General features: G+C 47.2%; 1 protein-coding gene across 2 annotated transcripts; it reads left to right on the forward strand.

The window, feature by feature from the left end:
* The first annotated feature begins 31,255 nt into the window (after positions 1-31,255).
* On the forward strand, positions 31,256-98,417 carry FGF11 (fibroblast growth factor 11). Of its 2 annotated transcripts, none has more exons than XM_063446087.1 (5): positions 31,256-31,632; positions 35,847-35,957; positions 58,948-59,051; positions 80,483-80,681; positions 98,033-98,417. In XM_063446087.1, exons 1-5 carry the CDS (start codon positions 31,419-31,421, stop codon positions 98,131-98,133), a joined length of 729 nt encoding a protein of 242 aa, XP_063302157.1. In that variant the 5' UTR covers positions 31,256-31,418; the 3' UTR covers positions 98,134-98,417. The 2 variants fall into 2 exon arrangements, with proteins under 2 accessions (XP_063302157.1, XP_063302158.1); XM_063446088.1 differs by having other exon boundaries at positions 31,256-31,611.
* The last annotated feature ends 12,989 nt before the right edge of the window (positions 98,418-111,406 follow it).

Raw genomic sequence — 111,406 nt, forward strand, 5'->3', positions numbered from 1 at the left:
CCACATCTTTGCAAAGTACATTTTATTAACCCCACACACGCCAGATCTGTAACAAAGTACATATTATTAACCCCACACATGCCAAACCTGAAGCACATTTTATTAACCCCACACACGCCAGATCTCAAGTACATTTCATTAACCCCACACACGCCAGATACTTACAAAGTAAATTTTATTAATCCCACACATGCCAGATCTTTACAAAGTACATTTTATTAACCCCACACATGCCAGATCTCTAACGAAGTATATTTGAGTAACCCCACATACACCAGATCTGAAGTACATGTTATTAACCCCACACACATCAGATCTTTACAAAGTAAATTTTGTTACATAGTTACATAGCTGAAAAGAGACTTGCGTCCATCAAGTTCAGCCTTCCTCACATATGTTTTTTGCTGTTGATCCAAAAGAAGGCAAAAAAAAACAGTTTGAAGCACTTCCAATTTTGCAACAAACTAGGAAAAAAAATTCCTTCTTGACCCCAGAATGGCAGTCAGATTTATCCTTGGATCAAGCAGTTATTACCCTACATTGAAAGATTATATCCTTGAATATTCTGTTTTTGCAAGTATGCATCTAGTAGCTGTTTGAACATCTGTATGGACTCTGATAAAACCACTTCTTCAGGCAGAGAATTCCACATCCTGATTGTTCTTACAGTAACCCCATACACGCCAGACCTGTTAACCCTACACACGCCAGATCTGAAGTACATTTTATTAACCCCACACGTCAGATCTTTACACAGAACATTTTATTAACTCCACACATGCAAGATCTTTACAAACCACTATTTATTAACCCCACGCACTATTTATTAACCCCATACATGCCAGATCTGTAACAAAGTAAATTTTATCACGACAGATCTCTAACGAAGTACGTTTTAATTACCCCACACACGCCAGATCTGAAGTACATTTTATTAACCCCACACGTGCCAGATCTTCGCAAAGTACATTTAACGAAGTACATTTTATTAACCGCACACACGTCAGATCTCAAGTAAATTTTATTAACCCCACATACACCAAATCTGAAGTACATTTTATTAACCCCACATACGCCAGATCTCAAGTACATTTTATTAACCCCACATACACCAGATCTGAAATACATTTTATTATCCCCCACATACACCAGATCTGAAGTACATTTTATTAACCCCACATACACCAGATCTGAAATACATTTTATTAACCCCCACATACACCAGATCTGAAGTACATTTTATTAACCCCACATACACCAGATCTGAAGTACATTTTATTAACCCCACATACACCAGATCTGAAGTACATTTTATTAACTCCACATACACCAGATCTAAAGTACATTTTATTAACCCCACATACGCCAAATCTCAAGTACATTTTATTAATCCCACATACGCCAAATCTCAAGTACATTTTATTAACCCCACATACGCCAAATCTCAAGTACATTTTATTAACCCCACACATGCCAGATCTTTAACGAAGTACATTATATTAAACCCACACAGGCCAGATCTTTACAAACCACTATTTATTAACCCCATACACGCCAGATCTTTACAGAGTACAAGTTAGTAACCCCACCTTTATGAGGGTATAATTTATTAACTTCTCAAATGCCAGTTGTTTGTAAGTATTAAGTATTAACTCTGCACTTACCCGACCCTTACAAATGATTAACCCTTTTCATGCAGTATGCATTATTTTCATGCCAGACCCCAACGACGTGTTGGTTATTAACCCTGTTAATGCTGTATGCTGCTGAGCTCAGTTCTCTATAATAATGTATTCTCCTCACATCCAGAAGACTCCGCCGATGCCTTTGCTTCCAGGCCCTCTTTAATTCTGATCAATTTTCTGATTAGGTCAGATGCTGGCTGCGGGTGTGTATATATTATATCTGTATCTATATCTGCAGGCGGCTGACATAAAGGGGGGATGTGAACAGACAGAGATGTGTCTAGATGTGGTGAGAATCTATAGATATTCTGGAATGTCACTAACCCCTATATAAAGCACTTCAATCATCTGTACGTGGATGGACTATGGCTATTTATAACACTCCATGGCTCCCTCCCCCAATGTCCCCTTCCAAATGTGTGACAAGGACATCACAAATCTCATCCCGCAAAATGCAAAGCTGCTGCTTGGCTGTCAGTCCGTCTGTCTTTATGTCTCATTCTGTATTGTCTGTCTGCATGTTGTGTGTGCTGTTTAACTCTTTATCCTGTGTCTGTTTTATGTACTGTCTGTCTCTGTGTACTTTGTGTATGGTCTGTTTGTCTGTCTGTGTATTGCATGTGAGGCATGTCTTTATACTGTCTGTCACTGTATACTGTCTGTATACACAGTCTTTGTGTATACTGTTTGTGTGTATTGTGTACAGTCTGTGTACTTTGCATATGGTCTGTTTCTCTGTCTGTATATTTCATGTGAGGTCTGTCTTACTGTCTGTCGCTACATACTGCCTGGCTCTACATACAGTCTTTGTGGATACTGTCTGTGTACTTTGTGTATGGTCTGCTTGTCTGTCTGTGTAATGTTGGTGAGGTCTGTCTTTATACTGTCTGTCGCTGTGTACTAAATGTACACTCTGTATATTGGCTGTGTACTTTGTGTATGATATGTGTGTCTGTATGCTGTCTGTGTACTTTGTATATGGTCTCTGGGTCTGTCTGTAAACTGTCTGTGTATTTTGTGTATTGTCTGTATACTGTGTTTTTCTTTGTGTACTGTCTTATTGTCAATGGGTACCTTATATACCATCTTTGTGTATACTGTGTACAGTCTGTGTATCTGTATGTGTACTGCATGTGAGGCATGTGTGTGTACTTTGTGCGCTGTCTGTGTGTCTGTCTGTATAATGGCTGTCTGTGTATTTTGTGTATGGTCTATGTACTGTGTAAATGGTCTGTGTGAATACTGTCTTTATTATTTTCTGTGTATTTGTCTGTATTCTGCATGTGAGGTCTGTCTGTATACTGTCTTTCACTGTGTTTGTGTGTACTGTCTGTTTGTGGGTACCACATTTAGTGTCTGTCTGTATATTGTGCACACTGTTTTTGCCTGTCTCTATGTACTGTGTATTGTCTATCTGTGCACTCTTTATGTACCATGTGGTTGTCTGTATATCCTACCAGACAGAGCAGAAAGGCCACTGTCATTGGCAAACAGGTTACCCTGAGGCTATTGTAGCACAATTAACAGTACACTACCTAGCTACCTCATCTTAACTCTCTGTATAAATACTCAAATCTAAACACTGTTCCTATTATCCCTTTAAATAAAAAACGTCACCCCTTCCTTGTCCTCCAATAATGTACCAATTCCTCACTACCATCCCCCAAACACTCTCTGTATACAGCAGGGTTGGTAACATCACCAACACAGTATTCACAGTCTTCCTGAGAGTAGTGTGAGTTATGGCCTGAATGTCCTCTGCCATTTTCAATCTTCTGTGCTATCATGAGAGAAGCTGAATCGATGAAGTCAACTGCTGCCAGTCAGTGTAACTCCCACCAATCTCAGACTACTCTAATATTGATAGAACAATCCATGCACCATAACCACTACAGTCTGCCCTGGCACCATCCTAGCATAGTCGGTCAGATTGTTTAGCGTCGCTCCCAGTGAACTCCTAGACTACAGGCGGAAATCAGGAACCGTGATTCAATTAATAAAATCACCGGCCAAGTACTCTCAGCCAATGAATGAATAGCTTCACTGTCTCTTGGTCTGCGAAGGTGGAGCACAGGCACCCAGTGAGAACCAGGTAAGTCTCCCCAGCACCATAACTACTACAGCAGGCTGGTGTTTGAACTGTGTAGGGGAGCTCCTATATCTTCGCTAGAATTCCCTCTTAACTGGGAGAAGAGCCTTTCAGTGCTTAGAGCCCCGTTCCCCAGACATCAGATGACACAGTGCCAAGGAGGACAACTTTTATTGAAACAGTGCAGCCTTTTATACACAGAAACCCAGCATCGGGTCTGCAGCAAAAGGATAGGTGATCCCACGCTGGCTCCTCTGTGTCTGGGAGCAGATGGCAACATCCACCGCTTCATTTAATTAGCTCCCGGCACAGACAACATTAGCATAGTAAATACCCAAAACAACCATTTGATACACAATAACCCCTACATATTATGTATCCTCAGATAGTCCTTGTTGCAGGGCCGGATTAACATAGGGGCTGATGGAGCTGCAGCTCCAGGCCCAGGCCCATGGAATAGGCCCATTGATTTAAAAAAAAAAAAACAATTTTTTTTTTTTACACACTACTCTTAGGGATTCCACCTGGCTTTTATTTTATTGGCACAGCGAGTATTTGAGGCTGCCTGGCTGGTTCCAATATTACAGTGATACTGGCAATACAAATGCTATTGGTATTTGCTGGTATATGCTAAATGGTATTTTTCTCAGTATAAACAAGATTACTATGCAATACCAGCACTGGCCAGTAGGGGTCGCTGTGTGTGGAGACAGGCAGGGATAGGAAGTTCCAGCATATCCCTCCCTTACTATCTATACTCACTGATCTGCAGGGGTGCAGCTACAGATAGTCAGTGGCGTACACATGACCCATGGGGCCCCCGTGCAAAAATTGATCCGTGGGCCCCCCCCCCCCTCGCGCTTACTCTGCGCGGGCCGGGGCAGCAACACATGGCAGCGAGGACCTGGTCGCAGGGGTTGTAGGGCTGCGACCGCGGTATGTACGCCACTGCATGCAGATGCACACACACTTAACCCCTTAAGGACCAAACTTCTGGAATAAAAGGGAATCATGACATGTCACACATGTCATGTGTCCTTAACCCCTTAAGGACCAAACTTCTGGAATAAAAGGGGATCATGACGTGTCACACATGTCATGTGTCCTTAAGGGGTTAAGGGGTTAAAGGACCACTACAGACACCCAGATCACATCAGCTCAATGAAGTGGTCTGGGTGTCAGGTCCCTCTAGTTTTAACCCTGAAGCTGAAAGCATAGCAGTTTCAGAGAAACTGTTATGTTTCACTGAGGGTTAATCTAGTGGCTGTCTCACTGAACACACACACACACACTAACACACACACTCACTCACACACACTAACACTCACACACACACTAACACTCACACACACACTCACACACACACTAACACACACACACACACTAACACTAACACATACACTCACTCACACACACTTACACTCACACACACACATGTATTTTTTTTTTATTTAATCCCCCCAGCCTCCCTACCTTTTGGAGTGCTGAGGGGATTCCCTGGGGTCCAGTGGTGCTGCTGGGCTCCTTGGGGGCCGGTCACCGGGCGGCCGGTCAGGCTGGCTGGTGCGCGAGGGAGCACTGTCCCCTGAGTGCTGCTTCCTCTTCAGCTCTCTCGCGCGCCGCGTACTGATACCAGCGCCGGAAGATGACGTCATCTTCCGGCTCCGGTATCAGTGCGGTGTGCGAGGGAGCTGAAGAGGAAGCACTCAGGGGGAGTGCTCCCTCGTGCACCAGCCAGCCTGCCTGCCCGCCCGCCGGGTGTAAGCAGGGCCAGCCTCGGGGAGCCCGGAGGTGACCGGCTCCTTGGCCCCCCAGGAGAAGAGGCTGGCCCTGTGGGTACATACCGGGTCGCAGGGGCGGCCGGGCCCCCTGGTGGTCCGGGCCCGGTCGCAGCCGCGACCCCTGCGACCCTGGTATGTACGCCACTGCAGATAGTCCAGACAGCAACTCCCACCCTGCAGAGACAGCCTACTGCTCAGGGAAGTAAGGGATGGGGGGAAAGGCTGCAAGGAAACATACACTGAGACATTGGGAGACATTATGACACAGAGACACATGGGGACAGAGTCCCCATGTCTCTCAGTGTCCCCATGTCTCCCAGCCAGTGTCCCTGGTGTCTCAGTGACCCCTAGTCTCCCAGTGCCCCCAGTCTGCCAGTGTCTCACTGTCCCCATGTCTCCTAGTGCCTCTATGTCTCCCAGTGCCTCAAGTGTCTCAATGTCCCCATGTCTCCATGCTAGTGTCCCTAGTGTCTGTGGCCCTGGTGTCTCAGTGTCCCCATGTCTCCCAGGGCCCCCAGCCATCGCCATTTCTCAATGTCCCCATGCCCCCCAGCCAGTGTCTCTAGTGTCTGTGTCCCTGGTGTCTGTTTCCCAATGTCTTCAAGTGTCCCCTATTTTCCCAGCATGCAGACACTGAACTTTCCTCATAGAGATTCATTGATTCAATTCATCTCTATGAGGAGATGCTGATTGGCCAGGGCTGTGTTTGAATCATGCTGGCTCTGCCCCTGATCTGCCTCTTTGTCAGTCTCAGCCAATCCTATGAGGAAGCACTGAGATTGGATCAGGCCACAACTTCTAATGATGTCAGCAGACTGCTTGTTTTTCTGAGTCTAACAGCATGCAGAGTTACAGCTTCAGGCTTGAATACAGTAAGATTTTGCTATATTAATGGAGGCATGAGGGGCCCACGGGGGCTATATGGTGGTGTTAACACTATAGGGTCATGAATTCATGTTTGTGTTCCTGACCCTATAGTGATCATTAAGGTAATGCTGACTTTGGTCTCTCTAACACTGTGGCATGTTCCCTTTCTTCTACACTCACTACATACAGCTTTCCTCTGTCCCAGACTATATAACAGGAGCTTCTGCCTGCTAGTAAGAAGGTAAGGAGACAAGTGGACCAGCGAGTGCTAGGGGACAGTCCTTAGAAAGCGTTGAGCGAGTGCATCATTAGATGCATTTATGCCAAGCTCAGGGTGCTGTCTGCATAGTATGCCCTTAGTTGGCCAGCTGCATGATTGGCAGGCAGCCTGAAATGCATTCATGCCAGGCTGGCCTAATTCTTTGGGCAGATATGTCCTCTTTTTGGGCCTGTTCGCCCCTTTTGGCAGGTTACGCGATTTGTGTCAGCAGGTTACGTGATTTGCGTCAGACACCCTTTTACCGTGCCCATTGACTTCCTGCTTGACTGGACACTGCTGTTAGGGGTTATGGATTTACTTGAAAGATGAAAACATAAATTAGTGAGAGATTAGCCTAGGCCCATTTCTCTGACTGTAGAGACCATGTGGTTGTAGTCTACATTACATTGCATTGATTGTTTAGCATCTTTGTATTCAATTTTGTTTGATCCTACAGTATGGACCTTAGAGTCCTGTATATTCCTGTCCCCAGCCATCGCCAGCATTCCGCCGGTGGTTGAGACCCAGGCTTTATGCCCACGTGCACATACGAAATCGGTTAGCAGCTCCACACATGCTGGCGGTGAGTACTTGGTGTTTTAATCATGATGCACTCTATATATTTGTAATTTTTGTCCTCCTGACGAAAACTCCTTTTGTGAGCTGAAACGTCGATTTTCTTTTTAGAATATGTATTAAAAGACAAGTTTTATACTTTGGACTAAGACCATGGAGTGTGGTCATATTTTGGATCTTTATATATACATACATTTATAGACACACACACACATATATGTATATATATATATATATATATATATATATATATATATATACACATAAATTAAGGAGATAAGTAAATATAGTATTAAAAAGGCCCTAGGGTATGTGTTTTCTTATAGCTGCTGTTTTCTTTCTCTCCAGCACCATCTCCATCAGATACATGACGCTTGGGAGTGTTTTACTGTTTTTGGTCGATATGATCCTGTAATTAGGCCCGTCATAATTGTCAGCACCAGGCCCACTGGGCTCTTAATCTGGCCCTGCCTTGTTGGAGCGCCCAGTTTGGGAAATTAGCGATCTGATCCATGAGGAATTGTGGAAATGGTGGAAAAGTTTGGACTGATCGCAATGAAAGTTCTGGCTGAAAACAGTTCCACAATGGTTGTGCCTAGGTGCTGGTCATTTAACAGGGACTTCTGAGGGCTGGGAAAAGGGGGGTCCCCCTGGATCTCAGGGAGAGATTGTTCATAGGGATCCTCTGTACCTCCCCTCCAAATAGTGCTCCCCAAACTCTCTGAAAAGGGAGTTAAAACAGCCGGTAAACCGGTCAGAGGTGAGAGATGTTCCCCGGCAAGGTGGAGAGGGACGCTCTGCTGGATTACAGGAGGGGAAGAAATAGGGGAACAAGGGGTGGTTGAAGTCTTTTGTTGAGACTTTATAGCAAAGTTCCTATACAGAGTCCAGGAGTCTGGACCTTTGCTCTTGTAGTTTATTGTGATTTCCCCACATGACATATGCATAGTCACCTTTCCAGGATATGTGTAACAAACCCAAAGAACCCCCTGTCACGCCACAAAATATACAAACTATATATATACACACACATATATCAATTTAATACATAACAGATAATAAATATATAAAATCATGACAGGTGCATTCTGTATTGAGGTATATTGCCATAGATCTCTTAAACGATTTTAGGTTGAATGAAGATCTGACTGTGTCCCTGAGGTTATTCCATAATTGCGGTGCTCTGTAGGAAAATGAGGATCGAGCCACTTTATGTTTGTATTGCGGTATGCTAAATATCGTGCTAGTTCTGGATCGGAGGTTATAGGAGGTGGGAACAGCAGAGGAGAGCATTTTGCTCAGGTAGGGTGGGAGCCTCCCAGAAATGCTCTTATGCACAAGGCTGGAAAGATGAAGGGTGCGTCTGGATTCCAGCGACAGCCAGTTTAGCTCATTTAACATGTCACAGTGGTGGGTAAAGTAATTACATTCTAGTACAAAGCGGCAGAATGAATAATATAACGTATTAAGCTTATTAAAGGACCACTACACCTTGTTCCAAATTATTATGCGAATTCTATTTAAGTGTCACAAAGATTAAATATTTTGTTTTTCAGTTTAACTCATGGATGGCATTGTGTCTCGGGGCTCTTTTGATCACTGAAAACAATCTCGGACACCTGTGATAATTAGATTGCCAGGTGAGCCCAATTTAAGGAAAAACTACTAAAGGAGGGTGTTCCACATTATTAAGCAGAGCACCATTTTCTTGCAATATGGGGAAGAAAAAGGATCTATCTGCTGCCGAAAAGAGTGAAATAGTTCAATGCCTTGGACGAGGTATGAAAACATTAGATATTTCACGAAAACTTAAGCGTGATCATCGCACTATTAAGAGATTTGTGGCTGATTCAGAGCACAGACGGGTTTGTGCAGATAAAGGCACATTGAGGAAGATTTCTGCCAGATCCATGCATCGGATCAAGAGAGCAGCTGCTAAAATACCATTACATAGCAGCAAACAGATATTTGAAGCTGCTGGTGCCTCTGGAGTCCCACGGACATCAAGGTGTAGAGTCCTCCAGAGTCTTGCAACTGTGCATAAACCTTCTATTCGGCCACCACTAACCAATGCTCACAAGCAGAAATGGCTGCATTGGGTAGAAAAATACATGAAGACTAATTTTCAAACAGTTCTGTTCACTGATGAGTGCCGTGCAACCCTGGATGGTCCAGATGGATGGAGTAGTGGATGGTTGGTGGACGGCCACCCTGTTCCAACAAGGCTGCTGGATTAACCCATATGTAAACATAGCCGTTTCTCTGAAATTGCTATGTTTACAGCTGCAGTGTTAACCCTAGATGGACCTGGCACCCAGACCACTTCAATGAGCTGAAGTCGTCTCTGGATGCCTATAGTGGTCCTTTAAGGTAGGTTTGCGGTGTGGGTGCAGGTACACCCCCATAAGATGGGTTTGCAGTGAGGGTACATCCCCATAATCAATGACCGGCATTAGCATTTGTTGCACTACCCAGTTGTTCTTCAGCATGGCTAGGAGTGGTGCCTCGGGGATCTGTCTCTGTTTGATAGCAATGGACCGCAGCTCTGTTTGCTGGTGGTTGACCCGGGCGGGCCCATGCGTTGCGGTTCTGATTCTGTGGACATTCCCTCTGCACGTGTCCCAACTGCTGGCATAAGTGACATCGGATGTTGAAACGTTGTTTTTTTCCTTGGAGTGGCGGAGTTAAATCCATTCCCCTGCCACTGTGGGGTTGGGGCAAGGGGTGCTGGAGTCTAGAGAATAAGCTTGGTGGTGGTTGGTGGTGACGTTGGGCGTCATAGTGTTCATCAGCTAGCCTAGCGGCGTCAGAGATGGTACGGGGGTTACGGTCATGTACCCACTCTTGCACTTCGGGTACAAGTCCATTGAAGAACTATTCTAGGAGGATCAATTGTAACAGTTCTTCCATGGTTGTGGCTTGGTTCGCTTGTACCCAGGGCCGGTGCTTGGATTTTTAGGTACATAGGCGAAGATGCATTTTTCCACCCCCCCCCCCCCCCCCCCTCCAAAAAAAAAACATCTTCACCTATGTGCCTCTTAACCAGCCCCTCTCCCCTCCCCGACCATTAGTGGTCCCTTCCCTGTCCCTTAGAGTTCTTCTCCCCTCCCCCCTCTTTTCCCTGTCTCTTGGTGTTTCTCTCCCATTCCCTCCCTGTCCCTTGGTGCACCCCTTTAGTGGTCACACTGCCGGCCGGACTGACTCTCTCTCTGTGAGCACCTCCTGTCAGTCTGGCCAGGTACAGGAAACAGAAGCTCCTGTACCGCGCTCCGCTCTGCTCCACTCTGTACACACTGACAGCCACACACTCAATGACAAACACAGACGTCACTGACAGACACAGACACATTGATCTGACACACACTCATTCATTGACACTGACAGACCCACACTGATTGACACTCATTGACAGACACACTGATAGACACACACAGACTCAATGACAAACATACTCTCACTGATTTGACAGACACACACTCATACACTGACAGACACACTCATCATACACTGACAGAAACACTCATACACTCACATGCACACACACTCATACAATCACTCACAGACACACACAGACACACTCACTCACACACACACTCAGTGACTCACAGACAGACGCTATCACTCACAGACAGACGCTGTCACTCACAGACACACACTCTGTCACTCACAGACACACACTCTGTCACTCACAGACGCACACACTGTCACTCACAGACGCCCACGCTGTCACTCACAGACACACACTCTGTCACTCACAGACGCACACACTGTCACTCACAGACGCCCACGCTGTCACTCACAGACGCCCACGCTGTCACTCACAGACGCCCACGCTGTCACTCACAGACGCCCACGCTGTCACTCACAGACGCCCACGCTGTCACTCACAGACGCCCACGCTGTCACTCACAGACGCCCACGCTGTCACTCACAGACACAGACGCTGTCACTCACAGACACAGACGCTGTCACTCACAGACGCACACGTTGTCACTCACAGACACACACCCTGTCACTCACAGACACACACCCTGTCACTCACAGACACACACGCTGTCACTCACAGACACACACGCTGTCACTCACAGACGCACACGCTGTCACTCACAGACGCCCACGCTGTCACTCACAGACGCCCACGCTGTCACTCACAGACGCCCACGCTGTCACTCACAGACGCCCACGCTGTCACTCACAGACGCCCACGCTGTCACTCACAGACGCCCACGCTGTCACTCACAGACGCCCACGCTGTCACTCACAGACGCCCACGCTGTCACTCACAGACGCCCACGCTGTCACTCACAGACACAGACGCTGTCACTCACAGACGCACACGTTGTCACTCACAGACGCACACGTTGTCACTCACAGACGCACACCCTGTCACTCACAGACACACACGCTGTCACTCACAGACACACACGCTGTCACTCACAGACACACACGCTGTCACTCACAGACACACACGCTGTCACTCACAGACACACACTGTCACTCACAGACACATCACATACATTCACTAAGTATTTTAGAAATACACATTTTCCACCCAGCCTCCCTACCTGGAGAGCTGGTGTGGATGATGGATCGGTCCCTGGGGGCTGGGGTCCAGTGGGGCTGCTGGGCGGCGAGCGGCAGTGCTGTGATCAGACACGGCGAAGGAGCTCTAATCTCACCGTTACCTCTCTGCTCCCTAGCGGGCTGTCTGCTGATGCCGCGGGAGCCGGAATATGACGTCATATTCCGGCTCCCGCGGCATCAGCAGACAGCGCGCGAGGGAGCAGAGAGGTGAGATTAGAGCTCCCTCGCCGCGCCTGATCACAGCACTGCCGCGCCGGGGGTCCAGATAATGTCCGGCAGGTTGGAAAGTTTCCCTCCTGCCGGTCACTGAAATCTTGCGCCCCCAGAGCCGGTGCGCCCTAAGGCGGCCGCCTGTGCCGCCTTATGGACGCGCCGGCCCTGCTTGTACCCATCCCATTGCGGCTCTCTGCAGTTGGTAAGCCCACTCAGCATGTGAGTCTTTCTCTTGTTTCTTGAGCTCCCAGAATCGGCACCGATATGCCTCTGGGCTGACGGCCAGATAGTTTGCCTGCCAACAGAGGTACCCAATCTGCTTGTCCAATGTCATGTAAGTGGCACAGTCTCAAAATCTTGGAGAAAACCATCAATGTCCTCGTCTGTATCTGTGAATGCTTTAAACGTATTGTAGGGGAGTTTTATTTTCCCTTGGGTGATGGCTGATATCGCTGGTGACCCTTCTCTGCATCAGGGTTCTGCTATTAGTCGTCGGGTCAGTATGTAATCTTGTACATCTGCCATCAGTCTGGTTACCGTTTCCTCTGATGGTAGACTGTAAGCTCGATTGAGCAGGGTCCTCTTCAACCTATTGTTCCTGTACGTTTTCTTGTAATTGTCCTAGTTATAGTTAAATCCCCTCTCTCATAATATTGTAAAGCGCTACGGAATCTGTTGGCGCTATATAAATGACGATAATAATAATAATAATAATAATGGTGTTTCCCAGTAAAATGCCAACCTTGTCTTTAATTCTTTTTCAAACTCGGTTTCCTCCATATCTGGTGCAGGTCCAGCGCTGCTGGCTCGGTCTCCCTCCATCAATTCGGCAATAAGAATAGCTTTTGTTTTGTTGCTGGCTATCTTACCCCTTACTTCTAATAGTTCCTTTGAAGTGGTTTGTTTTAGTGCTCCATAGTTCGTCTCCATTCATCTGTTCATACGTATAGCCAAAATGCATACAAACCGCTGCTTCACTTTTCCATTCGTACGAACGAAACACACGAACGTTGCTTTGTTGTGAGGCTTGTATCCCGTCGCTTGCCACCAATTGTAGCAGAGCTGCAATATTAAAATCATTATCTCCACTGGTAGACTTGTAAATCAGCCAAGAGAAGCATAGTTCAGCAGTACAATCTGAATTCCCCAATAACCGGACCATACACAGTTCTGGGAGTCAACTGATTTTTATTGAGCCACAGCTTACTTTTATGCAACTCCCCATGCAAGGGGTTTCTTTAATCACTGTGACGGACCCTCTGTCAATCGATGCTCCTAGTGCTTACCAAGGACCATCAGCACTGCACCAGACACCATAAGCATTGCAGACCCCACGAACTGCCGCAGTTTGGTTGGGGTCTCGCTGTCTCCAACCCACCCTGGACCTACGACAAGGCTCCAGGCTCCAGTGGGTGAACCTCTCTTCCTTCAGAGAGCCTAGCATGAACAGCTCTTACAATAGCTAATGATTATCCAAGGGAGTGTGATGATCATAGCAATCCCTTGTAGTGATATAGCAGTTCTGTACAACACGAGACGCGGCTGCGAGTTGAGGGTAAGAAGGTCTGAGAGTTTAATGGTACAGGTTGGATTTTTATACAGTTTTCCAGTCCAGAGGCACACCCACTGGACCTGATGGGGAACTGGGACACAATGGACAGAAACCAATTAAAACAGTATTTAACGGTACGACACTCCCACATACAGTAAACAATCCCTCCCCTCTGCCTGTGATATAATTAAGGTAGTTAATGCATAAACTTAATTATCCACGAAAAAACACACATTTTTATAAAGTACCATAAGTACCCCAAAACATAACTTAAGTCTGACATCCCCTGATAGACATGATCTGGGTGTACAACATATAAAAAAATCACCCAGACCGACCGGGAACCGCGAGGTTTTAATGCCAAAAATAGTTCCAGGGCATTCGCGGTTAAGTCCCCCTGAAGTCTATTTGCGGTTTTAGCCCACATGTTCGAATTTCGAATGGCGGACACTTCGACTGTTCGGGAGTTCGCAGAGAAAATGTTTAAAGTCCCAATAGGCACAATTAGGGTCTCTCAGCCAAAATAAATTAAAGGGGCCATAGTCACAGGGTAAAAGGCTGGCAAGTAGTCCCTTCCAAAACCCAAATTACATTCCAGGAGTTTTCCCCAGGTGGACCTTGTTGGGGACAGGGAACAAAGTAACATTTCCCAGACTCCTCCTCTGTACCTGGGAGATAATTGGATAACGAAAAGATGTGTGTGTATATATATATAACTTCCCTTCTAATAGTGGATATAACCCGAAGATCTCCTCAAATCTTCCACAAATATACAGACAAAAAATAGGGTAAATACAACTAGAGGGAGATAGAGAGAAACATAGTGCAACTCTGTGGGACCTGAATCAGGTGATTATTTGTGCCAATGGGTCACTCACACTTTAACTGGTGAAAAGGGCATTCAGTAATCATAGGAGATCTCAGGTTGTATCACTCTTCCAATAGTTGGTGTTGCAGGTCTCCGCAGCATGTAAAACAAAGTGCATCCAAAATGAGGTCAAAGTAGATGGAAATAAAGTATAAAAATAATTTATTACTTACACAGAAGTAAGAATGAATCAGCATAAAATAGAAATAAAATCTGTCCACAATCTGTCCAACGCGTTTCTTCCCACTCAGGGACTTCTTTTCAGTGACAAGATAGGTACACAAATGCATTAATGTATCCCCCCCCCTCCCTCCCTCTTAAATACACCCCACAATCAGTTGATAGATGTCATCCACATGATCTTCCTGCTTGATTTCGGCTGCTCGTGATCAAGTTGTAATTACTTCCTGACGTCATCACATTCCGTTCGCGGCATCATTCGTGCATTCCAAATGCGTTCCACAGGATCTTTCTGTTCACATGGTGGTTCTTGCGTTCCACCAATGCGGAACAGTCCATTATTGTACCAATAAGTAATGTGGAGACAAGATAATATGGAGGGGGATGAGAAGATATTCTTTTAGAAAATAAATAGTAGCAAGTATATCCATACTGCACATACATGTGTATGTATGTGTATACAAAGCTTTTATGTTTAGACCGGTCTTCTTTTGGGAGTATTCAACGTTAAAATAACAAATGGAACTGTTCGTGTAACACGGAGGTCGTGTGCTCTGTGTTTGATAGTTTCTTTCATTCGAATGCCGCTCTGGATACATGAAGGGGAACGAACATACAAAACTATGGAAGTGCAGCGGTGTTCGCGCCGTCGAGTGTCCAATTATAGTTCCATGCACTCGATGACCAAACACCACTGTCTGTTCATGAACAAAGATGGCTGCCGCCACGTGTTCGCTCATACGAACGATGGAAACCCATGAAACCACTTTTGCCACCTGCGGTCAGTAGTCGTAACAGGGGATCCCAATTTACGCTCCCGGGTAGCCACCGCCGTGGTGGCCTACCTAATCACTATGGCCACCCCTGTTGCCCAGCACCCCTGGGGGGGCTGACGTGATAGTCCTGAGCCCACCCCTGATGGGCATTTAATGGATGTGGAAGCTCGTCTACCCGTTTCCCCCTCCCTGGGCTCTCTCCTTGGGCCACCTCTACCCATGCTATGCAATCTGGATGCCGACCTGCAAGGTGACCCGGTGGACCTGCTAGAAGAAGCTTGTTGATTCCCACTAGCCATAAGGGACCCTGCCATTGCCTGGGTGCTTAGTGTCCGCCTTGCCACCAACTGCCTGCTGCCCCGTGACTTGCGACCCATCGGGCTGGAACGTTCGCCTGATCCAGCCCTCACCTGTTCGCAGCCTGAACGTTTGCATGTTACCTTACGTGTCTGGTCGCAGTCCGAATGTACGCCAACCTCCGTGTTCGCCTGTACGCGGCCCAAACGTTCTCCACCTCCAGCATTTTGGCCCGAACGCTCCTCTGCTAGGAGAAGCAGGAGAAGCTTGTCGATTCCCACTAGCCATAAGGGACCCTGCCGTTGCCTGGGTGCTTAGTGTCCGCCTTGCCACCAACTGCCTGCTGCCCCGTGACTTGCGACCCATCGGGCTGGAACGTTCGCCTGATCCAGCCCTCACCTGTTCGCAGCCTGAACGTTTGCATGTTACCTTACGTGTCTGGTCGCAGTCCGAATGTACGCCAACCTCCGTGTTCTGTACGCAGCCCAAACGTTCTCCACCTCCAGCATTTTGGCCCGAACGCTCCTCTGGTTTGCGGCCCGAACTCCTTTTGCTCCTTGTGCAGGCTGTGTGGTGACAGAGCCTGCACAAAACAGGTACGTGAGGATTAATTAAGATGGCCACTAATCTAAAATGGCCACTAAAGGTATATATACTCCTCTAACCCAAAGCCCCACCTCCAGTTATTCTAGCCAGTCTCCTTTTATTACCCCCCTCCTATACCTGTCTCCATGGGCTACATTCAAAAGGCACCACGTTATGCAGACTCTACATAACCATAAGAATAACAGCCACTTTCTCCTCCTCGAAATCCATGTGCAAAGTGTGAGGGATTCGTAGGCGCCGCTGTCCAAAAAATGAAATGTATCCAGATACTTAACCTTCTCACAGCTCAGTATGTAAAGTGATGGTAAAAAACCAAACTCAGATTGAAATCATTATTGTTATTTTTGTAGAGCAAACACTTTGTTTCCAAGGTTAAACAGGACGTGGTGAGGGCGTTATTCCTAGGAGCTTGCAATCTACAGGAAGTGGAGTCTGCCGTGAGGGATACTGTATGTTAGGAGACGGAGCGTTAATATGATTGGCCGATCTTTGCTCCTTGTCTGGGTTATTCGGGGTTATTTACTGACAATTGGCAGCATTCTCTCACTCAGCTATGCATTCCGTTCGCCTACTCTGGCCTTGAATTCTCCATTTAGTACATACCTTGCTGTGATTTCACTGTAGATTTGTCCCTCTGTTAGATCATTCTGTAACTTTTATTGCATCAGATTTGAATCGATACTGTATAACCCGTCACATATCTATCCCACTTTCATCAAGAACACACAAACTCCCACAATGGTTGGCTGAGCACCCTGAGAGTGGTAGCACGGCACAGTCTCAAAGCAGAGAAATCGTTTAGAAGTGACAAGACATTGTATGGGTTACACAGCAAGCGCCCTCCATTACTAAACCAAAGAGCTGACACTCTAATGTTGGCTCTGAATACTCACCTTATTGTGACCCTCAGACTATGGTGCACGGGAAGAAACTGGCACCCCACCATGGTATTAACCTGCCATTCAATCCACTGTCCTTGCCTGCAACTCTGCTCTGCCAAGCTGGCATGGAGCCAATCTCAGCAAATGCACTTTTAATAAATGTGTCAATTGAAAAATGTGCAGTGTGTGTACAACAATAGCAGGGAGAGCTACAGGGTAGTATAAAGGTGCAGTGATAGCTGTGTGTGGGGTCAGTACAGGAATAGCAGAGAGAGCTGCAGGGCAGGATGGAGGTGCAGTGACAGAGCTGTGTGTGGGGTCAGTACAGGAATAGCAGAGAGAGCTGCAGGGCAGGATGGAGGTGCAGTGACAGCTGTGTGTGGGGTCAGTACAGGAATAGCAGAGAGAGCTGCAGGGCAGGATGGAGGTGCAGTGACAGAGCTGTGTGTGGGGTCAGTGCAGGAATAGCAGAGAGAGCTGCAGGGCAGGATGGAGGTGCAGTGACAGAGCTGTGTGTGGGGTCAGTACAGGAATAGCAGAGAGAGCTGCAGGGCAGGATGGAGGTGCAGTGACCGAGCTGTGTGTGGGGTCAGTACAGGAATAGCAGAGAGAGCTGCAGGGCAGGATGGAGGTGCAGTGACAGAGCTGTGTGTGGGGTCAGTACAGGAATAGCAGAGAGAGCTGCAGGGCAGGATGGAGGTGCAGTGACAGAGCTGTGTGGGGTCAGTACAGGAATAGCAGAGAGAGCTGCAGGGCAGGATGGAGGTGCAGTGACAGAGCTGTGTGTGGGGTCAGTGCAGGAATAGCAGAGAGAGCTGCAGGGCAGGATGGAGGTGCAGTGACAGAGCTGTGTGTGGAGTCAGTACAGGAATAGCAGAGAGAGCTGCAGGGCAGGATGGAGGTGCAGTGACCGAGCTGTGTGTGGGGTCAGTACAGGAATAGCAGAGAGAGCTGCAGGGCAGGATGGAGGTGCAGTGACAGAGCTGTGTGTGGGGTCAGTACAGGAATAGCAGAGAGAGCTGCAGGGCAGGATGGAGGTGCAGTGACAGAGCTGTGTGTGGGGTCAGTACAGGAATAGCAGAGAGAGCTGCAGGGCAGGATGGAGGTGCAGTGACAGAGCTGTGTGTGGGGTCAGTACAGGAATAGCAGAGAGAGCTGCAGGGCAGGATGGAGGTGCAGTGACAGAGCTGTGTGTGGGGTCAGTACAGGAATAGCAGAGAGAGCTGCAGGGCAGGATGGAGGTGCAGTGACAGAGCTGTGTGTGGGGTCAGTACAGGAATAGCAGAGAGCTGCAGGGCAGGATGGAGGTGCAGTGACAGAGCTGTGTGTGGGGTCAGTACAGGAATAGCAGAGAGAGCTGCAGGATAGGATGGAGGGGTAGTGACAGAGCTGTGTGGGGTCAGTACAGGAATAGCAGAGAGAGCTGCAGGGCAGGATGGAGGTGCAGTGAAAGAGCTGTGTGTGGGGTCAGTACAGGAATAGCAGAGAGAGCTGCAGGGCAGGATGGAGGTGTAGTGACAGAGCTGTGTGTGGGGTCAGTACAGGAATAGCAGAGAGAGCTGCAGGGTAGGATGGAGGTGCAGTGACAGGGCTGTGTGTGGGGTCAGTACAGAAATAGCAGAGAGAGCTGCAGGGCAGGATGGAGGTGTAGTGACAGAGCTGTGTGTGGGGTCAGTACAGGAATAGCAGAGAGAGCTGCAGGGCAGGATGGAGGTGCAGTGACAGAGCTATGTGTGGGGTCAGTACAGGAATAGGAGAGAGAGCTGCAGGGCAGGATGGAGGTGCAGTGACAGAGCTGTGTGTGGGGTCAGTACAGGAATAGCAGAGAGAGCTGCAGGGCAGGATGGAGGTGCAGTGACAGAGCTGTGTGTGGGGTCAGTACAGGAATAGCAGAGAGAGCTGCAGGGCAGGATGGAGGTGTAGTGACAGAGCTGTGTGTGGGGTCAGTACAGGAATATCAGAGAGAGCTGCAGGGCAGGATGGAGGTGTAGTGACAGCTATGTGTGGGGTCAGTGCAGGAATAGCAGAGAGAGCTGCAGGGCAGGATGGAGGTGCACTAACAGAGCCGTGTGTGGGGTCAGTACAGGAATAGCAGAGAGAGCTGCAGGGCAGGATGGAGGTGTAGTACCAGAGCTGTGTGTGGGGTCAGTACAGGAATAGCAGAGAGAGCTGCAGGGCAGGATGGAGGTGCAGTGACAGAGCTGTGTGTGGGGTCAGTACAGGAATAGCAGAGAGAGCTGCAGGGCAGGATGGAGGTGCAGTGACAGAGCTGTGTGTGGGGTCAGTACATGAATAGCAGAGAGAGCTGCAGGGCAGGATGAAGGTGCAGTGACAGAGCTGTGTGTGGGGTCACTACAGGAATAGCAGAGAGAGCTGCAGGGTAGGATGGAGGTGCAGTGACAGAGCTGTGTGTGGGGTCAGTACAGGAATAGCAGAGAGAGCTGCAGGGCAGGATGGAGGTGTAGTGACAGAGCTGTGTGTGGGGTCAGTACAGGAATAGCAGAGAGAGCTGCAGGGCAGGATGGAGGTGTAGTGACAGAGCTGTGTGTGGGGTCAGTACAGGAATAGCAGAGAGAGCTGCAGGGCAGGATGAAGGTGTAGTGACAGAGCTGTGTGTGGGGTCAGTACAGGAATAGCAGAGAGAGCTGCAGGGCAGGATGGAGGTGTAGTGACAGAGCTGTGTGTGGGGTCAGTACATGAATATCAGAGAGAGCTGCAGGGCAGGATGGAGGTGCAGTGACAGAGCTGTGTGTGGGGTCAGTACAGGAATAGCAGAGAGAGCTGCAGGGCAGGATGGAGGTGCAGTGACAGAGCTGTGTGTGGGGTCAGTACAGGAATAGCAGAGAGAGCTGCAGGGCAGGATGGAGGTGCAGTGACAGCTGTGTGTGGGGTCAGTACAGGAATAGCAGAGAGAGCTGCAGGGCAGGATGGAGGTGCAGTGACAGAGCTGTGTGTGGGGTCAGTGCAGGAATAGCAGAGAGAGCTGCAGGGCAGGATGGAGGTGCAGTGACAGAGCTGTGTGTGGGGTCAGTACAGGAATAGCAGAGAGAGCTGCAGGGTAGGATGGAGGTGCAGTGACAGAGCTGTGTGTGGGGTCAGTATGGAGGTATAGTGACAGAGCTGTGTGGGGGTCAGTACAGGAATAGCAGAGAGAGCTGCAGGGCAGGATGGAGGTGCAGTGACAGAGCTATGTGTGGGGTCAGTACAGGAATAGGAGAGAGAGAGCTGCAGGGCAGGATGGAGGTGCAGTGACAGAGCTGTGTGTGGGGTCAGTACAGGAATAGCAAAGAGAGCTGCAGGGCAGGATGGAGGTGCAGTGACAGAGCTGTGTGTGGGGTCAGTACAGGAATAGCAGAGAGAGCTGCAGGGCAGGATGGAGGTGCAGTGACAGAGCTGTGTGTGGGGTCAGTACAGGAATAGCAAAGAGAGCTGCAGGGCAGGATGGAGGTGCAGTGACAGAGCTGTGTGTGGGGTCAGTACAGGAATAGCAGAGAGAGCTGCAGGGCAGGATGGAGGTGCAGTGACAGAGCTATGTGTGGGGTCAGTACAGGAATAGGAGAGAGAGCTGCAGGGCAGGATGGAGGTGTAGTGACAGAGCTGTGTGTGGGGTCAGTACAGGAATATCAGAGAGAGCTGCAGGGCAGGATGGAGGTGCAGTGACAGAGCTGTGTGTGGGGTCAGTACAGGAATATCAGAGAGAGCTGCAGGGCAGGATGGAGGTGCAGTGACAGAGCTGTGTGTGGGGTCAGTACAGGAATAGCAGAGAGAGCTGCAGGGTAGGATGGAGGTGCAGTGACAGAGCTGTGTGTGGGGTCAGTATGGAGGTATAGTGACAGAGCTGTGTGGGGGTCAGTACAGGAATAGCAGAGAGAGCTGCAGGGCAGGATGGAGGTGCAGTGACAGAGCTATGTGTGGGGTCAGTACAGGAATAGGAGAGAGAGCTGCAGGGCAGGATGGAGGTGCAGTGACAGAGCTGTGTGTGGGGTCAGTACAGGAATAGCAAAGAGAGCTGCAGGGCAGGATGGAGGTGCAGTGACAGAGCTGTGTGTGGGGTCAGTACAGGAATAGCAGAGAGAGCTGCAGGGCAGGATGGAGGTGCAGTGACAGAGCTGTGTGTGGGGTCAGTACAGGAATAGCAGAGAGAGCTGCAGGGCAGGATGGAGGTGCAGTGACAGAGCTATGTGTGGGGTCAGTACAGGAATAGGAGAGAGAGCTGCAGGGCAGGATGGAGGTGCAGTGACAGAGCTGTGTGTGGGGTCAGTACAGGAATAGCAGAGAGAGCTGCAGGGTAGGATGGAGGTGCAGTGACAGGGCTGTGTGTGGGGTCAGTACAGAAATAGCAGAGAGAGCTGCAGGGCAGGATGGAGGTGTAGTGACAGAGCTGTGTGTGGGGTCAGTACAGGAATAGCAGAGAGAGCTGCAGGGCAGGATGGAGGTGCAGTGACAGAGCTATGTGTGGGGTCAGTACAGGAATAGGAGAGAGAGCTGCAGGGCAGGATGGAGGTGCAGTGACAGAGCTGTGTGTGGGGTCAGTACAGGAATAGCAGAGAGAGCTGCAGGGCAGGATGAAGGTGCAGTGACAGAGCTGTGTGTGGGGTCAGTACAGGAATAGCAGAGAGAGCTGCAGGGCAGGATGGAGGTGCAGTGACAGAGCTGTGTGTGGGGTCAGTACAGGAATAGCAGAGAGAGCTGCAGGGCAGGATGAAGGTGCAGTGACAGAGCTGTGTGTGGGGTCACTACAGGAATAGCAAAGAGAGCTGCAGGGTAGGATGGAGGTGCAGTGACAGAGCTGTGTGTGGGGTCAGTACAGGAATAGCAGAGAGAGCTGCAGGGCAGGATGGAGGTGCAGTGACAGAGCTGTGTGTGGGGTCAGTACAGGAATAGCAGAGAGAGCTGCAGGGCAGGATGGAGGTGTAGTGACAGAGCTGTGTGTGGGGTCAGTACAGGAATAGCAGAGAGAGCTGCAGGGCAGGATGAAGGTGTAGTGACAGAGCTGTGTGTGGGGTCAGTACAGGAATAGCAGAGAGAGCTGCAGGGCAGGATGGAGGTGTAGTGACAGAGCTGTGTGTGGGGTCAGTACAGGAATATCAGAGAGAGCTGCAGGGCAGGATGGAGGTGCAGTGACAGAGCTGTGTGTGGTGTCAGTACAGGAATAGCAGAGAGAGCTGCAGGGCAGGATGGAGGTGCAGTGACAGAGCTGTGTGTGGGGTCAGTACAGGAATAGCAGAGAGAGCTGCAGGGCAGGATGGAGGTGCAGTGACAGCTGTGTGTGGGGTCAGTACAGGAATAGCAGAGAGAGCTGCAGGGCAGGATGGAGGTGCAGTGACAGAGCTGTGTGTGGGGTCAGTGCAGGAATAGCAGAGAGAGCTGCAGGGCAGGATGGAGGTGCAGTGACAGAGCTGTGTGTGGGGTCAGTACAGGAATAGCAGAGAGAGCTGCAGGGTAGGATGGAGGTGCAGTGACAGAGCTGTGTGTGGGGTCAGTATGGAGGTATAGTGACAGAGCTGTGTGGGGGTCAGTACAGGAATAGCAGAGAGAGCTGCAGGGCAGGATGGAGGTGCAGTGACAGAGCTATGTGTGGGGTCAGTACAGGAATAGGAGAGAGAGCTGCAGGGCAGGATGGAGGTGCAGTGACAGAGCTGTGTGTGGGGTCAGTACAGGAATAGCAAAGAGAGCTGCAGGGCAGGATGGAGGTGCAGTGACAGAGCTGTGTGTGGGGTCAGTACAGGAATATCAGAGAGAGCTGCAGGGCAGGATGGAGGTGTAGTGACAGCTATGTGTGGGGTCAGTGCAGGAATAGCAGAGAGAGCTGCAGGGCAGGATGGAGGTGCACTAACAGAGCCGTGTGTGGGGTCAGTACAGGAATAGCAGAGAGAGCTGCAGGGCAGGATGGAGGTGTAGTACCAGAGCTGTGTGTGGGGTCAGTACAGGAATAGCAGAGAGAGCTGCAGGGCAGGATGGAGGTGCAGTGACAGAGCTGTGTGTGGGGTCAGTACAGGAATAGCAGAGAGAGCTGCAGGGCAGGATGAAGGTGCAGTGACAGAGCTGTGTGTGGGGTCACTACAGGAATAGCAGAGAGAGCTGCAGGGTAGGATGGAGGTGCAGTGACAGAGCTGTGTGTGGGGTCAGTACAGGAATAGCAGAGAGAGCTGCAGGGCAGGATGGAGGTGTAGTGACAGAGCTGTGTGTGGGGTCAGTACAGGAATAGCAGAGAGAGCTGCAGGGCAGGATGGAGGTGTAGTGACAGAGCTGTGTGTGGGGTCAGTACAGGAATAGCAGAGAGAGCTGCAGGGCAGGATGAAGGTGTAGTGACAGAGCTGTGTGTGGGGTCAGTACAGGAATAGCAGAGAGAGCTGCAGGGCAGGATGGAGGTGTAGTGACAGAGCTGTGTGTGGGGTCAGTACAGGAATATCAGAGAGAGCTGCAGGGCAGGATGGAGGTGCAGTGACAGAGCTGTGTGTGGGGTCAGTACAGGAATAGCAGAGAGAGCTGCAGGGCAGGATGGAGGTGCAGTGACAGAGCTGTGTGTGGGGTCAGTACAGGAATAGCAGAGAGAGCTGCAGGGCAGGATGGAGGTGCAGTGACAGCTGTGTGTGGGGTCAGTACAGGAATAGCAGAGAGAGCTGCAGGGCAGGATGGAGGTGCAGTGACAGAGCTGTGTGTGGGGTCAGTGCAGGAATAGCAGAGAGAGCTGCAGGGCAGGATGGAGGTGCAGTGACAGAGCTGTGTGTGGGGTCAGTACAGGAATAGCAGAGAGAGCTGCAGGGTAGGATGGAGGTGCAGTGACAGAGCTGTGTGTGGGGTCAGTATGGAGGTATAGTGACAGAGCTGTGTGGGGGTCAGTACAGGAATAGCAGAGAGAGCTGCAGGGCAGGATGGAGGTGTAGTGACAGAGCTGTGTGTGGGGTCAGTACAGGAATAGCAGAGAGAGCTGCAGGGCAGGATTGAGGTGTAGTGACAGAGCTGTGTGTGGGGTCAGTACAGGAATAGCAAAGAGAGCTGCAGGGCAGGATGAAGGTGTAGTGACAGAGCTGTGTGGGGGGTCAGTACAGGAATAGCAGAGAGAGCTGCAGGGCAGGATGGAGGTGCAGTGACAGAGCTGTGTGTGGGGTCAGTATGGAGGTATAGTGACAGAGCTGTGTGGGGGTCAGTACAGGAATAGCAGAGAGAGCTGCAGGGCAGGATGGAGGTGCAGTGACAGAGCTGTGTGGGGTCAGTACAGGAATAGCAGAGAGAGCTGCAGGGCAGGATGGAGGTGCAGTGACAGAGCTGTGTGTGGGGTCAGTACAGGAATAGCAGAGAGAGCTGCAGGGCAGGATGGAGGTGTAGTGACAGAGCTGTGTGTGGGGTCAGTACAGGAATAGCAGAGAGAGCTGCAGGGCAGGATGGAGGTGCAGTGACAGAGCTGTGTGTGGGGTCAGTATGGAGGTGTAGTGACAGAGCTGTGTGTGGGGTCAGTACAGGAATAGCAGAGAGAGCTGCAGGGCAGGATGGGGGTGTAGTGACAGAGCTGTGTGTGGGGTCTGTACAGGAATAGCAGAGAGAGCTGCAGGGCAGGATGGAGGTGTAGTGACAGAGCTGTGTGTGGGGTCAGTACAGGAATAGCAGAGAGAGCTGCAGGGCAGGATGGAGGTGCAGTGACAGAGCTGTGTGTGGGGTCAGTATGGAGGTGTAGTGACAGAGCTGTGTGTGGGGTCAGTACAGGAATAGCAGAGAGAGCTGCAGGGCAGGATGGAGGTGCAGTGACAGAGCTGTGTGTGGGGTCAGTACAGGAATAGCAGAGAGAGCTGCAGGGCCGGATGGAGGTGCAGTGACAGAGCTGTGTGGGGGGTCAGTACAGGAATAGCAGAGAGAGCTGCAGGGCAGGATGGAGGTGCAGTGACAGAGCTGTGTGTGGGGTCAGTACAGGAATAGCAGAGAGAGCTGCAGGGCAGGATGGAGGTGTAGTGACAGAGCTGTGTGTGGGGTCAGTATGGAGGTGTAGTGACAGAGCTGTGTGTGGGGTCAGTACAGGAATAGCGCAGAGAGCTGCAGGGCAGGATGGAGGTGCAGTGACAGAGCTGTGTGTGGGGTCAGTACAGGAATAGCAGAGAGAGCTGCAGGGCAGGATGGAGGTGCAGTGACAGAGCTGTGTGTGGGGTCAGTACAGGAATAGCAGAGAGAGCTGCAGGGCAGGATGGAGGTGCAGTGACAGAGCTGTGTGAGGGGTCAGTACAGGAATAGCAGAGAGAGCTGCAGGGCAGGATGGAGGTGCAGTGACAGAGCTGTGTGTGGGGTCAGTACAGGAATAGCAGAGAGAGCTGCAGGGTAGGATGGAGGTGCAGTGACAGAGCTGTGTGTGGGGTCAGTACAGGAATAGCAGAGAGAGAGCTGCAGGGCAGGATGGAGGTGCAGTGACAGAGCTGTGTGTGGGGTCAGTACAGGAATAGCAGAGAGAGCTGCAGGGCAGGATGGAGGTGCAGTGACAGCTGTGTGTGGGGTCAGTACAGGAATAGCAGAGAGAGCTGCAGGGCAGGATGGAGGTGTAGTGACAGAGCTGTGTGTGGGGTCACTACAGGAATAGCAGAGAGAGCTGCAGGGTAGGATGGAGGTGCAGTGACAGAGCTGTGTGTGGGGTCAGTACAGGAATAGCAGAGAGAGCTGCAGGGCAGGATGGAGGTGTAGTGACAGAGCTGTGTGTGGGGTCAGTACAGGAATAGCAGAGAGAGCTGCAGGGCAGGATGGAGGTGTAGTGACAGAGCTGTGTGTGGGGTCAGTACAGGAATAGCAGAGAGAGCTGCAGGGCAGGATGAAGGTGTAGTGACAGAGCTGTGTGTGGGGTCAGTACAGGAATAGCAGAGAGAGCTGCAGGGCAGGATGGAGGTGTAGTGACAGAGCTGTGTGTGGGGTCAGTACAGGAATATCAGAGAGAGCTGCAGGGCAGGATGGAGGTGCAGTGACAGAGCTGTGTGTGGGGTCAGTACAGGAATAGCAGAGAGAGCTGCAGGGCAGGATGGAGGTGCAGTGACAGAGCTGTGTGTGGGGTCAGTACAGGAATAGCAGAGAGAGCTGCAGGGCAGGATGGAGGTGCAGTGACAGCTGTGTGTGGGGTCAGTACAGGAATAGCAGAGAGAGCTGCAGGGCAGGATGGAGGTGCAGTGACAGAGCTGTGTGTGGGGTCAGTGCAGGAATAGCAGAGAGAGCTGCAGGGCAGGATGGAGGTGCAGTGACAGAGCTGTGTGTGGGGTCAGTACAGGAATAGCAGAGAGAGCTGCAGGGTAGGATGGAGGTGCAGTGACAGAGCTGTGTGTGGGGTCAGTATGGAGGTATAGTGACAGAGCTGTGTGGGGGTCAGTACAGGAATAGCAGAGAGAGCTGCAGGGCAGGATGGAGGTGTAGTGACAGAGCTGTGTGTGGGGTCAGTACAGGAATAGCAGAGAGAGCTGCAGGGCAGGATTGAGGTGTAGTGACAGAGCTGTGTGTGGGGTCAGTACAGGAATAGCAAAGAGAGCTGCAGGGCAGGATGAAGGTGTAGTGACAGAGCTGTGTGGGGGGTCAGTACAGGAATAGCAGAGAGAGCTGCAGGGCAGGATGGAGGTGCAGTGACAGAGCTGTGTGTGGGGTCAGTATGGAGGTATAGTGACAGAGCTGTGTGGGGGTCAGTACAGGAATAGCAGAGAGAGCTGCAGGGCAGGATGGAGGTGCAGTGACAGAGCTGTGTGGGGTCAGTACAGGAATAGCAGAGAGAGCTGCAGGGCAGGATGGAGGTGCAGTGACAGAGCTGTGTGTGGGGTCAGTACAGGAATAGCAGAGAGAGCTGCAGGGCAGGATGGAGGTGTAGTGACAGAGCTGTGTGTGGGGTCAGTACAGGAATAGCAGAGAGAGCTGCAGGGCAGGATGGAGGTGCAGTGACAGAGCTGTGTGTGGGGTCAGTATGGAGGTGTAGTGACAGAGCTGTGTGTGGGGTCAGTACAGGAATAGCAGAGAGAGCTGCAGGGCAGGATGGGGGTGTAGTGACAGAGCTGTGTGTGGGGTCTGTACAGGAATAGCAGAGAGAGCTGCAGGGCAGGATGGAGGTGTAGTGACAGAGCTGTGTGTGGGGTCAGTACAGGAATAGCAGAGAGAGCTGCAGGGCAGGATGGAGGTGCAGTGACAGAGCTGTGTGTGGGGTCAGTATGGAGGTGTAGTGACAGAGCTGTGTGTGGGGTCAGTACAGGAATAGCAGAGAGAGCTGCAGGGCAGGATGGAGGTGCAGTGACAGAGCTGTGTGTGGGGTCAGTACAGGAATAGCAGAGAGAGCTGCAGGGCCGGATGGAGGTGCAGTGACAGAGCTGTGTGGGGGGTCAGTACAGGAATAGCAGAGAGAGCTGCAGGGCAGGATGGAGGTGCAGTGACAGAGCTGTGTGTGGGGTCAGTACAGGAATAGCAGAGAGAGCTGCAGGGCAGGATGGAGGTGTAGTGACAGAGCTGTGTGTGGGGTCAGTATGGAGGTGTAGTGACAGAGCTGTGTGTGGGGTCAGTACAGGAATAGCGCAGAGAGCTGCAGGGCAGGATGGAGGTGCAGTGACAGAGCTGTGTGTGGGGTCAGTACAGGAATAGCAGAGAGAGCTGCAGGGCAGGATGGAGGTGCAGTGACAGAGCTGTGTGTGGGGTCAGTACAGGAATAGCAGAGAGAGCTGCAGGGCAGGATGGAGGTGCAGTGACAGAGCTGTGTGAGGGGTCAGTACAGGAATAGCAGAGAGAGCTGCAGGGCAGGATGGAGGTGCAGTGACAGAGCTGTGTGTGGGGTCAGTACAGGAATAGCAGAGAGAGCTGCAGGGTAGGATGGAGGTGCAGTGACAGAGCTGTGTGTGGGGTCAGTACAGGAATAGCAGAGAGAGAGCTGCAGGGCAGGATGGAGGTGCAGTGACAGAGCTGTGTGTGGGGTCAGTACAGGAATAGCAGAGAGAGCTGCAGGGCAGGATGGAGGTTCAGTGACAGAGCTGTGTGGGGGGTCAGTACAGGAATAGCAGAGAGAGCTGCAGGGCGGGATGGAGGTGCAGTGACAGAGCTGTGTGTGGGGTCAGTACAGGAATAGCAGAGAGAGCTGCAGGGCAGGATGGAGGTGTAGTGACAGAGCTGTGTGGGGGGTCAGTACAGGAATAGCAGAGAGAGCTGCAGGGCAGGATGGAGGTGCAGTGACAGAGCTGTGTGTGGGGTCAGTACAGGAATAGCAGAGAGAGCTGCAGGGCAGGATGGAGGTGCAGTGACAGAGCTGTGTGTGGGGTGTCAGTACAGGAATAGCAGAGAGAGCTGCAGGGCAGGATGGAGGTGTAGTGACAGAGCTGTGTGTGGGGTCAGTACAGGAATAGCAGAGAGAGCTGCAGGGCAGGATGGAGGTGCAGTGACAGCTGTGTGTGGGGTCAGTACAGGAATAGCAGAGAGAGCTGCAGGGCAGGATGGAGGTGCAGTGACAGAGCTGTGTGTGGGGTCAGTACAGGAATAGCAGAGAGAGCTGCAGGGCAGGATGGAGGTGCAGTGACAGAGCTGTGTGTGGGGTCAGTACAGGAATAGCAGAGAGAGCTGCAGGGCAGGATGGAGGTGCAGTGACAGAGCTGTGTGTGGGGTCAGTACAGGAATAGCAGAGAGAGCTGCAGGGCAGGATGGAGGTGCAATGACAGAGCTGTGTGGGGTGTCAGTACAGGAATAGCAGAGAGAGCTGCAGGGCATGATGGAGGTGCAGTGACAGAGCTGTGTGCAGGGTCAGTACAGGAATAGCAGAGAGAGCTGCAGGGCAGGATGGAGGTGCAGTGACAGAGCTGTGTGTGGGGTCAGTACAGTAATAGCAGAGAGAGCTGCAGGGCAGGATGGAGGTGCAGTGACAGAGCTGTGTGTGGGGTCAGTATAGGAATAGCAGAGAGAGCTGCAGGGCAGGATGGAGGTGTAGTGACAGAGCTGTGTGTAGGGTCGGTACAGGAATAGCAGAGAGAGCTGCAGGGCAGGATGGAGGTGCAGTGACAGAGCTGTGTGTAGGGTCAGTACAGGAATAGCAGAGAGAGCTGCAGGGCAGGATGGAGGTGTAGTGACAGAGCTGTGTGTGGGGTCAGTACAGGAATAGCAGAGAGAGCTGCAGGGCAGGATGGAGGTGCAGTGACAGAGCTGTGTGTGAGGTCAGTACAGGAATAGCAGAGAGAGCTGCAGGGCAGGATGGAGGTGCAGTGACAGAGCTGTGTGTGGGGTCAGTACAGGAATAGCAGAGAGAGCTGCAGGGCAGGATGGAGGTGCAGTGACAGAGCTGTGTGTGGGGTCAGTACAGGAATAGCAAAGAGAGCTGCAGGGCAGGATGCAGGTGTAGTGACAGAGCTGTGTGTGGGGTCAGTACAGGAATAGCAGAGAGAGCTGCAGGGCAGGATGAAGGTGTAGTGACAGAGCTGTGTGTGGGGTCAGTATAGGAATAGCAGAGAGAGCTGCAGGGCAGGATGGAGGTGCAGTGACAGAGCTGTGTGTGGGGTCAGTACAGGAATAGCAGAGAGAGCTGCAGGGCAGGATGGAGGTGTAGTGACAGAGCTGTGTGTGGGGTCAGTACAGGAATAGCAGAGAGAGCTGCTGGGCAGGATGGAGGTGCAGTGACAGAGCTGTGTGTGGGGTCAGTACAGGAATAGCAGAGAGAGCTGCAGGGCAGGATGGAGGTGTAGTGACAGAGCTGTGTGTGGGGTCAGTACAGGAATAGCAGAGAGAGCTGCAGGGCAGGATGAAGGTGCAGTGACAGAGCTGTGTGTGGGGTCAGTACAGGAATAGCAGAGAGAGCTGCAGGGCAGGATGGAGGTGTAGTGACAGAGCTGTGTGTGGGGTCAGTACAGGAATAGCAGAGAGAGCTGCAGGACAGGATGGAGGTGCAGTGACATAGCTGTGTGTGGGGTCAGTACAGGAATAGCAGAGAGAGCTGCAGGGCAGGATGGAGGTGTAGTGACAGAGCTGTGTGTGGGGTCAGTACAGGAATAGCAGAGAGAGCTGCAGGGCAGGATGGAGGTGCAGTGACAGAGCTGTGTGGGGTCAGTACAGGAATAGCAGAGAGAGCTGCAGGGCAGGATGGAGGTGCAGTGACAGAGCTGTGTGTGGGGTCAGTACAGGAATAGCAGAGAGACCTGCAGGGCAGGATGGAGGTGCAGTGACAGAGCAGTGTGGGGGGTTAGTACAGGAATAGCAGAGAGACCTGCAGGGCAGGATGGAGGTGTAGTGACAGAGCAGTGTGGGGGGTTAGTACAGGAATAGCAGAGAGACCTGCAGGGCAGGATGGAGGTGCAGTGACAGAGCTGTGTGTGGGGTCAGTACAGGAATAGCAGAGAGAGCTGCAGGGCAGGATGGAGGTGCAGTGACAGCTGTGTGTGGGGTCAGTACAGGAATAGCAGAGAGAGCTGCAGGGCAGGATGGAGGTGCAGTGACACAGCTGTGTGTGGGGTCAGTACAGGAATAGCAGAGAGAGCTGCAGGGCAGGATGGAGGTGCAGTGACAGAGCTGTGTGTGGGGTCAGTACAGGAATAGCAGAGAGACCTGCAGGGCAGGATGGAGGTGCAGTGACAGAGCAGTGTGGGGGGTTAGTACAGGAATAGCAGAGAGACCTGCAGGGCAGGATGGAGGTGTAGTGACAGAGCAGTGTGGGGGGTTAGTACAGGAATAGCAGAGAGACCTGCAGGGCAGGATGGAGGTGCAGTGACAGAGCTGTGTGTGGGGTCAGTACAGGAATAGCAGAGAGAGCTGCAGGGCAGGATGGAGGTGCAGTGACAGCTGTGTGTGGGGTCAGTACAGGAATAGCAGAGAGAGCTGCAGGGCAGGATGGAGGTGCAGTGACACAGCTGTGTGTGGGGTCAGTACAGGAATAGCAGAGAGGAGCATGTCGTGAGATCTGTTGATGAAACACAATGTGTTAATCATAGTAAAAGTTTTGTGATTTCAGTGTCTGCGCGGCTGCTGCTTGGTTGCTTTTGGGAGGGGGGGGGAGTGAATGTGGGGACATAGAGAGGAAGGTTAGAGATGGGGAGGGAGGGACACTGACAGGCAGCGATTGAGAGAGTGGAAGGAACTGTTAAAGAAGCGAGAGCGAGCGACACAAAGACACACGTTATCCAGAGAGAAGGAGACAATAGACGGGTAGGATAGAGAGAGGGATAACGTGAGACTTCACCTCTGCTCCAGGAGGTCCTATGGGCTTTGGGTGGAAATTGACAAGGTGACCAGAGGGCGGGGGTATGGCTGCTCTTGCCAGTTCTCTGATTCGGCAGAAGCGAGAGGTGAGAGAATCGGTGGGACCTCGCCCTGCACCCCCCCAGAGAAAGGTCTGCCCCCGAGGAACCAAGTCACTCTGCCAAAAACAGCTCCTCTTCCTGGTCTCCAAGGTGCGAATGTGTGGGAGCCCCCGGGGATCGCTGAACAAGGACCCTGGTAAGAAGGAAAGAAATATAGGTAAGGGGTGCAAACTTTATGCATGTGGGGATGCAAGACACAACTGTTTTATCGTTATTGTGGTGGGTATATTTCCTGGGCTGATAATAGGGTGGGGGTATGTGGGAGAAGTAGGAGATGGGTGGAACCTCTGTCACTACACCTCCATCCTGCCCTGCAGCTCTCTCTGCTATTCCTGTACTGACCCCACACACAGCTCTGTCACTACACCTCCATCCTGCCCTGCAGCTCTCTGCTATTCCTGTACTGACCCCACACACAGCTCTGTCACTACACCTCCATCCTGCCCTGCAGCTCTCTCTGCTATTCCCGTACTGACCCCACACACAGCTCTGTCACTGCACCTCCATCCTGCCCTGCAGCTCTCTCTGCTATTCCTGTACTGACCCCACACCCAGCTCTGTCACTGCACCTCCATCCTGCCCTGCAGCTCTCTCTGCTATTCCCGTACTGACCCCACACACAACTCTGTTACTGCACCTTCATCCTGCCCTGCAGCTCTCTCTGCTATTCCTGTACTGACCCCACACACAGCTCTGTCACTGCACCTCCATCCTGCCCTGCAGCTCTCTCTGCTATTCCTGTACTGACCCCACACACAGCTCTGTTACTGCACCTCCATTCTGCCCTGCACCTCTCTCTGCTATTCCTGTACACACAGCTCTGTCACTACCCCTCCATCCTGCCCTGCAGCTCTCTCTGCTATTCCTGTACTGACCCCACACACAGCTATGTCACTACACCTCCATCCTGCCCTGCAGCTCTCTCTGCTATTCCTGTACACACAGCTCTGTCACTACCCCTCCATCCTGCCCTGCAGCTCTCTCTGCTATTCCTGTACTGACCCCACACACAGCTCTGTCACTACCCCTCCATTCTGCCCTGCACCTCTCTCTGCTATTCCTGTACTGACCCCACACACAGCTCTGCCACTGCACCTCCATCCTGCCCTGCAGCTCTCTCTGCTATTCCTGTACTGACCCCACACACAGCTCTGTTACTGCACCTCCATCCTGCCCTGCAGCTCTCTCTGCTATTCCTGTACTGACCCCACACACAGCTATGTCACTGCACCTCCATCCTGCCCTGCAGTTCTCTCTGCTATTCCTGTACTGACCCCACACACAGCTCTGTCACTACACCTCCATCCTGCCCTGCAGCTCTCTCTGCTATTCCTGTACTGACCCCACACACAGCTCTGTCACTACACCTCCATCCTGCCCTGCAGCTCTCTGCTATTCCAGTACTGACCCCACACACATCTCTGTTACTGCACCTCCATCCTGCCCTGCAGCTCTCTCTGCTATTCCTGTACTGACCCCACACACAGCTCTGTCACTACACCTCCATCCTGCCCTGCAGCTCTCTCTGCTATTCCTGTACTGACCCCACACACATCTCTGTCACTGCACCTCCATCCTGCCCAGCAGCTCTCTCTGCTATTCCTGTACTGACCCCAAACACAGCTCTGTTACTGCACCTCCATCCTGCCCTGCAGCTCTCTTTGCTATTCCTGTACTGACCTCACACACAGCTATGTCACTGCACCTCCATCCTACCCTGCAGCTCTCTGCTATTCCTGTACTGACCACACACACTGCTCTGTCACTACACCTCCACCCTGCCCTGCAGCTCTCTCTGCTATTCCTGTACTGACCCCACACACAGCTATGTCACTGCACCTCCATCCTGCCCTGCAGCTCTCTCTGCTATTCCTGTACTGACCCCACACACAGCTCTGTCACTACACCTCCATCCTGCCCTGCAGCTCTCTCTGCTATTCCTGTACTGACCCCACACACAGCTCTGTCACTGCACCTCAATCCTGCCCTGCAGCTCTCACTGCTATTCCTGTACTGACCCCACACACAGCTCTGTCACTGCACCTCCATCCTGCCCTGCAGCTCTCTCTGCTATTCCTGTACTGACCTCACACACAGCTCTGTCACTGAACCTCCATCCTGCCCTGCAGCTCTCTCTGCTATTCCTGTACTCACCCCACACACAGCCCTGTCACTACACCTCCATCCTGCCCTGCAGCTCTCTCTGCTATTCCTGTACTGACCCAACACACCGCTCTATCACTGCACATCCATCCTGCCCTGCAGCTCTCTCTGCTATTCCTGTACTGACCCCACACACAGCTCTGTCACTGCACCTCCATCCTGCCCTGCAGCTCTCTCTGCTATTCCTGTACTGACCCCACATACAGCTCTGTCACTGCACCTCCATCCTGCCCTATATCTCTCTCTGCTATTCCTGTACTGACCCCACACGCAGATCTGTCACTACACCTCCATCCTGCCCTGCCGCTCTCTCTGCTATTCCTGTACTGACCCCACACACAGCTCTGTCACTGCCCCTCCATCCTGCCCTGCAGCTCTCTCTGCTATTCCTGTACTGACCCCGCACATCCAGCTCTGTCACTACACCTCCATCCTGCCCTGCAGCTCTCTCTGCTATTCCTGTACTGACCCCACACACAGCTCTGTCACTACACCTCCATCCTGCCCTGCAGCTCTCTCTGCTATTCCTGTACTGACCCCACACAAAGCTGTCACTGTACCTCTATCCTGCCCTGCAGCTCTCTCTGCTATTCCTGTACTGACCCCACACACAGCTCTGTCACTGCACCTCCATCCTGCCCTGCAGCTCTCTCTGCTATTCCTGTACTGACCCCACACACAGCTCTGTCACTACACCTCCATCCTGCCCTGCAGCTCTCTCTGCTATTCCTGTACTGACCCCACACACAGCTCTGTCACTGCACCTCCATCCTGCCCTGCAGCTCTCTCTACTATTCCTGTACTGACCGCACACACAGCTCTGTCACTGTACCTCCATCCTGCCCTGCAGCTCTCTCTGCTATTCCTGTACTGACCCCACACACAGCTCTGTCACTGCACCTCCATCCTGCCCTGCAGCTCTCTCTCTGCTATTCCTGTACTGACCCCACACACAGCTCTGTCACTGCACCTCCATCTTGCCCCGCAGCTCTCTCTCTGCTATTCCTGTACTGACCCCACACACAGCCCTGTCACTGCACCTCCATCCTGCCCTGCAGCTCTCTCTGCTATTCCTGTACTGACCGCACACACAGCTCTGTCACTACACTTCCATCCTGCCCTGCAGCTCTCTCTGCTATTCCTGTACTGACCCCACACACAGCTCTGTCACTACACCTCCATCCTGCCCTGCATCTCTCTCTCTGCTATTCCTGTACTGACCCCACACACAGCTCTGTCACTGCACCTCCATCCTGCCCCGCAGCTCTCTCTCTGCTATTCCTGTACTGACCCCACACACAGCCCTGTCACTGCACCTCCATCCTGCCCTGCCGCTCTCTGTTATTCCTGTCTCTGCTATACCCCACACACAGCTCTGCTATACCCCACACACAGCTCTGTCACTGCACCTCCATCCTGCCCCGCAGCTCTCTCTCTGCTATTCCTGTACTGACCCCACACACAGCTCTGTCACTGCACCTCCATCCTGCCCTCCACCTCCATCCTGCCCTGCAGCTCTCCCTGCTATTCCTGTACTGACCCCACACACAGCTCTGTCACTACACCTCCATCCTGCCCTGCAGCTCTCTCTGCTATTCCTGAACTGACCCCACACACAGCTCTGTCACTACACCTCCATCCTGCCCTGCAGCTCTCTCTGCTATTCCTGTACTGACCCCACACAGAGCTCTGTCACTACACCTCCATCCTGCCCTGCAGCTCTCTCTGCTATTCCTGAACTGACCCCACACACAGCTCTGTCACTACACCTCCATCCTGCCCTGCAGCTCTCTCTGCTATTCCTGTACTGGCCCCACACACAGCTCTGTCACTGCACCTCCATCCTGCCCTGCAGCTCTCTCTGCTATTCCTGTACTGACCCCACACACAGCTCTGTCACTACACTTCCATCCTTCCCTGCAGCTCTCTCTGCTATTCCTGTACTGACTTGTTAGTCTTCTCTGTCTCTGTGATTCCTTCATTCACTGAGCTGTCTGTATAATGGATTGAACACATTCTCTCTAGGGACAAAGAGATGAAAGAAAGCAGGTCAGGGACGGAGAGAAGGAGAAAAGGCAGAGTTAATTAGTAAAGAAGGAGAGTGGGGGTGGGTAAGAAGGAAGAGCAGGAAGGTAGGACAGAGGGCAAGCTAACACTGTGAACGTGAACCTCTATATCCACTTATTACGTTACATTTCTGTCACTCAGAGCCTCAGCTGAAGGGGATTGTAACCCGCTTACTCTGCAGAGTGGGCTTTTATCTTCAACTTCTTCCTGATGGAACCATACAAGGGACCAAGGAGGAAGGAAACTCGCACAGTGAGTCATTCAAGGAATAAATTATACTCCGAGCATCAGGCTAATTCCAAACACTGGACAGTCTAGACGTGTACCCGTAATACTAGCAATAGACCGTAACAGGAGCTATGCTGACATTGGAAATAGATCGATACCAGAACTAGACTGATGGCAGAACTTCAGTAATGTCCAAACTAAACTAATATCAGAAGTAGACTGATGGCAGAACTAGACTAATGGTGGAACTAGACTAATGGTGGAACTAGACTAATGTCCAAACTAAACTAATATTAGAATTAGACTGATGGCAGAACTAGACTAATGGTGGAACTAGACTACTGTCCAAACTAAACTAATATCAGAATTAGACTGATGGCAGAACTAGCGTGTGGTGGACCACCTGGCACCCTAATTGGGTGCCTCCGCCAATCGCTAGCCCCTAGTGCCTACCGAGTACCACAAGCAGAACTCGAGTGTAAACAAACCTCAACTGACACCAGAACTAGACTGATGGCAGATCTAGAGTAATGTCAGAACTAGAGTAATGGCAGAACTAGACTGATGGCAGAACTAGAGTAATGTCCAAACTAAACTAATATCAGAATTAGACTGATGGCAGAACTAGACTGATGGCAGAACTAGACTGATGGCAGAACTAGAGTGTGGCGGACCGCCTGACACCCTGATTCCAATCGCTACCCCCTAGTGCCTACCGAGTACCACAAGCACCGCACCAGACACCATCTGCACCGTAGTCCCCACTTCCAGCGTTACAGCTTGGCTGGGGTATCGCTGTCCTCCACCCACCCTGGACCCAAGACCAGGATACAGCTTCCAGTGGGCAGACCTCTCCTACTCCACAGAGTGTAGCAGGCTGCTCTTACAAGACCAAGTGATAATAACCCAGAGGAGTGTAGTGATATAGCAATCCCCAGGGTAAATACAGCGGTTTCCTCCACACATGAGACAAGGCTCTATATTAAGGGTAAGCAGGAACTCGTTTAGGTAGCCACAACGAACCTTTTATGCAAGTCCCGATGCAAGGGGCACTCCCCCTCGGACCTGAGAGTATAAACAAATACACAACCACATTGGTTCTCAGAGCCGGGACACTTCCATACATAATCAGATACTCCCTCCTCTGTACCTGGGAGATAATGGAGTCATGTACTATATTAACTCAATTATCTCCAGACACAAATACACACATTTTTATAAAACCCACAAAATACCTTTAAAACATACAAAACAAAAGCTACATCCACTGGTAGCCCCAATCTGGGTGAACAACATCACCCAGATCGGTTCAGGGGCTCAGAAATTTCCTGAGAGTCACAGTTTTGGCCGACTGCATGCATGGTCCCATGCTCAAAATAGTTCCATAGAATCACGGCTAAGTGCCTCTGGGGACCGACCAGGAACCGTGAAGTCTTCCTGCCGAAAACAATTCCATAGAATCGCGGCTAAGTGCCGCTGGGGGACCGACCAGGAACCGCAAAGTTTTAATGCCGAAAATAGTTCTAGGGCATTCACGGCTAAGTCCCCCTGAAGTCTATTTGCGGTTTTGGTCCATGTGAATGGCCGCCAGTGAGCTAGCGTTTGGTTCTATGGAAAGTGCCATACCAGGGGAACCAGGGGGAATATAATATGGTTCTTTACAGTCGCTGACCTGGCCCATAGTCTTTTGGCAGGAGGCTGGCAAGCAGGCCTCTGCAAAAGGCCTTGGTGAGGTCTTTTGGCATGAGGCTGGCAAGCAGGCCTCTGAAAAAGGCCGTGGCGAGGTTCTGTTCGCCACATAGAGTAATACAGCTACCCAGGTTGTAGAGGGGTATCTGCCGTCAGAAACGCCCTTCTTCCAGGCAAGGTGCTGGGCTGTAGTGGAGAGGTGAGATCCCATCCGCTGAATCCTTGGAGCAGTAGAGAGGCCGAGCTCTTAAAAGAGCTAGTGATTAAGCTGAGCAAGTTCCCTTTCAATAACGAGACAAGGCTACTTTTTGAAGGGTGAAGTAGAACTGATTTAATGACCACACGGCAGCTGCTTTTATGCAGGATTTTACAGTAATGTTACCACCCACTGGACCTTGTGGGGCACCAACAATGAAATTACAATAGCCAATCAGTTACAATGTCCCAGTAAAAGCACACCCATTGATTACAATACATTCCTCCCCTCTGCTTGGGAGATAATTAAGTTAATTGTTATATCGCTCAATTATCTCCAAGCTAAAAAATATACTTTTTCCACGTTTTTCATAACTTTGAAATTATGCATCAGATTTTAACAAACATTACATTTTCAACATATCCAAACATGGCACAAATTGGACCAGGGGTTCGGGAGTTAGTGAAAATGTGGATGTGACCGACTGTTCGCATGTTTCTCTGCCCCAAATTAGTTCCACAAGTTCAGTCTCTGCGTTCGGTCTCTTTTCCCTTGGTTATAAGTGTAAAATGCACGAATGTGGCCGTTTGTGCTGACCATCATTGAATGCAGCTTGTTCGGATGTTTTAGTGCATGAATTAGCGATGGCAGATCTAGACTGAAGGCAGAACTAGAGTAGAGTCAGAACGAGACTAATGGCAGATATTGACTAATGGCAGAACTAGGCTGATGGCAGAAATAAACTGATGGCAGATCTAGACTGATAGCAGAACTAGAGTAATGACAGAATTAAATTGATGACAGAACTAGACTAATGTCAGAACTAGACTAATGTCAGAACTAGACTAATGTCAGAACTAGACTGATGGCCGGTCTAGATTAATGGCAGAACTGGACTGATAGCAGAACTAGACTGATGACAGAATTAGACTGATGACAGATTTAGACTGATGGCAGAATTAGAGTAATGTCAGAACTAGACTGATGGCAGAACTAGACTGATGGCAGGTATAGAGTAATGGCAGAACTAGACTGATGGCAGGTATAGAGTAATGGCAGAACTAGACTGATGGCAGGTCTAGAGTAATGGCAGAACTAGACTGATGGCAGATCTAGAGTAATGGCAGAACTAGAGTAATGGCAGAACTAGACTGATTGCAGATCTAGAGTAATGGCAGATCTAGACTGATGGCAGAACTAGACTGATGGCAGAAGTGGACTGATGGTAGAATTAGACTGATGGCAGAACTAGACAAATGGCAGAACAAGACCGATGGCAAAACTAGACCGATGGCAGAACTAGACCGATGGCAGAACTAGACCGATGGCAGAACTAGACCGATGGCAAAACTAGACCGATGGCAGAACTAGACCGATGGCAAAACTAAACTGGACTGATGGTTGAATTAGACTGATGGCAAATTGAAACCGATGGCAGAACTAGAGTAATGGCAGAACTAGAGTAATGGCAGAACTAGAGTAATGGCTGTCAGGGTTCTCACCTATGAGACAGACGGCCAGACGTGGTCGCTCCTGGAATTCCCAACAGGGGACTTGAACCGGTGAACTTTTCACTCCTAGTCCTGCTTTCTGCCTCTGAGCCACAGCAGCTTTACTCAGAGACTACTGATTCCGGTCTTGTTCATCCTGGCTTGGCTACTACACCGGGGGCTGCATCTTGACTTGTCTGTGTCTCACCTGACTCTGATCGATCATCAGCAGGGTATTTAAACCCAGCCTCGCCCTGTGCTCAGTGTCAAGTCTTTGATCTAGTGTTCCTGTGTCGTACCAGTGTTCCAGTTTATCTGCTTCGTATATTTGACCTCGGCTTGTGACTACGTTTATTCTGACCTCTGGCATCCCTTGACTTCGGCTACTCCTCGTTGTTCCTGACCTCTGGCATCCTTTGACCTCGGCTATCCCTCGACTATCCTGCTGGGTCTGTCCTTGCCTGTCCTGCGTATTTGGTACTGCATCCTGCACAGCCCCCGTGCACAGACCCACAGGCCAGGTGAATTCTTACCTGACCACCTCGGCTTGTGGCTATCTGCAAGGGTGAGCAACATATCTGCGCTACAGACTCCCAACTCAGGTAAGACCCTGACAATGGCAGAACGAGACCGATGGTAGAACGAGACCGATGGTAGAACTAGACTGATGGCAGATCTAGACTGATGGTAGATCTAGACTGATGGCAGATCCAGACCGATGGCAGAACGAGACCGATGGCAGAACGAGACCGATGGCAGAACGAGACCGATGGCAGAACGAGACCGATGGCAGAACGAGACCGATGGCAGAACGAGACCGATGGCAGAACGAGACCGATGGCAGAACGAGACCGATGGCAGAACGAGACCGATGGCAGAACGAGACCGATGGCAGAACGAGACCGATGGCAGAACGAGACCGATGGCAGAACGAGACCGATGGCAGAACGAGACTGATGGCAAAACTAGAGTAATGGCAGAACTGGACTGATGGTTGAATTAGACTGATGGCAAATTTAAACCGATGGCAGAACTAGAGTAATGGTAGAACTAGACTGATGGTAGAACTAGACTGATGGCAGAACTAGAGTAATGGCAGATCTAGACTGATAGCAGAACTAGAGTAATGTCAGAACTAGACTGATGTCAGAGCTAGAGTAATGGCAGATCTAGACTGATGGTAGAACTAGAGTAATGGCAGAACTAAACTGATCGCAGATCTAGAGTAATGGCAGTACTAGACTGATGGCAGTTGAAGACTGATGGCAGATGTAGACTGATGGCAGTACTAGACTGATAACAAATCTAGAGTAATTTCAGAACTAGAGTAATTGCAGATCTAGACTGATGGCAGAACTAGAATAATGTCAGAACTAGACTGATGACAAAACTAGAGTAATGGCAGATCTAGACTCATGACAGAACTAGAGTAATGGCAGAACTAGATTGATGTCAGAACCAGAGTAAAGGCAGAACTAAACTGATGGCAGATCTAGAGTAATGTCAGAAGTAGACTGATGGCAGAACTAGAGTAATGGCAGAACTAGACTGATGGCAGATCTGGACTGATGGCAGAACTAGACTGATGGTAGAACTAGAGTAATGTCAGAAGTAGACTGATGGCAGAACTAGACCGATGACAAATCAAGAGTAATGTCAAAGCTGGACTAATGGCAGAATTAGACTGACGGCAGATCTAGACTGATGACACAACTAGAGTAATGTCAGAACTAGAGTAATGTCAGAACTAGAGTAATGTCAGAACTAGAGTAATGGCAGAACTAGACTGATGGCAGAACAAGAGTAATGGCAGAACTAGACTGATGGCAGAACAAGAGTAATGGCAGAACTAGACTGATGGCAGATCAAGAGAAGTGGCAGAACTAGACTGATGGAAGAATTAGACAGATGGCAGAACTAGAGTAATGGCAGAGCTAGACTGATGGCAGAGAAATCAAGAGAAATGGCAGAACTCGAATGATGGCAGAACTCGAATGATGGCAGAACTCGAATGATGGCAGAACTCGAATGATGGCAGAACTAGACTGATGGCAGAACTAGACTGATGGCAGAACTAGACTGATGGCAGAACTAGACTGATGGCAGAACTAGACTGATGGCAGAACTAGACTGATGGCAGAACTAGACTGATGGTAGAACGAGACCGATGGCAGAACTAGACTGATGGTAGAACTAGAGTAATGGCAGAACTAGACTAATGACAGATCTAGAGTAATGTCAGAACTAGACTGATGACAAAACTAGAGTAATGGCAGATCTAGACTGATGGCAGATCTAGACTGATGGCAGATCTAGACTGATGGCAGATCTAGACTGATGGCAGATCTAGACTGATGGCAGATCTAGACTGATGGCAGAACTAGATCGATGGCAGAACGAGACCAATGGCAGAACGAGACCAATGGCAGATCTAGACCGATGGCAGATCTAGACCGATGGCAGATCTAGACTGATGGCAGAACTAGACTGATGGCAGAACTAGACTGATGGCAGAACTAGACTGATGGCAGAACTAGACTGATGGCAGAACTAGACTGATGGCAGAACTAGACTGATGGCAGAACTAGACTGATGGCAGAACTAGACTGATGGCAGAACTAGACTGATGGCAGAACTAGACTGATGGCAGAACTAGACTGATGGCAGAACTAGACTGATGGCAGAACTAGACTGATGGCAGAACTAGACTGATGGCAGAACTAGACTGATGGCAGAACTAGACTGATGGCAGAACTAGACTGATGGCAGAACTAGACTGATGGCAGAACTAGACTGATGGCAGAACTAGACTGATGGCAGAACTAGACTGATGGCAGAACTAGACTGATGGCAGAACTAGACTGATGGCAGAACTAGACTGATGGCAGAACTAGACTGATGGCAGAACTAGACTGATGGCAGAACTAGACTGATGGCAGAACTAGACTGATGGCAGAACTAGACTGATGGCAGAACTAGACTGATGGCAGAACTAGACTGATGGCAGAACTAGACTGATGGCAGAACTAGACTGATGGCAGAACTAGACTGATGGCAGAACTAGACTGATGGCAGAACTAGACTGATGGCAGAACTAGACTGATGGCAGAACTAGACTGATGGCAGAACTAGACTGATGGCAGAACTAGACTGATGGCAGAACTAGACTGATGGCATAACTAGACTGATGGCATAACTACACTGATGGCATAACTACACTGATGGCATAACTACACTGATGGCATAACTACACTGATGGCATAACTACACTGATGGCATAACTACACTGATGGCATAACTACACTGATGGCATAACTACACTGATGGCATAACTACACTGATGGCATAACTACACTGATGGCATAACTACACTGATGGCATAACTACACTGATGGCATAACTACACTGATGGCAGATCTGGACTGATGGTAGAACTAGAGTAATGTCAGAACTAGAGTAATGTCAGAACTAGATTAATGGCAGAACTAGACTGATGTCAGAGCTAGAGTAATGGCAGATCTAGACTGATGGCAGAACTAGAGTAATGGCAGAACTAAACTGATCGCAGATCTAGAGTAATGGCAGTACTAGACTGAAGGCAGAACTAGAGTAATGGCAGATCTAGACTGATGGCAGAACTAGAGTAATGATGGCACTGGACAGATGGTAGAATTATACTGATGGCAAAACTAGACCGATGGCAGAACTAGATCAATGGCAGAACTAGATCAATGGCAGAACGAGACCGATGGCAGAACTAGACTGATTGCAGAATTAGACTGATGACAGAACTAGACTGATGGCAGATCTGGACTGATGGTAGAACTAGAGTAATGGCAGAACTAGACTGATGTCAGAACTAGAGTAATGGCAGATCTAGACTAAAAGCAGAACTAGAGTAATGGCAGAACTAGGCTAATGGCAGAACTAGACTGATGGCAGAACTAGACTGATGTCAGAGCTAGAGTAATGGCAGATCTAGACTGATAGCAGAACTAGAGTAATGTTAGAACTAGACTGATGACAAAACTAGAGTAATGTCAAAACTAGAGTAATGGCAGAACGAGACAGATGGCAGAACCAGACTGATGGCAGAACCAGACTGATGGCAGAACCAGACTGATGGCAGAACCAGACTGATGGCAGAACCAGACTGATGGCAGAACCAGACTGATGGCAGAACCAGACTGATGGCAGAACCAGACTGATGGCAGAACCAGACTGATGGCAGAACCAGACTGATGGCAGATCTAGACTGATGGCAGATCTAGACTGATGGCAGATCTAGACTGATGGCAGATCTAGACTGATGGCAGATCTAGACTGATGGCAGATCTGGACTGATGGTAGAACTAGAGTAATGGCAGAACTAGAGTAATGGCAGAACTAGAGTAATGGCAGAACTAGAGTAATGGCAGAACTAGAGTAATGGCAGATCTAGACTGATGGCAGAACTAGAGTAATGGCAGATCTAGACTGATGTCAGAGCTAGAGTAATGCCAAAACTAGAGTAATGGCAGAACGAGACAGATGGCAGAACGAGACAGATGGCAGAACCAGACTGATGGCAGATCTAAACTGATGGCAGAACGAGACAGATGGCAGAACCAGACTGATGGCAGAACTAGACTGATGGCAGAACTAGACTGATGGCAGAACTAGACTGATGGCAGAACTAGACTGATGGCAGAACTAGACTGATGGCAGAACTAGACTGATGGCAGAACGAGACAGATGGTAGAACTAGAGTAATGTCAGAAGTAGACTGATGGCAGAACTAGACCGATGACAAATCAAGAGTAATGTCAAAGCTGGACTAATGGCAGAATTAGACTGACGGCAGATCTAGACTGATGACACAACTAGAGTAATGTCAGAACTAGAGTAATGGCAGAACTAGACTGATGGCAGAACAAGAGTAATGGCAGAACTAGACTGATGGCAGATCAAGAGAAGTGGCAGAACTAGACTGATGGAAGAATTAGACAGATGGCAGAACTAGAGTAATGGCAGAGCTAGACTGATGGCAGATCAAGAGAAATGGCAGAACTCGAATGATGGCAGAACTCGAATGATGGCAGAACTCGAATGATGGCAGAACTCGAATGATGGCAGAACTAGACTGATGGCAGAACTAGACTGATGGCAGAACTAGACTGATGGCAGAACTAGACTGATGGCAGAACTAGACTGATGGCAGAACTAGACTGATGGCAGAACTAGACTGATGGCAGAACTAGACGGATGGTAGAACGAGACCGATGGCAGAACTAGACCGATGGCAGAACTAGACTGATGACAGAACTAGACTGATGACAGAACTAGACTGATGACAGAACTAGACTGATGACAGAACTAGACCGATGACAGAACTAGACCGATGACAGAACTAGACTGATGACAGAACTAGACTGATGACAGAACTAGACTGATGACAGAACTAAACTGATGACAGAACTAGACTGATGACAGAACTAGACTGATGACAGAACTAGACTGATGACAGAACTAGACTGATGACAGACCTAGACTGATGACAGAACTAGACTGATGACAGAACTAGACTGATGACAGAACTAGACTGATGACAGAACTAGACTGATGACAGAACTAGACTGATGACAGAACTAGACTGACGGCAGAATTAGACTGATGACAGATCTGGACTGTTGGCAGATCTGGACTGATGGTAGAACTAGAGTAATGGCAGAACTAGACTAATGACAGATCTAGAGTAATGTCAGAACTAGACTGATGACAAAACTAGAGTAATGGCAGATCTAGACTGATGGCAGATCTAGACTGATGGCAGATCTAGACTGATGGCAGATCTAGACTGATGGCAGATCTAGACTGATGACAGATCTAGACTGATGGCAGATCTAGACTGATGGCAGATCTAGACTGATGGCAGAACTAGATCGATGGCAGAACGAGACCAATGGCAGAACGAGACCAATGGCAGATCTAGACCGATGGCAGATCTAGACCGATGGCAGAACTAGACCGATGGCAGAACTAGACTGATGGCAGAACTAGACTGATGGCAGAACTAGACTGATGGCAGAACTAGACTGATGGCAGAACTAGACTGATGGCAGAACTAGACTGATGGCAGAACTAGACTGATGGCAGAACTAGACTGATGGCAGAACTAGACTGATGGCAGAACTAGACTGATGGCAGAACTAGACTGATGGCAGAACTAGACTGATGGCAGAACTAGACTGATGGCAGAACTAGACTGATGGCAGAACTAGACTGATGGCAGAACTAGACTGATGGCAGAACTAGACTGATGGCAGAACTAGACTGATGGCAGAACTAGACTGATGGCAGAACTAGACTGATGGCAGAACTAGACTGATGGCAGAACTAGACTGATGGCAGAACTAGACTGATGGCAGAACTAGACTGATGGCAGAACTAGACTGATGGCAGAACTAGACTGATGGCAGAACTAGACTGATGGCAGAACTAGACTGATGGCAGAACTAGACTGATGGCAGAACTAGACTGATGGCAGAACTAGACTGATGGCAGAACTAGACTGATGGCAGAACTAGACTGATGGCAGAACTAGACTGATGGCAGAACTAGACTGATGGCAGAACTAGACTGATGGCATAACTACACTGATGGCATAACTACACTGATGGCATAACTACACTGATGGCATAACTACACTGATGGCATAACTACACTGATGGCATAACTACACTGATGGCATAACTACACTGATAGCAGATCTGGACTGATGGTAGAACTAGAGTAATGTCAGAACTAGAGTAATGTCAGAACTAGATTAATGGCAGAACTAGACTGATGTCAGAGCTAGAGTAATGGCAGATCTAGACTGATGGCAGAACTAGAGTAATGGCAGAACTAAACTGATCGCAGATCTAGAGTAATGGCAGTACTAGACTGAAGGCAGAACTAGAGTAATGGCAGATCTAGACTGATGGCAGAACTAGAGTAATGATGGCACTGGACAGATGGTAGAATTATACTGATGGCAAAACTAGACCGATGGCAGAACTAGATCAATGGCAGAACTAGATCAATGGCAGAACGAGACCGATGGCAGAACTAGACTGATTGCAGAATTAGACTGATGACAGAACTAGACTGATGGCAGATCTGGACTGATGGTAGAACTAGAGTAATGGCAGAACTAGACTGATGTCAGAACTAGAGTAATGGCAGATCTAGACTAAAAGTAGAACTAGAGTAATGGCAGAACTAGGCTAATGGCAGAACTAGACTGATGGCAGAACTAGACTGATGTCAGAGCTAGAGTAATGGCAGATCTAGACTGATAGCAGAACTAGAGTAATGTTAGAACTAGACTGATGACAAAACTAGAGTAATGTCAAAACTAGACTGATGACAGAACTAGAGTAATGGCAGAACGAGACAGATGGCAGAACCAGACTGATGGCAGAACCAGACTGATGGCAGAACCAGACTGATGGTAGAACCAGACTGATGGCAGAACCAGACTGATGGCAGAACCAGACTGATGGCAGAACCAGACTGATGGCAGAACCAGACTGATGGCAGATCTAGACTGATGGCAGATCTAGACTGATGGCAGATCTAGACTGATGGCAGATCTGGACTGATGGCAGAACTAGAGTAATGGCAGAACTAGAGTAATGGCAGAACTAGAGTAATGGCAGAACTAGAGTAATGGCAGATCTAGACTGATGGCAGAACTAGAGTAATGGCAGATCTAGACTGATGTCAGAGCTAGAGTAATGCCAAAACTAGAGTAATGGCAGAACGAGACAGATGGCAGAACGAGACAGATGGCAGAACCAGACTGATGGCAGATCTAAACTGATGGCAGAACGAGACAGATGGCAGAACCAGACTGATGGCAGAACTAGACTGATGGCAGAACTAGACTGATGGCAGAACTAGACTGATGGCAGAACTAGACTGATGGCAGAACTAGACTGATGGCAGAACTAGACTGATGGCAGAACGAGACAGATGGTAGAACTAGAGTAATGTCAGAAGTAGACTGATGGCAGAACTAGACCGATGACAAATCAAGAGTAATGTCAAAGCTGGACTAATGGCAGAATTAGACTGACGGCAGATCTAGACTGATGACACAACTAGAGTAATGTCAGAACTAGAGTAATGGCAGAACTAGACTGATGGCAGAACAAGAGTAATGGCAGAACTAGACTGATGGCAGATCAAGAGAAGTGGCAGAACTAGACTGATGGAAGAATTAGACAGATGGCAGAACTAGAGTAATGGCAGAGCTAGACTGATGGCAGATCAAGAGAAATGGCAGAACTCGAATGATGGCAGAACTCGAATGATGGCAGAACTCGAATGATGGCAGAACTCGAATGATGGCAGAACTAGACTGATGGCAGAACTAGACTGATGGCAGAACTAGACTGATGGCAGAACTAGACTGATGGCAGAACTAGACGGATGGTAGAACGAGACCGATGGCAGAACTAGACCGATGGCAGAACTAGACTGATGACAGAACTAGACTGATGACAGAACTAGACTGATGACAGAACTAGACTGATGACAGAACTAGACTGATGACAGAACTAGACTGATGACAGAACTAGACCGATGACAGAACTAGACCGATGACAGAACTAGACTGATGACAGAACTAGACTGATGACAGAACTAGACTGATGACAGAACTAGACTGATGACAGAACTAGACTGATGACAGAACTAGACTGATGACAGAACTAGACTGATGACAGACCTAGACTGATGACAGAACTAGACTGATGACAGAACTAGACTGATGACAGAACTAGACTGATGACAGAACTAGACTGACGGCAGAATTAGACTGATGACAGATCTGGACTGTTGGCAGATCTGGACTGATGGTAGAACTAGAGTAATGGCAGAACTAGACTAATGACAGATCTAGAGTAATGTCAGAACTAGACTGATGACAAAACTAGAGTAATGGCAGATCTAGACTGATGGCAGATCTAGACTGATGGCAGATCTAGACTGATGGCAGATCTAGACTGATGACAGATCTAGACTGATGGCAGATCTAGACTGATGGCAGATCTAGACTGATGGCAGAACTAGATCGATGGCAGAACGAGACCAATGGCAGAACGAGACCAATGGCAGATCTAGACCGATGGCAGATCTAGACCGATGGCAGAACTAGACCGATGGCAGAACTAGACTGATGGCAGAACTAGACTGATGGCAGAACTAGACTGATGGCAGAACTAGACTGATGGCAGAACTAGACTGATGGCAGAACTAGACTGATGGCAGAACTAGACTGATGGCAGAACTAGACTGATGGCAGAACTAGACTGATGGCAGAACTAGACTGATGGCAGAACTAGACTGATGGCAGAACTAGACTGATGGCAGAACTAGACTGATGGCAGAACTAGACTGATGGCAGAACTAGACTGATGGCAGAACTAGACTGATGGCAGAACTAGACTGATGGCAGAACTAGACTGATGGCAGAACTAGACTGATGGCAGAACTAGACTGATGACAGAACTAGACTGATGACAGAACTAGACTGATGACAGAACTAGACTGATGACAGAACTAGACTGACGGCAGAATTAGACTGATGACAGATCTGGACTGTTGGCAGATCTGGACTGATGGTAGAACTAGAGTAATGGCAGAACTAGACTAATGACAGATCTAGAGTAATGTCAGAACTAGACTGATGACAAAACTAGAGTAATGGCAGATCTAGACTGATGGCAGATCTAGACTGATGGCAGATCTAGACTGATGGCAGATCTAGACTGATGACAGATCTAGACTGATGGCAGATCTAGACTGATGGCAGATCTAGACTGATGGCAGAACTAGATCGATGGCAGAACGAGACCAATGGCAGAACGAGACCAATGGCAGATCTAGACCGATGGCAGATCTAGACCGATGGCAGAACTAGACCGATGGCAGAACTAGACTGATGGCAGAACTAGACTGATGGCAGAACTAGACTGATGGCAGAACTAGACTGATGGCAGAACTAGACTGATGGCAGAACTAGACTGATGGCAGAACTAGACTGATGGCAGAACTAGACTGATGGCAGAACTAGACTGATGGCAGAACTAGACTGATGGCAGAACTAGACTGATGGCAGAACTAGACTGATGGCAGAACTAGACTGATGGCAGAACTAGACTGATGGCAGAACTAGACTGATGGCAGAACTAGACTGATGGCAGAACTAGACTGATGGCAGAACTAGACTGATGGCAGAACTAGACTGATGGCAGAACTAGACTGATGGCAGAACTAGACTGATGGCAGAACTAGACTGATGGCAGAACTAGACTGATGGCAGAACTAGACTGATGGCAGAACTAGACTGATGGCAGAACTAGACTGATGGCAGAACTAGACTGATGGCATAACTAGACTGATGGCATAACTACACTGATGGCATAACTACACTGATGGCATAACTACACTGATGGCATAACTACACTGATGGCATAACTACACTGATAGCAGATCTGGACTGATGGTAGAACTAGAGTAATGTCAGAACTAGAGTAATGTCAGAACTAGATTAATGGCAGAACTAGACTGATGTCAGAGCTAGAGTAATGGCAGATCTAGACTGATGGCAGAACTAGAGTAATGGCAGAACTAAACTGATCGCAGATCTAGAGTAATGGCAGTACTAGACTGAAGGCAGAACTAGAGTAATGGCAGATCTAGACTGATGGCAGAACTAGAGTAATGATGGCACTGGACAGATGGTAGAATTATACTGATGGCAAAACTAGACCGATGGCAGAACTAGATCAATGGCAGAACTAGATCAATGGCAGAACGAGACCGATGGCAGAACTAGACTGATTGCAGAATTAGACTGATGACAGAACTAGACTGATGGCAGATCTGGACTGATGGTAGAACTAGAGTAATGGCAGAACTAGACTGATGTCAGAACTAGAGTAATGGCAGATCTAGACTAAAAGTAGAACTAGAGTAATGGCAGAACTAGGCTAATGGCAGAACTAGGCTAATGGCAGAACTAGACTGATGGCAGAACTAGACTGATGTCAGAGCTAGAGTAATGGCAGATCTAGACTGATAGCAGAACTAGAGTAATGTTAGAACTAGACTGATGACAAAACTAGAGTAATGTCAAAACTAGACTGATGACAGAACTAGAGTAATGGCAGAACGAGACAGATGGCAGAACCAGACTGATGGCAGAACCAGACTGATGGCAGAACCAGACTGATGGCAGAACCAGACTGATGGCAGAACCAGACTGATGGCAGAACCAGACTGATGGCAGAACCAGACTGATGGCAGAACCAGACTGATGGCAGATCTAGACTGATGGCAGATCTAGACTGATGGCAGATCTAGACTGATGGCAGATCTAGACTGATGGCAGATCTGGACTGATGGTAGAACTAGAGTAATGGCAGAACTAGAGTAATGGCAGAACTAGAGTAATGGCAGAACTAGAGTAATGGCAGATCTAGACTGATGGCAGAACTAGAGTAATGGCAGATCTAGACTGATGTCAGAGCTAGAGTAATGCCAAAACTAGAGTAATGGCAGAACGAGACAGATGGCAGAACGAGACAGATGGCAGAACCAGACAGATGGCAGAACCAGACAGATGGCAGATCTAAACTGATGGCAGAACTAGACTGATGGCAGAACTAGACTGATGGCAGAACTAGACTGATGGCAGAACTAGACTGATGGCAGAACTAGACTGATGGCAGAACGAGACAGATGGCAGAACGAGACAGATGGCAGAACCAGACTGATGGCAGATCTAAACTGATGGCAGAACGAGACAGATGGCAGAACCAGACTGATGGCAGATCTAAACTGATGGCAGAACTAGACTGATGGCAGAACTAGACTGATGGCAGAACTAGACTGATGGCAGAACTAGACTGATGGCAGAACTAGACTGATGGCAGAACGAGACAGATGGCAGAACGAGACAGATGGCAGAACGAGACAGATGGCAGAACGAGACAGATGGCAGAACGAGACAGATGGCAGATCTAGACAGATGGCAGAACTAGACTGATGGCAGAACTAGACTGATGGCAGAACTAGACTGATGGCAGAACTAGACTGATGGCAGAACTAGACTGATGGCAGAACTAGACTGATGGCAGAACTAGACTGATGGCAGAACTAGACTGATGGCAGAACTAGACTGATGGCAGAACTAGACTGATGGCAGAACTAGACTGATGGCAGAACTAGACTGATGGCAGAACTAGACTGATGGCAGAACTAGACTGATGGCAGAACTAGACTGATGGCAGAACGAGACAGATGGCAGAACGAGACAGATGGCAGAACCAGACTGATGGCAGATCTAAACTGATGGCAGATCTAAACTGATGGCAGATCTAGACAGATGGCAGAACCAGACTGATGGCAGATCTAAACTGATGGCAGATCTAAACTGATGGCAGAACTAGACTGATGGCAGAACTAGACTGATGGCAGAACTAGACTGATGGCAGAACTAGACTGATGGCAGAACTAGACTGATGGCAGATCTAAACTGATGGCAGAACTAGACTGATGGCAGAACTAGACTGATGGCAGAACTAGACTGATGGCAGAACTAGACTGATGGCAGAACTAGACTGATGGCAGAACTAGACTGATGGCAGAACTAGACTGATGGCAGAACTAGACTGATGGCAGAACTAGACTGATGGCAGAACTAGACAGATGGCAGAACGAGACAGATGGCAGAACGAGACAGATGGCAGATCTAGACTGATGGCAGAACGAGACAGATGGCAGAACGAGACTGATGGCAGAACGAGACTGATGGCAGAACTAGACTGATGGCAGAACTAGACTGATGGCAGAACTAGACTGATGGCAGAACTAGACTGATGGCAGAACTAGACTGATGGCAGAACTAGACTGATGGCAGAACTAGACTGATGGCAGAACTAGACTGATGGCAGAACTAGACTGATGGCAGAACTAGACTGATGGCAGAACTAGACTGATGGCAGAACTAGACTGATGGCAGAACTAGACTGATGGCAGAACTAGACTGATGGCAGAACTAGACTGATGGCAGAACTAGACTGATGGCAGAACTAGACTGATGGCAGAACTAGACTGATGGCAGAACTAGACTGATGGCAGAACTAGACTGATGGCAGAACTAGACCGGTGGCAGAACTAGAGTAATGGCAGTTCTAGACTGATAGCAGAACTAGAGTAATGTCAGAACTAGACTGATTGCACAACTAGACTGGTCATAGCTTGAGTAATGGCAGAACGAGACCGATGGTAGAACTAGACTGATGGAAGATCTGGACTGATAGCAGAACTAGACTAATGGCAGAACTAGACTAATGGCAGAACTAGACTAATGGCAGAACTAGACTAATGGCAGAACTAGACTAATGGCAGAACTAGACTGATGTCAGAGCTAGAGTAATGGCAGATCTAGACTGATAGCAGAACTAGAGTAATGTCAAAACCAGACTGATGGCAGAACCAGACTGATGGCAGAACTAGACTGATGGCAGAACTAGACTGATGGCAGAACTAGATCAATGGCAGAACTAGATCAATGGCAGAAGTAGACTGATGGCAGAACTAGAGTAATGGCAGAACGAGACAGATGGCAGAACGAGACAGATGGCAGAACGAGACTGATGGCAGAACCAGACTGATGGCAAAACCAGACTGATGGCAAAACCAGACTGATGGCAGAACCAGACTGATGGCAGAACTAGACTGATGGCAGAACTAGACTGATGACAGAACGAGACCAATGGCAGAACGAGACCAATGGCAGAACGAGACCAATGGCAGAACGAGACCAATGGCAGAACGAGACCAATGGCAGAACGAGACCAATGGCAGAACGAGACCAATGGCAGAACGAGACCAATGGCAGAACGAGACCAATGGCAGAACGAGACCAATGGCAGAACGAGACCAATGGCAGAACGAGACCAATGGCAGAACGAGACCAATGGCAGAACGAGACCGATGGCAAAACTAGACTGATGGCATAACTAGACTGATGGCATAACTACACTGATGGCAGATCTGGACTGATGGTAGAACTAGAGTAATGGCAGAACTAAACTGATGGCAGAACTAGAGTAATGGCAGATCTAGACTGATGGCAGAACTAGAGTAATGGCAGATCTAGACTGATGGCAGAACTAGAGTAATGGCAGAACTGGACTGATGGTAGAATTATACTGATGGCAAAACTAGACCGATGGCAGAACTAGATCAATGGCAGAACTAGATCAATGGCAGAACTAGATCAATGGCAGAACTAGATCAATGGCAGAACTAGACTGATGGCAGATCTAGAGAAATGGCAGATCTAGACTGATGGCAGAACTAGACTGATGACAGATCTGGACTGATGACAGATCTGGACTGATAGCAGAACTAGAGTAATGTCAGAACTAGACTAATGTCAGAACTAGACTGATGACAGAACTAGACTGATGGCAGAACGAGAGTAATGGCAGATATAGACTGAAAGCAGAACTAGAGTAATGTCAGAACTAGAGTAATGTCAGAACTAGAGTAATGTCAGAACTAGAGTAATGTCAGAACTAGAGTGATGTCAGAACTAGACTGATGGCAGATCTGGACTGATGGCAGAACTAGAGTAATGGCAGAACTAGAGTAATGGCAGAACTAGAGTAATGGCAGAACTGGACTGATGGTTGAATTAGACTGATGGCAAATTTAAACCGATGGCAGAACTAGAGTAATGGCAGAGACCGATGGCAGAACGAGACCGATGGCAGAACGAGACCGATGGCAGAACGAGACCGATGGCAGAACTAGACTGATGGCAGATCTGGACTGATGGTAGATCTAGAGTAATGTCAGAGCTAGACTTATGGCATAGGGAGGCCCAGGGTGGTTTGCTAGCAATTTTTAATACATTTTTAACAGTTCCGTAACCAGTACTATACAGAGAGTAACATGATTTTCAAAATCACTAATAATTAAATAAAAATGTAAATTTTCCATGATTACCCATAATGCAGCAGACAATCCAAATGTTTGCTATTAAAAAACAAGAAACAAGAAGAAAATGTCCATGCAGTTTTAGAAGAGTGATGCAAATTCTCGGGAGTTATTAAAATGTTGAATATATTCAATATCTGATGAGTGTGCTATTTCATAAGCCATTTTGTGATAGACAATCCCACTAATTATTATTTTTAATAGTTTACTTTATGACGTTGGGGCTGGAGATTTATAGGAAGGCAAACCACAAATATAACCGGTTTATACGTCTATAATTGGAGTGTAGCCTCCATTGTTATGTGTAACTGTAAAATATTTTTACAGATTTATTTAGACAGTTTCGTCCATGCTGGGTATGAATAATTCATACACTTAATGTTTTACAACACAAAGTATCGACACGGACAACACTTAGACTAATTACTTAACCTTGTGTTTACACGTTGTTTCTCCTTTTAGCAGTTCTGTCATTTTATTCTTTCATCAGTAGCTCAGAAAGATAAAAACAGCCCAGAAATGTTTAAATCTGAGTTTTCTGTTACCATGGCACAAGCTTTCAGTGTGTTATATCACATGAAATGACCGTAGACTGTTTCAAATAAACCGGGGTTCGTCCAAATGGCCGAATTCAGAATCGTTATACGAGCAATTCTTGAAATAACAACATGAGAAATGTATAAGCCGTTTTGGTTCTGTGATATTGAAGGTGCTTTTGGTGGTGAACAGAGGTCATCATGGACACTCTGACCGATCTGCTACTACTCAGCCCCATACCTATATGTTCTGACATCTTTCTATTATGGTCAACATTACGTTTTCAGAAATTTGAACTACAGTTGCTCTTCTGTGTGATCAAACTAGACGGGCTAGCCTCAATGAGCCTTGGACGCCTATGACACTGACGCTGGTTCACCAGTTGTCGTTCCTTGCACCACTTTTGGCAAGTACTAACTACTGCATACGAGGAACACCCTACAAGACTTGCTGCTTTGGAGATGCTCTGACCCAGTCGTCTAGCCATCACTATTTGGCCCTTGTGGAAGTCAGATGTTTTCACTTGCCCAGTTTTCCAAATTCCAACACATGAAATCCAAGAACTGACTATTTACCTGCTGCCTAATATATCTCACCCCGTGACATGTGCTATTGTAGCGATCTAATCAATATTATTTATTTCACCTGTCAGTGGTTTTAATGTAGCGGACGATCGGTGTATTCCTAATATTTATATTCAGCATTAAAATGGTTTATTTTTGGTCCATTTTGGTACACCACATGGATGAATCCCGAATCACCTGAAACTATATATATATTTTCAGACATGTCGTTTTGGATTACCCAAATTCGTTCGTTATGCACAAGTCTACTAAACACAAACGTCTAAATAGGCCAACGTATGACATGATCAAATAATTAATGTGCTTAGTTACAGGCATTTTGAAATAATAAGAATGTTTGGTTAAAACGTATTCATTTTGAAACGTGAAATAGCACATTTGGAGCACTATAAATAGTGACACATTACACAATATACTGAAAATGTAAATTTTTTATGGTGTTTATGCACTTTTTATTTCACTGAAGACCCAACTAACACAGAACCAAGGCAGGTGCAAATCAGATTAAAACAAGGGCTTCATACGGCACAGAGATAGTTTGCAAACATACTGAAACCAGGGCTAAACTCATACCAGCAAAAGCTGGACACATATTGGCACGTGGGCATACTGAGGCTGAGACCGGGATTAGACTGATACCAGGACAAGGGCAGGCTGGAAACATACTGAGACTGAGAATGGGACTAGACAAGATGGAAAGATACTGAGACCGAGTGTGATGGACCGCCTGGCACCCTGACTGGGTGCCTCCGTCAATCGATGCTTCCTAGCGGACGCTGAGGACCATAAGCTCCGTACCGAACACCATAAGCACTGTAAACCCCACGAACTGCCGCAGCTTGGTTGGGGTCTCGCCGTCCTCCACCCACCCTCAGCCCAAGACCAGGAACCAGCTGCCAGTGGGTGAACCTCTCCTCCAAGAGAGTATAGCTGTGGAGCTCTTACAAGAGCTAGTGGTTATAGCTTGTATACCAGGTCCCTACAACAAGAGACAAGACTCTGTGTTGAGAGTGAAGTAAGACTGGTTTAATGGTAGTTACGCTGGCCTTTTATGCAAGTCCCCATGCAAGGGTACGCCCACATGGACATTGTTGGGGAAGGGGACACAAACTTACAAACCAATAATAACACATTTACAATGTAAGGCATTCCCACACATAGCACGCACTCACTCCCCTCTGCCTGGTAGATAATTGGATCAGTAACTGTACTAATTCTAATCCAATTATCTCCAAGCACAGAAAAAACATACTTTTTAAAAACACCCCAAAAGTACCCTATAAAATACATAAATGTTACATCCCCTGATAGCCCTGATCTGAGTGACCAACATATCTAAAAATCACCCTGATCAGTTCAGGGGTTCAGGAATTTCCTGGAAGTCTTATTTTTGACCGACCGTGCACATGGTCCCATGCCCAAAACAGTTCCAGGGAATCAGGGCTAACGGTCTGTCTCTCTGTCTGGAGTACAAAAGTACATACTTCACATGAAGAGAGCCCTTTCAAAGTATTTTAGCCAGGTCTATTGCAGGGGCCATAGTCACAGGGTAAGAGGCTGGCCAGCAGGCTCCTCCAAGAACCAGTGGCGAGGTCACTTTCACAACACCGAGATTAGACAGATACCTGGACTAGGGCAGGCTGGAAACATACTGAGACCAATATTAGACTGATACCAGGATTAATAACAAACCATGTCTAGGGCAGGTTTTAAGCAAAAACTGAGAATATGTGAACTCTGATAACAGGTAAAAAAAATAATCTCAATAGCTTGTCCTTTCAGTTAGACCCTGCTCATACTGAAAACCTACTGAAACAGGAGCCGACTCATAACCAGACTGAAGCAGACTGAAAACCTTCTGAAACTAGGACCATACTGATATCAATATCAGGAGACAATTTAAATGTATTGTAAGCAAAACTAGATTCATACATGAAGAATGACAGGCCAAATCCCTACCTACACAAGGGCAGGACTCTTTATGATGCTATAACTAGAACTGGAATCTTGAAGTTTGGATTCCAATATTGTTGAATGGGTAAGGCAGTGGCTGAGTGACAGCAGGCAACAGAGGGTTGTAGTCAATGGAGTATATTCGAAGCTTGGGCTTGTCACCAGTGGGGTACCTCAGGGATCTGTACTTGGACCCATTCTCTTTAATGTTTTTATTAGTGATATTGCAGAAGGTCTTGATGGTAAGGTATGTCTTTTTGCGGATGATACTAAGATATGTAACAGGGTTGATGTTCCAGGAGGGATAAACCAAATGGTAAATGATTTAGGTAAACTAGAAAAATGGTCAGAGTTGTGGCAACTGACATTTAATGTGGATAAGTGCAAGATAATGCATCTTGGACGTAAAAACCCAAAGGCAGAGTACAGAATATTTGATAGAGTCCTAACCTCAACATCTGAGGAAAGGGATTTAGGGGTGATTATTTCTGATGACTTAAAGGTAGGAAGACAATGTAATAGAGCAGCAGGAAATGATAGCAGAATGCTTGGTTGTATAGGGAGAGGTATTAGCAGTAGAAAGAGGGAAGTGCTCATGCCATTGTACAGAACACTGGTGAGACCTCACTTGGAGTACTGTACGCAGTACTGGAGACCCTATCTTCAGAAGGATATTGATACCTTAGAGAGAGTTCAAAGAAGGGCTACTAAACTGGTTCATGGATTGCAGGATAAAACTTACCAGGAAAGGTTAAAGGATCTTAACATGTATAGCTTGGAGGAAAGACGAGACAGGGGGGATATGATAGAAACATTTAAATACATAAAGGGAATCAACACAGTAAAGGAGGAGACTATATTTAAAAGAAGAAAAACTACCACAACAAGAGGACATAGTCTTAAATTAGAGGGACAAAGGTTTAAAAATAATATCCGGAAGTATTACTTTACTGAGAGGGTAGTGGATGCATGGAATAGTCTTCCAGCTGAAGTGGTAGAGGTTAACACAGTAAAGGAGTTTAAGCATGCGGGGGATAGGCATAAGGCTATCCTAACTATAAGATAATGCCAGGGACTAATGAAAGTATTTAGAAAATTGGGCAGACTAGATGGGCCGAATGGTTCTTATCTGCCGTCACATTCTATGTTTCTGTTTCTAACTACTGGTATCAGGACACCTACTCATACCATGGCAAGGGACTGAAACAGGAATAAGATTTGTAGGAGAATTAGAGCGAGCCCAGAGTGATATCAGAATCTGAATGAAAACATAATACAGGACTACAATTAGAGGGTCACGAGGACAATAAAGGACAGGACACACCAACCCTGACATATTAGACAGATCATTCTGTTTTTGGAAGATTTTTAAATCTCAGATAACCATCATTTACCCATAGTGACAAAAAACTCAACTAAAATTGACGGAAACATGAAATGGATTGAGTCAGAATTCAACTTGGACGAGAACTTGACATTATTGAAACATAATCTGAATAACTTGAAAATCTTTCTCTTATCAGCTCTTTTTAATGTCATCCCGGTGGGTCTTCGAGTTGTGGCCATACAGAGCTCGGCTTGTGGTCAATATGTGGCCATGAATTCAGAAGGACATCTCTACAACTCAGTGAGTTAATATCTCTCATCTAATTGCTCTCTCACCCAACAGTTTTCTTACCCAATACCTTTCTCACCCAACTGTTCTGTCACCCAACAACTCTCTCACCCAATAGCTCTCTCATTTCATAGCTCTCACCCAATAACTCTCTCATTTCATAGCTCTCTCGCCCAATAGCTCTCTCATTTCATAGCTCTCTCACCCAATAGCTCTCTCATTTCATAGCTCTCTCACCCAATAACTCTCTCATTTCACAGCTCTCTCACCCAATAACTCTCTCATTTCATAGCTCTCTCACCCAATAACTCTCTCATTTCATAGCTCTCACCCAATAACTCTCTCATTTCATAGCTCTCTCACCCAATAGCTCTCTCATTTCATAGCTCTCACCCAATAACTCTCTCATTTCATAGCTCTCTCACCCAATAGCTCTCTCATTTCATAGCTCTCTCACCCAATAACTCTCTCATTTCATAGCTCTCTCGCCCAATAACTCTCTCTCATTTCATAGCTCTCTCACCCAATAACTCTCTCATTTCATAGCTCTCTCACCCAATAGCTCTCTCATTTCATAGCTCTCTCACCCAATAACTCTCTCATTTCATAGCTCTCTTGAAAATAAGTCTCTCATTTCATAGCTCTCTTGAAAATAACTCTCTCATTTCATAGCTCTCTCACCCAATAACTCTCTCAATTCATAGCTCTCATACCCAATAACTCTCTCATTTCATAGCTCTCACCCAATAACTCTCTCATTTCATAGCTCTCTCACCCAATAACTCTATCATTTCATAGCGCTCACCCAATAACTCTCTCATTTCATAGCTCTCTCACCCAATAGCTCTCTCATTTCATAGCTCTCTCACCCAATAACTCTATCATTTCATAGCTCTCTCACCCAATAACTCTCTCATTTCATAGCTCTCTCACCCAATAGCTCTTTCATTTCATAGCTCTCTCACCCAATAGCTCTCTCATTTCATAGCTCTCTTGACCAATAACTCTCTCATTTCATAGCTCTCTCACCCAATAACTCTCTCATTTCATAACTCCCTCACTTAATAACTCTCTCATTTCATAGCTCTCTCACCCAATAACTCTATCATTTCATAGCTCTCTCGCCCAATAACTCTCTCATTTCATAGCTCTCTCACCCAATAGCTCTCTCATTTCATAGCTCTCTCACCCAATAACTCTCTCATTTCATAGCTCTCTCACCCAATAACTCTCTCATTTCATAGCTCTCTCACCCAATAACTCTCTCATTTCATAGCTCTCTCACCCAATAGCTCTCTACTTTCACAGCTCTCTCGCCCAATAGCTCTCTCATTTCATAGCTCTCTCACCCAATAACTCTCTCATTTCATAGCTCTCTCACCCAATAACTCTCTCATTTCATAGCTCTCTCGCCCAATAACTCTCTCATTTCATAGCTCTTGTAACGGAGCTCCGTGTACTCCGACCGAGTACCCTCCGTTGATGGATGCTCCTAGCGCTCTCAGAGGACTCCAAGCACTGCAGACGACACCACAACCACCGCAGACTCCACAACCGCCGTAGCTTAACTGGAGCCGCGCCGTCTTCCGTCCACCCTGGATCGGCTTCTGTCCTCCAGGACCGTGTGGGGAAGACCTCTCCTCCAGGAGAGCGTAACAGGAACAAGCTCTTACAAGAGCTAAGTGATTAAGAGCTCAGGGGAATATGCAGCGCATAGCAATCCCCAGTGTGATATAGCAGTTCCCTCCAATAACGAGACACGGCTACGTATTGAGGGTCAGAAGAGGTCTGAGGTGCTGGAACACCCAGCCTGGTTTTTATTACCATTTTGAAAATACAGGACCACCCACAGGGCGGGACAAAACAACCAATCATACACGTACATCATTAAAACCACTCCCAGTAATTACACACAAAATCCTCCCCTATGTCTGTGATATAATTATGCTACACAAGGGATTAACATAATTATCACAGACAGTAAAAATACAGTTTTTACACAACATTCATAACTCCCAAAATATACATCACATTCGCATAAAAATACATATTCACAATCAATCCATTCAGGGGAACAACATACTCAAAAATCATACGAATTGGACCAGGGGTTCAGAAGTTAGTACAAATGTGCATTTGACCTTCTGGAAGCATGGTTTTACAGGGCCCTCTATCCTGGAGACAATGGGGGGAAGTAATTCAATTATCCAGGACTAGAGGCAGACTCCATTAACCACATGGTTGCAAAACAACATAAAACACTTTAAAATACATAAAGTCACATTTTACACATAACACACAGACATTTCACATATCCCCAGATAGCTGGGATCTGAGCGCACAAAACTACCGAATAGCGCGCAGATCCTATTCACACAGTTCAATTGCCATGGAGCTAAAGTCTTTCCCATAGTCTTTCATTATATGAATAGGCTCCATGGCATAGCCATCTGGGGTATCACCGCTCACACAGGGCCATAGTCATAAGGAAGGAGGCTGGCAAATAGGCTTCTCCACAATCCAGGGAAGCAGGGCAATTTCTCATTTAAAGGGCCAGTTACAAATAGCGATTTGTAACACATCTCCCCTTTGGGGGGAAGACTAACCAGGCACCTGACCTTCTGTCGGTCAGTGCCTCCGTTAGTCGATCCACCAACCCACAATAAACAGATGTCCGAGTAGCCCCCCCACAACATCAAAGTACAGGAACAGCCCACCCACAACACACAGTCACTGCACCTGGGTATTTGGCTGTGGTAATGAGGCCACATGCCGAGGGTACTTGAAGGGCAGAGGCCAACTGCACTCTGCCCAGATGCCAGCTCTTCTGCTGGGGTAGCCTGCAGGACATCAGGCTCTGGACCAGGGAAAATGGTAGGGCAGAGGCCGACTGCACTCTGCCCAGCTGCCAGCTCTTCTGCTGGGGTAGCCTGCAGGACATCAGGCTCTGGACCAGGGAAAAAGGTAGGGCAGAGGCCGACTGCACTCTGCCCAGCTGCCAGCTCTTCTGCTGGGGTAGCCTGCAGGACATCAGGCTCTGGACCAGGGACAAAGGTAGGGCAGAGGCCGACTGCACTCTGCCCAGCTGCCAGCTCTTCGGCTGGGGTAGCCTGCGGGACATCCGGCTCTGGACCAGGGACAAAGGTAGGGCAGAGGCCGACTGCACTCTGCCCAGCTGCCAGCTCGTCTGCTGGGATGCTTGGGACATAGTCCGGCTCAGTAGCCAAGGGAACATGGACGTCAGTAGGGGTTAACATTGCCTCTGTTAACTCTGGTGCCACGCTAGGAGTTACCTGGGGAGGGGAATTTGTACTTACCCCCTCCTCTGGGTGTCCCGGTGAGGGTAGTTGGGGATCTGGAAAGGCTGTCCAGCATCCCTGTAGGTCAGGCACAGAGACCACGGTCCCATCTGCGCCGTCTGGGGGATTGGTGTCTCCCCTTGTTAGGGTAAGCTGCCGCTGGGGAGAGGGTGTGCTGTGCTCCTTTCCCGGAAACACAGGCTGCCGCTGGAGAGGGAGACCGCCTGTCTCCACTCCCGTAACATTGTCCTGTTGCTGTAGAGAGGGACCAACTGTCTCTGCTCTCTGTAGGACACACTGCTGCTGGGGGCGAAGGTCGGCACCTTCGGCCCCCTGGGGTACACACTGCCGCTGGAGAGGGAGACCGCCTGTCTCCACTCCCTTACCATTGTCCTGTTGCTGTAGAGAGGGACCAACTGTCTCTGCTCTCTGTAGGACACACTGCTGCTGGGGGGGAAGGACGGCACCTTCGGCTCCCTGACACTCACTCTGGGGTTGGGGATCTTCCCAGTAAACCTCTACGATATCCTTCCAGCTGAAGGGCTCTAGACCTGGTTCTGCTTGTCGGGTAGGTTGGGGCTGCACGGAGCTGAGCAGGTGTAGGTAGTCTTGCTCCAGCTCCCACTCCCTTGTTACCAGGTGGGTCATGTCTTCTCTCACCTCGCGTTCGTCAGCCCAGACATACATGCCCATCCGGTAGTCGTAGATGTCCCAAAACCTAGACTCCTCCGTGCTGCCGAAATCAAGATCCTCCTCCATGGCATCCTGAAGTAGACCAGGACCATCATAATCATCCCCCTCCGGTAGGTCGTGCTCGGCCGTCCAGGGAGTAAGTCGAATGGTATGCCACCAGAGGGCCTGGTATGCGTTGTCTAGCCCGATCTCTCGCCATACCAGGGTCTCCAGTCTTGCCACCCACTCATCTAGGGGCTGCTCCCCCAATAGACATATTCGCATTGCCACACGCTTCTGTAGCCGCTGCTCATCACTGGGGAGGCCCTCACCTCGCCGCCACTGGGCCTCTTCCAGGGCATCATACCAGAGTTCCCTTCTGGCTGCATCCCTGTAATCTGCGGCCTCCTTCTCCTCCTCATCATGGAACGCTGTCCGCAAACCAGCTGATTCCATCCTGTTGTAGCCAGGGGCGCTGCCCAATGGCTAGCGTTGCCCTCAATTGTAACTCCAAACGTTACCAGTGTCTCTGAGCTGCTTCTCCTCGCACTAGGACGCCATCCCACCGCTGCCACCAATGTAACGGAGCTCCGTGTACTCCGACCGAGTACCCTCCGTTGATGGATGCTCCTAGCGCTCTCAGAGGACTCCAAGCACTGCAGACGACACCACAACCACCGCAGACTCCACAACCGCCGTAGCTTAACTGGAGCCGCGCCGTCTTCCGTCCACCCTGGATCGGCTTCTGTCCTCCAGGACCGTGTGGGGAAGACCTCTCCTCCAGGAGAGCGTAACAGGAACAAGCTCTTACAAGAGCTAAGTGATTAAGAGCTCAGGGGAATATGCAGCGCATAGCAATCCCCAGTGTGATATAGCAGTTCCCTCCAATAACGAGACACGGCTACGTATTGAGGGTCAGAAGAGGTCTGAGGTGCTGGAACACCCAGCCTGGTTTTTATTACCATTTTGAAAATACAGGACCACCCACAGGGCGGGACAAAACAACCAATCATACACGTACATCATTAAAACCACTCCCAGTAATTACACACAAAATCCTCCCCTATGTCTGTGATATAATTATGCTACACAAGGGATTAACATAATTATCACAGACAGTAAAAATACAGTTTTTACACAACATTCATAACTCCCAAAATATACATCACATTCGCATAAAAATACATATTCACAATCAATCCATTCAGGGGAACAACATACTCAAAAATCATACGGTTTGGACCAGGGGTTCAGAAGTTAGTACAAATGTGCATTTGACCTTCTGGAAGCATGGTTTTACAGGGCCCTCTATCCTGGAGACAATGGGGGGAAGTAATTCAATTATCCAGGACTAGAGGCAGACTCCATTAACCACATGGTTGCAAAACAACATAAAACACTTTAAAATACATAAAGTCACATTTTACACATAACACACAGACATTTCACATATCCCCAGATAGCTGGGATCTGAGCGCACAAAACTACCGAATAGCGCGCAGATCCTACTCACACAGTACAATTGCCATGGAGCTAAAGTCTTTCCCATAGTCTTTCATTATATGAATAGGCTCCATGGCATAGCCATCTGGGGTATCACCGCTCACACAGGGCCATAGTCATAAGGAAGGAGGCTGGCAAATAGGCTTCTCCACAATCCAGGGAAGCAGGGCAATTTCTCATTTAAAGGGCCAGTTACAAATAGCGATTTGTAACAGCTCTCTCACCCAATAACTCTCTCATTTCATAGCTCTCTCACCCAATAGCTATCTCATTTCATAGCTCTCTCGCCCAATAGCTCTCTCATTTCATAGCTCTCTCACCCAATAGCTCTCTCATTTCATAGCTCTCTCACCCAATAGCTCTCTCATTTCATAGCTCTCTCACCCAATAGCTCTCTCATTTCATAGCTCTCTCGCCCAATAACTCTCTCACCCAATAGCTCTCTCACCCAATAGCTCTCTCATTTCATAGCTCTCTCGCCCAATAGCGCTCTCATTTCATAGCTCTCTCACCCAATAACTCTCTCATTTCATAGCTCTCTCACCCAATAGCTCTCTCATTTCATAGCTCTCTCACCCAATAGCTCTCTCATTTCATAACTCTCTCACCCAATAACTCTCTCATTTCATAGCTCTCTCGCCCAATAACTCTCCCATATCATAGCTCTCTCACCCAATAGCTCTCTCATTTCATAGCTCTCTCACCCAATAGCTCTCTCATTTCATAGCTCTCTCGCCCAATAACTCTCTCATTTCATAGCTCTCTCGCCCAATAGCTCTCTCATTTCATAGCTCTCTCACCCAATAACGCTCTCATTTCATAGCTCTCTCACCCAATAACTCTCTCATTTCATAGCTCTCTCGCCCAATAACTCTCTCATTTCATATCTCTCTCATCCAATAGCTCTCTCATTTCATAGCTCTCTCGCCCAATAACTCTCTCATTTCATAGCTCTCTCACCCAATAACTCTCTCATTTCATAGCTCTCTCACCCAATAACTCTCTCATTTCATAGCTCTCTCACCCAATAACTCTCTCATTTCATAGCTCTCTCACCCAATAACTCTATCATTTCATAGCTCTCTCACCCAATAACTGTCTCATTTCATAGCTCTCTCACCCAATAACTCTCTCATTTCATAGCTCTCTCACCCAATAACTCTCTCATTTCATAGCTCTCTCACCCAATAACTTTCTCATTTCATAGCTCTCTCACCCAATAGCTCTATCATTTCATAGGTCTCTCACCCAATAACTCTCTCATTTCATAGCTCTCTCACCCAATAGCTCTCTCATTTCATAGCTCTCTCACTCAATAACTCTCTCATATCATAGCTCTCTCACCCAATAACTCTCTCATTTCATAGCTCTCTCACCCAATAACTCTCTCATTTCATAGCTCTCTCGCCCAATAACTCTCTCATTTCATAGCTCTCTCACCCAATAACTCTCTCATTTCATAGCTCTCTCACCCAATAACTCTATCATTTCATAGCTCTCTCGCCCAATAACTCTCTCATTTCATAGCTCTCTCACCCAATAGCTCTCTCATTTCATAGCTCTCTCACCCAATAGCTCTCTCATTTCATAGCTCTCTCGCCCAATAACTCTCTCATTTCATATCTCTCTCGCCCAATAACTCTCTAATTTCATAGCTCTCTCACCCAATAACTCTCTCATTTCATAGCTCTCACCCAATAGCTCTCTCATTTCATAGCTCTCACCCAATAGCTCTCTCATTTCATAGCTCTCTCACCCAATAACTCTCTCATTTCATAGCTCTCACCCAATAACTCTCTCATTTCATAGCTCTCTCGCCCAATAACTCTCATTTCATAGCTCTCACCCAATAGCTCTCTCATTTCATAGCTCTCTCACCCAATAACTCTATCATTTCATAGCTCTCTCACCCAATAAGTCTCTCATTTCATAGCTCTCTCGCCCAATAGCTCTCTCATTTCATAGCTCTCTCGCCCAATAGCTCTCTCATTTCATAGCTCTCTCACCCAATAACTCTCTCATTTCATAGCTCTCTCACCCAATAACTCTCTCATTTCATAGCTCTTTCACCCAATAGCTCTCTCATTTCATAGCTCTCTCACCCAATAGCTCTCTCATTTCATAGCTCTTGCCCAATAACTCTCTCATATCATAGCTCTCTCACCCAATAACTCTCTCATTTCATAGCTCTCTCACCCAATAGCTCTCTCATTTCATAGCTCTCTCGCCCAATAACTCTCTCATTTCATAGCTCTCTCGCCCAATAACTCTCTCATTTCATAGCTCTCTCGCCCAATAGCTCTCTCATTTCATAACTCTCTCACCCAATAGCTCTCTCATTTCATAGCTCTCTCATCCAATAACTCTATCATTTCATAGCTCTCTCACCCAATAACTCTCTCATTTCATAGCTCTTTCACCCAATAGCTCTCTCATTTCATAGCTCTCTCACCCAATAGCTCTCTCATTTCATAGCTCTTGCCCAATAACTCTCTCATATCATAGCTCTCTCACCCAATAACTCTCTCATTTCATAGCTCTCTCACCCAATAGCTCTCTCATTTCATAGCTCTCTCGCCCAATAACTCTCTCATTTCATAGCTCTCTCGCCCAATAACTCTCTCATTTCATAGCTCTCTCGCCCAATAGCTCTCTCATTTCATAGCTCTCTCACCCAATAGCTCTCTCATTTCATAGCTCTCTCGCCCAATAACTCTCTCATTTTTTCACATAGTTGCACTATTATCAAACAGCTATATGAACCATTAACACGATCAGCCAATAAATCTATCCTCCACTAATCAGTTGAATTGATCTCTCCTATTATTGATTGATTGATTGATTGGATATACCCATTACAATGTAGCCAGGAGATTTCTCCTGTTCAGTTCATGGTACTAGTCCCAGTTACACCCTATACCACCCTGGGTTTCCTTTTCGATGATAAGCTTTTGGCCCAGGACTGTTTCAGTCTGATTTAGATTTTCCTCTAACCCTGTCTTTTTATGGAATTGTAAGAGCGCCACCTACAGTCACATTCTGGGAAGTGTCCTCACTAGATGTCTCGGTTCACATTTGCAGACAATCTGACTCCGGTTTTCCTTTACTGTGTTCTTACTAGTTTTGGTCCTTTCATTTTAGTGTTACATATTGCTACATTGTGCGGATCGCTGAGGGAGGGCTAGGTGGCTACAAGCCTTATTGTTAGACTCTGCAGCCCGGAATCTCTTTAATGAGCAATGGATATGGAGCCTGAAACCTCGGGCAGTCTCTTATTACCTATCTGCAGGTATCCTCACTAAGTGTCGCCCAGGGGTGAAAGTAACACTATTTAAATAGAAACGTGGGGGATATAACACTGCTGTAATTTGTTCCTGTGTCACCAGCGCTGTGCTGCTTCCATTCCAGGCAGAGATTTGGGGCTCCACCACCACCGCAGAGACTAAAAGATATAGAATGCTCCCTCACTCTGTATTTACTACACACATAACCTCATCCACTGTACAAAGTACAACCTCCTGTCCTCGGGTACAGGCGGCGAGCTTGGGACAAACAGTTTATTTTCATTGAATTTCTGTGCATGTATGACTGTGTAAGTCAGCATGTGTATGCCGGTTTCTGTGCATATATCAATGTGTGTGTAAGTCAGCGTGTGTATGCCGGTTTCTGTGCATGTATCAATGTGTGTGTAAGTCAGCGTGTGTATGCCGGTTTCTGTGCATGTATCAATGTGTGTGTAAGTCAGCATGTGTGTGCCGGTTTCTGTGCATATATCAATGTGTGTGTAAGTCAGCGTGTGTATGCCGGTTTCTGTGCATGTATCAATGTGTGTGTAAGTCAGCGTGTGTATGCCGGTTTCTGTGCATGTATCAATGTGTGTGTAAGTCAGCGTGTGTATGCCGGTTTCTGTGCATGTATGACTGTGTGTGCAAGTCAGCGTGTGTATGCCGGTTTCTGTGCATGTATCAATGTGTGTGTAAGTCAGCGTGTGTGCCGATTTGTGTGTGTTTGCCGGTGTCTGTGCAGGAATGATTGTGTGTGTTTATAAATTATTATGTGTCTGAATCATTGTGTAGATGTAGTATTATTGTACGAGTGTAAAAATGATTGTCTAGTTGTCTGATAATTTTATGCTCGTTGAGTTGGGTTTTGTTCAAGTGGTGTTTCATTTTGGATGAGGTCTGGATGAACCAAAATGGCACAAAAATTGGTCATTCAGGTTACTGAACAGTGTGTATGTTACAGTTAAAGTGCAGAAATCAGTTAATGTGTACATTACCTAGTTAATCTGCAGATTAACTAGGGCGATCAGTTAAAGTGCAGAAAATTATTTTGTTTCTCAAATATTTCTCACATTACCTAGATCATCTGCACATTACCTACTAGGCACTCGTTAAAGTGGAAAAAATCATTCTGTCCTCCATCTCTCTGAGGGGCTCACAGCTCTGGAGTACACCATGGTGTGTGTGGCGGAACCAACCTCGCCACTGGGCATTGGAGAAGCCTGTTTGCCCGCCTCCTGCCTGCTGACTATGGCCCCTGGGAGATTTGACCCTTTAAATACAGGATTTGGGCATGTTGTATTGTATTATGCTGCTACTGGCCCTTTAAGAACCATCTGGGGACATACTGTGGAGTTACTGAGTGGCCACCATTTCATGTATCAGAGGCCCATGGTGAGAACAATGGATGAAGCACATGGTGAAAACAATGGATGGCGGCCATTTTAATTCACAGACACTGTTGTGACTTTTCTACACGGTGCCATCTTGCCTGTATTTGGTGCACAAAGACATCGTGCAGTAGTTTTAAACTATACAACAGGGGACACATTATACAGTAATTATTTTTTATATAATCTGTATATGTTCTGCGGAATTTACATTAAACTGTATCTTCCAAACTACTGAACGGATCTGGGTGAATTTTGGATATGTGGTTCACCCAGATCCCCCGGTTCCGAGGATATACTTTATACTTTATGGGGTTATTGCATGTTTTGGGGTCCCTGTGATATGTTTTATAAAACTGTATTTCTCTGTCTGTGATAATTATATTACCCATTGTGTTCAGTAATCATATCACAGGCAGAGGGGAGGATTTTGTGTGGGAGTGTCTGTGTGTATTGTACGTATTGATTGGTTGTTCTGTAAAACCCTGTGGGCAGTACTATGTTTGTGGATTGGGAATAAAAGAGGCTGTATATGCCAGTACAGTAAATTCTGCTTGACCTCAAAACGAAGTGTCGTCTCGTTTTTGGGGGAATTGGATTGTATGCTGATTGCTAGGAGTGTAAGCTGATTGTATGCTTTTCCTGTTCAGCTGTTTACAGCATTCATATGCTTGAGAGCATTCGTATGCTGCTCCGGTTCAGTGATTGTGGTGTCTGCTGCAGTGCTTGGAGTCCTCAGGAAGTGCTTGGAGCATCCTTCAACGGAGGTACCCAGTCGGGGTGCCCGTCGATCTGTTACAGTGTGCACAGGCTGCTGTTCTCTTCTTGTCTGGACCACATAGTCACCTACCTCTTCAAACAGTTATCCCGAATTGGTAAGAAACGAGGAGCCCCCACCACCACAAGAGAGCGAGCGCTTCCTGCACATAATGCAGCAACACCATGAAATGCTCTCCACTGTTCTCAATATCACCATATATTTGAAGACTGTCGGAATCAGTGGTCCATGAGCAGACCTCTCCTTGGTCTCATTCTCCTCAATGAGAGAAGTATTTCTCTGACTTATGGAGCAGCATTGTTAGTAGCCAGCCCCCTCTGAGAAGCAACAAGCCATGCGTCTATGCTTTGAGAATTTGATGGTGGAGGGCATTGAAAGGAACTTGCTCACAAAAGAATCGAGACAGATTCACACGGAATCTTTCTGCCTTCAGACGAGAAGTGAACGACTCTGCAGAGACTGCACTGAAAGGGTGAAACAGGTTCTGCGAGGACGTTTTGTAATAAATTATTTCCTCTTTTACCGAGGGAAAGAAACAAACATTTTGCACTTTGACTAGACAGAAGCAGGTAAAGTGCACATTACCTAGGTAAAGTGCAGAAAACTCTTGATTCCGCACTTTAACGGAGCAAATCAGTTAATCTGCAGATTAACTAAATAATGTGCACATTGACGGCTTTCTCACTTTAACGGTAACATGTATATTATGTAACACCAACTGGATAACCAATGGAGGTAGAAAGAGGAGATGCAATAAAACCTCTATATTTATATATAATATATTTATTAAAATAAATAATGGAAAAAAATTTTACTGGTCCATTTCTATACCCCTCTATTGGTCACTTCTCACTTAATAAGTCAATAAAATCAACATTTAGTTGCCTCCGCCTAATCATCAGTTTCCCCATCAGTAATATTTTTTGGGGCACTACAGACAGAACTCCGAATCACAAAACAAACAAAATGTTTCCCTTCTTTGTTACATTTGTTTTGTGACTCGTCCATGATATAGCTTTTCAGAGTTCGGTATTTCAAATTGACGATTACCCAAAATTGGACCAAATCATTGTTTGTTAAAACCGAAGTCTAATGGTTGTGAACATGTATGAGTACGTGAATGTGCATGAATGAGACTAATTGCATGAATGATGGTGTGTGTATAAAAGTGATTGTGAATGTAGATTCATTCTCGCAGGTTTGCCAATTCTGACCTCATCAGTTTCACGAATATTTCAATGCAAGGTTTCCAGTTAAAATGGATCTGTCACCCAAAAATATGTTTTGGGCCGATTCCCAGAGTAGGAATATAAAGAAATGACCTCCAGTTTCCTGGCAGAACTTCCTGCAGATACCGAGTGAGAGTTAAATGGACTTTTTAATAACCTGCTGTCCATCTCAATGATACATTTCTGTCTGACAATTCCTGCAAATAAAATGCTGTGCTGCAGGATGGCTGTGAGCCGCACCCATAGTAAAGCCAAAATTACATGTGCTCGTTGTGTTGATCAGACATCACAGTCTCTGGGTAACATAGGCATTCACTGAAAAGCGTCGTTCTGTAGGGACAGATAATGGGGAGCAGGTTAGTATGAAGGAAAGGGTGGATAATGGGGGCAGGCTAGTATGAGGAAAGGGTAGGGAATGGGGGGGCACTGTAGTTTGGAGGCAGGGAATGGGGGGCACTTAGTTTGTAGGCCGGCGGTAGGGAATGGGGGGGCACTTAATTTGTAGGCCAGGGGTAGGGGATGGGGGGGCACTTAGTTTGTAGGCTGGCGGTAGGGAATGGGGGGGCACTTAGTTTGTAGGCCGGCGGTAGGGAATGGGGGGTACTTAGTGTGGAGGCTGGGTCTAAGGAATGGGGGAATGGCCTATATTCCAATAGCAAAGATGGAACAGACAGACACACACTCTTCATAGCAGCAAAAAGAAAAAATGAACCTAATTTCCATAGCTGTGTAACCAACTGTGCACAATGCATCCAGGCAACACTTAACGTCACTTTATTAACTTTCTCTCATTCCAGGTTGTATCTCTGATTGGTCTAAGGGTTTCCATCATTTTATGGTCATCTAGTCTAATGGAATGTCATGGCATCTCATGTTCACCCCAACTGGTCTGGTAGGACATTATTCATCTGCATCACTGCATACATCTCTACCTCCACCTCTATAACCAGCCTTATCTCTATCTCTATAACCAGCCGTGTCTCTACCCTCTATAACCAGCCGTATCTCCACCTCTATAACCAGCCGTATCTCCACCTCTATAACCAGCCGTATCTCTACCTCTATAGCCAGCCGTATCTCTACCTCTATAACCAGCCGTATCTCTATCTCTATAACCAGCCTTATCTCTATCTCTATAACCAGCCGTATCTCTACCTCTATAACCAGCTGTATCTCCACCTCTATAACCAGCCGTATCTCTATCTCTATAACCAGCCGTATCTCTATCTCTATAACCAGCCGTATCTCCACCTCTATAACCAGCCGTATCTCTACCTCTATAACCAGCTGTATCTCCACCTCTATAACCAGCCGTATCGCTACCTCTATAACCAGCCGTATCTCCACCTCTATAACCAGCCGTATCGCTACCTCTATAACCAGCCGTATCTCTACCTATATAACCAGCCGTGTCTCTACCCTCTATAACCAGCCGTGTCTCCACCTCTATAACCAGCCGTATATCTACCTCTATAACCAGCCGTATATCTACCTCTATAACCAGCCGTATCTCCACCTCTATAACCAGCCGTGTCTCCACCTCTATAACCAGCCGTATCTCTATCTCTATAACCAGCCGTGTCTCTACCCTCTATAACCAGCCGTATCTCCACCTCTATAACCAGCCATATATCTACCTCTATAACCAGCCGTATCTCCACCTCTATAACCAGCCGTATCTCCACCTCTATAGCCAGCCGTATCTCCACCTCTATAACCAGCCGTATCTCTATCTCTATAACCAGCCGTATCTCCACCTCTATAACCAGCCGTATCTCTACCTCTATAACCAGCCGTATCTCCACCTCTATAACCAGCCGTATCGCTACCTCTATAACCAGCCGTATCACCACCTCTATAACCAGCCGTGTCTCTACCTCTATAACCAGCCGTATCTCCACCTCTATAACCAGCCGTATCTCCACCTCTTTAACCAGCCATATATCTACCTCTATAACCAGCCGTATCTCCAACTCTATAACCAGCCGTGTCTCTACCTCTATAACCAGCCGTGTCTCCACCTCCATAACCAGCCGTGTCTCCACCTCCATAACCAGCCGTATCTCCACCTCTATAACCAGCCGTATCTCCACCTCCATAACCAGCCGTATCTCCACCTCTATAACCAGCCGTATCTCCACCTCTATAGCCAGCCGTATCTCTACCTCTATAGCCAGCCGTATCTCTACCTCTATAGCCAGCCGTATCTCCACCTCTATAACCAGCCGTATCTCTATCTCTATAACCAGCCGTATCTCCACCTCTATAACCAGCCGTATCTCTATCTCTATAAAAAGCCGTATCTCTACCTCTATAGCCAGCCGTATCTCTACCTCTATAACCAGCCGTATCTCTACCTCTATAACCAGCCGTATCTCCACCTCTATAACCAGCTGTATCTCTATCTCTATAACCAGCCGTATCTCTATCTCTATAACCAGCCGTATCTCTACCTCTATAACCAGCCGTATCTCTTTCTCTATAACCAGCCGTATCTCCACCTCTATAACCAGCTGTATCTCTATCTCTATAACCAGCCGTATCTCTACCTCTATAACCAGCCGTATCTCCACCTCTATAACCAGCCGTATCTCTATCTCTATAACCAGCCGTATCTCTACCTCTATAACCAGCCGTATCTCCACCTCTATAACCAGCCGTATCTCTATCTCTATAACCAGCCGTATCTCCACCTCTATAACCAGCCGTATCTCTACCTCTATAACCAGCCGTATCTCTACCTCTATAACCAGCCGTATCTCTACCTCTATAACCAGCCGTATCTCCACCTCTATAACCAGCCGTATCTCCACCTCTATAACCAGCCGTATCTCTATCTCTATAACCAGCCGTATCGCTACCTCTATAACCAGCCGTATCTCTACCTCTATAGCCAGCCGTATCTCTAACTCTATAACCAGCCGTATCTCCACCTCTATAACCAGCCGTATCTCCACCTCTATAACCAGCAGTATCTCTATCTCTATAACCAGCCGTATCTCCACCTCTATAACCAGAAGTATCTCTATCTCTATAACCAGCCGTATCTCCACCTCTATAACCAGCAGTATCTCTACCTCTATAACCAGCCGTATCTCTACCTCTATAACCAGCCGTATCTCTACCTCTATAACCAGCCGTATCTCCACCTCTATAACCAGCCGTATCTCTACCTCTATAACCAGCCGTATCTCTATCTCTATAACCAGCCGTATCTCTATCTCTATAACCAGCCGTATCTCTACCTCTATAACCAGCCGTATCTCCACCTCTATAACCAGCCGTATCTCTACCTCTATAACCAGCCGTATCTCTACCTCTATAACCAGCCGTATCTCCACCTCTATAACCAGCCGTATCTCTACCTCTATAACCAGCCGTATCTCTACCTCTATAACCAGCCGTATCTCCACCTCTATAACCAGCCGTATATCTACCTCTATAACCAGCCGTATCTCTACCTCTATAAACAGCCGTATCTCTACCTCTATAAACAGCCGTATCTCCACCTCTATAACCAGCCGTATCTCTACCTCTATAACCAGCCGTATCTCTACCTCTATAAACAGCCGTATCTCTACCTCTATAAACAGCCGTATCTCCACCTCTATAACCAGCCGTATCTCTACCTCTATAACCAGCCGTATCTCTACCTCTATAACCAGCCGTATCTCTATCTCTATAACCAGCCGTATCTCTATCTCTATAACCAGCCGTATCTCTACCTCTATAACCAGCCGTATCTCTACCTCTATAACCAGCCGTATCTCTACCTCTATAACCAGCCGTATCTCTATCTCTATAACCAGCCGTATCTCCACCTCTATAACCAGCCGTATCTCTACCTCTATAACCAGCCGTATCTCTACCTCTATAACCAGCCGTATCTCTACCTCTATAACCAGCCGTATCTCCACCTCTATAACCAGCCGTATCTCCACCTCTATAACCAGCCGTATCTCTATCTCTATAACCAGCCGTATCGCTACCTCTATAACCAGCCGTATCTCTACCTCTATAGCCAGCCGTATCTCTAACTCTATAACCAGCCGTATCTCCACCTCTATAACCAGCCGTATCTCCACCTCTATAACCAGCAGTATCTCTATCTCTATAACCAGCCGTATCTCCACCTCTATAACCAGAAGTATCTCTATCTCTATAACCAGCCGTATCTCCACCTCTATAACCAGCAGTATCTCTACCTCTATAACCAGCCGTATCTCTACCTCTATAACCAGCCGTATCTCTACCTCTATAACCAGCCGTATCTCCACCTCTATAACCAGCCGTATCTCTACCTCTATAACCAGCCGTATCTCTATCTCTATAACCAGCCGTATCTCTATCTCTATAACCAGCCGTATCTCTACCTCTATAACCAGCCGTATCTCCACCTCTATAACCAGCCGTATCTCTACCTCTATAACCAGCCGTATCTCTACCTCTATAACCAGCCGTATCTCCACCTCTATAACCAGCCGTATCTCTACCTCTATAACCAGCCGTATCTCTACCTCTATAACCAGCCGTATCTCCACCTCTATAACCAGCCGTATATCTACCTCTATAACCAGCCGTATCTCTACCTCTATAAACAGCCGTATCTCTACCTCTATAAACAGCCGTATCTCCACCTCTATAACCAGCCGTATCTCTACCTCTATAACCAGCCGTATCTCTACCTCTATAAACAGCCGTATCTCTACCTCTATAAACAGCCGTATCTCCACCTCTATAACCAGCCGTATCTCTACCTCTATAACCAGCCGTATCTCTACCTCTATAACCAGCCGTATCTCTATCTCTATAACCAGCCGTATCTCTATCTCTATAACCAGCCGTATCTCTACCTCTATAACCAGCCGTATCTCTACCTCTATAACCAGCCGTATCTCTACCTCTATAACCAGCCGTATCTCTATCTCTATAACCAGCCGTATCTCTACCTCTATAGCCAGCCGTATCTCTACCTCTATAACCAGCCGTATCTCCACCTCTATAACCAGCCGTATCTCTACCTCTATAGCCAGCCGTATCTCTACCTCTATAACCAGCCGTATCTCCACCTCTATAACCAGCCGTATCTCCACCTCTATAACCAGCCGTATCTCCACCTCTATAACCAGCCGTATCTCTACCTCTATAACCATCCGTATCTCTACCTCTATAACCAGCCGTATCTCTACCTCTATAACCAGCCGTATCTCTATCTCTATAACCAGCCGTATCTCTACCTCTATAAACAGCCGTATCTCCACCTCTATAACCAGCCGTATCTCTACCTCTATAACCAGCCGTATCTCTACCTCTATAACCAGCCATATCTCTACCTCTATAACCAGCTGTATCTCTATCTCTATAACCAGCCGTATCTCTACCTCTATAACCAGCTGTATCTCTACCTCTATAACCAGCCGTATCTCTACCTCTATAACCAGCCGTGTCTCCACCTCTATAACCAGCCGTATCTCCATCTCTATAACCAGCCGTGTCTCTACCCTCTATAACCAGCCGTATCTCCACCTCTATAACCAGCCGTATCTCTATAACCAGCCGTATCTCTATAACCAGCCGTATCTCTACCTCTATAACCAGCCGTATCTCTACCTCTATAACCAGCCGTATCTCTACCTCTATAACCAGCTGTATCTCTACCTCTATATCCAGCCGTATTTCTATCTCTATAACCAGCCGTATCTCTACCTCTATAACCAGCCGTATCTCCACCTCTATAACCAGCTGTATCTCTACCTCTATATCCAGCCGTATCTCCACCTCTATAACCAGCCGTATCTCTACCTCTATAACCAGCCGTATCTCTACCTCTATAACCAGCTGTATCTCTACCTCTATATCCAGCCGTATTTCTATCTCTATAACCAGCCGTATCTCTACCTCTATAGCCAGCCGTATCTCTACCTCTATATCCAGCCGTATCTCCACCTCTATAACCAGCCGTATCTCCACCTCTATAACCAGCCGTATCTCTATCTCTATAACCAGCTGTATCTCTACCTCTATAACCAGCCGTATCTCTACCTCTATAACCAGCCGTATCTCCACCTCTATAGTCAGCCGTATCTCCACCTCTATAACCAGCCGTATCTCTACCTCTATAACCAGCCGTATCTCCACCTCTATAACCAGCCGTATATCTACCTCTATAACCAGCCGTATCTCTATCTCTATAACCAGCCGTATCTCCACCTCTATAACCAGCCGTATATCTACCTCTATAACCAGCCGTATCTCCACCTCTATAACCAGCCGTATCTCCACCTCTATAACCAGCCGTATCTCTATCTCTATAACCAGCCGTAGCTCTACCTCTATAACCAGCTGTATCTCTATCTCTATAACCAGCCGTATCTCCACCTCTATAACCAGCCGTATCTCTACCTCTATAACCAGCCATATCTCTATCTCTATAACCAGCCGTATCTCTACCTCTATAACCAGCCGTATATCTACCTCTATAACCAGCCGTATCTCCACCTCTATAACCAGCCGTATCTCCACCTCTATAACCAGCCGTATCTCCATCTCTATAACCAGCCGTATCTCTACCTCTATAAACAGCCGTATCTCTACCTCTATAACCAGCCGTATCTCCATCTCTATAACCAGCCGTGTCTCTACCCTCTATAACCAGCCGTATCTCCATCTCTATAACCAGCCGTGTCTCTACCCTCTATAACCAGCCGTATCTCCACCTCTATAACCAGCCGTATCTCTATAACCAGCCGTATCTCTATAACCAGCCGTATCTCTACCTCTATAACCAGCCGTATCTCTACCTCTATAACCAGCCGTATCTCTACCTCTATAACCAGCCGTATCTCTACCTCTATAACCAGCCATATCTCTACCTCTATAACCAGCTGTATCTCTATCTCTATAACCAGCCGTATCTCTACCTCTATACACGGCTGTATCTCTACCTCTATAACCAGCCGTATCTCCATCTCTATAACCAGCCGTGTCTCTACCCTCTATAACCAGCCGTATCTCCACCTCTATAACCAGCCGTATCTCTATAACCAGCCAAATCTCTATAACCAGCCGTATCTCTACCTCTATAACCAGCCGTATCTCTACCTCTATAACCAGCCGTATCTCTACCTCTATAACCAGCCGTATCTCTACCTCTATAACCAGCCATATCTCTACCTCTATAACCAGCTGTATCTCTATCTCTATAACCAGCCGTATCTCTACCTCTATAACCAGCTGTATCTCTACCTCTATAACCAGCCGTATCTCTACCTCTATAACCAGCCGTGTCTCCACCTCTATAACCAGCCGTATCTCCATCTCTATAACCAGCCGTGTCTCTACCCTCTATAACCAGCCGTGTCTCTACCCTCTATAACCAGCCGTATCTCCACCTCTATAACCAGCCGTATCTCTATAACCAGCCGTATCTCTATAACCAGCCGTATCTCTACCTCTATAACCAGCCGTATCTCTACCTCTATAACCAGCCGTATCTCTACCTCTATAACCAGCTGTATCTCTACCTCTATATCCAGCCGTATTTCTATCTCTATAACCAGCCGTATCTCTACCTCTATAACCAGCCGTATCTCTACCTCTATAACCAGCCGTATCTCCACCTCTATAACCAGCTGTATCTCTACCTCTATATCCAGCCGTATCTCCACCTCTATAACCAGCCGTATCTCTACCTCTATAACCAGCCGTATCTCTACCTCTATAACCAGCTGTATCTCTACCTCTATATCCAGCCGTATTTCTATCTCTATAACCAGCCGTATCTCTACCTCTATAGCCAGCCGTATCTCTACCTCTATATCCAGCCGTATCTCCACCTCTATAACCAGCCGTATCTCTACCTCTATAACCAGCCGTATCTCTACCTCTATAACCAGCCGTATCTCTACCTCTATAACCAGCCGTATCTCTACCTCTATAACCAGCCGTATCTCTACCTCTATAACCAGCCGTATCTCTACCTCTATAACCAGCTGTATCTCTACCTCTATATCCAGCCGTATTTCTATCTCTATAACCAGCCGTATCTCTACCTCTATAACCAGCCGTATCTCTACCTCTATAACCAGCCGTATCTCCACCTCTATAACCAGCTGTATCTCTACCTCTATATCCAGCCGTATCTCCACCTCTATAACCAGCCGTATCTCTACCTCTATAACCAGCCGTATCTCTACCTCTATAACCAGCTGTATCTCTACCTCTATATCCAGCCGTATTTCTATCTCTATAACCAGCCGTATCTCTACCTCTATAGCCAGCCGTATCTCTACCTCTATAACCAGCCGTATCTCCACCTCTATAACCAGCCGTATCTCTACCTCTATATCCAGCCGTATTTCTATCTCTATAACCAGCCGTATCTCTACCTCTATAACCAGCCGTATCTCTACCTCTATAACCAGCCGTATCTCTACCTCTATAACCAGCCGTATCTCTACCTCTATATCCAGCCGTATCTCCACCTCTATAACCAGCCGTATCTCTATCTCTATAACCAGCCGTATCTCCACCTCTATAACCAGCCGTATCTCCACCTCTATAACCAGCCGTATCTCTATCTCTATAACCAGCTGTATCTCTACCTCTATAACCAGCCGTATCTCCACCTCTATAACCAGCCGTATCTCTATCTCTATAACCAGCTGTATTTCTATCTCTATAACCAGCCGTATCTCTACCTCTATAACCAGCCGTATCTCTACCTCTATAACCAGCCGTATCGCTACCTGTATAAGCAGCCGTATCTCCATCTCTATAACCAGCCGTGTCTCTACCCTCTATAACCAGCCGTATCTCCACCTCTATAACCAGCCGTATCTCTATAACCAGCCGTATCTATATCTCTATAGCCAGCCGTATCTCTACCTCTATAACCAGCCGTATCTCTACCTCTATAACCAGCCGTATCTCCACCTCTATAACCAGCCGTATCTCTATCTCTATAACCAGCCGTATCTCTACCTCTATAACCAGCCGTATCTCTATCTCTATAACCAGCCGTATCTCTATAACCAGCCGTATCTCTATAACCAGCCGTATCTCTATAACCAGCCGTATCTCTACCTCTATAACCAGCTGTATCTCTATATCCAGCTGTATCTCTATCTCTATAACCAGCTGTATCTCTACCTCTATAACCAGCCGTATCTGTATCTCTATATTATTATTATTTTTTTATTGATATAGCACCATCACATTCCGTAGCTCTGTACAATGGGTGCAGTATCTCTACCTCTATAACCAGCTCTATCTCTGTTCTTGTCTTCCAGACTCATTTCACTGCTGAGTGTCGTTTCAAAGAAGGCGTATTTGAAAATTATTTTGTAACATACTCATCTACGTTGTACCGTCAGCGTGGCTCTGGGAGGAGTTGGTATTTGGGCATTGCCAAGGATGGAAGCACCATGGAGGGCAACCGTGTTAAAAGGCACCGTCCAGCTTGCCATTTCCTTCCGAAACTTAGCGAGGGTGAGAGATAGAGGAGAAATAAACATCAAGATATTTACTAATCCTGTCGCTGAGTTCAGGGTTGTAGTTGCTGATTTGGTTTGTTGCTGAGTTCAGGGTTGTGGTTGCTGATTTGGTCTGTTGCTGAGTTCAGAGATGTAGTTGCTGCTTTGTTCTACTGCTGAGCTCAGGGTTGTAGTTGCTAATTTGGTCTGTTGTTGAGTTCAGGGTTATAGTTGCTGATTTGGTCTGTTGCTGAGTTCAGGGTTGTGGTTGCTAATTTGGTCTGTTGCTGAGTTCAGGGTTATAGTTGCTGATTTGGTCTGTTGCTGAGTTCAGGGATGTAGTTGCTGATTTGGTCTGTTGCTGAGTTCAGGGATGTAGTTGCTGATTTGGTCTGTTGCCGAGTTCAGGGTTGTAGTTGCTGATTAGGTCTGTTGCCGAGTTCAGGGTTGTAGTTGCTGATTAGGTCTGTTGCTGAGTTCAGGGTTGTGGTTGCTAATTTGGTCTGTTGCTGAGTTCAGGGTTGTAGTTGCTGATTTGGTCTGTTGCCGAGTTCAGGGTTGTAGTTGCTGATTAGGTCTGTTGCTGAGTTCAGGGTTGTGGTTGCTAATTTGGTCTGTTGCTGAGTTCAGGGTTGTAGTTGCTTCAACCCTGAACTCAGCAGCAGACTAAACGAGTAACTACATCCCTGAACTCAGCAACAGACCTAATCAGCAACTACAACCCTGAACTCGGCAACAGACCAAATCAGCAAGTACAACCCTGAACTCAGCAACAGACCAAATCAGCAACTACATCCCTGAACTCAGCAACAGACCAAATCAGCAACTACAACCCTGAACTCGGCAACAGATCAAATCAACAACTACAACCCTGAACTCAGCAACAGACTAAATCAGCAACTACAACCCTGAACTCAGCGACAAACCAAATCAGCAACTACAACTGTAGTTGCTGATTTGGTCTGTTGCTGAGTTCAGGGTTGTAGTTGCTGATTTGGTTTGTTGCTGAGTTCAGGGTTGTGGTTGCTGATTTGGTCTGTTGCTGAGTTCAGAGATGTAGTTGCTGCTTTGTTCTACTGCTGAGCTCAGGGTTGTAGTTGCTAATTTGGTCTGTTGTTGAGTTCAGGGTTATAGTTGCTGATTTGGTCTGTTGCTGAGTTCAGGGTTGTAGTTGCTGATTTGGTCTGTTGCTGAGTTCAGGGATGTAGTTGCTGATTTGGTCTGTTGCTGAGTTCAGGGTTGTGGTTGCTAATTTGGTCTGTTGCTGAGTTCAGGGTTGTAGTTGCTGATTTGGTCTGCTGCTGAGTTCAGGGATGTAGTTGCTGATTTGGTCTGTTGCTGAGTTCAGGGTTTTAGTTGCTGGTTTGTTCTACTGGTGAGTTCAGGATTGTAGTTGCTAATTTGGTCTGTTGTTGAGTTCAGGGTTGTAGTTGCTGATTTGGTCTGTTGTTGAGTTCAGGGTTGTAGTTGCTGATTTGGTCTGTTGCTGAGTTCAGGGTTGTAGTTGCTGATTTGGTCTGTTGCTGAGTTCAGGGATGTAGTTGCTGATTTGGTCTGTTGCTGAGTTCAGGGTTGTGGTTGCTAATTTGGTCTATTGCTGAGTTCAGGGAGGTAGTTGCTGATTTGGTCTGTTGCTGAGTTCAGGGTTGTACTTGCTGATTTGGTCTGTTGCTGAGTTCAGGGTTGTACTTGCTGATTTGGTCTGTTGCTGAGTTCAGGGTTGTAGTTGCTGATTTGTTCTGTTGTTGAGTTCAGGGATGTAGTTGCTGATTTGGTCTGTTGCTGAGTTCAGGGTTGTGGTTGCTAATTTGGTCTGTTGCTGAGTTCAGGGTTGTAGTTGCTGATTTGGTCTGCTGCTGAGTTCAGGGATGTAGTTGCTGATTTGGTCTGTTGCTGAGTTCAGGGATGTAGTTGCTGGTTTGTTCTACTGCTGAGTTCAGGGTTGTAGTCTGTTGTTGAGTTCAATTTGGTCTGTTGTTGAGTTCAGGGTTGTAGTTTCTGATTTGGTCTGCTGCTGAGTTCAGGGATGTAGTTGCTGATTTGGTCTGTTGCTGAGTTCAGGGTTGTAGTTGCTGATTTGGTCTGTTGTGGAGTTCAGGGATGTAGTTGCTGATTTGGTCTGTTGCTGAGTTCAGGGTTGTGGTTGCTAATTTGGTCTGTTGCTGATTTCAGGGTTGTAGTTGCTGATTTGGTCTGCTGCTGAGTTCAGGGATGTAGTTGCTGATTTGGTCTGTTGCTGAGTTCAGGGTTGTAGTTGCTGATTTGGTCTGTTGCTGAGTTCAGGGATGTGGTTGCTAATTTGGTCTGTTGCTGAGTTCAGGGTTGTAGTTGCTGATTTGGTCTGTTGCTGAGCTCAGGGTTGTGGTTGCTGATTTGTTCTGTTGCTGAGTTCAGGGTTGTGGTTGCTAATTTGGTCTGTTGCTGAGTTCAGGGTTGTAGTTGCTGATTTGGTCTGTTGCTGAGCTCAGGGTTGTGGTTGCTGATTTGTTCTGTTGCTGAGTTCAGGGTTGTAGTTGCTAATTTGGTCTGTTGTTGAGTTCAGGGTTGTAGTTGCTGATTTGGTCTGTGGCTGAGTTCAGGGATGTAGTTGCTGATTTGGTCTGTGGCTGAGTTCAGGGATGTAGTTGCTAATTTGGTCTGTTGCTGAGTTCAGGGTTGTAGTTGCTGATTTGGTCTGTCGCTGAGTTCAGGGTTGTAGTTGCTGATTTGTTCTGTGGCTGAGTTCAGGGTTGTAGTTGCTGATTTGTTCTGTGGCTGAGTTCAGGGTTGTAGTTGCTGATTTGGTTTGTTGCTGAGTTCAGGGTTGTAGTTGCTGATTTGGTCTGTCGCTGAGTTCAGGGTTGTAGTTGCTGATTTGGTCTGTCGCTGAGTTCAGGGATGTAGTTGCCGATTTGTTCTGTTGCTGAGTTCAGGGATGTAGTTGCTAATTTGTTCTGTTGCTGAGTTCAGGGTTGTAGTTGCTGATTTGGTCTGTGGCTGAGTTCAGGGTTGTAGTTGCTGATTTGTTCTGTGGCTGAGTTCAGGGTTGTAGTTGCTGATTTGTTCTGTGGCTGAGTTCAGGGTTGTAGTTGCTGATTTGGTTTGTTGCTGAGTTCAGGGTTGTAGTTGCTGATTTGGTCTGTGGCTGAGTTCAGGGATGTAGTTGCTGATTTGTTCTGTGGCTGAGTTCAGGGATGTAGTTGCTGATTTGTTCTGTGGCTGAGTTCAGGGATGTAGTTGCTGATTTGGTCTGTGGCTGAGTTCAGGGTTGTAGTTGCTGATTTGGTCTGTGGCTGAGTTCAGGGATGTAGTTGCTAATTTGGTCTGTTGCTGAGTTCAGGGTTTTAGTTGCTGATTTGGTCTGTGGCTGAGTTCAGGGATGTAGTTGCTGATTTGGTCTGGCAATCAGCTAAACTTTAAAATGGAGATCAACATGAAATATGAATCTTTCTGTTTTCCTGAACTCTGCTGTGTTCTATAAAAGGATCACAGACTCTGACAGCTCTAGGGCTGTCTATTAGTGAAGAGTATAAAATGCTGCATATTTAGTAGGTAGTGTGGCAAACCTAGCCACTGTTGAACTATAATATGGGAAGGTTGTCTGGAGGCTGTATTATGTGCCATGTATATTTGCTGTGTATGTGTTATGTTATGGTGATTCGCATGCTGGCAGCCGTAAGCTACCAGCATACAAGTACTTCGTTCTACGAACAGCGGTGATTTAAGCCGTTCGCCGAACGAATAAGGGCCCCCCTGATAGATCACACACTTATGGTCGTGTGGTACTTGTTAACCGATTGCAACAATGTTGCAATCGGTAATTATAGACTATTCTGGGTGGCCGTCGTTCGGCTACCGACCATGCGGCGGTCGGCCATCTTGGATTCGTCTATTTGGCAGCGGTGTTTGGTCGTCGAGGGCCTGGAACCAAAAACGGCTACTCGATGGTGCGAACACCGCTGCACTTCCAAGCCATTCGGGAGCCCGGTGTTCGGTAGAATCGTTCCCCTAGATATGTTCGACAGATTGAGGGGAACTTCTATGTAAAGTTATATTTGTGCGGCGTTCGGTCAATTCAGCTGGGATCTGAGCGGTATTCTCACAAAAGATGCGCTCAGACCCCAGCTACCTGCCGAACGTTCGGGCATATAAATCTACCGAATAAAATGTGAAAACCGTATTTTAATACAGATTGTCAGTTCTGCTGCACGAGGGGATAATCCACTTAATCGTCCATTTTAGTGGGAGTATCCTTCTCGTGCAGCACAGCCTGTTGGGAAAGTTACGTTGCATGATGGGAGAAATCCCCTGGATTTACTGTATGGAAACCCCTTGCATGGGGAACTGTATAAATATGCCAGCTGTGAATAAAGCCAGTTAGTTGACTCCCAAACTGTGTTTCGTCCGGTTATTGGGAGGATTTGGGGACTTGCCTTACTTTTCAGCGCTGACTGTGGAATTACTCGTGGAACCAGCGGAGATCGAGGTCCTTAATACCTGCCCTCCGCTACAATTGGTGGCAAGCGACGGGATCCAACCTTACAGCCGAAAGAGCGCAATTCGTGCAAATTGTAACTGCCGAAGGAGGAAAAGGGAATGGCAAGCAGAATCCAACGAAAGAACCGACTACCGAAGTGAATGGAGACGGATTATTCTAAATTAAAGAGACAGACACTAAAAGAATTACTGGAAGCCAGGGGTAAAGTAGCCAGCAGCAAACCTAAGGCTGTACTAATTGCCGAGCTGATGGAGGGAGACCAAGCCCGCAGCGCTATAACCCCAGCAGTCATGGAAGAAACGCTCTATGAGAGAGAAATGAGGACCAGGCTGGCATTTTTACCACAGCCTATATCAGTGGACATGTTGAACCTAGTAATGGCGAATGTGCAGGAGTACGTGATGGCACACAGCCCACAGTATGCAGCACCTCGAGCCGGGACCACGACGGAGTCATCACACAGCCAGGTACCACCCAAAGTTCCTTACCAAGCATTTAAAGTATTTTGCGAGGAAAAGGAGGAAATCGATGGGTTTTTACAAGATTTTGAGAGGCTGTGTGATTTACATGACTTAGCACGGCCCACGTGGGTCCCCCTGCTGGCAAGCAAACTAGCAGGGCGGGCAGCCGACGCATACCGCGCTGTACCCAGCGAGGACAGCAAGGACTATGAGAAAGTAAAGCGAGCGATACTAGACAGGTATGCCATCACTCCAGAGGCCTACCGGCGGAAATTTAGAGACCTAAAGAAACCAGAGAAAGACTCACATGCCGAGTGGGCACACAAGCTGGACCAAGCATCCAAAGGGTGGATACAAGCGAGCCAAGCCACGACCATGGAAGGATTGCGGCAGTTACTACTGCTGGAGCAATTCTTTGACGGACTAGCTCCAATGACCCAAGAATGGGTAAGAGACAGGAAACCTCTCACCCTAACCGAGGCGGCACAATTGGCCGACCAGCATTTTGACGCAAGGAGACATCAGATAACTCTCTCCAAGAGTTACCCACGACCCACGGGGTCACCCAGCGTTCCCAGTACCCCGAGTCCCGTTACAACCCCTTTTCGCACGGCCCCAGGGAATATACCACCTGCTTCCCGGTACAATGGGCGTGCCAATATCCAGTGCCACTCTTGCAAACAGTGGGGGCATATAGCCCGGGAATGCACCCAAAACCGGGGCAGACCCACCTGGAACCAAGCCCGACCAAACCCAACCCCAAGGGCTGCAGCCCACTATTATCAGCGGGAACCAGCGGCCCAAGAACTGTGGAGTGTTCAACCGGAGGAACCACTAGGAGTATTACATGAGGTGATGTCGGTCAGAGCCACTGACAACAGGCAACATCATCGTCAGCTGGTAACGCTGGAGGGGAAAGAGTTACAGGGGCTTCGCGATTCCGGAGCCACACTCACTTTGATTGCACCACACCTAGTTTCCGGGACCGCTCACACTGGTGGAACGGTGGCCGTGAGGGTAGCAGGGGGAGCAGTGTACCGTTTGCCCACTGCTAAAGTACATTTGAATTGGGGTGTGGGGGAGGGGGTTGTGGAAGTAGGTCTCATGCAAAACCTACCTGCCGATGTGGTACTGGGGAATGACCTGGGCCAGATGACATCTGCTTTTGTCCCACAAGCTCCCTACCAAGAAGCACAGCCAGTCACCACCCGACAACAAGCCCGCACCACGGCTCCACCTACACACTCTGAGGCTCAGGTAAGAGACCAAGACCCTCACCCGACACGTATGTCCTGGGATACCCCAGCTAAGTTTGAAGCCGAGGTAAAGGCAGATCCCACATTACAGGTGTATAGAGACAGGGTACACACTGCACAGGCGGGGACAGAGGGGGAGCGGTATACGTGGGAAAAGGGGCTACTATATCGCATTGCAGAACGGGGAGTGGGGGGGTCAGCCACAGTGTCTACCAAACAGTTAGTGGTTCCCCAAAAGTACTGTCCCGAGCTACTTAAGATTGCTCACGATATTCCCTTATCCGGACATCTAGGGATGACTCGTACCCGATATAGATTGACACATGCATTCTTCTGGCCAGGGATTTCTAAAGATGTGAGACATTACTGCACGTCCTGTGATATATGTCAGTGAGTAGGCAAAAGAGGTGACCGCCACAAAGCGAAATTATGTCCCCTCCCGATCATTTCAGAACCGTTCAGTAGAGTAGCCGTGGACATAGTGGGGCCCCTATCCAAACCCAGTCCCTCCGGTAAAAAGTATATCTTGACGGTAGTGGACTATGCCACCCGATACCCCGAGGCCGTAGCTATTTCGAATATCCATGCCGAGACAGTAGCCGAGGCATTGATGAAAATATTCTCCCGGGTGGGGTTTCCCCAGGAAATAATATCCGATAGGGGCACCCAATTCACCGCCGAGGTCACCCAGCAACTATGGAGAGTATGTGGCATTAAGCCCATAATAAATTCCGCATACCATCCCCAGTCCAATGGTTTATGTGAAAGATTTAATGGTACGCTGAAACAAATGCTCCGTACGTTTGGGGAGGCACACCGAGACTGGGAACGTTTTCTACCCCATTTACTTTTCGCCTATAGAGAGGTACCCCAAGAGTCCACAGGATTTTCCCCTTTTGAATTGTTGTTCGGGAGAAGGGTGCGGGGACCATTAGATCTCATTAGAGAGCATTGGGAGGGAGAGAGTAGCCCAGATGGAACCCCTATTGTATCCTATGTGCTGGAATTCCGGGACCGTCTGGAGGCGCTGACTCAGGAGGTGCGCACCAACCTTCAGGCGGCCCAGCAACGCCAGCGCCGTTGGTACGATAAGGGAGCCAGAGACCGCAGCTTTCAGGTAGGACAGAAAGTTTTGATTTTAAAACCTGTCCGCACAGACAAGCTGCAGGCCATCTGGCAAGGCCCATACCAGGTAGTGGAACAGAAGTGTGACACCACCTACGTGATTGGCCCCTGCTCAGGGGTAGGGAAGAGACGCATGCTCCATGTGAACATGCTCAAACCCTACCATGAGAGGATAGAGGACGTGGCGGCGATATGCGCCTCAGCCTCGGAGGATCAGGAGAATTTACCCCTACCTGACCTATTGGAACCGGAGGAGCAGACCGAGCCCTCCAAGGGGGTTCAGCTGGGGGAGCGGCTAAGCCCACAGGAGCGTGCCCAGGTACAAGAGTTGATCGTAGCTAAAGGGGCTACCTTCTCCAATTTACCGGGGTACACTCCGCTAGCCACCCACCGAGTTGAAACCCCAGGACAGCTGCCCATGCGGCAGACTCCGTACCGCGTTCCTGAAGCCGTCAGGACTCACATGGAAAAGGAAATAGCAGAAATGTTACAGCTAGGGGTGATCGAACATTCAGATAGCCCCTGGGCATCGCCGGTAGTGTTGGTACCCAAAAAGGACGGCACGACACGTTTCTGTGTCGACTACCGGAGGCTAAATGACAAAACGGTGTCTGATGCCTATCCGATGCCCCGGATAGACGAGCTGCTGGATAAGATGGCACGGGGTCAGTATCTCACTACCATAGATCTATGTAAAGGATACTGGCAGATTCCGCTAGCCGAGGATGCCATCCCTAAGTCGGCGTTTGTCACCCCGTTTGGCTTGTATCAATTTAGAGTCATGCCATTCGGGATGAAAAATGCTCCGGCAACGTTTCAGCGGATGGTAGATCGGCTACTGGATGGATTCCAGGAATACGCCTGTGCCTATTTAGACGATATAGCTATATTCAGTCAGACCTGGGCCGAACATCTACAACACATAGGGGCCATACTCGATCGCATTGGAGAGGCAGGATTGACGCTGAAACCCAGTAAATGTCATATAGGGATGGCAGAGGTGCAGTACTTGGGCCACAGGGTGGGAAGCGGGCGACAAAAACCCGAACCAGCTAAAGTAGAAGCGGTAGCTAAATGGCCAACCCCTAGAACGAAAACCCAGGTGTTAGCATTTCTGGGTACCGCCGGGTACTATAGGAAGTTTGTACCCAATTATAGCGCCATGGCCAAACCCCTGACTGACTTGACCCGTAAAAATCTTCCTCGACAGGTTATCTGGGCCCCAGAGTGTGAACAGGCCTTCCAACAACTAAAGACTGCACTAATTAATGCTCCAGTACTTAATGCTCCTGATCCAACTAAACGATTTCTTGTCCACACAGACGCTTCAATGTTTGGATTGGGGGCAGTGCTGAGCCAAGTTGGAACTGATGGCGGCGAACACCCCGTAGCATACTTGAGCCGAAAGCTATTACCACGAGAAGTAAGCTACGCCGCCATTGAGAAGGAGTGCCTGGCCGTGGTGTGGGCCCTTAAGAAATTGCAGCCCTATTTATATGGACAACCTTTCTCCCTACTCACAGATCACAACCCGTTGGTGTGGCTTAACCGTGTAGCCGGAGACAACGGCCGGCTGCTGCGCTGGAGTTTGGCGCTGCAGCCCTTTGACTTTACCATACATTATCGCCCAGGAAAGCAAAACGGTAACGCCGACGGGTTATCTAGACAAACTGAACTTGAAAAGTGATCTGTGAGTACTTTCCCGGACCTCCCCAAGCCGATCCGTTGGGATCAGGCTGTGTATGCCGGCTTGATTCTGGGGGAGCATTGTGGCAAACCTAGCCACTGTTGAACTATAATATGGGAAGGTTGTCTGGAGGCTGTATTATGTGCCATGTATATTTGCTGTGTATGTGTTATGTTATGGTGATTCGCATGCTGGCAGCCGTAAGCTACCAGCATACAAGTACTTCGTTCTACGAACAGCGGTGATTTAAGCCGTTCGCCGAACGAATAAGGGCCCCCCTGATAGATCACACACTTATGGTCGTGTGGTACTTGTTAACCGATTGCAACAATGTTGCAATCGGTAATTATAGACTATTCTGGGTGGCCGTCGTTCGGCTACCGACCATGCGGCGGTCGGCCATCTTGGATTCGTCTATTTGGCAGCGGTGTTTGGTCGTCGAGGGCCTGGAACCAAAAACGGCTACTCGATGGTGCGAACACCGCTGCACTTCCAAGCCATTCGGGAGCCCGGTGTTCGGTAGAATCGTTCCCCTAGATATGTTCGACAGATTGAGGGGAACTTCTATGTAAAGTTATATTTGTGCGGCGTTCGGTCAATTCAGCTGGGATCTGAGCGGTATTCTCACAAAAGATGCGCTCAGACCCCAGCTACCTGCCGAACGTTCGGGCATATAAATCTACCGAATAAAATGTGAAAACCGTATTTTAATACAGATTGTCAGTTCTGCTGCACGAGGGGATAATCCACTTAATCGTCCATTTTAGTGGGAGTATCCTTCTCGTGCAGCACAGCCTGTTGGGAAAGTTACGTTGCATGATGGGAGAAATCCCCTGGATTTACTGTATGGAAACCCCTTGCATGGGGAACTGTATAAATATGCCAGCTGTGAATAAAGCCAGTTAGTTGACTCCCAAACTGTGTTTCGTCCGGTTATTGGGAGGATTTGGGGACTTGCCTTACTTTTCAGCGCTGACTGTGGAATTACTCGTGGAACCAGCGGAGATCGAGGTCCTTAATACCTGCCCTCCGCTACAGGTAGTAATATGTCTCTTTCTCTAATTTTATGGCCAGACAGGAGACTTCATATTTGCTCTACCTTCTTTACTGAAAACCTCCAGAAACAGTTAACATAACTTTCAAACAACCAATCAGAACAAAATAACAGCAGTATAAAGCCACTTAGGCAGATCCCCCCAATTCCTCTTTCTTTGCTGCTGCCTCCAGGTGAGCATTTTCCAACTCAGAGAGTGTGTCTGCTCTGGGTTCTTTTGTGTATTTATTTGCATTGTTACTGTTTATTTTGTGTTTATTATTGGGGCTGCTCGTTTTGTGTGTGCCCCTTTGATTTATGTGGGGTTCTGGGCTCCTTGGGTGCTGCCTGGCCTTGTTCCCTGGGCATCCCCCTTGCGATCGCGGGTGGCCATTTTTTTGTGTCACGTTCCCTGGACCTTCGGTTCCTTGCATGCCCGCTCCCCCTACGTACTGGCTGTGCTGACGGCCCCTCATACACCATTTCATTTTCCTTGCAGGTTTTAGGCCTGTTATAATCATACTGAGGGTGAACCCATCCTGCTGACTGCACTGCTGGACCTACAGTGTCCTGTTATAATCATACTGAGGGTGACCCCCTCCTGCTGACTGCATTGCTGGACCTACAGTGTCCTGTTATAATCATACTGAGGGTTACTCCCCCCCCCCCCCGCTGGCCTATACTGCATGTTATGCTTGTGCTTGTTGGGTGACCCCCTCTTGCACGCTGGGTGACCCCCAGCTGGCCTCACCAGGTACCACACTGACAGTGTTTTACCTCTATGGCAGTGATATGGCTGACTGAGCAGATTTCCGTGCCCAGAAAGTCTCCAAGCCTGGCTTCGTACCACCTTCCATGGTGACGCTCCACCGACCACCCTGGACCCTGTATCCGGCACCTCAGGTGCTCGGGGCTCCAACTCCGACGATTCCCTCTGCTTTATGAATATGGGCTCCGCACGTAAGGGACCTTGGAAGGGCCATGGCGCTCCCACCGATAAAGAGGAAGCCAAGATGGGTTCAGGCAGCCACCCGGTTGGAGTTAACCAAGATGGCCTCTGGTTCAGGCAGCCAACCAGTGGAGGAGGTTTGTGACGTCCTGGATGAGTACTAGACCGACAGCTCTGGTGCCACATCCCCATTCTCAGCGGCCAGATGGTGTTGGATTCTCTCCTGACTGATCGCCAAAGGGCCCCCCAACCACCGCTGACGACCTTGGTGAGATTCTGGATCCTTCCAGCCCTCTCCTCTTCGATCCACCAGCTCATTAAACACCCTCACTCCTCGTAATGGGCCCCTCTGGACCACATTGCAGAACTCCTGCATTACTGGCTCTGCCTCCAACTTGGATAAGGAGGTCGGAGCGAACCTTCTGGCGGAATGTCCCCGCCCGACGTTACCGAACACAGTGGCTCATACTCCCGATTTCGACCCGGCGTTTGCTTGCTTCTTGATATGTCCAGAAAAGACCAGCAAAGACCTGGAACAGGTTCTAGGCTCTGCCCAGGACAGACTGCTGGATGTCAGTGGCACGTTGACACAGATGTTCTTCATGGCTCTATAAAGCTATATACGTTGATGCTCTATAAAGTGGAACACCGGTGGTTGCTAAATCTCCTACGAGAATGGGCCCAAAGGGCCATCCGTTTGTTTATAAGGAAGCACCAATGTAGCCCTGTCCTCTGAACACCACAAAGTGGCCCTTTGCAAGTTGAACAGCTAATTGGAGGATTTGGCATCCAAGGAACTGGGTCCTGATGTCTAAGGTCTACTCTTCGGGGACGCCTTCATGAAGGAGTTGAACCGATACATTTTTTGTTTATACATCTCTCAACTAGGCACAGATGTCTCTCAGACCGTGTCCGGAGTCAGGATCAATTTTGTCGAACCTCTGAGACATGTTACCGCTCCACGGACGATACGCATGGCCAAAGAGGTGGCCAATCTGGTTTATTCAGACAATTTATCCCTGCTGGACAAGGGCTCAGTGGAGTAGGCAACTGGCCCACCTCACGTTTTGAGCAATATTTCCCTTGTATGTAAGAAGACAAGGGACTTCCATCCTGTTATCAATCTGCATGCCCTCAACGCGTATGTCGTCTATCGACTTTTCAAGATGGAGGGCATCCATTTCCTCATTGCTCTGCGAGGGTGATTGGTTCTCTCAAATGGATCTGAGGGAAGCCTACCTCACGGTCCCAATCCATCTGATTCATGACCTGGGATTCACCCTCATTGCAGGGTTTCTCTGCTGGTTTCTCCAAGATGTACTCAGGAACAAAGAAGTTACTCCAAAGGAACAGCTAAATACAGCAAGACAAGCCAAAATACTCCCAACCCCTCCCTGTCACGTATTCATCCGCACATAAAAATGTGGTTAATGGCATTTACTGTCCTGACAGGAAAAGTTGTGCCGAGCAACATTACTGTCCTGACAGGAAAAGTTGTGCCGAGCAGCAATCATGCTCATGGAAACCCGGTAATTACTTTTGGGGTCAAAGGCCGGTCATGGCTAATAAAATCCACAGGAGGGTTTTGTGCTGAGCAGCAATCAAGCACATGTAAACCTGGTAATTGCCTTTGGGGTCAAAGGCCGGTTACAGCCAACCGGATACACAGGAGGGGTATTGAAACCCAGCTCTCCTCTTGCTCATTGCCCTGTCATGGTTTCATGCCTACGGTTATCCGAGAGTGCGTTCCTGATCTTGATTTTCTGGTATTTAGCTTTGTTTTGACTTCCCTGATATCTGGAATCCTTGACCTTTGGCTTTCCCTCATCTTTGTGTCTGATTCTGTGTCCCTGACCTCGGCTAGTATTTAGACTATTCTTGAAGACATTAAGTCTAAGGTCCGGTCATACGTTGTCCTTAGTCCTAAGTGTGACACAGTACTGCGTGCTGGATCAACTTGTAATCCTGACACTCCCCAGAAACTGGACGACACTCAGTTTTGGGGGAATAACTGATTTTTCATGGAGGCACACAGCCTTTTCTGTGATTTTCCCCACAAGGTTGATTCCCAGGTGGACCTTGTGGGGCACCGAGACACCAAGTTAACAAGCCAATTGTACATGGAGACACTCCCATACAGTATGAACAAGCCCTCCCTTCTGCCTGGTAGATAATTGAGATAGATAATGTAATAACTCATATACCCAGGCAGGAAAACCACATATTTTACAAAATTTCAGAAGTACCTAAAAATATCACATATCCCCATAATCCCTGGATAGCTCTGATCTGGGTGAACAACATATCCAAAAATCACCCAGATCAGAGCAGGGGTTCACGAATTCCTTGGAACTCACTTTTGACAAAATAGTTCCAGAGGATTAGGCTGTGCAGCCGGTCTATCCTATCAGTCAAATAATGTGTGTAAATTGGCGAATGGATCTGTTCGTGCTTAGTGTTAGTGTACATATCTGGTTCAGTAGATTATTTCTACCAAATAGCGCTTCTTTCGTGTACTTACAGTCGAAATTAGGTGGAGGTGGAAGTCCCAGCGGTATTTGCACCATCCAGTGTCCAATTTTAGTTCCATGCTCTCGACGACCAAACACTGCTGCCTTTATTCGTGTCCCAAGATGGCCACCGCCAAGTGTTCCTCCATACGAATGGTGACCACCCAGCCAACCGCTTAGAACTACCGTGTGGTTGCAGTTTATGGAGGTGTGAACTGGGTTAATGAGTGGCACACTCCATATCTGGGTGGTCTACCATTCGGTAGTTTGTTCGGTTGATGAATAAAACCGTGGAATCACTTAAGGGATTGGATTTTGACGAACGGCCAGGTGAAACAGGGAAACCTTAGGTTTCAAAACAAGGGGAATATGTCTTGCACAGTTATTGTAACTTTCACACATAGGGGGCAAAGAGGAGGGGGAATGGGGTTACGGACAGCCCGGAGCCAGTATAAAATACAGTAGCAGGGTCCATTCTGCTACACTCAACATGGAAAAATCAGAACTGGTTCCCTCTCGGTTGATCCTGTTTCTGGGTTTCATGGTGGATTCAGTTTAGGCGGTGCTCCGTCTTCTGATGTCCAAGGTGACCACCTTCAGGAAGGATATCAGACGCCTGCTCCACGACACGCGGGTCACACTAAGGGACCTGTGCCGGACGTTTGGCCTGTTGTCATCCTCCATTCAAGCCATCTTACAGGACCCTGCACTATTGGGCACTCCAACGCCTGAAGGCTCGCTATCTCAGGTGATCGGCCTCACACGACCGAGTGATGTGGCTTTCGAACTAAGCTTGTCTGGAACTTCATTGGTGGCTTCGACATATGGAGGCCTGGACCTCAACCAGACTTCGTCCTGGAATCAGACGCCAGCTGTATATGCTAGCGCACTTGCGATGGCGTGGCGACAGGAGGACTCTGGACTCCGGAGGAGAGAGCTCTTCACATCTACTATCTGGAACTAATTGTAGGATCGGTCGCCACTCGCAGCTTCACCAAGGGGAAGAATCACTGCTTGATGCTTCTCTGCATGGACAAAGTCCTGGCTGTCCACTACATAAATTGGTTGGGAGGTTTCCCGCTCAAACTGCTTTCTGATCTCACGAAGGATCTTTCAATACTGTCTGGACAAGAATTTGTCACTTGTGGCAGGAATATCTCTCGGGACAGGACAATCAAGTAGCGTGCTGGTTCTCCCGACACTGGAAAGATGCCACCGATTGGCAACTTCAACCTCTGGTGTTTCAACTACTGGACTCATTCCGAGACCCCCTTTTCTCGCATCTATTCGCATCCAGGGTGAACCGTCAGATGGAGTTTGTTCTTCAGTTGGCTTCTGGACTCCTCAACGAGGCACTGGACACGTTTCTCCAAGACTGACCTCCCTCGTGGGCAAAAGCGTTCCCTACCCCTTTCTCCATGATACTTTGGACATTGGATCGGACCACATTCCTAGGAGTGTCACTTCTCCTGGTCACACTACTTTGGAGGAGTCAACCGTGGTTCCCTCTAATGCTGGAGTTGCCATGCAAAGGCCCTCTACTACTCCCTGTCTCCAGGTGTCTCCTACAGGATGCACAAGGGAATCCACATCTATTGATATTAGAGGATTGCCTACCGCTAGTGGTTTGGACTATATCCAGGGTTCCTGGGAGGTGTCAGGCCTATCGACGACGATTAGAGAGTTACTCCAGGACTCTTGGGCGTCTGGCACTAGAAGATCATACCTGCACGCCTGGCGATCCTGGCACGGCTGGCGTCTGGAGAAACGTTTGGAGATCCCTTTACGGCCCCTATCATAGCAGTCCTAAACTTCCTGGCTGAATTGTTTTCTCAGGGTAAGTTGTATAGGACCATTAACTTCTTTCGGTCAGCTAGTTTGATGGCTCATGTGCCTTCTCAAGATTCTGGCATTGATAGGACCTTTCGAGACCCCTACTTCTTGCTATTCCTCATTTTGGGTTGCATCGCTTGTTTTGCGATTTCTTGAGGAGTGGCCTGATAATGGGGATTTGTTTTTGTGCCAGCTTTCCGCTTAGCTGGCTCTCCTGTCATGTCTTGTATCTTTTCATCACATTTCCAATGTTTGTGCTTCTGATGTAGAATCTTTCTCCTTCTCACCAGATGGTGTGTCTGTTTCTATTTCACGTAGAAGGAGATCTCATTCGTCTTCTGGATAGTATCCCTACTCTCCAGTTAGGCCACGTCTCTGTGTGGCATGTTGCCTACGGACGTATATATCCGGGACCTCGTCCTTTCAGACTTCTGCTGCTCATGGGCAGTTGTTTATTTCCTACGTACGACCGTTTAAGGCTGTTTCTGCACCTATCATCGCTCATTCATTGGATTTGGTGGTTTATCTAATCGGCTGGCGTGGCGAGTTCCTCTGGGGCACATTCGGTTTGGGGCGCTGAAACTTCAGCAGCTCTAGAAGCCGGTGGGTTCCTTAAGGATATTTCTCGGCGCTGCTGTTTGGTCTTGGGAATCAACGTTCTGTACTTTTTATTTCCGTCTACGATTTTATGTTTCTTCTGTTTGTATTCTGGGCATTAAAATTGCAAATATGAAGCCTCTTGTCTTGCCATAAAATTAGGGATTATTAGGGAATAATCTAAATTTTATTAAAGACAGGAGGCGAATATTTCCCACCCTTTTACGTGTCCCTCCCTGGTATTGTTTTTTTTTTTCTTTTATGTTTTTTAGGGATATTGTTATGTTTTACAATGTATGGTCTTATGTTATATAATAAAGATTTTTTCTAATATACGGTTTTGGTTGTCTGTGTGCGTTTATTCCTCATGTATTATACTGTGGAAGTAATATTGTATGGATAAGTCTTAGTAAAAAGGATGGCGCTAAAAATAGGTAGTATTGCGTTTAAGATATCATATATAAAAAACCAGTGCAGCACACATAAAAACCACCCAAGTGTATAGTCACTTAATAACACTTACATACAAAGATAAAACAGAAAAGAGGGCGGTGGTTGCGCACACAATGAATGATATCCTTGGTCTTAAGTGTAGACCCTTAGGTTCTGTGAATATAAAAAACCATCATAGGGCAATACGTCTTAGCCACAATAAAAAGTATAAAAAACTTGGAAAACTCACAATATTTAGAGTCTTTCTGAGTTGGCTCTAAACTTTAAAAGCAGTATGCAGAATCTGGTGCTGGTAATGCAGTCAGGGTGCATACTGCACCAGCACCAGATTCTGCATACTGCTTTTAAAGTTTAGAGCCAACTCAGAAAGGCTCTAAATATTGTGAGTTTTCCAAGTTTTTTATACTTTTTATTGTGGCTAAGACGTATTGCCCTATGATGGTTTTTTATATTCACAGAACCTAAGGGTCTACACTTAAGACCAAGGATATCATTCATTGTGTGCGCAACCACCGCCCTCTTTTCTGTTTTATCTTTGTATGGATAAGTCTTGCCTTGACTTTCATGATGTTTCTTTTTCTTGCAGTGGAATCTGGTTATCCTCTGCTTTTGACGATTTCTTCTCTAAATGTACCTGTTACAAGGGGGAGTCGTTGATTTACCTTGCTCTCCTGCTCAACCTCATCAAAGAAAGAGGAAGTGGGAGGGTCTGGCTGAGGGTTTTATACTGCTGTTATTTTGTTCTGATTGGTTGTTTGAAAAAGTTCTGTTAACTATTTCTTTGCTGCTGGAGGTTTCCAGTAAAGAAGGTAAAGCAAATATTCTCCTCCTTTCTTTAATAAAATTTAGATTGTTCCCCCACAGAGGCTAGAATAATACCTAATTGTCCCTCCTTTTATCTTTTGGTTTCTGCACTGCTTTTTTAACTCTTCTTTCTCCTAAAACTCTTCTCCATCTATCTAATTTCTGTCTCTCTTTATTAACAGTCGCACTCTATAAAGAACCGTCTCTTCATGATGTTGTAAAACCACCACCGAATATAAGACTAACTGCAAAACCAAGCGCTAGACTAAGGGGCGCTCGGTGAGAAGAGGTCATCGAGTGACAGGAGAGAGGCTGTGGGAAGATATGGAAGGGTTGGATTAATATTAGAATGAGTGATCTATAATGTAGGACAATGGGATTGGCAAAAAAGAGATAAAGAGGATAGCCATTACCAATCTACTCATGGCCTTTTTTTTCCACCAAGCATAAATCCATAAACCCATTTATTCCGCTCTAGCTCCACCATACACTTCAAAATAGGAAGTTAGTTCAACTGAGGGAGGAGAATGCTTGATGGGTGTTGAGGCACAGAAAGACAAAGACTGATTGGTATGATACGTCGGAAGCCTGGTAGATGGTAGACTGGTAGATGTTGGGTTAGTGTGTGTGTGAGGTGTGTTAAAAAAACTAAAAATCTAAATATATTTTTGTATATTATATCCCTCCTTACCTTTGCTCAGAGATACAAGCCCTGGTGGTCCGGTGGTGAAGCCCTGGTGGTCAGGTGGTGAGTGAACTCTAGCCTGCAACTCATGGGGCTAGAGTTCACTCTTACGAGACCAGCAGGGGAGATCCTTTGATCACCATTCTGGCCTCAGACCATGGCCATCTTGGCCCACCATGCATTTGCTTGGTTTGCCCGATGGCCAGGTCAGGCCTGGTTTCCGGTGCAGATAAAGAAAGAAGATGATGTGTGACAGAGTGGTGTTTATCTTCCGGGAGAGATATTGGCTGAGCTGTATTAGTAGCAGGGTGGCTAATCCCCAACTTTGGATCCAAACTTGAACCATTTGCTGAGACTGTCCCCTCTCCGTGTCATCAGGGATCGCAACCTGGTACCTTAGCGCTACTCACCTCGCAACCTTAACTTGCCCGAGGGTCTCTTATCACAACTAGCTAGCTAATGACTACCCTGTATGGGACACTAATTATGGTCACCAGGGGCAGAGTGACACACCCGAATATCAGCGGGCACTATGTATGTCTGAAACGGAGTGAGAGGCTGAGAGTGATGTGAATTAGTGGCGTTCAGATACAGAGTGATGGGTGTCAGAGTGAGAGGCTGAGAGTAATGTGAATTGGTGGCATTCAGATACAGAGTGATGGGTGTCAGAGTGAGAGGTTGAGAGTGATGTGAATTGGTGGCGTTCAGATACAGAGTGATGGGTGTCAGAGTGAGAGGCTGAGAGTGATGTGAATTGGTGGAGTTGAGATACAGAGTGATGGGTGTCAGAGTGAGAGGCTGAGAGTGATGTGAATTGGTGGCGTTCAGATACAGAGTGATGGGTGTCAGAGTGAGAGGCTGAGAGTGATGTGAATTGGTGGAGTTGAGATACAGAGTGATGGGTGTCAGAGTGAGAGGCTGAGAGTGATGTGAATTGGTGGCGTTCAGATACAGAGTGATGGGTGTCGGAGTGTTTTGATATGAATGGAGAAGCAATTCCTCAAACAGGTGAATTACAGCATCAATTTCTAGTCACGCTAACATCTAGACCAGATATTTTGGGACGAGGTGCATGTTTTGTTTAAAATGATCTACCTGTCTGTCCTCCCCCCACATAATATGGAGCAGAGAGAGTATATATATCTATTTGGGAGTAGAGACAGATAGCAATATATGGGTGCTGTCTGCTGGGTGTATATATGGGGACTGTGTCTGAACAAGAGCAACAACGTGCAAGCTTGACCCATCAGCCTCCAAGGTCCTGGATTCATGTGATTGGACACTGTACTCTTAAATCCTCTGGGTCCACATCTGGCCTCTAGGACTGTGTTCATCAAACTGGCTTCTAGGACCGTATTAATCGACCTGGCCTCTAGGACCGTATTCATCGACCTGGCCTCTAGGTATTCATCAACCTGGCCTCTTGGATTGTATTAGTCAACCTGGCCTCTAGGACTGAGTTCATCGACCTGGCCTCCAGGACCGTATTAGTCAACCTGGCCTCTAGGATTGTGTTAATCAACCTGGCCTCTAAGATTGTATTAATTAACCTGGCCTCTAGGACCGTATTCATCAACCTGGCCTCTAGGACTGAGTTCATCGACCTGGCCTCCAGGACCGTATTAGTCAACCTGGCCTCTAAGATTGTATTAATTAACCTGGCCTTTTGGACCGTATTCATCAACCTGGCCTCTTGGACCATATTCATCAACCTGGCCTCTAGGACTGTGTTCATCGACCTGGCTTCTAGGACCGTATTAATCGACCTGGCCTCTAGGTATTCATCAACCTGGCCTCTAGGATTGTGTTAGTCAACCTGGCCTCTAGGATTGTGTTAATCAACCTGGCCTCTAAGATTGTATTAATCAACCTGGCCTCTAAGATTGTATTAATCGACCTGGCCTCTTGGACCGTATTCATCAACCTGGCCTCTAGGACTGTGTTCATCGACCTGGCCTCTAGGACCGTATTCATCAACCTGGCCTCTAGGACCGTATTCATCAACCTGGCCTCTAGGACCGTATTCATCAACCTGGCCTCTAGGACCGTATTTATCCACCTGGCCTCTAGGACCGTATTCATCGACCTGGCCTCCAGGACCGTATTCATCGACCTGGCCTCTAGGACTGTATTCATCAACCTGGCCTCTAGGACTGTATTCATCGACCTGGCCTCTAGGACCGTATTCATCGACCTGGCCTCTAGGACTGTATTCATCAACCTGGATACCTTTATAACGATGTGATACCTCTATTAATGTCGGAATAATACCTCGAACACTGCTAGAGACTTTAATTGCCTGTTACCTCTAGGACCGGACTATATTTTATACTCAGGAAGCATAAAACCTGTCTTCCAGTTTACACGCCTTGTATGTATGCCCAGTATGTGTGCGTGTGTTTGAATTCACACACGTACGTGTTCCCATTACTATGCATTCTACGCACACATAGTTCCAATATTCATACATGCCCACGTGTAGCTATACGTAGTTAGATAATAATATCTTCTGGAGAAAAGACACTAAATCAAGTTTAGCCTTTCACACAATCCTGTATCTGCTGTCAATCAAAAAGAGGGTTTAAAAAAAAAAAAAAAAAACTATTTAAAGTGATTTTCAATTGGGATTTAAAAAAAATGACTCCAAAGCAGTAACAAGATTTCTGTTGGGATCATCAAACTGTAAATAACATCTATATTCACTTTTATAACGTGGAATATATCCTGCTTTGCCCCAAACGCCATCCAGGCCATTTTTAAAGAGAATTTCTAAATTGGATAAAACAACTTCTCCAACCAGAGAATTCCATATCTCTCAGTGTAAAACCTCTCATCCTTTGTACAGTCCTGTTATTGAACAGGTCACCAGAGGGCTCGATGTATACTGTGTGTATGTGTGCATATGGGTTTAATTTGTACTATAAAATGTATCAAGCAATATTTAAAATGATCTATATATTCAGATATTTATACAGGGATATATATATACACATAGACTTTATGTTTAACTCTTCCCTTTCCTGTCGATCAGTTAATATCTCCACCAACCATGGCAATGTACAAAGCTTGTATTTTGGAGTTTATTAGATTTTATCCTTGCCATTTGATATATGAATTATTTAGCTACAGCAGTGAATTTTCTAATTGTGGTACACTTCTTCCATATAGTATAAAACAAGGGGGTTTCATGTACCCGTAGTTACAGGGTTTAAACTAGACCATGCATTAAGAGGGAAGGGTCTTGGTGTATCCAGACAGAATCTGAATGAAACCAATACATGTATTAAGTCCTAACTCGCTATGTATAGACTGGATGCAGCTACTTTTCATAGAACCCTTATATAGATAATTCCCAAACCAGATCCCCTGCCTGCAACCCCCAGATCGACCTGTACCCCCCCAGATCTTCCTGTTCCACCCCCCCAGATCTTCCAGTATCCTCCCTCCCCCAGATCCACCTGTACCCCCCCAGATGTTCCTGAATCCTCCCTACCCCCAGATCCACCTGTACTCCCCCCAGATCCACCCCCCGTCTCCCGAGATCCTCCTGTAATCCTAGACTATATAGTCCCTATATATAAGGCCGACCGAACGTATAGTGTAGTGTAGTCAGAGTTGAACTGGATTGACATGTAAATAGAAGATCCAATCTATGTTAGCAATGTGTAACAGAAGAACAGACTGTGTTACAGTGGACACTATAAAGCACTAAATGTGTTACAATAATCACTGGGTGAGCAGCAAACCCAATGGGAAAGCAGAATTCTCAGCTTTTATTAACGTTACCTTTTAGAGAATGTCCGTACTTTTGTTCAAAGATAACACGAGGTTTGAAGACATTAAAGGTTATTACATAGAGACTATTTTATCTCTGGAAAACTCTGCCTAATGTGTATGTTTTTATTTAAATAATGTATTATAATTATTAAAGATTACCGGGAATAACATAGAGACTGGCGGAGGGGCAGTCTCAGTAGTTTCCAGTCGTTTTAGGACAAATATTGCAAGGAGTGAATTATGGTTTTAAATCGATTACATTTACAAAAGTTGGTGTCTGATATTACTAGCAGTCACAGAGTCTAAACAACCCATACATTGATTGACCACTACTCATTCATACATCAAATGACTACTATAGTCCCATAGATTGAATGACCCATACAGTCCAGTAGAACAAATGATTACTAAACCAAAGCATTTTTAAAGTACATAAATAAAAAAAAATTAAAACAAATTTAAAGTGTAGGTACACTAAAAACTGTGATGGGAGTGTTAGTTAAGACTAGGAAAAGGCAGAAATTTTAAATAACTATTTCTCCTCCGTATATATTAAGATACTGGATGTCCTCATGCACAGGGTGAGGATGTCCAGCATCAGTTAGGCAACTTTTGGTCACCTAACCATCCTAAAGTTCCTCTAGTGTCTGATAGACAGCCACTAGAGGTGGAGTTACCCCTCAAGGTAATTATTGCAGTTTCTGAGAAACCGCAATAATTACACTTGCAGGTTTAAGGGGACTGGGACACTGCACACTGCACCCAGACCACTTCAATGAGCTGAAGTTGTCTGGGTGCCTATAGTATCCCTCTAAGCACACTCTCTGACAGACACCCACACTGGCAGATACACACTGACAGTAACACACACTCTCAGTGACAAACACACAGACGTCACTGATTTGAAACACACACACATTCACTGACACACACTCATTCATTGACAGAGAGAGACACACAAACACTGACAGACACACACTAATAGTCACACACACACTAAATGACAAACAGACTCTCACTGATTTGACAGACACTTACAAACATACACTAACAGAAGCACATACACGCAAACATGCGCTAACAGAAGCACATACACACACATGTGCATACACGGACAGAAGCACATACACTCATACGCACACAGACGTGCATACACTAACAGAAGCAAATACACGCAAACATACACATGCATACACTAACAGAAGCACATACACTCATACATGCATACACTAACAGAAGCACATACACTCATACACACACTCGTACATACGCTAACAGACGTAAATACACTCATACACACACACACACTGACACAAACACACACATACACTAACAGACATAAACAGACATACACATACATACATAGACTAACACACATACACACACACTAACAGACATACACACACACACACATACATACACTAACAGACACACACACATACACTAACAGACATACACACATACACTAACAGACATAAACTAGCAGACATACACACACATTCATAGACTAACAGACATACACACACACATACATACACATACACTAACAGACATACACACATACACTAACAGACATACACTAACAGACATACACAGACATACATAGACTAACAGACATACACTAACAGACATACACACAAACACTAACAGACATACACACATACACTAACAGACATACACACAGACATACATATATACAAATTATTAAAATTAACATTGCCCACCCACCCAGCCTCCCTACCTTTTAGGAAAGCTGGCATGGATGGGTCCCTGGGGTCCAGTGGGGCTGCAGTGAGGCGGGCGGCTCTCTCCCTGTCACACGCGGCGAGGGAGCTGTGTCCTCTCTGCTCGCTCTCGCCGCATGGGTTGTCTGCTGATGCAGGGAGCCGGAATATGACGTCATATTCCGGCTTCCTGCATCAGAAAATGGCGCGCGGCGAGAGGGAGCAGAGAGGACACAGCTCCCTCGCCGCGTGTGACAGGGAGAGAGCCGCCCGCCAGGGGGGCGGGGGGGCAATCAGGTGGCCCCCCCATGACAGGGGGAACACAGGGCATTTGGAGGCGGCATTTTTTGCCGCCCCCTGTGTGCCTGCAGGGGGAACGGCGTTCCTCCTGTGAAAAAAGTGCAGGAACGCCGTCCCCACGCGTTCCTGCAGGACTCAAGCCCTGTTCTTTTCTTTCAGGAAGTGTTCTGAAGGATTGGAGGAAGGCAGATGTGGTTCCTATATTCAAAAAGGGTTGAAAATCCTTGTCTGGAAATTATAGACCTGTGAGCTTAACTTCTGTGGCAGGAAAATTATTTGAAAGGTTATTAAGGGATAATATTCAGGAATTCCTTGAGAAACACATGCTTATCAGCAAAAATCAGCACAGTTTTATGAAGCACAGATCATGTCAAACTAACTTGATTGCATTCTACGAAGAAGTAAGTAGAATTACAGATCAGGGTGTTGCAGTGGATGTGATCTATTTGGATTTTGCCAAGGCATTTGATACAGTTCCACACAATAGGTTAGTATTCAAACTCAAAGAAATCGGTCTAGATGAAAATGCTTGTTTTTGGGTAGAACATTGGCTTAAGGATAGAGTACAAAGAGTTGTCGTTAATGGTAAATTTTCAAGCTGGACAGAGGTGGCAAGTGGTGTCCCTCAGGGGTCTGTTCTGGGACTCCTTCTAGGTAACATGTTTATAAATGATCTTGAAGACAGCATTGAAAGCCATGTTTCAGTGTTTGCAGTTGACACAAAACTTTGTAAAATAATACAATGTGAGCAAGATATTACTTTGCTGCAGAGGGATTTAGATAGACTGGGGGACTGGGCACTCAAATGGCAGATGAAATTTAATGTTGAAAAATGCAAAGTTATGCACTTCGGCGTAAAGAATGCACAAGCAACGTATACCCTTAATGTAAGCGAATTAGGGATAACAACACACGAAAAGTACTTGGGAATTGTTATAGACAACAAACTATGCAACAATGTGCAATGTCAATCAGCAGTGGCCAAGGCCAGTAGGGTATTGTCATGCATGAAAAAGGGCATTCATTCTCGGGACGAGAATATCATTTTGCCCCTTTATAAATCACTGGTAAGACCACATATTGAATATGCTGTGCAATTTTGGACACCTGTTCTAAAGAAGGATATTATGTCACTAGAAAAAGTGCAGAGGTGGGCTACAAAATTATAAAAAGGCATGGAACATATCAGCTATGAAGAAACCTCTTTAGTTTAGAAACACGTTGCCTTATTCAAATATATCCGGGGCCAATAAAAACCATTATGTGGAAATCTATTCAGAAACCGGACTTTACATAGGACATGAGGTCATGTGTTTAGACTGGAATGGGCTTAAAGTCCAGAGGACACAAAAGGTCCCTTCAAGATATAAAGTAAAATAATCAATACACAATTTTATTAGGAGTTATATATGTGGCAGAACCAAGGTCTGTTTGTGGATTTCCCCTCTTTTTCACATGTATTCTCCCCCGTATTTCCGTTTATTATGCCCGCCACCCGATCGGGAGCGCTCCCACGAAGGGGATTAATTTACCTCCCGAACTTGGACCACCACACTACCTCATTTAGAATGTTAGTATATAATGTTCACACCTCCCAATCACCTTGCAACATAAGTTTCAAAACCACAAACCACAAGGGAAACAATTAATGAGTGCTTCCCTGGGTGGCCTCCATTCATACAGGCAAACGCCATCCAGGGGGAGCATTCATACCCCGAAAGGAGACGCTTCACTTGTCTGGGTTTCAACCAGAACCCCGCGAACGGAGACTAGTCAATCGAGGGACCGAGACGAGAATCCCTGAGATTGGTGTGGGCACTTGCGAGTTTGGCAGACTCTCATGAGGTTTTCTGTGCATGGGAGAGAAAGGGACGGTCCCTTTTTCCCCCACCTACACTCCCAGGCACAGAGGCTCTTGGTGGTTGGTGTGGGGAACCCCAGGGATTTAGTGGCTGGCTTTGGGGACAGAGGAAATGGAGTCCCTTCCAGCTCTGGGACCTCGGGGAGGGAGAAGATTTTGTGGTATGTGTCTTCATATGTGTGTGTGTTCCAACCCTTGCATGGGTTATGCATAAAAGCTGTGTGTGGCCAATAAAATTGTGTTGTTCCTTAAGGACTGTGTGTAATCCGGTTTCTTGGGGGAAATGGGTCTCTTTACACTCTGAGTGGTTCCTGGGTGGCTGAAGGCAAGGAATTGGCGGAGGTAACTGGTCGGGTTACCCGTGGCCCACTACAATATGCAAAAGGACATAAGTAACACAAAAACATAGAAACCCATAAAAAAAGTCAGAAAGGTACAGCAGATAAGGGGGTGAAAGAGGTTAGAATGGGCTAATAGGAAGGGATGGGTGTTGAGGTAGAGATGACTGCCATAAGTCAAACTAGGTAGCAAACCCAATGTTCCATGTACTTATATATAAAGGAACTTGAGGACTATTGTGGAGGTACCGGCTGTTACTTATAAAGAGGAGACCATACATTAATATAACCAAAGGGGACAAAAATGTCCAAAAAGTACAAGGTATATAATCTAATGATCTGCCTAAATAAAGCCGTGAGGCTAGAACAAAAACAATGGAACCCCTATAGTCTTCAATGGTAGTTCTCAAATAACTTGCTATAATATTATTGCAGTCAAATACCTGTTGTGTGACCACACAAGAATAGATACATAAGCCTTCATAAAGCTATCTTAGACATGATCCGACTTTGAGGTCGCTAACTATGAAAATTAGCATGCAAAAAGAAACCACTATACCCTACCTATATATGATAACCCAACTGCATACCCTTATGAGACCGCTATGCTCCAATAGAATAGCCCTAGAGTAACCCTGCCATTGCTTGGTTCCTCCCCTCGCCCCCATAAATATCTGCAAGGTCCCACACAAGACAAACATTTGTTCAAAATGAGTGTTGAGTGAATTATAAGAAGGGTAACAATGGAAAAAGCCAGATGCACGTTTCAGCGCTGCTAAAGTGCCTTTATTAAAATAATGACTACTCCATTCCCATACATCGAATGACTACTCTGTTCCCATTCATTGAATGACTACCATAATCCCATACATCGAATGACTACTCTATTCCCATACACCGAATGACTACTCTATTCTCATACATCGAATGACTACCATAATCCCATACATCGAATGACTACTCTATTCCCATACATTGAATGACCAGTATAGACCCACTGATCAAATGTCCACTGCACATCCATACATTGAATGACTATACATCACGGCCAACAAGTGGATGCACTTGGTACTTTTTTTTTTTAGCACTTTTTATCTTGGTGGTCAATTTTTATGCCCATTTTTGTTTCTCTACCTTCTGACCTGACCACTGGTGGTAATTCTATATGAATAAGCCGAAACCTTTTTTGTATAACAATTTGTGGAGTGTGGTATCGTATTTGTTATTTTGATCAAATATAAGGGCCCAGGGCACACAGCTAACAAGGTCTGAGAGTGGTAGGAGTTGTGATTTGTAGGAGAATTGGTATGAAAGCTGCCTAGGATGTACAGTTTTAATTATAGCAAGACTTCTATTTCACTTAACTATTTGGATCTGGAATTCTATGTGGAACGCGGCATGTTAAAAACTCACACTTTTTTAACACTAATACCTTTATTGACTTGACGTACTCTGGCTAAAAGACAAATTACGCTACCTCTCTGGATATTTTAATTAGAGAATTAATTGTGGATTTAGACAGGGAAACTCTTTTAGAATATAAATCTAAACAAAAACAAGATACCACCGTTGTTTCTTTTAACTATAGTTATAAAAGTCATCAAGTGAAAAGAATAATTAAAGGGACACTGTAGCTCATTGAAATGGTCTGGGTACAATGTCCCATGTGACTTAACCCTACAGTGGTAATGATTGCAGTTAATAATTACCTTGCAGGGTTAAGTCCTCCTCTAGTGGCTGTCTACCAGACAACCACTAGAGGGACTTCAGGGTGCTTAGACCACTTTTGGATGTCTTAATGATGCTGGACTTCCTCACGCTATGCATGAGGACTTCCAGCGTCACCTATGGGGAAATCCTAATGTAAGTGCGCCCATTGACGCCCATGCACGTTAGGTCTCTCCCCGCTCAGCTGTCGCTGGCAGGAGGAAAGCGTGGGCGGAGCCCAGCGCCGAGGGACATTGCTGCTGGATTCAGGTAAGTAACTGAAGGGATGACAAAGGGGGCCGGGAGAGAGATTTGTTTTCCCGGCACTAGAGAATCCCTTTAATACTCAAAGAATACTTAAAAACAAAAGAAGGAAGGTATGTAGATGAGGATAAAGGTCTAGCTGACTGCCTCAATGAATATTTTTGTTCAGTATTTACAGCTGAAAATGAAGGAAAGGGACCTCTGTTAAAAAAAAAGGATAAATGAGTCATTTATTACACGTGAGTTTACAGAGGAAGAGGTTCTATTTCAACTGTCAAAAGTAAAGACAAATAAGTCAATGGGACCTGATGGAATACACCCAAAGCTATTAAAAGAGCTTAGTGGTGTACTAGCAAAACCATTAACAGATTTATTTAACCAATCATTGTTAACAGGAGTAGTCCCAGAAGATTGGAAGTTAGCGAATGTTGTGCCCATTCACAAGAAAGGTAATAGGGAGGAGTCGGGCAACTATAGGCCAGTAAGCCTTACTTCAGTAGTGGGGAAAGTGATGGAAACCATGTTAAAGGATAGGATTGTTGAACATCTAAAAACACATGGATTTCAAGATCAGAGACAACATGGGTTTACTCCAGGGAGATCATGCCAAACTAATCTTATTGATTTTTTTGATTGGGTAACTAAAATTATAGATCAGGGTGGTGCAGTAGACATTGCTTAACTAGATTTCAGTAAGGCTTTTGACACTGTTGCACATAGAAGGCTTATCAATAAACTGCAATCTTTGAGTTTGGATTCCAATATTGTTGAATGGGTAAGGCAGTGGCTGAGTGACAGGCAACAGAGGGTTGTAGTCAATGGAGTATATTCGAAGCTTGGGCTTGTCACCAGTGGGGTACCTCAGGGATCTTTACTTGGGCCCATTCTCTTTAATATTTTTATTAGTGATATTGCAGAAGGTCTTGATGGTAAGGTGTGTCTTTTTGCGGATGATACTAAGATATGTAACAGGGTTGATGTTCCAGGAGGGATAAGCCAAATGGCAAATGATTTAGGTAAACTAGAAAAATGGTCAGAGTTGTGGCAACTGACATTTAATGTGAATAAGTGCAAGATAATGCATCTTGGACGTAAAAACCCAAGGGCAGAGTACAGAATATTTGATAGAGTCCTAACCTCAACATCTGAGGAAAGGGATTTAGGGGTGATTATTTCTGAGGACTTAAAGGTAGAAACATAGAAACATAGAAACATAGAATGTGACGGCAGATAAGAACCATTCGGCCCATCTAGTCTGCCCAGTTTTCTAAATACTTTCATTAGTCCCTGGCCTTATCTTATAGTTAGGATAGCCTTATGCCTATCCCACGCATGCTTAAACTCCTTTACTGTGTTAACCTCTACCACTTCAGCTGGAAGCTATTCCATGCATCCACTACCCTCTCAGTAAAGTAATACTTCCTGATATTATTTTTAAACCTTTGTCCCTCTAATTTAAGACTATGTCCTCTTGTTGTGGTAGTTTTTCTTCTTTTAAATATAGTCTCCTCCTTTACTGTGTTGATTCCCTTTATGTATTTAAATGTTTCTATCATATCCCCCCTGTCTCGTCTTTCCTCCAAGCTATACATGTTAAGATCCTTTAACCTTTCCTGGTAAGTTTTATCCTGCAATCCATGAACCAGTTTAGTAGCCCTTCTTTGAACTCTCTCTAAGGTATCAATATCCTTCTGAAGATATGGTCTCCAGTACTGTGTACAGTACTCCAAGTGAGGTCTCACCAGTGTTCTGTACAATGGCATGAGCACTTCCCTCTTTCTACTGCTAATACCTCTCCCTATACAACCAAGCATTCTGCTAGCATTTCCTGCTGCTCGATTACATTGTCTGCCTACCTTTAAGTCCTCAGAAATAATCACCCCTAAATCCCTTTCCTCAGATGTTGAGGTTAGGACTCTATCAAATATTTTGTACTCTACCCTTGGGTTTTTACGTCCAAGATGCATTATCTTGCACTTATCCACATTAAATGTCAGTTGCCACAACTCTGACCATTTTTCTAGTTTACCTAAATCATTTTCCATTTGGCTTATCCCTCCTGGAACATCAACCCTGCTACATATCTTAGTATCATCCGCAAAAAGACACACCTTACCATCAAGACCTTCTGCAATATCACTAATAAAAATATTAAAGAGAATGGGTCCAAGTACAGATCCCTGAGGTACCCCACTGGTAACAAGCCCAAGCTTCGAATATACTCCATTGACTACAACCCTCTGTTGCCTGTCACTCAGCCACTGCCTTACCCATTCAACAATATTGGAATCCAAACTCAAAGATTGTAGTTTATTGATAAGCCTTCTATGTGCAACAGTGTCAAACAGTGTCAGGTAGGCAGACAATGTAATAGAGCAGCAGGAAATGCTAGCAGAATGCTTGGTTGTATAGGGAGAGGTATTAGCAGTAGAAAGAGGGAAGTGCTCATGCCATTGTACAGAACACTGGTGAGACCTCACTTGGAGTACTGTACACAGTACTGGAGACCATATCTTCAGAAGGATATTGATACCTTAGAGAGAGTTCAAAGAAGGGCTACTAAACTGGTTCATGGATTGCAGGATAAAACTTACCAGGAAAGGTTAAAAGATCTTAACATGTATAGCTTGGAGGAAAGACGAGACAGGGGGGATATGATAGAAACATTTAAATACATAAAGGGAATCAACACAGTAAAAGAGGAGACTATATTTAAAAGAAGAAAAACTACCACAACCAGAGGACATAGTCTAAAATTAGAAGGACAAAGGTTTAAAAATAATATCAGGAAGTATTACTTTACTGAGAGGGTAGTGGATGCATGGAATAGCCTTCCAGCTGAAGTGGTAGAGGTTAACACAGTAAAGGAGTTTAAGCATGCGTGGGATAGGCATAAGGCT

Source organism: Pelobates fuscus, chromosome 3 (assembly GCF_036172605.1).
Source record: "Pelobates fuscus isolate aPelFus1 chromosome 3, aPelFus1.pri, whole genome shotgun sequence".
Taxonomy (NCBI): Eukaryota; Metazoa; Chordata; class Amphibia; order Anura; family Pelobatidae; genus Pelobates; species Pelobates fuscus.

Bases quoted from the DNA above. Each gene is read 5' to 3' on its own strand.
- FGF11 (XM_063446087.1), top strand. From the start codon at position 31,419: ATGGCTGCTCTTGCCAGTTCTCTGATTCGGCAGAAGCGAGAGGTGAGA. The intron at 35,958-58,947 runs GTGAGTCATTCA...TTCTCTTATCAG, and splicing joins GGAGGAAGGAAACTCGCACA to CTCTTTTTAATGTCATCCCG. The intron at 59,052-80,482 runs GTGAGTTAATAT...CTTGTCTTCCAG, and splicing joins AAGGACATCTCTACAACTCA to ACTCATTTCACTGCTGAGTG.